This window comes from Theropithecus gelada, chromosome 12 (assembly GCF_003255815.1).
Source record: "Theropithecus gelada isolate Dixy chromosome 12, Tgel_1.0, whole genome shotgun sequence".
Lineage (NCBI taxonomy): Eukaryota > Metazoa > Chordata > Mammalia > Primates > Cercopithecidae > Theropithecus > Theropithecus gelada.
The window spans coordinates 73,278,173-73,422,351 of record NC_037680.1 but is presented as its reverse complement, the minus strand read 5'-3'; the positions used below and the strand labels follow the sequence as shown (position 1 = coordinate 73,422,351).

General features: G+C 36.8%; 1 protein-coding gene across 3 annotated transcripts; it reads left to right on the top strand.

The window, feature by feature from the left end:
* Positions 1-58,038: 58,038 nt before the first annotated feature.
* On the top strand, positions 58,039-141,992 carry PGAP1 (post-GPI attachment to proteins 1). Of its 3 annotated transcripts, XM_025405378.1 has the most exons (28): positions 58,304-58,556; positions 62,808-62,891; positions 64,825-64,978; positions 68,384-68,559; positions 71,826-71,997; positions 76,125-76,282; positions 80,477-80,529; positions 82,014-82,080; positions 86,328-86,433; positions 87,178-87,233; positions 88,661-88,744; positions 89,925-89,971; positions 90,341-90,392; positions 95,658-95,735; positions 99,957-100,032; positions 102,024-102,097; positions 102,202-102,253; positions 102,749-102,815; positions 103,225-103,333; positions 104,796-104,834; positions 110,741-110,834; positions 126,906-126,996; positions 127,750-127,947; positions 128,931-129,066; positions 130,423-130,473; positions 130,916-131,103; positions 132,169-132,273; positions 133,618-141,774. In XM_025405378.1, exons 5-28 carry the CDS (start codon positions 71,871-71,873, stop codon positions 133,754-133,756), a joined length of 2,247 nt encoding a protein of 748 aa, XP_025261163.1. In that variant the 5' UTR covers positions 58,304-58,556; positions 62,808-62,891; positions 64,825-64,978; positions 68,384-68,559; positions 71,826-71,870; the 3' UTR covers positions 133,757-141,774. The 3 variants fall into 3 exon arrangements, with proteins under 3 accessions (XP_025261162.1, XP_025261163.1, XP_025261164.1); XM_025405377.1 differs by lacking the exon at positions 62,808-62,891 and having other exon boundaries at positions 58,039-58,556; positions 133,618-141,992; XM_025405379.1 differs by lacking the exons at positions 62,808-62,891; positions 87,178-87,233 and having other exon boundaries at positions 133,618-141,992.
* Positions 141,993-144,179: the final 2,187 nt, after the last annotated feature.

The following is a 144,179-nucleotide window of genomic DNA, read 5'->3' as shown; positions in this document are numbered from 1 at the left end:
TTGTATCTACTTTCCTGGTGGAGAGAACTCCTGCTCACAAAGATGGGACACTTGGCCCACCGTCTCATGGCAAGCTCTGGCAACACAGTACTTCAGCCTCACAGGGTTCTCTAGGCACTGGTGGACACAATTTCTAGGATACTATTTTCTACTTTTAAATGTCAATTTAATGAAGTACTGTGTATTTACATTCTGGAAGAATTTTATAATTTTCAAAAGTAGAAATACTGAAGCAGTACTTTTAGAGCACAAAAAGCTTACCTGTGTTTACATTGAGTTGAAAATACCCAGCAAATTCATGAACTTTATTTATATTTTTTATAGTTGGGGTTCCTAAGAATTACTAACATTTAAGCTCAGATCCTAACCACAAGAAATGACCAGCTATGCAAAGATCAAAGGAGAGAACATTCTAGGGAAGAGGGAATGGCTAGTGCCAATACCCAAAGGCAGGAATGAGTTTGTTATGTTCCAGGAACAGAAATGGGGCCAGTGTGACTGGAGAGTCAAGGGAAAGGGATCTTCTGATTAAGAGCCCAGATATAAAATTTTGTGAGCTGGGAGGAGTTTCTATATTTTTCTGAATCTGACAAAAGCCACTGGAGAAATGTAAGCAGAAAAATGGCTGTGGTCTGATTTTTTTTTTCTGTCATCTTTTTAAAATTTTTGTTTTACTTTAAGTTCTGGGATACATGTGCAGAACGTACAGGTTTGTTACATAGGTATACATGTGCCATGGTGGTTTGCTGTACCTATCAACCCGTCATCTAGGTTTTAAGCCCCGCATGCATTAGGTATTTGTCCTAATGCTCTCCCTCCCCTTGCCCCAACCCACCGACAGGCCCTGGTGTGTGATAGTCCCCTCCGTGTGTCCATGTATTCCCATTGTTCAACTCCCACTTCTGAGAGATAACATGTGGAGTTTGGTTTTCTGTTCCTGTGTTAGTTTGCTGAGAATGATGGCTTCCAGCTTCATCCATGTCACTGTAAAGGACATGAACTCATTCTTTTTTATGGCTGCATAGTATTCCATGGTGTATATGTGCCACATTTTCTTTATCCAGTGATTTCATTTTTAAAAGATCATTCTGGCTGCTGTTGAGAGAGAAACCCTAGTGACCAGTTAAGTGGCCACTGCAGTAGCCTAGACAAGTAAACATAGTGGCTTGGATTGTCCGGCAACAAGGGAAATGAAGAGAATGTGACATGTTTTGGATATGTCTTGAAGGCAGAGTTGACTGAATTTGCTGATGGCTCGAGTCAAGTAAACAGTAGAGTTTGGGGAAGAAGCCGGGGCTGGGATCATATGAAATTGTAGATATGTGAAAGTTGATTTGGAGTCATTCCTGTCCTACCCAATGAAAATGAAGTCAAGGAGCCATTGTTGGGAAAAAGCACTCTGGTCACAAACGTCTTCCAAAAACTGTTTTGCAAGTTTACTCCAAGGAAACAGCCTGCTAAGACTTCAAGACAAACTTTACCTAGCAGTTGCTGCCACCTGCCAATCAGAGCTCACCAGCTCCCACTCTGCTGTCGCCAATTAACTTTCTTTCAAAACAACTTACATCATCTTTCTCCTTTCCCAATAAAACTCCAGCCCTTTCCTTTGTTCTTTGGACACACTGGAAACTACCCTGGTCTCGTTGTGCATGTCCCTATTGCAAGCCTACTTTCTGTATATTACTCTCAAATAAAATCCTCTTGCTTAGAGATTTGTCTTTGCATATATATATATATATATATTTAGTATTGACAAATGAGAGGAGATTCCCTCAGGAATAAATGATAGAAGAGCCCCGAAATGTGGACACTCCAACATTTGGAGGTTAGGAAGGGGAGGAGGAAGATCTAGCAGAGAAGACAAGACATAATGGTCAGAGGTGGGAGGAAAACCAAGAGACCAAGATGTCCCTGAAACCTGGGAAATAAAAGGTCATAGAAGAAGGAGTGTCAATTATTTCTATTGTCTCAATTGCTTCTGGGAAGTCAAATGCAGAGAAGCTGACCAATGGATTTGGCAAGATAGAGTTCATTTATTTATTTATTTTATTATTATTATTTTGAGATGGAATTTCACTCTTGTTGCCCAGGCTGGAGTGCAATGGAGTGATCTCGGCTCACTGCAACCTCCACCTCCAGGATCAAGCGATTCTCCTGCCTCAGCCTCCTGAGTAGCTGGGACTGCAGGTGCACACCACCACACTTGGCTGATTTTTTTTTTTTTTTTAATTTTTAGTAGAGACAGGCTTTTGCCATGTTAGCCACACTGGTCTCGAACTCCCGACCTCAGGTGATCCACCTGCCTCGGCCTCCCACACTGCTGGGATTATAGGCGTGAGCCACCACACCCAACCTGGAGAGAATGTTTTAGAGTAGCAGAGGAGGGTTACTGAGTAGGATTTAGTACACTTGAGTTTTGTGATCATAAATCTAAAATGATACCAGTCATCCGGGTGGATTTTTTCATCAGATGTTTGGGTGTAGGAAGAGAGTAAGAAGAAAGTGGAGTTTAACCTGGCATAGAGCTTTGCTAGTTAAGTCCAAAGGGAGAGAGGGTTATGGAACTATGGTGCTTTTAATGGATGTGATTATGTAGATCATGGATTCTAAACTGGCTAAGGAAGAAAGTGAAAACATGAGGGAGGTGATGGATACTGAAAAAGTGGTAGTCAGTGGGGGTCATGATAAGACAGAATTATTGAATTGTAGCCCCAGAGTTGGTGATCTTGATGTGGAGTGCTCAAATAAAGATTTCACAGGTGGTACAGTTTTGATGATGACAAAGCAAAGGATATAACCATGGGAGTGGGTGGTTGAGAATGACTGAAACAAACAAAAAAAAAGCATTGGGTGTGAAGAAGTAAAAATCTGAGGAGGCCAACATGACAAATAGGAAAAGTCATTTATTATAGAATTGAAGCAAAATAAATGAGAACATTTAGCTACTTCAAAACATCTATTATTCAGGTATTTTACTTTAAGTAGATGGATACTAAGAGCTGATTTACTGTCAGGCTGAAATTTGGTTCCAGGATTAGGATGAAGCTTTTAACAAAGTAAAAATGGTCAAGTGCATTTCTATTAAAAAACTAACCAGACCTTGGCTATGACAGAATGACAGGTTTTATGACCATATGGTTTAACCTAAATGTGTTTGTGAGGCTCTCCAGAAAACATGACAGATGGCGAAGTGCTGCAGAATGAACAAAAGGAGAGTGTGGTTCAGACAACGTCTTAGTGATAACAATGAAAAAGCGAATGCTTCCCAGCGGGCCTTCCGCAGAGGACAAAAGACTAAAATTATTGGAATTCTATATTGCCGTTTAGGTGAAAATTAAATTTGCTTGAAAACATTAACTTTTCCTGAAAAATCCCAGTTTTTAACTAAATAAATAGGAAGCTAACTTGGGTTTCTAATTCCCTTTTGAATTTCTTTTTTCAGAAATGATTTCTCTATGCCATGTTTTATTTCACATTCTTCTTCAGGCCTGAGATTTACTCCTTGCTATTTTATTATCATTTAAAACTTGTAAAAAAATTGTTAGGAGAATGTTACCTGGTAATTTATTGATTTTCTACTTAACTTCATTCATAAGGGTCTACCTATTAGCATGTAAATTTTGATTAGGCTGCTGAGCCCATTTCCTTTTGGCATCAGTGCTAAAAATGATGATAAAGGGCTCAGTTGGTGCCATCTGGGTGCTTGCTTTGTGATATTACAGCTAACGCTAGAAATTAGATTGAGAAAACCAATTAATTTACCACAATGTCATTCAGATATTGAAAAAGAAAAGCCTTTCAGGGTGCTAACAATAGTTCCTAGAGATAAGAACATATTTTCTAATGTATATTAATGATCATTTTCCTTGCCACCAGCCTCGTGATCTGAGAGCGTCCTGGATGGTGCAGAGCAGGGGACATTCTTGCTAAGATGTTGGTTGTGACAAAAACCTTTAAAAACCTTTAAACTGCAAAAAAAAAAAATCACCTTATTGGCCAGGCACAGTGGCTCAGGCCTGTAATCCCAGCACTTTGGGAGGCCTAGGTGAGCAGATCACCAGAGGTTGGGAGTTCGAGACCAGTCTGACCAACATGGAGAAACTCTGTCTCTACTAAAATTACGAAATTAGCCGGGCATGGTGACGCATGCCTGTAATCCCAGCTACTCAGGAGGCTGAGGCAGGAGAATCACTTGAACCAGGAGGCGGAGGTTGCGGTGAGCTGAGATCGCCTCATTAGCCAAACTCCGTCTCAAAAAAAAAAAAAAAAAAAGGTCACCTTATTAAATTACTCAGGCTGCTTTCTAATTGAGGTGAATAGTAAAAATAGCTGATGCTCACTGAGTGCTTATGATGTGCCAAGCACTGTTCTGAGTACTTTACATCCTTAAAACAACTCTGGAAAGTAGATGCTATTTTTTTTTTTTTTTTTTTTTTTTTTTGAGACGGAGTCTCGCTCTGTCGCCCAGGCTGAAGTGCAACGGCACCATCTCCACTCACTGCAAGCTCCGCCTCCCGGGTTCACGCCATTCTCCTGCCTCAGCCTCCCAAGTAGCTGGGACTACAGGCGCCCGCCACCATGCCTGGCTAATTTTAAAAAATATTTTTAGTAGAGACGGGGTTTCACCGTGTTAGCCAGCATGGTCTCCATCTCCCGGCTCGTGATATGTCCGCCTTGGCCTCCCAAAGTGCTGGGATTACAGGCGTGAGCCACCGCGCCCGGTCCCTGTAGATGCTCTTCATTCTTACATCTACTCTAGAAGGTAGATATTATTATCTCAAGAACACACAGCTAATTAGTGCCAGATCTAGGATTCAAATCTAGTCAAGTGGCTCCAGAATTAATAATCTTTACTATTATGCTATATATATTTTGGAAAGAAAGCAAACTGCTTGATGTTATTATTTTCTTTTTTGTAGTCTTTAAAAATATATATATATATTTTTTTAATATATACTTACATCATATATATATGATTATATATATATATATAAAATCAGATGGCCTTTCTTAAGTGTCTGTAAATATTGGTTACAACAGAGGGTTGGTAAACTATGACCCATGGTTTAAAACCAGCAGCCGTTAAAAAAAAAAACTTCATTGAGATATAACTGACGTAACATAAAAATAACATAAAATTCACTCTTTTAAAGGATACGAGTCGATGGTTTTTAGTGATTTTAAAAAGTTATGTAACCATCATTACTATCTAATTTCAGAAAATATTCATCACCCCCAAAAGAAAAACTGTCCCCATTAACAGTCATTCTCTAGTCTCTCTCTCTCTCTCCCCATCCCCTGGCAACCACTAATTACTTTCTGTTCCTATGAATTTGCCAATTCTAGACGTTTCATATAGATGAAATAATACACTATGTGGCTCTTTGTGACTGTCTTCTAAGGTGAATGTTTTCAGGGTTCATACATGTCTTAGTATATGTATTAGTCTCTTCTTGCATTGCTATAAAGGAATACCTGGGATTGGGTAATTTATAAAGAAAAGTGGTTTATTTGGGTTCATGGTTCTGCAGGCTGTACAGGAAGCATGGTGCTGGCAGCTGCTTCTGGTGAGGCCTCAGGAAGCTTCCAGTCATAGTGGAAGGTGAAGGGGGAGCAGGAGAGAGAGGGGGGTGGTGCCACACTCTTTAAACAACCAGGTCTTGTGTGAACTCAGAGAAAGAACACACTCATTATTGTAAGGACAGCACCAAGCCATTTATGAGGTATCTGCCCCCATGACCCAAACACCTCCCACCAGGCCCCCCTCTAACATTGGGGATTACATTAATATTACAACTTGAGATTTGGAGGGAACAAGCATCCAAACTGTGTCAGCATATAGAGGTGCTTCATTTCCTTTTATAGTCAAATAATATTTAATTATATGGATATACCACGTTTTGCTTATTCATTCATCATTTGGTGGACATTTGGTTTTTTTGTTTTTTTGTGTTTTTACTTTTGCGCAATCATGAATAACGCTGCTATAAACATTTGTGTACAGATTTTTTTATGGACATATGTTTTGATTTCTTGTGTATATACCTAGGAGTGGAATTGTGTATATATCTGGGAGTGGAAATGGTAACTCTATGTTTATCATTTTGAGGACCTGCCAAACTGTTCCACAGAGGCTGCCAAACATTCCCTTCAGCAACGTGTAAGAGTTCCAATTTCTCTACATCCTTGCCAGTACTTCTTATTCCTCATTTATTTTTATTATTGCCATCCTAGTAGATGTGAAGTGATATCTCATTGTGGTTTTCACTTGCACTTCCCTGCTTACTAATGATGTCAAGCACCTTTCTATGTGCCTATTGGACATTTGTAAATTTTCTTTGGATAAATGTATATTTAAATCGTTTGCCCATTTTTAAATCATGTTGTTTTTATTGGTGAATTGTAAGCATTATTTATGTATTCTGAATACAAGTCCCTTATCAGATATAGGATTTGCAAATATTTTCTCCTATTCCATGGGTTGTTTTTTCCTTGACAGTATCCTTTGAGGCACAGAAGTCATACTTTTGGTGTCATATCTAGAAAACCACTGTCTACCTCAAAGTCATGAAGATTTACTCCTATGTTTTCTTTTAAGAGTTTTATAGGTTTAGCTCTTACATTGAGAATCCGTAGATCAATTTGGGAAGTATTGCCATTTTAACAGTATTAGGTTTTCTGGTCCATGAACATGGGATGTCTCTCCATTTGTTTTCGGTCTTTCTTTCAACGGTGCTTTGTAGTTTTCAGTATACAAGTTTTGCACTTATTTTGTTAAATGTATTCCTAAATATTTTATTCTGTTTGATGTTGTTGTTAAGGAAATTGTTTTCTTAATTTCATTTTCAGATTGTTCATTGCTAGTATGTAGAAGTACAATTGATTTTTAAAAATTGATCTTGTATCCTGCAACCTTGCTGAGCTAGTTTTTCAGTGGAAAAACTATTCCGTAGAGCCCTTCCTCCCTCCCGCCCTTCCTTCCTGCCTTCCTGTTTTCCTTCCTTCTTTTGAGACAAGATCTCATTCTGCTGCCCAGGCTGGAGTGCAGTGGCATGATCGTGGCTCACTTCTGCCTCGACTTCCTGGGCTCAGGTGATCCTTCTGGCTTCAGCCACCCAACTGGCTGGGACTACAGGTGTGCGCCACCACACCCTGCTAATTTTTGTATTTTTTTGTGGAGATGGGGTTTTGCCATGTTGCACAGGCTGGTCTTGAACTCCTGGGCTCAAGCAATCCACCTGTCTTGGCCTCCCAAAGTGCTGGGATTACAGGCATGAATCACTGCACCCAGCTGGATTCCTTAAAATTTTCTACATATAAGAAAAATTTTCTGCATGTCATCTGCGAATAGGGATAGTTTTATTTCTTTTCCAATCTGGATAGAATTATTACCTTTATAGCTTTTATTACTTTTTCTTGCCTAATTTCCCTGGCTAGAACCTCCGGTATAATGTTGAATAGATGTGGTGTGAGTGACATTCTTACCTGTTCCTGATCTTAGGGGAAAAGAATCCAGTCTCTCACTATTAAATATAATGTTGGCGAAACCCCATCTCTACTAAAAATACAAAAAATTAGCCAGGTGTGGTGACTGGTGCCTGTAGTCCCAGCTACTCGGGAGGCCGAGGCAGGAGAATCGCTTGAACCTGGGAGGTGGAGGTTGCAGTAAGCCGAGATTATGCCACTGCACTGCACTCCAACCTGAGCAACAGAGCAAGACTCCGTTTAAAAAATATATATATATATATATATATATATATATATATATAGTTATCCTGGGTTTTTCCACAAATATCCTTGATCAGTTTGAATAATTTTTTTCTATTTCTAGTTTCTTGAGTGTTTTTATTAAGAAAGGGGGTTGGATTTTGCCAAATGCTTTTCTGCTTCTTTTGAGATGATTGATCATATGGTTTTGTCCTTTGTCTTTTATTCTATTAATAAAATGTGTTACACTGGTTAATTTTTATATGTTCAATCAGCTGGTATACATAGGATAAATCCTACTTGATCATGGTGTATTATCATTTTTATATGTTGTTGATTCTATATGCTAATATTTTTTTGAGGACTTTTGTAACTATATTCATAAAGGATATCAATTTCTTTTCTTTTGATGTTTCTTTCTTTCTTTCTTTCTTTCTTTCTTTCTTTCTTTCTTTCTTTCTTTCTTTCTTTCTTTCAGACAGAGACTAACTCTGTCACCCAGGCTGGAGTGCAGTGGCACAATCATGGCTCCCTGCAACCTCCACCTCTCCACCTCCCAGGTTCAAGCAATCGTGTCTCAGCCTCCCAAGTAGCTGGGATTACAGGTGTTTGCCACCACACCTGGCTAATTTTTGTGGTTTTTTTTGTTTTTTTGTTTTTTGTAAAGACAGGGTGTCACTGTGCTGGCTAGGCTGGTCTTGAACTCCTGGCCTCTGTAATCCACCCACCTCGGCCTCCCGAAGTCCTGGGATTACAGGCGTGAGCCACCGCACCCAGCCCCTTTTGATGTATTTTTCTTGTTTTGGTGTAATGGTAATGCTGGCCTCATAGAATAAATTCAGAAATGTTCCTTCCTCTTCCATTTTGAAAAAGATTTTTGTTGTTCTGATTCTGTTTTGAAAGTTGGTAGAATTTTCCAGCGAAGTCATCTGGTTTTGGGATTTTCTTTGTGGGATTTTTTGTTGTTGTTTTTATTGTTGACTCAATTTCCTTACTTGTTAGAGATCTATTATCTATTTCTTCTTGAGTCAGTTTCAGCAATTTGTGTCTTTCTAAGAATTTGTCTATTAACACAGATTATCTAATTTGTTGTAGTATACAATTTTTCATAGTATTCCCTAACCCTTTATGTTGCTGTAAAGTTAGTAGTAATGTCCCCTCTTTCATTTCTGATTTGACTAATTTGAGTCTTTTCTCCTTTTCTTCTTTAGTCAGGGTAGAAGTTTGTCAATTTTGCTGATTTTTCAAAGAACCGACTTGTGTTAATTTTCTCTTTTGTTTTTCTGTTCTCTATTTCATTTATTTTTGTTATTTGTATTTAATCTGTATTATTTTATTTCTTCTGCTTACTTTGGGTATAGTTTACTCTTCCTTTTCTTTTCTTTTTTTCAAGATGGAGTCTCACTCTGTCTCCCAGGCTGGATTGCAGTGACGTGACCTTAGCTCACTGCAACCTCTGCCTCCCAGGTTCAAGAGATTCTCCTGCCTCAGCCTCCCAAGTAGGTGGGATTACAGGTGTGTGCCACCATGCCCAGCTAATTTTTGTATTGTTAGTAGAGACGGGGTTTCAACATGTTGGCCAGGCTGGTCTCGAACTCCTGACCTCAGGTGATCTGCCTGCCTTGGCCTCCCAAAGTGCTGGGATTACAGGCATGAGCCACTGCACCTGTCCTCTTTTTTATTTTCTTAAGGTTGTTAGGTTATTGAATTTTAATATAAAATATTATTTTTAAATATAGGCGTTTACAGCTATACATTTTCCTCCTAGCATTGCTTTAGCTGCATCCCAAGTGTTTTGGTATATTGCATTTTCATTTTCATTGTTCTCAAAATATTTTCCAATTTCCTTTGTAATTTCTTCTTTGACTCACTGGTCATTAAGGAATATATTGTTTTGGCCAGGCTCAGTGGCTCATGCCTGTAATCCCAGCACTTTGGGAGGCTGAGGCAGGCAGATAACTTGAGCTCAGGAGTTCAAAACCAACCTAGGCAACATGGCAAAACCCTATCTCTACAAAAAGCAGAGAAATTAGTCAGGCACGGTGGTGCACCCCTGTAGTCCCAGCTACTCAGGAGGCTGAGCTGGGAGGATTGCTTGAGCCTCAGAGATGGAGGCTGCAGTGAGCCATGATCATGCCACTGCACTCTAGCCTGGGCAACAGAGCAAGAAGCTGCAAAAAAAAAAAAAAAAAAAAAGGAGTATGAGAGTATGTTGTTTAATTTCCATATATTTGTGAATTTCCCAAATTTCCATCTCTTACTGATTTCTACTTTCATTCCATGTGGCCAGAGAATATACTTTGTGTGATTTCAATACTTTAAAGTTTATCAAGGCTTATTTCAATGTCAACTTAAGAAAGGGCTTCACAAATAATATAAAAGTCTAATGCCATGGTGGGTCTCAATGTGGAGATGTATGTTTAATGTCATGAAACTCAGTGGAGACTAGTTTAATAAATTATGGCAATAGAATGCAATATGAAATCATGGAAGTTTTAAAAGGAATGATATAGGTCTATATATAAATATATATTATTAAGTAAACAAATAAGAATAGACAGTGAATATGGTTTGCTACCATTTGTGAATATAAACAAGCATGAGAGGGGGATACATATAGAGAGAGAATATTTCCTTATAGGCAATAAAGAAACTGTTACCATTGTTTCTTGTAGTGAGAAGAACTGGGAAAACCAGGGTTAGGGATGAAAAGGAGCCTTATTTTCACTGAATATCCTTTGATGTCATTCAAAGATTTTTTAGATCTCCAGTTCATGTTCATCCTTTGCGTGGGGAGATACTATAAGCAGAAGTAATAAATTAAAAGATTGATATATTTGATTGTATAAAAATGTAAGATTTTGGATGGTAATATCATCATAAACAAAGTCAATAGATAGAAAGGGAAATATTTTTAATAAAAATGACAGATAAAAGTTTAATATCTATAATATATTAAGAGATTTTATAAAGTGATAGGAAAAACACAGAAAACACAATTTTAAAAATAGGAAAAGGATACAAATTAATACTGTACAGAAAAAGAAATCTAAATATTCAAGAAGTATATTTTATAATCTCAACATCAATGATAGTCAGGGAAATCCAAATCAAAGCAAATGGCATACTATTTTTCACCCAAAATATTGAAAATAGTGATAATAAATGGTGCTGGCTGAAAAACAGGAACTCTCCTACAGTGGTAGTGGGTATAGGAATTGCTACAATGGGGTAATACTTTATTTCATCAAATCTAAGACAGCAAATGAAGGATGCACCCTTATTTTATCTAAGGAAGAAAAACACTGCCAATTAAACTATGACACAGTGCTTTCTGCTCTTTGATTATAACATGCATCCCAATTTCAGGGATGCTAAATGTGAATGATAAAATCTGATAAGATTTCAATATCCATTAACAGTAGAATTATACATACCCTTTCAACAAGCACTTATACTTTAGGGAATATATGCTGGAGAAAGAAAAATAAGCAAGGTGATACTTAAAATATTTACCAACTAGTATGACACAGACACCAGCCAATCAGAACAAATACTAACCAAAAGAGACACCGACTAGTAGGCCTTCCCCTAACATTCTCAAGCCCTGGGCAGGCTACAAATAGAGGCTTGCATACCAGATGTTATATACTTAAACTTTGTTGTTAATTCAAGCTAAAAATCTATTAAATCAAATATGTTCTATCACCATATTTTGACAAACATCCCTTCAAGACAACCTGCAAGAACTATTCGAATGTAAAATTATTGCCCTGGCCAGACATGGTGGCTCACACCTATAATCCCAGCACTTTGGGAGGACGAGGTGGGTGGGTCATATGAGGCCAGGAGTTCAAGACCAGCCTGGCCAAATGAGGAAACCCTGTCTCTACTAAAAATGCAAACATTAACCAGGTGTGGTGGCACACGCTTATAGTCCCAGCTACTCAGGTGGCTGAGGCATGAGAATTGTTTGAACCTGGGAGGTGGAGGTTGCAGTGAGCTGAGATTGCACTACCGTATTCCAGCCTGGGCAACAAAGCGAGACCCTGTCTCAAAAAATAATATAAAATAAAATTATTGCCCTTCTCTGACCACAGTAGCACCGGGAAGGTAGCCTCCCATCTTCAACCTGTGGCTCATGACTCATCCTCATTTTCTTCCTACTTCTATCCTCCTCTCTCACTGAGAGGAGTCTTGCATGTCGTCATACAAACCCCCCAGCCTGCATGACCAAGCTCTCTTTGTATCCTCAAACACTCCTTGGCTACACTTGAGGCCTAGAGGTGTTTGCAGTGGTGGCACATGCTTCCCTCAAGAGGGCAGAGCTGGGATAGAGACCCATGCCAGCCTGTAAGTGGGCTCAGGACCTCTGAGTAGGCAATTTCATCATCTTGGGTATAAAACTAGTCAAAAAGGGTGTGACAGGCTACAATGGGATGCATCCCCTTTGGCTCACAGACTCCTTGCCCTATGGAGAGAGACCGAACTGGAGGAGGGCCAGGGCAATTGTCTTCCAGCAGGGGGCCCAGGTGTAAGAGTTTTACTGCTAGCCAGTATCCTCTTCTGGTATGTACGAGTTAAATATTACTCCTTTAGAAAAGTAGAGGCATGCATGCCAAAACGTTTATTGCATTTTTTGGTAGAAAAATCTCAAGGAAATTTGAATGTAATTCTAGTGTATCCCTACTATGAAAAAATATGCAGCTATTAAAAATAATTAATGTGGGGCATGGTGGCACAAGCCTGTAATCCCAGCTACTCAGGAGACTAAGTCATGAGAATCACTTGAACCCAGGAGGCGAAGGTTGCAGTGAGCTGAGATCACACCACTGCACTCTAGCCTGGACGAGAGACTGAGACTCGTCTCAAACAAATAATAATAATAAATGTGATTAAGAAATATCAAGTATGGTTTGAAAAAGCAAGTTGCAGTTAAATGTTTAGGGTTATAATCTCAAATGATATCAATGAAAAATTCACATATTATTTATTATTGTCATTTTATATGATCACAAGCAAAGTTATGTCAGGACTTACTCTATAACGTTATAGGAGAAAAGCATAAGGAATGGTAAAGTTGTAGCTAAAGGGAAGATGTGCATGACATAATGTTAAGTGAAAATATAAAATGTAGAATTAAAATTGGTTTATATGCAAAAAATATGCAAACATTGAATATGCCTATGGACAAGGGCTATAATATAACATAGAAAAATTAAAATATTGGCCAGGCGTGGTGGCTCATGCCTGTAATCCTAGGACTTTGGGAGGCCGAGGCGGGAGGATCACTTGAGCCCAGGCATTTGAGACCAGTGTGAGCAACATGGCAAAACCCTGTCTCTACAAAGAATACAAAAAATTAGCCAGGCATGGTGGCATATGCCTGTAGTCCCCGCTATCCAGGAGGCTGAGGTGAGAGGACCACTTGATACCAGGAGGTAGAGGCTGCAGTGAGCCCTGATCACACCACTGCACTCCAGCCTGGGCAACAGAGTGAGACCATGTCTCAAAAAGAAATATTGATTTAATCAAGTGACAGAATCTTAGGCAATTTTTGTTCTGAATTTATGTTGGTTGTTTTTGCAATGAAGATTTTTTTAAGAGAATAGAATGCATAAATAAGGATTGGGGGGATGGTAAGTCAATCATTCTACTTAATGCTGTGTTAATACTGTTCAGTAGAACCAGCTCTAAGCTCCATAGCTAAAGAGTAATGAAGAAAACTTGGAGATGCTCCAATAAGAGCCATCAAAATATTAAGAATTTAAGAATACATCCTTTTAGGAAGAATAAAAGGAACTGAATGTAAACAGCTTAAAGCTTCCTTCAACTGTAAAACATGGAGATTTGACTCAGTAATTTCTCATATCCTTTCAGCTCCAACATTTTTTTTGTTCTGAGACTAGATCTGTTAGTCAACAGAGAAACTGCCAACTACCCACAGCATCTGAAACAGTGAACTCGGCATATGAAGATGCTGAGGAATAACCATGGTTGAAGGCTGACTGCATCTTAGTCCTTCTACCATAAGAAGAATTTCTTCTAGACAGAAGATAAGGAGATGTGCCCATTCTCCTCTGAGCAAGAGAGTAAACGGGCTTTAACTGGAGCACAACCAATTTAGGATCTTAAAAAGTTATCTGGGAAATATGTAGTAAATGAAGAGTTAACACGATACTGATTGTAAAGTCCCCCTATCTGGAGACTTTTAGAATTAAGGTGCAGGATGGTGTTAGAGAGATGTCAGCCAATGTGCTCTATAGCTCAGAACTCCTTTAAGCACATTGTATACAATGATCTTCATCAGTTTGTTGTTCCACAGACAGTCAAACATATTTCCTCTCTCCTTTGAGCAACCTATAATCCCTACTGTATTCAGTAGCACCAAAATTTGTCCTGTGTCCCCAAGCTGAAAGCCAGACAGACATCCTAGACTCCTACCTCTCCTTTGCTATCCTTATCCAGTTGGTTATGAGGTCCTTTCCCTTTTGTGCCTCCTAAAAGTCTTTTGAACCAATTACCTTATTTTCCTAGCCACTGCTCCTATTTGGGGCCCTCATCACAGGATATTTAGATTACTGCAATAGCATCCTAGTTAATCTCCTTGTTTGCAATCTTATTTGTCTTCAATTCTTTTTAAAAATTGCTGCCCAAAACTATATCTTTTAAAAGCCCAAGCTCTTTCACCTGAAAGTGTCTACCAGCACCTCTCCATCTTCATTTCCCATCACACCACGCATTCACCCTGAACTACAGACACTATGAAACAATCGGTGTCCTTGTTCATATATTCCTACCTTTATACATGCTAGTCCTTTCGCCGGCACTATTCCTTCTTCCCTGTTATGCCTGTTGAACTCAACTTTTGGCACCCAGGTTAAATTTCACCTCTTCTCGAGTGTTTCCTAAACTTTTACCTAAAAACAAAAGACAGAAATAATTGTTTCTTCTCTATGTGTCCAAGGCATCTTGTATATGCCACTAGCAATGTAGATGGTGTATAACTTTTTCTTTTTTTTTTTTCGAGACAGAGTCTTGCTCTGTTGCCCAGGCTGGAGTGCAGTGGTACGATCTTGGCTCACCACAACCTCCGCCTCCTGGGTTCGAGTGATTATCCTGCCTCAGCCTCCTGGATAGCTGGGACTACAGGTGCACGCCACCATGCCTGGCTAGTTTTTGTGTTTTTAATAGAGATGGGGGTTTCACTATGTTGGCCAGGCTGGTCTCGAACTCCTGACCTGGTGATCCACCTGTCTCAGCCCCCCAAAGTGCTGGGATTACAGGACTGAGCCACCACAACTGGCCTACACTTCTAAAAAAACATATTATGTGAGTGAAGAATAACCGTGGCTGAAGGTTGACTACATCTTAGTCCTTCCATAAGAAGAATTTCTTCCAGACAGAAGCGGTTAAGGAGATTTGCCCATTCTCCTCTGAGCAAGATAATAAATGAGCTTTCACTGCAGCATGGAAAGTTAAGATCATGGAAAGTTATCTGAAAAATATGTAGTAAATGTAGAGGTAACACAAGGCAGATTGTAAAGTCCCCCTATCTCCACTTTAAAATTTTAAAGTCCCTATTAGGGGGACCTTAAAATTACTGAGTCAAATCTCCATGTTTTACAGTTGAAGAAACCTTTAAGCTAACTTCAATTCCTTGCATTGCTCCTAAAAGGATGTATTCTTAAATTCTTAATATTTTGATGGTTCTTATTGGAGCACTTCCAAATTTTCTTCATTACTCCTTAGGTGTGGAGCTTAGAGCTGGTTCTGAACACTATTAACGTAGCATTAAATAGAATGATTGATTTACCTCCCAATCCTTATTTATGCATTCCAACGTCTTAAAATAAATATTTATTGCAAAAACAACCAACATAAATTCAGAACTAAAATTGCCCACGATTCTGTCATTTGATTAAATCTACCATTAGCCATGTAGATGGTATATCACTAGCAATGTAGATGCCACTAGCAATGGAGATGCCACTAGCAATGTAGCTGGTATATCACTTTCTGTTGTAATTATGTAACTACGTCTGTGTGATGGAGATAAAATGTTCTGTGCCAACGTTCCTCATGCCCTACCTCCTTCCTGCCACATACCAACGGACAGTTTGTTTGTCAAATTCTGGATTTTTTTTTTTTCTGGAGTGGAAGAATAAAAAGCGGTATAAAAACAGGAATGAAAATGAAGAAGAAAAATGCAAGAGTCTAGTAAAAGTAGCCAAATCTATGAACAAAGGGAGAACTCAGAGAAAGGGTCTTGCCACCAGGGTGGAAAAGAGTTTGGGAAGATTAGCACATGAGAACCTCTTGGTAATCAAAGTCTCTACTTATGGCAAATTGAATTGAGACTCCTTTAATACTCTTTGAGAAGCTAAATAAATATTGAAGTATATTTTAAATTAGCATTTGGAAACTAAACAGGGCTTCCCACAAAGAGACTAAGCCATGTGGGCCCTAGGTTTTATTTAGGTTACATGTATCTGTTGCCTCCCTTTCTACTCTACACATATTTCTCCAGTACCTAACACAGTGCCTGAATGATTTAATAAGTGAATATATGAGTGGCACATGTGTGTAAATACGTTGTCTCCAGCTCCTTCTGAGAAAATTCCCAGGTTTCAGAATCAGTATTAGCCAACATTTCCAGGTGATGTCACTTTGCTGAATGTTTAAGCACTAATGGTCCTTGAAGCCAGGCCAGCAGATAAGAGGAGTACCTACAGATTGAATATAGACGGGGTTGGGTGGGGGGCCCTGGGTGACAGCTCAACATAGAAAGACAATAATTAAAGTGATGAAATTGTGGCAGTAGTTAAGATGATAGCTATTAATGTGACAGCCGAGAGAAAGACAAGGCAAAGGCTTAAAAGTAGAATGAGCTGTGAGATCAGTGACCAGGAGAGTCCAAAGGATGATATCCATGTACAAGTCCCAAATAAGTGAGATATGTTCAGAGAACTGAGAAGAGGAAATTCTTCACAGTGTGTCTTCTATTGGGGCACATTTAGCTGTTTAAGAACACTGGGTCAGGCTGTGCATCATCCTCCTTTCTGATCCTCCTCCTCCCACTAGGCAGGGCAGTCCAGACTGTTCAAGGCAAATATTAATAGTGGGCAAAACTGGCACAAATCATGTCAGTATCCTGGAACCATACTGGTAGTCACTGCATTATACACTGTTACACACTTGTGGTTAAATAAATAAATAAAGATGATGATGATGATGCTGTGAAAGTTATTGGTGAAGTAAGACATAAACTCCTTGGTACACTCTCCCTGCCAATGGCCCTTTGTGGAACCATTCCTGGAGCCAATTTCAGTAACATCCTTGAGGAAATCTAATGTTTTCAGTCAACCAATTCCATTTCCACATTTGGTCTCTTCTGATAATTCACAGTTAATTTTCCTCTTGGAATAAATCTTTTAAGTTGCTATGGACTTGAAATAGGAGTGTATTAGGCCGTTCTTGCATTGCTATAGAGAAATATCCGAGGCTGGGTAATTTATAAAGAAAAGAGGTTTATTTGGCTCATGGTTCTGCCAGTTTTACAGAAAGCGTGGTGCTGGCATCTGCTCAGCTTCTAGGGAAGCCTCAGGAAGCTTACAGTTATGGTGGAAGGCAAAAGCAGAGCAGGCATGTCACATGGCCAGAGCAAGAGCAAGTAAGAGAGAAAGAGAGAGAGCGAGCACCAAACCATGAGGGATCCACCCCAACGACCCAGACACCTCCCACCCCACCTCCAGCATTGGGGATTACAATTCAACATGAGATTTGGGCAAGGACAAATATCCCAATTATATCGAGAAGATAGCATAAACCTGTGAGAGCTGTTTTTCAGATTCTTAATGTCAGCACTTCTATCTGTTGAGTTTCTTTCCTAATGTAGGATCAGCTTTTGTTGCCATTGTATGAAATTGAGTCCTATGTTGTTTATTGCATACGTTTATTTGTATAGTTTTTTAAAGAACTGGTTTGTACCGGTTTGCATTGGTATCATATTTCTGCAAATATTTTCCTTACTTGAGCATTCCCCATCCCCCATTTTGAGAAAATTAACACAATTGCACTTTCTTTTTTACAGAAAAATGCAACAATTAACATAATTGCACACTTTTCTTTTTTTAAACAGCAACTCAGGCTGTTAACCCTTCAAGATCCAAGAACATAGGTCGGCTGCAAAACAGGCACCCTGAGGGACCAATTATGAATCAGAATGTGCTTTATTCTAGCCACAGAATGCAAAGGGTTACACTGCAGGAGCTGCGGTTAGGGAGGGGAAAGGGAGTGACTGGATTGTCCTGCCTGTCTGTGATTGAGAAGCACACACCCTTTATTTTCCAACTGGGAACAAGGTACTGGAAATTCCTCTTTCCCTTAGAAAACAGAAGGCAAGGGTGTTGGCTATGGAAATTAGAACTGGGTAATATTTCTAGAGCACTTTGAAATTCTTCAAGGTAAGTGTTATACGAACACAAATGATTCTTTCATTGTTAAATTGTGTTCCTATCATTGATAACTCTCCCCAAGTAAAGCCTCTTTAATTAAAAATCTCTGGATGGCTATAACAAGTAACTATGTAATTAAGTAGCAAGAGAACTTTGCCCTGCAGTGAAGGAGGAGTCAAAGAGAGGCAAAAATCAGCCCCTGACTAAACTACCTTTGTTTCCCACTTCCCATTACATATTATATTATAGTACACTGCCTGCTGGACAAAAGCAAAAGGAGATAAGATCGGCATAAGGGTAGGAAAATCATTCAAAATGTAAGCCTCTAAGATCACATTGAAAGGAAGAGGAGAAACCAGGTGTGGTGTGGAGACAAGAAGAGGTGCCTGATGGATTTGAAGTCCACTAATGTGGGAAGGAAAATAAATCCTGGAGTTATAACTCCTGAATTATAAGACAGGAAGGAATTCAGAAAGTGGAAACTCAAGAATGAATGTGGAAAGGAATTTGATCATATTTTGAAATGGCTTCTGAGCCACAGAAAATTAAAGTACCACACTTTTCAGACCACTACTACGGAAAATGACGTTCTCTCTCTTATTTCATTTTCTGGTTTATTTCATCTGTAAAGAATGAGCCCTGGGAACCATATTAGCTAATTTATATTAATTTATACTATTAAGTTGTTCTTAAATGGGTAACTATTATAATTAGTCACATTTCAGGGGATATGATTGGTACCCCATTTTATTTGCTACAACTACTCACTTCCAAAGATCGATTCTATTTAAACTTTTCCATGTTCCTCTAAGGTAAGCCTGTGTAATAAACAGTTTGAACTCTCACCAGTTTTCTTATCAAACTCATTAAAGGCCCAGGTTCCTGGAATTTATTGCCTCTGGTCTTATCCCCTCCCCCAGCCCCCACACGCTTTCTATATTAGCTTTTCTCAAAAGGTAGTCTGCAGACCTTCCCTTGTGTCCCAGAGACTCTTTGAAAGGGCCCGCAAGTCAGAACCTATTTTCATAATAATTCTAAGAGGAATTGCCTTTTTTCACTGATGGTGCCAAAACAAGTTTTATAGTGGGTAAAACTGCTGGTACCTTGGCACAAATGTCAGTGTACTGGAACTGTACTGGCTATCATTGTATTCTACACTGTCACACACTTGCAGGGAAAAAAAAAAGTGCAGTAAAAATGATCGATTTTATTAAACCTCAGTCCTTGAAGAAATGAAAGCACACATCTGTGCTGCATACTGAAGTACAATGGTTCCAGCACCGTGTGATTGCTGGAGCTGCTAGCTGAATTGGCTGCTTTTTCATGGAACACCTTTTCACTTGAAACACAACTGAAGGCCGGGCGCGGTGGCTCAAGCCTGTAATCCCAGCACTTTGGGAGGCCGAGACGGGCGGATCACAAGGTCAGGAGATCGAGACCATCCTGGCTAACACGGCGAAACCCCGTCTCTACTAAAAATAGAAAAAATTAGCCAGGCGAGGTGGCGGCGCCTGTGGTCCCAGCTACTCGGGAGGCTGAGGCAGGAGAATAGCGTGAACCCAGGAGGCGGAGCTTGCAGTGAGCTGAGATCTGGCCACTGCACTCCAGCCTGGGCGACAGAGCGAGACTCCGTCTCAAAAAAAAAAAAAAAAAAGAAACACAACTGATAAGATGAAGGATGGTTACTCAGACTAGGGTATCTGGCAGGTATTTTCCTGAAAATAAATGAAGTGAGCCTGTCACTTCAAGAACAACAGCTGACGGTATTTTTAAATGAATTAATGAATTTTCTTTAAAAAGTCTCAGTTTTAATTTCTAATATCATAAATATTGATAAATATAACCTACATAAACAAAAGCTCTTTGGGATTCTCAATTATTTTTTAAGAGCGTCAAAGAATCCTGGGAACAAAAAGTTTGAGAAGAGCTGCTCTGTATAAATGCTTCCCAGAGTGTGTTCTTTGAAAGTTTGGCCCGTGGGGGGCTCTCATTCGCTGCTATCCAAACATATTGGATAATTTAAACTAGCCACATGTGGTTATGTATTTGTTTATTTTTAATTTTTAATTTTGATGAGTACATAGTAGGTGTAGATGCTTATGGGGTACATGAGATATCTTCATACAGGCATGCAATTGATTGTGTAATAATCACATCAGGGTAAATAAAGTATCCATTGCCTCGAGCATTTATCATCTCTTTGTTTTACAGACATCCCAATTATACTCTTTTAGTTATTTTAAAATGTACTATAAATTATTGTTGACTGTAGTCACTGGGGTTATTTAAATTTACATTAAAATTTAATAATCAGTTGTGCAGCTGCACTAGCTACCATTCAAATGTTCAATACCCAAATGTGGCTAGCAGCTGGTACAACATTTTCACCATTGCAGAAAGGATGCTGCAGTCAGGGAGGACTGCATACACCTCCTTCTCTGGTTTATTCACTGTGTTCATTGGAAGCAAAATTCTGAAAGGAGGAAATACTGTTTTCATTTGGTTTAAACATTTCTCAAGTTTATTTGAACATAGACTTTATTTTTCGTGTAACACCTCTTTCTATTTTATGAAACATACTTCCAAAAATGCTATTCTGCTTTTTCCCAATATTGTTAACTATTCCATTGAATATGAAGTTTCATTATAAGCAAGTTTCATACCTCTTTTGAAAGTAAATGGATATAAATAATAAATTATAGAAACCTATCATCTAAATCTAAATTTCATTCCTTTGCTAGTTCACACTGAGGATTTCCCTCTATCAGTGTATATTCCAATTCACATTACTTTTCTGATTATTTCTGAATTTTTAGTCTATGTAATGGTTGCCATCAAAGTTATGTATTTGGGTTTTCTACACACAATCTCAAAGGCTGTACCCCTGATTGGGAATCCCTGTGACTTCTGAGTATCCCCACCAGTCAATAAGATTTTGTAAGCTTTAGAGATTTTAAATAATAAACTTTTAACTTTAGAATAGTTTTAGACAAAGAAAAATTGTAAGAGTCACAGAGAACTCCCATATACCCCATACCCAGTTTCCCCTATTGTCAACAATATCACTATAATTTGTCTTCAAGCTTTACTTCTACAAAAACGAAGGCTTATTTATTATTTTCCAAATGAAAATCATAATACTGGATGTGTTTGTTCAAACCACATGCACTCCAACACCCCACCACGAAAGTCATTATTCCAGGCTTCCCTTAAGTATAGTAAGCTGAGGCGCCAAATAGTTCCTAGTCTTATCAAGCAAGGCCAACAACCCCCATCACACACACCTTTCCCAGGTAGGTGAGCAGCTGGGCTGGTGACATTGGCACCAGGGCTGTGAGCAGGCGGTGCTGGCTAGAAGTTATTGGGCCACAGGAAAACATGGCCCCCAGCCAGGGTCAGGGAGCCAAGGTGGTAACAATGTGAAGTGAGACTCCAAAGTGAAAAGCCAGCAATGGAGAACAGGTAAGACAGACGCAGAAAGCTGAAAAAACTCCTAGAAGGAAAGGAAATGCACGGAGAAGTGGATAGCATGGGTTGCTTGCAGATGAGTTCATGAGTTGGGCAGGAGCTGTTAAGGACACTGAACTGGTATGGATGAATTATGCATTCTCTATAAGAAAATAGTTTATTAAAGTAGTATGCATATTGATTAATTTTCATGCTGTTTTAAATTTTTTCTCTCCTAAGAAAAATTAATGTATATTCATATTTATGTTTGTGAAGGTATATACAAAGACAATCTGGAAGTATATACATCAGGCTATAGTTAGTGATTACTTCTGGGGGTGGGAACTAGGGGGTTGGGATTAGAGTGGGGTGATATGATATGAAGGGGGTACTTTGTTTTACATTATACTTACTTCTAGAGTGTTTCAATTATTTACAGACTATATTAACATATCGCTCAGACATAAAGAAAACAAGCAGTAAAAGTAATACATGTTTGTTTATAAAAGTCCGAAATATTGAGAAGTATATGAAAATAATTAAATTATTTGTATGCTCACCACCCTGTGATAATCACTTCTTTTAGTGAGCTTCTTTCTCATCCCTACCTCCCTTTCCTTAATATGTAGATATATAGACGTTGTAGACTGTAATATTGCTCACAAATACTTGGTGCCTTTCCCTGTCCTGTTGAACACAGATGAGGCCATGTGACTTCCTTTGGACAATGAATCATGAGGAGGATTGATGAGTGTCACTTCTGAGCCAAAGCTTTAAGAACCCGCTCGTGGGTCTCCATGCTCTCCGTTCTTCATTTCTGCAATCACGGAAGCTTGTCTTGAGATGGAGCGTCTGTCATCTTTATGTATTCCAGAGTATCTATGAAGATTACAGCAGCCCTGATGACTCAAGATGGACAGGCAGTATAGAGGAGAAATATGCTTTGTTGTTGTAAGCAGCAGAGATTATCAGGTTTTTAATGTAGCATAATTACCTTACCCTGACAGAAAATATACACAGATATTTGTGAGTATTTGTACGTAAATGCAACTGTATGTATATATGTATGTGTATAGAGATACAAATATATAAAATTCATCATTGGTATGAAGGTAGGTTCATACTCTATCATTCTTTTTTGATTTAATATTTCACTACAAAAATTTTCCTATCTTATCAATTTTTGAAAATATGATTTTAATGGCTGTAAGTTATTTTCATGGACTTGCCATAATGTATTCATATCCTTTGGGTGGACATTTAGATTGTTTCCAAGTTTGACCTGTGTACGTTGTCAGTAAACATCTTTGTGGACAAATATTTGTCTACAGCTCTGACTCAGGATAAATTTCATACTTAGGATAAGTACCAAGAAATGAGATGACTGTTAATTCTAGAGCTGACTCTTTTCTTACCCTCTTGGCTTCTTACAGCTTCCGTGATTGCCTCATCTCCATGGCGCTCCTTTATGTCAACAAGGTAAAACAGTTCAGCTGCCAACCGACAGGCACAGAGGCAGTTTAATAGATGGGATAAAAATCCTATCCAAAGACAAAGTTGAGATTTTCTTCACTTAGGAATTCTCATTAAAAAACTAAGAGTAAAACAAAACAATTCTTACAAAATGGAACTTTCTGCTGCATATAACTTCTAGCCAAAGAGTATCCTTTAGGGATCCCAGTCCTGAGGCCTTTTACTTACCTCCTCCCCAGCTGGGTTAGATATGATAGTTGCCTGGTCCCTCTCAGAGCCAGATTTCTGGCATTGTCTGCAGCCCACTCTCACATATGCGCTCATCCCACCCCATTGCTCCTCAGGAGCTCTGCACTAACCTGAAAGTAGCGCTTTCTCACTCTTTAACTGTTGGTTTCCTGTTCTGTCTCTCCACTAAGTTAGACTATGATCTCCTTGAAGGCAGAGATTGTATTTCACTTCCACAACCATAATGATTAGCATGGTACCCGGAACTTATCTGACTTAGATAAGTGAATACATAGATGCAAGCATGAACTAATGCATGGACTCATACATACATGAATGCATGAATCAATGAATAGTCAAAGGGAGACATGAGGAGTATATTTTTCCATCTCCAGCATCTAAAAGGGACTATCTTCCCACTTTCAGGATAGTTAATTTTTACATATAAATGAGTTTATTTGTAAGGTATGGGTGCTTATAATATTGGTGTTCATAACTTGGAGAATTTATGTGCCTTTGATGAACATCCTGAAAAACAAACAAGTATTTCTTTTTTCTTCCCTTAGGATTAAGTGGCACTTATGAAATGAAACGAGAAAATAAAGGAAAATAAGAGAATGAGGCAAGATCTTTATCACCGTGTCTTTCTGAAGTGAGAGACACATTCCTTTATTTAACTAGTCAATGCTTTGATACAAAGTGTGAGGAGCATGTAGGGAAACAGGCTCTCTTAGTCATCGTTGGTGGGAGTGTAAACTGGTGCCAACATTTTGGAGGTAATTTTGGGAATATTTATCAAAATTCTAAATGCATACACCATCTGGCCAAGCAATTCAACCCCTGGGGGTTTATCTCCCAGAACGCTTGCATAATGCATAAATGTGAATATATAAGGATGTTAGTTGCAGCACTATCTCTAATAATCAAAAATTGAAAACAATCCAAATGCCCATCAAGAGGGGATCGGATAAATAATGTTACATTAATATAGTGGGATCTATCCAATTTAAATTATTTAGTGATAAAAGCCAAATTGCACATAACATGAACCCACATTCTAGAAAGAAGATGTAAATGCATAGGATGTAAGACAAGAAGGATATATTGCAAATGTAATGGTGGTTACCTGTGAGGAGTAGGGATTGGGGTAGGAGTGGAAGAGACTTTTTTTAATTTTAAGATCAAGTCTCATTCTGTCACCCAGGCTGGAGTGCAATGGCACAATCTTGGCACACTGCAACCTCCGCCTCCCAGGATCAAGCGATTCTCCTATCTCAGCGCCCTAACAACTGGGATTACAGGTGCCCGCCACCACGCCCGGCTAATGTTTGTATTTTTAGTAGAGATGGAGTTTTGCCATGTTGGCCAGGCTGGTCTCGAATTCCTGACTTTAAGTGATCCTCCCACCTCGGCCTCCCAAAATGCTGGAGTTACAGGCATGAGCCACCGCACGTGGCTGGAAGAGACCTTTTTGATCTTATGTATTTACTTCTGTATTTAAAAAAATTATCTAAAACAAATATGCATTACCTTTTAAATAAATATTTTAAAAATAAAAATAATAATTAATTGCTAATTTGTCAAGCCCTGGGCTGAGAATTGACCTATTCTTGGGCATTAGAAATCTTTAGTGATCATAAGTATTTCCGTTGAGGTCATTTAAATGAAGAACAAAACTGAGCAAAATACCAAAAATTTCAAAATTTCAAAATTTCAGCTATCTGATCCACATTCAAGTCCTGTTTTAGAAATATCATAGCCCTATGTTGAACTATTCTTTACTATAGAACAGGAACTTTTGAATGAGATCATTTAAAATTTTCCAAGACTCCAATTCTAGACATTTTTTTTGTTTTGTTTTTTGGGTTTTTTTTTTTCAGCTTTCTGCCTCACCTATGTGTCAAGTCAGATTTGGTGTTGGTTGGATTTATTTTGATTTATCCTCAGCCTTCCAAGAGCAAGTACCTCAGTAACAGTTTCTGAACAGCCTGGTACCTATTATGTTTTGTTTGCACATGGAAGTTGTCACGTGTTCTCTGTGACAACATGATTTCTCAATATTCAAGGACTGAATCCTTTTCCTGACCACATTTTCTAATTTGTTTGGGATCTTCTAGAGGTTACCCATATCAAGCTCTCTTCAACTTACATAGGAATTAGTTGCTATTTTGAGCCAGCACCACACCAAGCTCTAGATAACCTCAAGCTCCCTATTATTCATATCTACTTCTAAATAATTAAAGCCATGGACAACAATATTTGGCCACATCAGCCAGTGCTTTGGGCAGGTTGAAGAATGGAGAAAAGTTCACTGAACTGCTGCTATGCACTTTATTGCCATAGCTCTGGGCAAAACCTTCAAGTGGTTGCATTTTGTATGCAGGATTGTTGGCCAAACTTTTGAAGTATGCTACACAATGTCACAGGCCATTTCAGCTGGCGTCTAGACACTCCTAGTGTAAACACAACCACCAGCACCCACTATGCATTTTCTCTCTTTGACATGACTGGGTGCTTCTGTTTGATAATAGCTTGGGGCAGGGAAGAGGGGTGATGAGAATGATGGAGATGATAACATGACACCGAGGCCACTGGGTGGGTTGTGAGCCCCTAGAACTACAGAATTTTTTTTTTCATGAACAGGACTTGCTTTGGGGCCCAGATGTCAAAGAATGGCACAGAGTTGGAGAGGGCCATTTTTCCCACCTCCATATGGAATCCAGTATTGTTCTGGCACATGTGATGGGGGCTTTGGAGACATTGGGAGACAGTATTCTCAGCACATTTTTGGTCAAGTGTTTTGCAGTGGACTTCCTCAGTGGAGGCAGTGATAAAAATTTCTTTCAGCTACTTGCCAGGACTTCATGTTGACAGATGAGAACTGTAGCAGACAAGGAAAAATACTAGGGATGCTCCAAGAGGGACAGGACAGAGATTTCTGTAGGACTCTGTCGTATCCTCTCACATAGTATGCACTCAGTACCTATTAATTAAGTGGGTGGATGATTCTAGTAGTGATTAAAGCTGATAGATTTGTTTGTGAATATGAGTAAAGCATATGTTCAGGGACTCCCAGAAATAACCAGGACCATTTTGAAGAAAAATAGTTCCTGTTTAAAGAAAATAAAATTTGAATCCCATTATAATTTATACAATGTGTGACCTAAATTTGTTTCTACAGGTAAAGTGTGTGACTACATTTGTTTCTACAGGTAAAGATGGGTGACAATTGGATTAGAAATATTTTCTAAACCACAGTTGGTAAAATAAGTTGTATGACATTGATGATCTACTTGGCTTTTTTTTTTGGCAGGAGTATAAACATCATTTATAAAATTAAGTCTTATTCACTGTGGTCTTGACTAGATTTTTCCATAGGATCTATAACTCCATAACAAAATTATCCTGTTTCTAAAAATGTAGTGATATAGTTTGGCTCTGTGTCCACACCCAAATCTCACGTTGAGTTGTAATCCCCAGTGTTACGGGAGGGACCTGGTGGGAAGTGATTGGATCATGGGGGTGGATTTTCCCCATGCTGGTCTCATGATAATGAGTTCTCACGAGATCTGATGGTTTAAAAGTGTGTGGCACTTCCCCCTTTGCTCCCTCTCTCTCCTGCCACCATGTGAAGAAGATACTTGCTTCTCCTTTACCTTCCGACATGATTGTAAGTTTCCTGAGGCCTGCTAGTCATGCTTCCTGTTAAGCCTGCAGAACGGTGAGTCAATTAAACCTCTTTGCTTCATAAATTACCCAGTCTCAGGTAGTTCTTTATAGCAGTGTGAGAACAGACTAATACATGCAGTAAATATGCTTAAGGAACAAAAGTTCTATGGATATGATATAATTTACTGAAGGTTTTTGTCCTCTAGCTGGATTAGTTGAAACTGAAGCCAAATGTGTGACTACTTAAGGCTGTGAATGCTTAAAGACTTTGAATAGCCATTAGAGTCTGTTCAACTATAACTAATAAGCTTCCTTCTAGTTATCAGACTTGGTTTATCACAGAAGTTCCTGTTTGTATTTTAAAATTCATTTCTAGATAAGGTCTTGGCTAAGGAGGAGAAGGAAGGAAAGGAACATAGATTCTGTTTGGATTTTAAGGTCAGGCAGTCAATTTGGCAGCTGGGCTTATATAACCTTTAACTTCTCCTAATTAGAAATTTTCAAAGTACCTGACTCTCCCCAGGATGCCAATTTGCTAGAGAATCTGCTTGCAGCCTCCATATAAGTCAATTTGAAGCTTTAACCAACAAAAATAACAAAAGCTTCAGCTCCATGAAACAAGTTTTTCTCCATTGTCTGACTCATTGTGAGGCTAGGGTTAACCTGACAATTTTAAACTCATTCATCTTAATTTACACCCTATTCAATTACCCCCATGTCCTACAAATAGGTCAAACTTTCATAAACCTTCAGAGAGAAGCCAGTCATAGAGAAGTGTTTTCCTCTCACTGGTGTTTGAAAGTAACTCTTTTAACATAATTTCCAGATAAAGGTTTTAAAAATACGGCCGGGCAGGGTGGCTCAGGCCTGTAATCCCAGGGCTTTGGGAGGCCAAGGCAAGAGGATTGTTCAAGGCCAGGAATTTGACACCAGCCTGGGCTGGTCTCTACAAAAAATTAAACAATTAGCCAGCATGGTGGCACATGCCTGTAGTCCTAGCTACTTGGCAGGCTGAGGCAGGAAGATCACTGAAGTCCAGGAGTTTGAGCTTACAGTGAGCTATGATCACTCCAGCCCGGGTAACAATGCGACCTTGTCTCTAAATAAATATATATAGAGAGAGAGTCTCTAAATATACATATATATGTATATAAATATATTGATTGACCTCTCATGTCTTTATATATTATGTAATATACATTGTTTCTACAGGTAATATAGGGAGATATAAGAGATCAATCAATATGTGTAAGATGCACATTGGTTCACTCCAGAAAGGCAGGAGGTATCATAGGTAGATAAGAGACAATGGGTTGCATATATATCTATATACATATACACATATACACAAAGTTTGTTATTCTTTTACTATGTGATAATGACAATTAAATTGTTAAAATTAACAATCCGTTGAATATCGGTTGTGATAAAGAAATCAAGTATCTTTTTAAGAAGAAAGTGAAAAGCAAAGGGAAATTTCAGCTTGTATTAAAAAACTTAAGAGTTGAGTTTATTTCAATATAGAATTTTGGGATAATGTGCTAGAGTGTGAATGAACCCATGATTCTATAACTTTCTGTGCTTGTCTTCATCTTTTGTAACTTTATCCCCTTCCATAGTTCCAATTACTATTTATAGCCTTTCTAAAGCTGAGTTCAGTAGCTTTCCTTCCAAACTTCTTTCTTTACTTAAAAAAAAAACAAAAAAGAAAGAAAGAAAGAAATTGACCAGGCAATGTGGCTCACGCCTGTAATCCCAACACTTTGGGAGGCCGAGGCTGGTGAATCATCTGAGGTCAGGAGTTCGAGACCAGCCTGTCCAACATGGTGAAACCCTGCCTACTAAAAATACAAAAATTAGCTGGGCGTGGTGGCGCGTGCCTGTATTCCCAGATACTTGGGAGGCTGAGGCAGGAGAATCGCTTGAACCCAGGAGGCAGAGGTTGCAGTGAGCCAAGATCACACCATTGCACTCCAGCCTGGGTGACAGAGAAAACTCTGTCTCAAACAAACAAACAGCTTTAATGAGATACAATTCACATAACATTACTATTCACATACCATACTATTCAACTTTGTTTTAAAGTTTACAATTCAGTGGTTTTTAGTATATTCGCAGGATTGGCAACTATCACCACAATCTAATTTTACAACATTTTCACCACCCCTGTGAACCCAGAAAGTGTCTGAGACAGGTCTCAATCAATTTAGAAAGTTTATTTTGCCAAGTTTAAGGACGTGCCCATGATAAAGCCTATGGCGGTCCTGATGATGAAACTACCGTTGGAAAATTATGACTGAGACAGTGAAAGACACCTAACCTAACCAGGGAGACTGATTTGAGTAATAATAAAACTCCGATCCCCTGCACAGCTGGCTCTGCATAAATTACCCTTTCTGTATTGCAATTCCCCTGTCTTGATAAATCGGCTCTGGCCAGGCAGCAGGCAAGGTGAACACATTGGGCGGTTACAATGACATGTGCCCAAGGGGGTCAGGGCACAGCTTGGTTTTATACATCTTAGGGAGATATAAGAGATCAATCAATATGTGTAAGATGTACATTGGTTCACTCCGGAAAGGCAGGAGGGATCATAGGTAGATAAGAGACAATGGGTTGCATTCTTTTAAGTCTCTGATTAGCCTTTCGCTGAATACACAATTTACATGTGAGAGGTGGGTAGAAGAATAGAGACTTATGCCTTAGTCTGGCTCAGTGATTTTTACATAAACAATAAGGCAGAGGAAGCAATCAGATATGCATTTGTCTCAGGTGAGAAGGGGAATGACTGTGACATCAGTGCTTTATCGAGCACCTGTGAAGATTAGCTACCAATTTACATTGCCAAGGTAAAATACAACATAACTGTTTTAGGGTAAAAATCTTGAGTCTCACAAGGAATTTTCTTGTGGGCAAAGTGTGAGGAAGGGATGCATTAGGTTGGTGCAAAAGTAATTGCGGTTTTTGCCATTTAAAAATAGCAAAAACCACAGCTGCTTTCGCACCAACCTAATAGCTTTTTTATCTTTGTAGCTATCTCATTTAGGAATAAAACGGGAGCACGTTTGCCTGATGCAGTCTCAGCTTGACTTTTCCCTTTGGCTCAGTGATTTATTTTCTTTCATACCCCAAAAAGAAACTCCATACCCATCAGCAGTCACTCCCCATTTTTTACTCCTCTACCTCAATGCTAGGCAATCACAAATCTATTTTCTGTAGCTAGGGAGTGCCTAGTCTGAAAATTTCGTATGAATGGAATCGTACAATATGTGGTCTTTTGTGACTGGGTTCTTTCACTTAGCATAATGTATTCAAGATTTATTCCTGTTGTAGCATGTATCAGTACTTCCTTTTAGTTACTGAACAATGTTCCTTTGTATGTCTATACCACATTTATTTATCTATTTACTAGTTGATGGATATTTGGATTGTTTCCTCTTTGTGCATATACTAGAGTCATCTTTGTCCTTTATTTTCCTCTATTCTTCAACACATAATCGGTAGCCACACCTATTGCTTCTGTCATTGTAGTCTCTTTCTCATATATCTCTCCTGTCCATCACTACTGCTATAGCTTAGTTTCATGATATCATCATTTCTCACTTTGTATTACTGCAAACAGCTTTCTACATGTTTTCCTCAACCAATCTTGTCTCCTTCCCTAATCCATCCTGAACACTACAGTTTTAGTGTACTTTGTAGTCGCTTAAAAACACCAAATAGATTTCCATGTCCTATGGTGGTTCTAAAATGCAGAGCCTATGGATGAGGGATGGGTTTGAGATGGGGGTGGCAGGCAAAGACTTTTAAAATATTTTTATTTCTGGTCCCCCACGTTCTGTAGAACTGGGGTAGAACTGGGGAATCATGATTTTAAAAAGATAGATTCACAGGGGAATTCTATGAAACCACAAAAGGTGAGATCATTGGAATGCTATTTTATCCAGTTGATAGCACTGGAAAAGTAAGAAAACTTTTAAAATCTTTTAAGAAAACTATAAACCAATCTCACTTATGAGAGGTAAAAAATCTTAAAAATTAGCAAAGAGAACCAATGGCATATTGATATAGGAGTTACAAAGCAATTATTTAGGCAGATAGTGAAGTAAGAAAGTCCTCGGTAAGGTTTTCTTTTTTATAAAAAGCAGCCCCCAAATCCTTTCTTTTCTAACAGAAAGCAGCCTGAAAAATCAAGCTGCAAGCATAGATAAGCAAGCTAAAACTTGCATAGGTAAATACCAGCAGCTGTGCCAATAGAAAAAGGCTACCTGGAGGCCAAGTATGTTCAATATGGAGGCTCCATCTTCCCCTTTCTTTGTCAACCACGTGTATAGTAAGGAACAGACAGCATGGTGCCGGCCATGTGGAGAGCCCATCTGCATAATAAAAGATTAGGGTGGTAAGGCCAGCTTTCTCATGTGCTATGCAAGCGTCACACCTAGTGCAACCAGTCTCTCTCGGGCCCTATATAAATCAGACACCACCACATCCTCAAGCTCGTCTATAAAACCTCATGCATTTCACCATGAAACCGGCAGATCCAGTTGGGGGTCTGCAAGAGAGAGAGAGATCTAGCCTCTTTTCTCTTTCTTTTGCCTATTAAAACTCTGCTCTTAAACTCACTTCTTGTGTGTCTGTGTCCTCAATTCCCTTGGCATGAGATAACAAACCTCAGGTATTTACCCCAGACAATGACACTGCTTCAATATTTAGTAATAATACATAAGTATTATGTATTATATACATACATAATACATACATAATACATTATAAAATGTATTCCAAGAATATAAGAGTGGTTCCTTAGTAGAGCATCAATTAACACAATTAATCGTATTAATAAAGCTAAGGAAAAAAATCAGATTGTTGACTCCATAAATGCCAAAAAGATATTTATTGCCTCCATAAATGCCAAAAAGGTAAATGCCAAACAAAATTCAACATGCTTCCATCTCAAAAATACTAAATAATAAATAGAAATTGATGGTTATTTCAGCCAAAGCCAGCTTCTCACTTAATGGAAAAACTTTTTTTTTTCTGAGATGGAGTCTTGCTCTGTCGCCCAGGCTGGTGCGATCTTGGCTTACTGCAACCTCTGCCTCCCAGGTTCAAGTGATTCTCCTGCCTCAGCCTCTTGAGTAGCTGGGATTACAGGCACGGCCATCATGCCCAGCTAATTTTTGTATTTTTAGTAGAGACGGGGTTTTGCCATGTTGGCCAGGCTGGTCTCAACCTCCAGACCTCAGGTGATCCACCCGCCTCAGCCTCCCTAAGTGCTGGGATTATAGGCATGAGCCACTGCACCTGGCTGGAAAAACAATAAAAGTCAGAAGAAGACAAAGATGACCACCATGTCCATTACTATTGAGCCTTGGAAACGGGGATTAGCCAATATAATTATATAACATAAAGCTTTATTTATTTATTTATTTATTTATTTATTTATTTTGAGACAAGCTCTTGCTTTGTCACCCAGGCTGGAGTGCAGTGGTGCAATCATGGTTCACGGCCCTGGCTCAGGTGATCCTCCCACGTCAGCCTCCCACATAGCTGGGACATCAGTTGTACCATCAAGCCTGAGTATTTGTTGTTGTTGTTATAGATGGGGTTTTGCCATGTTGCCCTGGCTGGGAGAAAGCATTTAATTATACAAGAATGGAAGGAAGATAATAAACTATCTCTTTCCAGATGATGTGATTACATAGCTAGGAAACAAAAAATAGGACTGGCTCAGTGGCCCACATTTCTTATAATCCTAGCACTTTGGGAGATGAGGTGGGATCACTTGAGCCCAGGAGTTCAAGATCAGCCAGAGCAACATAGGGAGGCCCTGTTTCTACAAAAAAAATTTAAAAACTAGCTTGCCTGTTGTCCGAGCTACTCAGGAGGCTGAGGTGGAGGATTACTTGAGCCCTGGAGGTTAAGGCTGCAGTGAGCAGTGATTGTATCACAGCACTCCAGCCTGGGTGATGGAGCAAGACCTTGTCTCAAAAGAGAGAAAAAAGAAAACAAAAAGTAAATGGAGAAATTAATATAAATAATAAGAGAATTTGGTAAAGAGGTAGCATACAAAATTAATATAAATAAGTCAATAGTCTTATATAAATACATAATAGGCAGACAGAAATAATGCTTGATACGTATAAGCATTTCTGCGAATTTTTGTAACATATTCTACAGCTGAGTAGGACTAGGTAGTTAGATATAGAAATGGCAAGAACAGCTTTGACTTTTCCTTTTATAACCTCCTGTATGAATGATTAACAATAAATTGATATACTTAAAACTAATTAGTAATAGAAGAAAGAATAATAATTTTTTTGTTTTGTTTTCCAGAGGATTGTGATGAATGGGCTAAGATATAAAGCATTCACATGAATCCTGGAAGGTCAGAAGCCTCCAGATCGTCACCTCTTGCCACACCCCACCCCACATTCCTTATGCCAGAAAAGCCCGATCTAGTTGCAGTTTCCTGGCACAGCAGGTTGTTTCATTGCTCTGTGCCTATGCTTTTTGTAGGAGCTATTGAAGGCAGTCTCCTTTCAAGAGTCACACTCACTGAGGCCTCCTGAGTGCCCTCCTCTCTCCAAGCCTCATCCCCAGCTCTGGGTAGAATTTACTGCTTCCTTCTTTGTGTCACTCCATGAACCTTGCTCATTTCCACGTCTGCTTCATCCCTCAAGACTGTCTGACTCCTCTCCAAGCATACTCCTTGCCCTAACATATCTGGTCAATACATTGAGTGAGTGAGAAAAGAAAATGTTTGGCTTAATTACTTGACGGATGGCTGTCTCAGTTTCTGGGGTAACAGTCTGTAAAATATCCCTACTCTGGTTTTCCTAGCCAAAATATTTGCCATCTATCATGATGGTGAATTAGTTTTGAATCATACTATAAAAGAAATATTCATACTTCTTTGAAGCAAAAAATGACTGTGAAAAATATTTCCTTTTCAAGTTGTATCAATTGCAACCAAGAGGTAGAGAAGGTACCATTGTATGTAATTAAACAGATTTTCAACTTTTTAATAGATTGTCTCTGTAAGTTAAAGACACTCACGTGCACAATAGCCTAGTACTTCAGGACAAAGCTAGAGCTGTGAGACCTGAGTGCTGTGTCCTCCAATGCCTAGGGGTGCTGTTAGTGAACTACCTTAAGAAACCTGAAACAGAAATTCGCCATGCAAACTGAATTCCAAATGACTTGCAAGCAGATTATGCTCCAAAAATTCATTTGTAAATTGAGGACCTTGAACTCATCAAATCAAGAGGAAAAGGCAAATGAAATAAAACATATCTCTGATAATATATAATTACAAAATAACTTTTGAAAGTAATTGTCAGGACAGAAGAGAGACTTTTTCACTGTTTACACTTTATACCTTTTGAAATTTGTACCATGTGATAATTATTCCTCCAAAAAGGTTTATTTTAAAAATGTTAAAAGTAACTGTTAAATTATATATTTAGATCATTTCTCTAGTGTGAAAGTGAACATATATTGTGTCTTTAACTTCTGGCCTCTTTCTCCTACTGTTGAACTTGAACCTGCTTACTGTAAAAATTACTCTACATGCTGGCTTCCTCTTCCTGTAAAAATAAGTACATCATGGTGGGAGTAACTTGTTTTGTCTTAATCATAAAATGACTATCTTTCACAGGAATATTTATTCCCTACTTCTGGGGTTTTCTTCTGTGTGAAGGGACATCAGTTAGTATAACTCTCCTGACCCCTCTGCATCCACACACACTACCCTAGGGAAGGGAGTGACCTACCTGCTGAATTTGGGAGCCCCATGCTTCCTCCTCTCCCCTTGTTGGTACCAGCTGCCCACAGGAAGCACCCCTGTCTCTAAGTCAGTGTTACAGGACTAGACCTCACCCAGACCGCCAGCAGTGGTCCACGCCTGAGTGAGAATGCCAGTCTAATTATGGGGTGTAGTATTGTTCCCAGACATAAGTGGCATTTTCCAATAGCTGCTTTACAAATAATCAAAATGATATGTTGATCTCCATCTGTCTTACCTCATGCCTATCTCTTCAAACCTCAAGGAAAAATGGAGGTATTGTGTATTCGCCCCAGCGGATATCATCTGCTATGCCTTTCTTCAGTGGTGCTCTGAAAAAAAATAGGAAAAAAAATTCAAGTAAGATGCATTGAAAGCATATTGGTAATTCAGAAAAATATATTAAAACGAGGAAATCTAATTTCAGACTGAATTTCCTGTGCTTTATTCCTTCGTTTCTCCCTATTTTTGTCTCCTCCTACTATTTCCTGGTTCGTGTTACATTCTTATTTCCATAATCAGTTGTTCACTCACTACGCCTTCATTCATCCATTTAACAAACATTTAGTTAACTTCTTGTGCCAAATGAGAACATAGCATTCCAAGATGACTAAAACAGTCTGGTGGAAGAGATAGATAAATATATTGCAAGTTAAAATGTAATCAGATGAGTACAGTGGCAAAGAAGTGCGTGCGCAAAGAGTTATGAAGGCATTGAAGTGTGACATCTAATCTAGCCGGGAGGAGCCAGAGAAGGTTTCTGGAAGATGTAGAACCTGAGCAGCATCTTAAAAGATGAATGGGAGGCCAGGTGTGGTGGCTCATGCCTGTAATTGCAGCACTTTGGGAGGCCGAGGTGGGCGGATCACCTGAGGTCTGGAGTTCGAGACCAGACTGGCCAACATGGTGAAACCCCATCTCTACTAAAAATATGAAAATTAGGTGGGCGTGGTGACACACACCTGTAATTCCAGCTACTGGGGAGACTGAGGCAGGAGAATTGCTTGAACCCGGGAGGTGGAGGTTGCAGTGAGGCAAGATCGTGCCATTGCACTCCAGCCTGGGAGACAAGAGCGAAACTGTGTCAAAAAAAAAAAAAGATGAGTGGGAAAAATAAGTTCTGATAGTTCTGATGAATAATTAAACAGTTTTTCATTGCCACTTTTATCTCCAAGAGGGTGAATTTGCACAAATCATTCTTAAAATTATGAGGTCCAAAGTGATGTTATGATTTATTAATACAAAGTGAAATAATTAAATCAAGCTAGTTAACACATCCATCACCTCAAATATTTAACATTTTGTGGTGAGACATTTGAAATTTACTCTCTTAGCAATTTTGAGATGTAAAACAAGCAACCTGTGTGTTGTGAGTATGCTTTGCAGATGTGATGCCTGGATCTGTCATGCTGGTTGTGGCGGATCCTTTGGTGCACCCTTGGCCTACCTCTGGTTGCAGCTGCAGCTGTGGTGGTAGGATCTGCTTCCTCTACCATTGTATGCACAATGCCTTTTCTGCCTCTAGGTTTGTTTGGAAGCCTTGTACTTAGTCCAAGTACAAACACAGCCCAGAAGTGACAGTGAGTTAATACCCCTGGGAGCAACTCTCAACCAGTGAGGGCTAAAGTCAGTCAGTGCACAGTCTCCTATTCTTCAACATGAATTTAGGAGACATTCTTTGTGCTTCTCAGAGGTTTTGGTGGAATTGAGCCCCTACTGTCCACAGAGATGACCCAAATAATACATAATTTATTGACTTTTCTCCTTCCCTCTATCAGTCTGCTTTATTGTCTCACAATCCTGCTGCCTGTAATCAGCCCAAAAGTTCACTACCTGCACCCAAGCCCTCATCACAGGTTCAAAAAATCCAAAGATTTTAATTATTCAGAAATAAAGAGCCATGGGACCACCCAATTCATTGGGGAGTGAATTCTTTTCTAGAATTGAACTCTTATCTCAATCATATCAGCTAAAGTATCTCAATAATTAACAATCGCTGTTGTTTTTTTGCTTTGAAAAGATTTTGTTGTGAAATATTTCATATCTACAGAAGAGAACATACAATGTAAATGAGTAGTGTAAAGGATAAAATGAGGCCAAGTGTGGTGGCTCATGCCTGTAATCCAAGGACTTTAGGAGTCTGAGGCTGGAGGATTGCTTGAACCTGAGTTTAAGACCAGCCTGGGTAACATAATGAGACCCTGCCTCTAAAAAACATTTTAAAAATTAGCTGGATGTGGTGGCATGTGCCTGTAGTCCCAGCTACTTGGAGGCTAAGGTGGAAGGATTGCTTGAGCATGGGACGTCAAGGCTGCAGTGAGCTGTGATTGTACCACCTGGGCAACAGAGCAGGACCCTGTGTCAAAAAAAAAAAAAAAAAAAAAAAGAATAAAATGAACACCCATTCAGCTTATAAAATAAAGCATAAACAGTGCCTTAGAAACCCCTTATATACCCACACCCCTTCCGCCCTCACAGGTGTGACCCCAAACAGAATTTTGTGTTCCTTGTTCTCTTATTTTTCATCATAATATTAGCCTATGTATGTATCACTAAACAATATGTCATTTAGTTTTGCCTGTTTTTTATATTTTACATAAATTATTTATATTATTATTTAACTTGCTTTCTCTTTTCTTTTTTTCTCAAGATTGTTCTTCAGATTTCTCCATGGTGGTACATTTAAGGGTAGTTCATTCATTTTCACCATGGTACAGTGTATAAATATACTATTCTTTATGTAGGCATTCTACTGTTGATAGACATTTAGGTTGTTTCTGTTTTCTTTTTTTTTGTAGTTACAATGTTACTATGAACATCCTTGTACAATGTCTCCTGAGTACATGTACAAGAGCTTCCATTCTATGGAGTGGAAATACTGGGTTATGGTCTGTACATGTTCAACTTTTTTATGTACTACCAAACCACTGTACCAATTTACATTCCCACTGGAACTATATGACAGTTTGCAGTGTTACACATCATTTCCAACATTTGGTATTGTCTGAGTTCTTAATTTCTGTTAATATGGTAGAGGTTTAATGGCGTTTCATTGTGATTTTATGTTACATTTCTCTGACTACTAAAAACATTGAGTACTTTAAAATATATTTGTATTCCCCTTGTGTTTTCACTTCTGTGACATTAAGTCTTTTTATCTATGAGCATCATAGCTTATCATACCATTTTTATTGAGATTTTCTTTAAGGTCTTTCAATAAAATTTAAAATTTTCCTATGAGGACTTACAGTTTTGTTTTCCAGATTTATTCCTAGGTACCCTACCTTGTTGCTGTTATGAATAATACTTTCAAAATTATTTTTTTAATATGTTTTTGTTATTTAAAAACATAATTCATTTTTTATATATTGATTTTTGAATCCAGCAACCTTATAAAATTCATGAAGTCCAACAGTTTATCTGGAGATCTTTTGAGGTTTTCCACATGGGAAATTGTATTATCTGTAAATGACAGTTTTGTTTTTTTTCTTTTTGATTCTTATGCCTTTTAGTTCTTTTTCTTATCTTAATACACTGGCAAGGATCTCCAGTTTAATGTTGGATAGTCTTGAGAGTGAATATCCTTGTCATAAAATAGAGAATATAAAGTCATGATAATGAATATCCTTATTTTATCCCTTATCTTAAAAGGGATACTTTCAACATTTTGCCATTAAATGTAGAATCTCCTGTAGCTTTTTTTTTTTTTTTTTTTTTTTTGTAGTAGTAGTAGTAGTTTTATCAGATTAAGCAAGTTCCTTATAGTCACAGTTTGCTAAGAGTTTTTCTGAATAGGATGTTAAGTTTTATTTAAAAATTTCTGCATATGTTGAGATAATCACATAGTTTCTCCCTCTAATCTGTTAATGTAGTATGTTTTTAAATACTTCTTAACATCTTAAAAACATTTGCACATTTTTAATGTTAGATCACTCATATTTCTGGGAAAAAAACCTAACCAGTGATGAAGTATCTTTTTATACATCGATAGGCTTGTTATTGGTTATTGTTGTTTGGCATTTTTGCTTTTATATTTATGATTGAGATTGATCTGTACCTTTTCCTCTTTTGTACTAAATTTTGTATCAAGGTATTTTAACCTCATAAAATGAACCAAGGAGCCTTTTTTTCCCTTCTCTGGAAATATTTGTGTAAGAATTGAAACTATACTGTTTAAGTTATCTTTGTCTTTATTGATATTTTGTCAGCTTTATCTATCAATTGAGGTAATTGTGTTACTCTGCCACTATGGTTGTCTTTCTTTTCTCTTAATTGTTGAGTTTAGTGTGTTTTATGTTTATAGTGAGTATTGTACATGTGAATTTATTCCTAGCTTTTTATATAGCATTTTAAAATTTATTCCACTTGAAAATTTGCTAAAATGTGCCTGACATTTTCTTTTCCTTTTCTTTTAGAATGGTTTTTAAATTCTGCCTTAATTTCTTTATTAGATATAGGACAATTTGGCCTACCTCATTCTTCCTAAGTCTATTTTGTAAATTAAATTTTTCTAGGAATTAATCTATTTCACAGGTTTTCAAATTTATTGTATAAAGTTGTTCATATAAACTAATAAGTATTTGAAGGAATATTATGCACTGTAAATTCATGTTCTAGAGTCTATTTTTCTTTTTAAATTTTTTGTTTGTTTGTTTGTTTGTTTGTTTTTTTAGTTGTAACTGCTTTAAAAATAGGAATGCTTTGGTGAGAGTGTAAATTAGTTCAACCATTGTGGAAGACAGTGTGGCAATTCCTCAAGGATCTAGAACTAGTAATACCATTTGACCCAGCCATCCCATTACTGGGTATATACCCAAAGGATTATAAATCATGGTAGTATAAAGACACATGCACACATATGTTTATTGTGGCACTATTCACAATAGCAAAGACTTGGAACCAACCCAAATGTCCATCAGTGATAGACTGGATTAAGAAAATGTGGCACATATACACCATGGAATACTATGCAGCCATAAAAACGGATGAGTTCATGTCCTTTGCAGGGACATGGATGAAGCTGGAAACCATCATTCTCAGCAAACTATCACAAGGACAGAAAACCAAACACCACAGGTTCTCACTCATAGGTGGGAATTGAACAATGAGAACACTTGGACACAGGGCAGGGAACATCACACACCTGGGCCTCTCATGGGGTGGGGTCTGGGGAAGGGACAGCATTAGGAGAAATACCTAATGTAAATATGTAAATGATGAGTTGATGGGTGCAGCAAACCAACATGGCTCATTTATACCTATGTAACAAATGTGAACGTTGTGCACATGTACCCTAGAACCTAAAGTATAATAATAGAACAAAATTAACATCTTTATTTTTTAATTATTTATTATTTTTTATTTTCTATTTTTTTGTTTGTTTGTTTTTGTTTGAGACGGAGTCTCGCTCTGTCGCCCAGGCTGGAGTGCAGTGGTACAATCTTGGCTCACTGCAACCTCTACCTCCCAAGTTCAGGCGATTCTCCTGCCTCAGCTTCCTGAGTAGCTGGGATTATAGGCACACACCACCACACCTGGCTAATTTTTATATTTTTGCTAGATGCGAGGTTTCATCATGTTGGTCAGGCTGGTCTCAAACTCCTGACCTCGTGATCTGCCTGCCTCGGCCTCCCAAAGTGCTGGGATTACAGGTGTGAGCCACCACGCCCGGCCAACAGCTTTTTAAAGATATAGTTGGCAGACAATAAGCTGCACATATTTAAAGTATACAATTTGAAAAGTTCTGGCATATGCATATGTATATTCACCCATGAAACTATCACTATAATCAAGATACTGAACATATCCGTCACCCCCAGAAGTTTTTTCATGTTCCTCTGTAATCCCTTCAGCATACTCAATGAATTATAAGAGTTTTCCACACTGGCTGGTGGGAGCAGGCACTATTCTTGGCCCTCTGTGAACCTCAGGTGCTGTTTCCCTTAATGCCTTCAGATATTCCCCTCTCTGGCCTCAGGCAGTTTCCTCACACTCACGTGCAGATGTCTTAGGCTCTCTGTGCATCTCTCTCAGTTCTGTATTCTGTCATGCAAACTCCAGGTGCTTTGGTCTCATGGAACTCTCAGCTCTGTATTCATGGGGGAAAGCAACTTCTTAGCAACTCAAGGAAATTTCTGGGCTCTACCTCCTCCCTGTACTACAGCCTGGAAACTCTAAAGATAATGAGTTGGGGCAATACTGGGGCAATACTCTCTTCATTTGTTTTCCAACTCACAGGGATTACTATCCTTTGTCTGCTGATGTCCAGTGTCTTGAAAATTGTTGTTTTATATATTCTGTCTTTTTTGTTGTTGTTGTTATTTCAGGTTTGTCTAATTAGTCATTTCAAGGAATCAGCTTTTGCTGTTAAATGTATGTTTTCAATTTCATAATTTCTGTTCTTTATTTTGTTCCATTTCCTCATTATTAAATTCTCTTTTTCTAACCTGGATTAATAATATCAAGCTCTCGTTTTCTTGTGTTAGCATTTAAGACAATAAGTTTACTTCTCAGTAACACTTTAGCAGCACTAATAAGCTTTGTTATACACAGTTTTCATTGTTCAATTATAAAGAATTGCTAAACTTATTTTTTAATTTGACTCATGAATTTCTAGAAATGTTTTTAAATTTCCAAATGGAATTTTCCTAATTTTTATTATTAATTTATAATTTAATTGCATTGTAGTTAGAGAAAGTCATCTTTGAGATACTGTATAGTTGATAGACAATAAGCTATACATGAAGTGTATAATTTGATAAGTTGTAGCATATGTAAACACCCATGATACCATCACCACAATCAGCATAATAAAGTTATTCATCACCCTCAAAACATTTGTCATATCTCTTTGTAATTCTGAATACTTTATCTAGTCAAAGGATTGGTATAATACAGATATGACTGTTAGGATAATGTTGTCTGCAAGTAATGGAAAATTTAACTTAAAATGTCATACAATAGGGAAATTTTGTTACCTCACTTAACAGAGTCCTGAGAGAAGACGCTTCTAGCTATGATCACTGAATTCAGCAGCTCAGTAACATCATCGAGGTCTTAGGATTTTTATAACCTAAATAAATGTCCTTCATTCTCTTCCTAGTTGCAAAGATAGCTGTACCTTATAAGAGACATGCAACTAGTTGACATTCATACATAAACATATGCAACAGAAAAAGAGGCCACCTCCTTCTTATGTGCCCCTTTTAAGAGTGAGGAAAGGTTACCCATATGTTCCCATTAGACGTCCCCTCTTTTCAGTCATGGCCAGAATTGTGTCGTAAGTCCTTGTCGCATGCCAATTGAAGATATGAAATACTACCGCCACCCTCCATTCACAGAACTGAAACTGGGACTAGCCTCTTACAAAGCACACCACTATGTGGATGAGAAAGTTCAGTACACAAGGAAAGAAGGAGAGGATGATGGGTAGCATCTAAAGGTGTCTGCTACATGAAGCTACTCAAAAGGCACAACCAAAAATGGAATCATTTAAAAAAACAAAAACTCCAACCTTAAGGGTGCAGAGCCCATTTGTGCCTTTGGGTCCCTGGGGGGTGCACTTCTGTAAAGGAACTATGTCAGAGCTTGTCTTCTTAGAGGTTAAGGGATGAGTGCAGGGCGTACAGAGGGCCAAGGTTTGCATTCTCCTAAGAGGTTACAGCGTACAGATTAGCCTTGAGGACATGATCCAGAGCATTCCCTTTGTATCTATTTAGGGGAAATGATGAACTCAATCATTTCTCAATGAGTATAGGTACATCCTCTGACAGAACAGGACTGAAACTGATCATGTATTTCGGTTTTATTGAAATGAATATTCTTCTTCTCCCAAATTATCTTCATTGAGTTTTCAAATAATAAAAAAATTGCATTCCATCTTATCAGCTAGCCTCAGCTTTTTAATCATAAATTAAAGGAAACTCTTTGCTTCCTTTGTAATATTTCTTATGCAATGCTATGAAAACAAGATATTGAATAATATTACAATTGTAAGCTAATTAATTCATTCAGGAAACCTCTGGAGCTATCTTTCTACCTCTCTAGTAACCACTGGAGAGAATCTTCAAGGATTAAACATTTCCATAAAGGCAATATATATCCCTTTACTTTTGCTTATAAATCACCTGTCACAGGATGAAGTGGTTTCCATGGTAAATTGGGAGGATCAGAATGGCAGGTAATTATCTTGGCTTTGTTCCTAAGATTCAAATTTCAAAAGGCTGTACACAATAGTACAGTTAATTAGGGCTGGTACAAAAGTAGTAGAGATGGAGGCTGGGTTATCAAAAAGAAATGCTTGCTACATATACCATGTGCCATGGTACTACTCCTTGTATATGCATCAATCATTTATTCTTCCCAACTACCCCATTGGGTTGGTATTACATTATTCTATTTTTATAGATGAAGAAAATAGGGTATGGAAAGGTTAAGTAACTTGCCCAAAGGCATACTGCTCCAAAGTGATGTTGCCCCCTTCTGTCTGACTCTGGAGTTCATACCTTTAATCACTGCATTAAGAGACAACTGGTAGACAAAATCCACCTGGATTTAAATATTTAAATATTTTCAATATAGTCTATAGCTTCAGTTCTTAGATTTTGGCCTCTTTTTTTTTTATTATTATACTTTATGTTCTAGGGTACATGTGCACAATGTGCTGGTTTGTTACATATGTATACATGTGCCATGTTGGTGTGCTGCACCCATTTACTTGGCATTTACATTAGGTATATCTCTTAATGCTATCCCTCCCCCCTCCCCCCTCCCCCCTTGGCCTCCTTTTTAAGCATTTGGGAAAAAACAAAAACAAAAACAGAAAACTTAAACATCCAATCACTAAATCCTGTATCTCTGTAAGTCTAGACCTATGGTTCTCATAGTGTGGTCCCCAAACCACTAGCATCAGGATCAACTGGAAATTTCCTCGAAATGCAAATGTTCAGTTCCCATCCACCCAAGGCCTACTAAAGAAGACTCTCTAGGTATGAGCATACTAATCTCTATTTTAGTAAGTCCTCCAGGTGATTTTGATGCATGCAAAAATTTAAGGAGTGCGATTCTGAGAGCGTATGTGGTTGTTGTTTAGGCCTTCTTTCTTCTACAGAGGGGTATAACAGCTCACAGGTCAGAAGTGGCTGAGGATCACGCCTCAGTTTTTCTCTCTAGTCCTGTTTTGTTCCATAATGCCTTCTCCATTGAGCTCTTCGGCTGACAGATGACTGTACCGTACAGTTTCACAGTCCTACTTGCTGCTGAGGGCTCACACAGATCAGCAAAGAGCTATTGCTACATTTTCTTCTTTTGCCTCTGATTTTATATTGCTCTCTGCTTTTCATTCCTTGTTCTCTTCATTTCCTCCTTTTTTTTTTCTCTTTCTATTTCTGGATTTTTCCTGAACACACTGTGCTCTGTATGACACACTGTCTTAATCTACTCCCTTTTCCCATCCTGCTCTCTCTCATAGTAAGATGGGCTACTAATTACTCTTCAGAAAACGATCAGTTTGGCAAAAAAGCATTGGCTTCTTGGTAGTGTCAAAAAGAAGGCACTTCCACTTGAAAGCAATCCTAGAAATTCATGAAAATGTCTTTCGTACTTTCTGTTTCTGGAGAGCAAGAATCACTGGATTTCTTGCTAAACTGAAAAAGCTTTGAGGATGGGATTCATGTATAATTAACACCAGTTACCCACTGCTATGAAAAATGATAATCTTCCAAGGCCATCATCCACTTAAAATATTGTAGTAAAATATACAACATAAAATTTACCATTTTAACCATTTTTTGGTGTACAGTTCAGTGACATATTCATTGTTGTACAACTGTCACCACCATCCGTCTCCACAACTACTTTCATTTTGTAAAGCTGAAACTCCGTACCCATTAAACAATAACTCTCCCCCCACCACCCCTACCCTTGGCAACCACTATTCTACTTACTGTCTCTATGAATATGACTACTCTAGGTACCTCATATGAGTGGAATTATGCAGTATTTGTCTCTTCATGATGGCTTATTTCACTTGGTATAATGTCCTTAAGGTTCATCCATACTGCAGCATGTGTACGAATTTCTTTCTTTTGTAAGGTTGAATAATATTCCATTGTGTGTGTGTGTGGTGGGGGGGCGGTTATGTATGTGTGTGTACATACGTCCCTTGGAGGGATTCCCTAACCCCTAAAAAAACCACATTTTGTTTATCCATTCATCTATCCATGGACACTTGGGTTATTTCTACCTTTGGCTATTGTGAATAATGCTGCTATGAACATGGATGTACAAATATCTGTTTGAGGGCTGTCACCCACTTTTATACAACATATTAGCACTATTAACTCATGAGTACTCCCTATTTTTAGGATGATGAGGTAGATATGGATGAGAATGGGTAACAGGCAGGGCCACAGGATCATACCTGGAGCCTTAAGAGATGCTGGCACCTGACCTCTGTGGAATGCCCTATAGCTAATTTAATTACAAGCACATTTTCAGTTCTTTTGTTCTTGTCTCTCTGGCATAACCTACCAGCAATCATCTTCATTTTGTTTCTCAGACTTTGGATCTATCCTTCTCTTCTGTTCAGAATTGGTGTCTCTGATTGTTGACTTGGTTCCTGACCATTTTCTGTTCTTCACTCTGCTGTTGTTAACTAAACTTTGGCATCCTGTGAGGTCCTCAGAATCTGACCCTTTTCTGGCCCATATTTTTGTATTATTTTCATTAATTGCTTGAAGGAACCCATCTCAGCATCAGTATGAGAAAGAAGGTGCTAAGGAAGGACCCTCCATCTAGGTAACCATCAGGGTAAGTCAGAAGCACCAGGGTATGAAATGCTGGGCTAGACTGAGCAGACATGGGTGTCTGCACATACCTGTCTGCCTAAAGTTCATGTCTGTGTAACCCACCCACAAGACACAGAGGAAAAAATACATTGAAAATCAGGCTAATTCTTCCCAGATAGACTTCCTCTGGCTGTGTCTCTTTAAAGATCTAAATGGTTATTAGTCATGCAAAACCTGCCAGAGGGGAGTTCTTGGAGCCTATATAATATGACTCATTGATCTGAGGGTTTGAGAACAGCAGAGCTAGGAACCCTTCTGTGTACCCACATCAGAATGTAGTCAGTCTCTGTAGCACCTGGCAGTGTGAGCCTGGAATCTTCCCATGTGTTTCATTTCTCAGGGGCTTTGAAGCAAAGCTTTAGCAGCAGCCAACTGCCCAGAAAAGAAGCTCTGAAGTGCACAACAGCAGCAGTAGGTTTTGCAGCAGGCCTTGCAGTAGCAGAGAGAAAATAGTCATACAGTTCAGGAAGAGCCGCCAAACTGAAATGTGTTGGACAGCTGCCTTAGGGCATAGGTATAACAGGTTCACAATCAACTCTCCACAGAAACTCTGTCCCTTGATTGGAATGTGTTTTCCTTGGAGGGATTCCCTAACCCCTAAGAGAAACTTTCACTATCTTTCAGCGGTCTGTATATAATGTGTACTCATCTCTCCTTAAAGACTTTCTACCTTCTTTCATTAAATCAATATTTCTGAATGTCAGTTTTGGGCAATGCACCATGCTAGTTTCTTTAATAGAAAGATAGAAATCCATGTGTTCAACGAACTGTTCGTTTTCCTTTTTCTTTCTGTTTTGGTAGCAGGAAAGTCTTTACTGGGGCAAGTACTAGCTTTTCTATAAATAGGTAAGTGCTATAAAGCTCATAGTAATAATAGCTTTTTGAGTGCCCCTTACGTATCAGGCACTTCACAGAGATATCTGTAATCTCTTCAACAACCCCTAAGATAGAATTATTCTTCCCATCTTGCAGATGAGAAAACTGAGGCTCGGAAAAATTAAATAACTTCCCAAATAATAAAAATAGTGAGTCAGAGGTAAAAACTGAACCAGGCCTCCTTACATTATGCTATCAGTTAGAAGGAATTTATTTTGGAGTTTGAATTCCTTGAAAACTCCCTCTGCTTCTTACTAAGTCAAAAGTAATTTGGCATTAAAAAGCTAACTAATCAATGAAAACAAGATACCCACAACAATCCTTCTTACGAGTGTCAATTTGCTTCCATCATTATCTCATTTTTACTGAGATTGTGTCTTAAATAGGCATTCGTGTCGTCCCTCAAGTATAATAGAAACCCTTGACTAACCATGTTTCTCACAGAAAGGTTCTAAAAAGTAGTATCTTTTTCCTCAGTGACCTAGCATTAGGACCAGGGAAGAAATATATTAATAATTTTGTAGATGATATACTCATATGGTAAGAATGGTAAAAGTAGAATTTTGTGCAAGTTTAGTTTTGTGATACTGTTCTATAAACATCCTAACATTTCAGTGACTATTACTTTGGTTCCCATCCCTGTAAGAGGAAATCTAAGATTCTTAAAAATTAATAGCATTTATGTTGCCTTAAAGTTCCATAGAGAGATTTTCTATATCCATATGTGTTTGAATATGCTTCATAAAAATATATTAGGTAGTTACTTAGAATGGATCTATTAATAAAATTAGTCATAATACTATATCAAGCAATGTCACAGTATTTCATATATGCACAGTGATACTAAATAGACAGAACTCTGGTTAAATTGACACACATTTAACTAAAATTTGAATTATATTTAATGCTTAAATTTATCTCCTAATTTCACCATTAGTCATATCTCTTGACCAATGTCTAATGAGTTTGGAAAATCAGAAAATCCATGTTGAGTAATGCTAACATTCACAGATGTAGACTATTGAATGTAGAATACAGAATTAGATATCATTTACTTCAAGGGTCAGCAAAGCATGGCCAACAGGCCAAATCTGGCCTACAGCATGTTTTTGTAAATAAAATTTTATTAGAATGCAGTTATAATCATTCATTTACCTATTGTCTATAGCTCCTTTCATGCCACAATGGCAGAGGTGATTAGCTGCAACAGAAACCTTATGGGTCCCATGGCCAAAAATATTTATTATCTGGCTCTTTACAGAAAGTTTGCTGACTCTTGATTTAGTCCAACCTCCTTATCTATAGATACAAACATTTTCCAGATCCTTTGCTAATATTTCCATAGGTCTCATCAAGTTCCATGCTTTGCTTAAATATATGAATATGTGCTTTAGCCCAAACCCACCATCTTTTCCTTACCATTCTCAAGTATATGCTTTTTCCATATGTTGTTGGTATCCTCTTTTAACATAACCACATTACTGGTATTCTCTTATAACATTAGGTCCTTTACATTAGCTAAGCTAATTTTCCAAAGTAATATTTTATTCTGCTAGCCTTTTTCAAAAACTTTATGTATTAAGAGTTGTTTAAAGTAAATAATCTACGTTGGCTATTAGTATTTACAATTAAAATGTATTTGAATAGCACAGATTTTGTATTTCATAGCAAGAGGCCCAAATGTAGCTAAAACCTTTAATTAAAGTATAAAGTGTCACTTAAATTTAAAAAGCATTCAAAAATAATTATGGAGTACCTCCAATTACAAGGTGCTACCTCGAGTTTAGGTATAAAAAGTGATCAAGAGCCTTGCACAGCTTATGCCTTTGAAAAATTTGAATTCTTTGGGGGGGGGGGAATAGGTATATAAACATAAAACAGACACAAGAAAGAATTCCAAATAATTAATTCCAAAGAATTAATCATTCTTTCCCTTTAAAGCTGTTATCTGAATTTCTGTATTCATTATATGAAATTATGTCATCTAAAGCCTATTAAATTGTATTTCCATTACAACAAATTTTGATGGAGCATTTCACCCCAAAGAAAATCCTCTGACTTTAACTAAAATTTTCCAATAGAAGAATATTGCCCTTATGAAATGGAACACTACTAGGTAATATAATAATGCTAAGTTAAGATTTTGTTATCTATGGCTGTTGTTTTTCAGGATAATAATTTTATCCACAGTAGGTATAAATATGTGGAACAGAGAACAATGTTATAGTGGTATTTTGCTCTTTTGAATGAAAATCCAATTATTTCTCCTTGACTCCTTCCTATCCTTTTTGCATCAAGTCCCCCCTCCTTTTTTTTTAAATCTCTTTAAACAAAATATTTCATTTTAGAAGGTTTTTTTTTTTGAGGCAGAGTCTTGCTCTTGTCATTCAGGCTGGGGTGCAGTGGCACAATCTCAGTTCACTGCAACCTCTGCCTCCTAGGTTCAAGTGATTCTCCTACCTCAGTCTCCCATGTAGCTGGGATTACAGGTACCTGCCACCATGCCCAGGTAATTTTTGTATTTTTAGTAGAGATGGGGTTTCACCATGTTGGCCAGGCTGGTCTCAAACTCCTGACCTCAGGTGATCCGCCTACCTCAGCCTCCCAAAGTGCTGGGATTACAAGTGTTAGCCACCGCGCTTGGCCTCATTTTGGAAGTATTTATCCTTTACTTACAAATTCCCACTACTTTTTTACATTATTCTCAAGAAATATAAAATCTGAGATTCCATAATGTAAACATTTGACAGTTTAGAGATGGATACATATTAGATTATTCAGTACATATACATAGTGCTTTATATTCACAAGGTAGTCTTCATCCTTGTGAAGGAGTTTAGTTCCCTACAAGCAAACATGCATTCAATCCAAGAGATTAATTTTTTGGCTGGTTTTAATAGTGGGAGACGCCATAAACAGAATTAAAAATCTGAATTGCAAGGCTGATGTTATATTGCCTTTCATTATATAGCAATGGAGACTGAACTAGTGAAAAAAGGGTAATCAGGTTGAAAATTCTTATTTTGTTTTTGATGATCTACTCTCTGTTTCCTTGGAAACAGAGCTGGCAGCCACAGAGTTGCTAGCATTATATTTTCTTATTTTCTTTTTAAGCTTTGAAGCATCAAAGAAAAAGTGAGGTTTTATTATTGTACTCTGTATTCTACTTTGTAGAATCTGGCTTATTTTCAAATAAGTTAAAAACAAATATTTATTGAATGCCTATTATATATAAAGCACTAGGAGGTATAACTAACAAGTTTGAGAAAAAGCTTTAAAGCAATTGAGTGGAATAAATGTAAGCTTCTAAGAGTCAATCTACTACATATTTGGGATTTTTTTTTTAAAGGAAAAGCATAAAATAAAGCTTATTTTAAAAACCTACAGTGTGAGGGTAGGGCATTGAGATCGGCATAATTTAGTGAAATTAGTTTTAGAAAACAACTAGATTTCCATACCAGACTGCATGATTCCTTCTTCCTGAGTATAAAATCTAGGTAATATGAAGGTGGTTACTCTGTGCTAAGAAAATAGTCTTTGCCTCCAGTAAATAAAATGAGTAAATGTAAAAGGTTTTCCAAGAAACTAATATTCTAATGAATTTACTAAATATTTCAGTTGAGGGATGATTGTCAAATGATTTTAATATGATCTTTTCCTTTATGAAAGGTTACATTAACTAAAGTTTAAATAGCTTTGATTCATTTAAAATATAAGTAATAAACTTTCAGAAATCATTTGTCAAATACCTTCATTTTACATATGAAAAAAATGAGGCCTAGAGAAATAGAGGAACTTGCCTCAAATCATACCTGCTTGGCAGAACTGAAAGTTCTAGAACTCGTATCTCCTCATCCAATACTCATTATATCTTCACTGAGGTTTCAATTTAAAAATATTGTAATTTCATATAATTCTTAGGAACTCATCTATTGTTTAAAAATGAGATACACACTATAAGAAATAAAAACATATGAACATGTATCTAAATAAAAGAATTGCTAAACATGGCCTTAACACCTTATGTCAGTTTTCAGTGAACTATGAAGCTGCCTGCTTTTCAGAAAGTGTCAGAAGCAAACATTACCTGAAGAATGATCAAAAAGCCTCTCGGTCCCTTGAATTGTGGAAGATCACCCTCTCAATTCTTTCAGCTGCAGCCATCTATCTATCCATAAACTCATTCACTCAATATTCCAACAAGTACTCACTGAGTCCCGATTACAACATTGTGTACATAATTAACTCTTCTCCAGGGTCCCTTTCCCCCAAACAGTTAAGTATTTCCTCTTTTTCATACATCATATTGAAAACTACAGAATGTCAATAAAAATCTTCCGAATGGCCAGAGATGAAAGGCAGTTTTTCCACACACACACACACACACACAAAATAGCAATCCGACTGTGAATAGACTTTTTATCAGCAAAACAGATGTCAGAAAACTATCTTCAAAGTACTGAGGGAAATGAACCATCTATCCAGAATTTTATACGCAACTAAATTATCACAGAAGGGTGAAATAATAACATTTTCAGGCATATATATTTTAGGAGAGTTTACCCATAAACCCTTCTTGAAAGAACTACCAAAGGATCTAATTAAGCAAAAGTGAAAATGAACTATGCATGGAGGAATAAAATATAAGAAGCGATGGACATTACAATGCAAATGCTATAACCAATTTGTAGGCTTTCTCTCTTGTCACTATCCAAATGTAAGAAAGGTGCCAAAAGTGATATGTAACTGGCTATTCTCCCACTAAATCAGGAAATTCTCTTCTCAAATGCTAAATACAAAATCATAATAAGTTAAACATTATGAAGTATCTATACATTTTAAGATATTTTAATGTATCATATGACATGTATTTTAAAACTTTTAATATGATATAACATGTTATATGGCTGTAGGAGGGGTGCAGTGGCTCAAGTCTATAATCCCAGCACTTTGGGAGGCTGAGGCAAGCAGAACACTTGAGCTCAGGAGTTCGAGACCCGCCTGGGCAACATGGCGAAACCCTGCCTCTACAAAACAAAATAAAATAAAATAAAATAATCTAGGTGTGGTGGTGTATGCCTGTAGTCCCAGCTACTCAGGAGGCTGAGATGAGAGAATCACCTGAGCCCAGGAAGTCGAGGCTGCAGTGAGCCGTGGCCATGTTGTTACACTCCAGGATAGGTGACAGAGTGAGAACCTGACTCAAAAAAAAAAAAAAAAAAAAAAAACCAAAAAACCACCACCACCACCAAAAAAACTAAAACAAAAACCAAAAACCCAAACACAACTGTAAACATATCTGAACCAAATTTCAATTTATTTGGTATAGTGATTACATTAGTAATAGTGATTAAATAGTTTTGATTAAAACTGTATTGAAACAATTTTGGAAAGTAGAGAAAAAAATTAAAAGAAGGCTGAAATGATCATTCATAATCTCATTACCAAGAGGTAAATAGTGTTAACATTTTTTCATATTCCCTGAAGACATTTTTCTATGCATTTTGTATAGTTGAGAATAACTATATATACAATTTTGTTTCCTAAATGTTTCCCTTACAGTCCTACATTTTTTGTATGATGAGGATGACTATCCCCAAGAGATTACCTCTGATTATCCCCATCATACAAAATTCCTTTCTTCTTATTGTCCTTTTGAATAGGTAGTCTGTATTCCTCAGCCTACTACCTATAAGACACTTGGGCTGTATCAACTTTGAAAACTTTTCTTTGATTTTTAATGCATCTTTATTCTCTGGCACTGGAAAATCTTCATTCCTAACAATAGTTTTATCACAAGTATTTGTTATAGTTAAATTTATTGTTTCCATTTTCAATTATAGAATTGCTTTTAAATTATTTTATTTTCTACTGACTACTGTACTTTTATGGTTCAAAGTCAAAAGATATACAGGGAGGTAACAGTCCGTGTTCTGCTGCTGTATTACCGGCTGTGTAGTAATTAATTTATAAAGAATAGGTTTATTTGAGTTTGGAGGCTAGGAAGTCCAAGAGCTGGCATCTGGAAAGGGTCATCCTATGGGTGGAAGATGGAAGGCAGAAGCGAGTACACAAGACAGACAGAGGTACCAGGGGCCAAACCTGCTTTATAATAACCCACTCACACAATAACTAACCCGCTCCTTTGATAGTAACATTAATCCATCCATGACGGACCTGCCTTCATGACCCAAATCACATCTTATTAAGCCCCATCCTCCTAACACATGCACTTTATGGCACATTCAAACCATAGCACATACACATACAAAAAAATCCATAGAGAAGTTTTAAGTCCTGTCCCCTTCACCTCATTTCGTCTGCCTCTAGGTAACACTTACTTTCATTTTCCTTCCAGTATTTCTCTTTCTCACACAAAAGACAACATACATATATACTGTTCTGCACCTTGTTCTTTCCCTTAATGATATAATCTTGGGAGCCTTTCCATTTTAGCTGACTGACCTGTTCTTCATTTGTTAACCAAAATTCTTTATAGTTCTTTATAACGAAGAATAACAAAAACTCCTTTTCTTTTATCCTTCTACCTGGACTAAATACACAGTTCTTGTTGGTCTGAATTAGAGACTCTATGCCTTACAGTCCAGCTGGACATCGTTGTAAGCTGAATCTTCCTGAATAATCAGCTCTGAATACTTCCCATTTCAGTAGCTTCCACTTGCCTATTGTATAAAACTCATATTCCTTTTTCTACTCTGTTTACTAGTTTTGGCTCCCATTTAGCTTTCTAGTTCTATTTACTCAAAATCTTTATTTAATAGTCTTTGCTCTGTAAGTCCTAGTTCAAAAGAATCACCTAGACCAATGAGAGATATCTCACCTTCCAACCTCCAAAGCAGGATTTGGATCTAAATTGACAAGAGAAGTTCTAATCCGTAGTGACAAGCTAAAAGGTTGGTTAGATTTGGGGTTGGGAGTGGCCATGAGGGAACTGTGTAACCCTGAAGTCAGCATGTGTACTGACTTGTCAGCTTATTGTGGATTCCCAAGTTCCTTTTTACCCTAAAAAAAAAAATCCCCGTTTTAACTGGAGTTAGTCTGTGTTCCTGCAACCAAAAGAATCCTGACTACAGTTCAGGCTCTGAGGGGCCACTGAAGAATTTTATATTGGAAAGTAGAATGATGACTGGGAATAAAATCATGGGATTAATAAAATGTAAGGGATAAGTAAAAAAAGTAAGTCACATGAGATGGAGATTCAGAGGCTACATCAACAGTAGAAAACCAGTGAAAAATGATGCTATAGAAAACAATGGAGGGCAGTGTTTTAAGAAAGACGTGGCAAATGTAGTAGAAGGATCAAGTAAGACTGAAAAGTGTCAACTGGATTTGGTAATTAGGTCAATGATTACTTTTGTAAGAAAAGTTTCATGGGGGTGGGAGGGGGGCAAAAATTACAGTGTAGCTGAGACATGAATGGGAGATGAGGAATTGGACATAAGTATTGATCACATCTTTAGGATCCTGACCGAGATGAGAAGAAGAGCTACAGGTGAGAGCTACAGGGAAGATTTTTGAAAGAAAAAAAAACACGCATATTTATATGCTTTGGGGAGTGAGGACAGAAAGGGAGCGATTGATAGAGACCTTAACGTGATAGAACTAACTTCCTGAAAAGAAAGGAGCAGGAGATGGGAACATAAAGCACAGCTAGAGAGATTTGCTTTTTATGTCCTCTAAGGATAGCAAAGTACCATGATAATGCTTACTATATGCCAGTCATTGTGCCAAACACTTTAGATGTATTAACTGAATTAGGACTGGTGAAGATAATGAACTTAGGAATGAGGAGCTCAAGCAATATGCATCTGAAAATCAAAATTATCTCTGGAATATGAAGATAAATTTCTGTCCTAAAAATCTACTAAAAGAGAAGGAAGAAAAAATGTAGGGAGCTTAAAAAGTGGCAGGGAACTTAAAAAGTGGTGATCTGAAATATAGGACAGGAAGATGGTGACCAGAAACAAATTATTTTTTGAGACAGAGTCTCATTCCGTTTGTTGTCCAGGCTGGAGTGAAGTGGTGAAATCTCGGCTCACCGCAACCTCTGCTCCCAGGTTCAAGCAATTCTCCTGCCTCAGCCTTCCCAGTAGTTGGGATTACAGGCATGCGCCACCGCACCTGGCTAATTTTTGTATTTTTAGTAGAGATGGGGTTTCACCATATTGGCCAGGCTGGTCTCGAACTCCTGAGCTCAGGCAATCCACCCTCCTCGGCCTCCCAAAGTGCTAGGATTACAGGGATGAGCCCTGTGCCTGGCCAAGTATTTTTGAAGAGTAATTCAAATGACTGTGTCATTTTCTCTAGGAGTAGTCAGATACAGTAGTGTCAGAGCTCAGAGCCAGATTATATTGTCCCAAGGTTGGAAGTTTGGAAGTAGAGTGGGGTAGAAAGACAAGAAGTCAAGATAGTTGACAGCTCTGGCAGAGGGTGGTTGAAGTGATGCTCAGCAGGGTTAGGTTAGATATAAAAGTAAGGTTAGAAGTGGATAATGATGGATAGAAAAAGAGACAGTAAAAAAATAGGATAGAAAGATTACAAACATGAAGAATCCATTGACTCTCTCTCCCACTCCTTTCTGAGTAAACAGTCAATGCAGCTAGTTGCCACAACCCATGAAGGCCACCAAAATAGGAAGCTCTGTCATCTTGGAGTTCAGGGATTTCTCCATAGAACAGAGTCCTCAGGCAGTACAGGTCCATGCTATTCAAAGTGTAGTCCACTGACCAGTATCATTGGCATCACCTGGGAGTTTGTCAGAAATGCAGGATTTTGGGTCTCACCCCAGAACTATTAAATCAGAATCTGCTGCTGCTGCTTTTTTTTTTTTTTTTTTTTCTTTTTGGATAGAGTCTCGCTCTATCGCCCAGGCTGGAGTGCAGTGGTGGGATCTCAGCTCACTGCAAGCTCCGCCTCTTGCATTCAAGTGATTCTCCTGCCTCAACCTCACAAGTAGCTGAGACTATAGGTATGCACCACCATGCCTGGCTAATTCTTTGTATTTTTAGTAGAGACGGGGTTTCACCATGCTGGCCAGGATGGTCTCAAACTACTGACCTCGTGATCTGCCCACCTCGGCCCCCCCAAGTGCTGGGATTACAAGCGTGAGCTACTGTGCCTGGCCCAGTATCTGCTTTTTAACAAAATCTCCAAGTGATTCACATGCACATTAACTCTAAGCAGCACTGAGATAGAGATGAGAGAGTATGGATTCACCCTGGGTTTATTTGTCATAATACTGCTCATAACATGCTGGGAGAAATAAAGAGGAGATGTTCTGCCCATGATGTTCTTTAGCACCCAGACTCAATGTATTCCCCCCTTTTTATCTATAACTTAAAGCCTTCCCCAAATGATTTGTAATCCTCTGCACTCACTGGTAATTCCATTCCAAACCCCAAATGCATTCTCTTTTATGGTCAACAATGTCAAAACCCTATAGTATATATTCCTCTTTATCACATTTATCTCTTAACAGCTTGCAATCAAAATGGGTTCTTCTTGACAATCCAGTCGGGTTGGTGTAATTTTACAAATTTAACACATCCTATACCTATTAACAGAATATAACAGACATGACATTCCCAAGTGAAATCACCACCTCATAAAGAACTTCAGGCTGGGTGTTGTGGTTCACATCTGTAATCCCAGCACTTTGGGAAGCCGAAGCAGGTGGATCACTTGAGGACAGAAGTTTGAGACCAGCCTAGCCAACATAGCAAAATGCCTTCTCTACTGAAAATATAAAAAGTTAAGCCAGGCACAGTGGCTCACGCCTGTAATCCCAGTACTTTGGGAGGATGAGGTGGGTGGATCACGAGGTCAGGAGTTTGAGACCAGCCTGGCTAACATGGTGAAATCCCGTCTCTACTAAAAATAAAAAATTAGCCGGGCATGATGGTGCGTGCCTGTAATCCCAGCTACTCAGGAGGCTGAGGCACGAGAATTGCTTGAACCCAGGAGGTGGAGGTTGCAGTTAGCTGAGATCACACCACTGCACTCCAGCCTGGGCAACAAAGCAAGACTCCATCTCAAAAAAAAAAAAAAAAATTAGCCAGGCGTGGTGGTGCACACCTATAATCCCAGCTACTCAGGAGGCTGAAGCACGGGGATCTCTTGAACCCGGGAAGCGGAGGCTGCAGTAAGCCGATACCGCGCCACTGTACTCCAGCCTGGGCGAGAGCAAGACTCGGTCTCGAAACAAAACAAACAAACAAACAAAAACCTCATACACGACACATTTCAACGACATATTATTTAACAACTGCCCTCCTCAGTACCACCCACAGCTCCCCTGTACATATCCTGGTCCTTCCAGACTTATCTCCTTACAAAAAAGGAGACTGCTTCTGCATTTTCCCATTTCTGTCTTTCTCCATCCATACTCCACATTCCGTAGCTAGCTATGTTTGTTTAGACTTGCAACTGTTTCTGTGTAGGGTAAAGAATATCTTGATTTTCAGGATCACTCCACTTCTCCTTCAAAGTTTTGTAATCTGAATGTCAGGGTGTTGCACAAGATAAACTATAAGCTTCTTTTTGGTTTTAAAATTCTTTGATTTTATGTATTGTAGCCAGACTTCCTCTGCACGGAAAATATACCACAAAATCAGCCCAAGTTCAATGAAATTCAGTTAGTGCCAAAGACCATTCTAAGAATCCTGTGGTTAGCTATTCACACACACATACCATCTACGGTTGGGTCAGCTTTAAAGAGTGATCGTCTTTTTCCTAACATTCTAGCGTTTTGAAGCTGCTATACGTGATTGATTTCGAGCTACTTTTTTAAAAAACCTCCTCCTTTGAACAAAACAAAACCGAAATTCTTCAAAACGAATTAAATCACTTGCGAGTTTGAATGGCAGCTGGACGAAATTGCTTCCTCCAGTTAACGTGGAACCCATTCCCCAAGAGGTGAAGGTTCTGGAGAGCAAGGCGAGTCAGCATCTAACTGATTACGCAGATACCTGTTGGGGACGTCAGTGCTAATGGATATTTTGGTAACATTTTTTAAGGACTAACGATGCTTTTTGTGATTCAGGCTTTCATCTGATACCGAGAGCAGAATCTCGTCGGCCTGCGGGGTTTTTTTTGTTTGTTTGTTTGTTTTTTTACGAGCCGCTGCTTTTAATTGCTGTTACCTACTGGGCCCAAGTAGGCGGTGGAAGAGGGAAAATAAAGCCATTTGTTCCCTCTTCAAGCTAGCTTCTCCAGAGAGCTGTGAGAGTGCTCTGTTACCGTCGGGAAAAGCGAAATTGCGGAGGCCTGAGGCATTTCAAAATTGAACGGGAAGGATTTTTAAACTGCCGCAGGGAGAGGCGTTTGCGAGGTGACAGCTGATGACCCTTGGGCTTTTAAGTCCTCCTCCCCTTTCTCGGTCCGCTCACGGTCCTTAATCGCCTCTGGGCTCTGGGCTCTAGCCCCCTCCCCCAGATTCACTCATCTGACACCCGCCTCCTGCCCAATCCCCCTGCTTGTCTCCAGGGCTGCCGCGCTCCGCCCATCCCCCTCTGGATGCCTCCTCTCTCTCTCTTCTTTCCCTCCTGCCAGCCACTCCTCGCGCCTTTCCCTCCCCACTTTCCTTTTTTCCCCTCACCCTCCAACCCAGCCCACCCAGCTTTCTCGCTCTTCCTCTTTCCCCTCAGATCCGCGCTCCCGCGGCAACACCTACTCCTCCCTCGGCTCTGGTAGTCGCCAGGCCAGAGGCGCCGCGGACCTGGTGCGCGCAGGCGCACTGCGTGGCTGGTGAGCCGGCAGGCCGGGCAGCAGCGCAGGCGCGCGCGGCTGGGGCTCGGCTCCGGGGCTGGCGGTCGGACAGCCTCTGGCTCGCTCAGTCCGGGCTTGGTGCCCCTCGGCGGAGGCGGAGGTAGAGGGGGCGGCGGCGGTGGCGGCGGCACCATGTTTCTTCACTCAGTCAATCTCTGGAACCTGGCGTTTTATGTCTTCATGGTCTTCCTGGCAACCCTGGGGCTGTGGGATGTCTTCTTCGGCTTCGAGGAGAATAAGTGCAGTATGAGCTACATGTTTGAGTACCCGGAGTATCAGGTAAGGTTCTGCGCTCTCCTCAGCCGGGCGCTCCAAGACTCTGGCCCCTGGTGCCTTTTTCCTTCTGTGGGGTCGTCCTGCCTTGGCTCTCTGCGCCTCGCGGGCCCCCTGTCCCGTCCTTGCCTCTGTTTTCTCCGCCCGGGGAGACTCTGCATCCTCTTCCTGCCCCCGTCACCTACCCTTTGTGTCCTTTCTTCACGGTGGGGTGTTTGTTAGACGATTTCCCGAGAGCATCCTCGTGGTCGTCCTCGTAGTTACTCCGCTGTCCCTCCGCCTCCCCAGCCCCAAATCCTGGGCACAAGCTCTTCTGACTGGTCGGGCCCAGCCCCCTTTATGCCCAGAGAGGCAGCCTCAACCCTGCTCCCTAAACCCAAGCTCCATCCCTCTCGCGTTCTTGCTTTGACCCGTGCCCCAGGACCTTCCTTTGCTTCCCACGCGCCTAAATTCTTCCCCTCGCGCCCAGTGATTCGCGCGTCAGATTTCGCATTTCTAGAAAGGAACCGAGCGTCTGCAGAGTGTATATTGGCTAGATAGTTCCCAAGGCTGTTTTTAGAGACTCCAGGGTTTTGCCTATGGGTAAGCTGGCGAGTCATTAAATTGGAAACTAGATTCCCTCTTGGAAAGATGTTGCAGATCCCCTTATTTTGCAGGTTAAGAGGCCGTGCGTATGTGGGCTTGCCTGTGTGTGTGTGCATACCTGTGTTTATGCATGTCTCTCGCAGCCGAGCCTCTTAATAGTTGCATACAAAATCTATTTCATGGTGGTGTTTTTGTTTTCTCGCTGGGTTCGGAGTTTAAGAGAGACCCTACCCTTCTCTCTCCACCCCCACTGCTTCCATGCCATTTTGAATGTTTTCAATCAATGGCTTCGTTAGTTCGGCATAGTAGAAATCTAGAATTTCATTCATGACTAGCTGTAAAAAGAGGCGCAGACAAATTACACCACTGTCCTAAGAGATTTTTTCCGAATGATTATTTTATTTCTAAGTGCATCTCTTAATTATGGACTACCTATTATAATAATAATTCCCTACCATAAAATGTATATGCACTATAACACATATTGATAAAATGCATTTTTAGTATACTCTTAAAATCACAGCAGTTTTTTTTTTTGGGGGGGGGGGTGAAGGATGCAAGTCCTGATTGCTTTGTACAAGTCATTATGGAGGAAGCCTATTACTTGATTACGCTGCTATTATTTTGATCTTAAGACCACTTAAGGTTTAAATTGCTGAGGAGCATTCTTTCCCATGGGAAAAATTCTAGTAAATTTAGATTTCATCTGTGTTTAGATCCTTACCTTGGTTTTGCATTTATGATAAGAGAGTGGAAACATTTGGTAGGGATGCTATTGATGGAGAAGATTTTGACATGTTACTGTCCTCTCTGTTCGTTTCTAAGCAGATCTTTTTAGTTTAGTATTTTAAAAAACTGAAAATAGAGCTATTATAATTCCCTTCTTATTTTTGTTTTAATAATTAGGAAATTCCCAGTAGATTGATGTAGGTCACTTTAGTTTTGTACTGCATTGAAGAGTTAGGTTAAAATCATTTTGGAACAATACATTACTAATTCCCATTTATTTTTAGATTTCCTACAGTTATTGAAGCTGTTTTAATATTCACAGAAGTAGAAATTGTTCTCCTTAGTGTTGGGAACAAAGCATATGGATCTCACAGACGCATTTCCTGCCTCATAAATTGACTGGAAAAACGGAAAATTAGTGTAGCTAATGGTAAAGAGCTCTTTGGGTTTTTTGTTGTTGTTGAGTAGTCTAGGTTTAGTTATTTTGGTTTAAGTTGCTTTTTGGGGGTTTTATGCTTCTATTAATAATTTGCTAATACAGTAATAATTGCAGTGGCAGAAGTTTTTGATTTTTAGCAGGTTTTCATGATGTAAAAAGCTGTGTTAATTCATGATAATATTTATATTGTATTCTTAGTCTTTTTGTTTTGCATAACAAAAAGGTCATGTTATCTTACACTTACAATTAAAACCAGCCTATAGAAATGAGTCATTTTGAACATAGTGACATTTCTGGATAAATGAGGCCATTCTGTTGAGAACCGAATGGCTTCCATGAATAAAAATGTTTTAAAGATATTTTACATATTGCTTACCTTTAGTTATATTTTATAAGTCAGCTCTCTAATTGTTCACAGGTTGATACCCAGATGTGAGATGTCCTAGTCATTGGGTTTTCTTCTTTTTTGATGCCTTTCTTCTTTTTTTCTGCTCATTTGCATCTTCTTTAGTTAGCCAGCAGAAATAGAAAGGTAGTTGAAACACATTCAATTTTATTCTCCATTTTTTTTTAAAAGTGGAGCATAAATTTGAAACTCTTTGCAAAAATGAATTTTGAATTTAAAATTGTTTGGTTATCTCTATTCATCTTCTACCTCTGGTTTTCCCAGATTCACTTATTCAGAGTTAATTGAACATCTCACAAACCCATATCTAAAGCCTACGAGGCAAAATATACTTTATCTTTTAAAGCTTCTTGCCCTGTTAATGACAGCAAGGTAAAACTTTTATTTGGTAGCAATTGGTTTTAGGCAAATTGCAGAATTTTAGAAGAAACATCTGAGTTGTTTCTCTCATACAGTGATTTATTTGGCTGTCTTCGTATGTGTAACCTAACGGTTGCTCTCTGAAAGGAAATGTTGGCGTGTGCCTGTAGTCCCAGCTACTCAGGAGGCTGAGGCTGGAGAGTTGCTTGAACCTGGGAGGCAGAGGTTGCAGTGAGCCAAGATTGCACCATTGCACTCCAGGCGGGGCAACAGTGAGACTCTGTCTCAAATAAATAAATAAATAAATAAAATGAGTCATATATTTTGTTACTTATTTAGAAAGTCATTTATTGAATGACTAGTCTTTGCCAGGTTTATCTAGCTACTTGGTGTAGGTGAAAGGGAATTAGAACTGAATTAGAGCTTGTGTCTTTATGTCTTGATAAATACAACGGAGGAAATGGGCATGTAGTGCATAGTTACAGTATAATGTACTGAGTGTTATAATTTCACCATAAGAGAGTATGTACAGAGCTTTTCATATAAAGGAGAGCATCCAAGTTTGTCTTGGGTATTCAAAGGCTTTAGAGAAGATGCAAAGTGAATTGGGACATGGAGGGTGTATGAAGTACTGAAAGAACGTTGCAGGCATAAATAATATATGTGAAGGTGGTAATGCACTGGGACACATTGCATGAATAGTATTTATATTATCATTTATGTCAAAACTAAAAAATAATTGATAAACACATTTGCTTGTATATATGTAAAATATTTCTAGAAGCACACACAAACTAATAACCCTTCTAGGGTCAACTGGATGCCTGAAGGACCATGGGTAGGAGAGATCCTTTTCAATGTATATCCTTTTGAATCTTGAATTCAAAAACATGTTAAAAATACATTTTAAAGCATGTCATATCTAAGTTATAAGAAAGTAGGTAAGGGCAGGATGAGGTGGCTCACACCTGTAATCCTAGCACTTTGGGAGGCCAAGGCAGGCAGATCACTTGAGCCCAGGAGTTCAAGACCAGCCTGGATAACATGGTGAAACCCTGTCTCTGCTAAAAAAAATTAGCCAAGCGTGATGGCATGTGCCACCTGTAGTCCCAGCTACTCAGGAGGCTGAGGTGGGAGGATCACTTGAGGATCACTTGAGACCAGGAAGTCGAAGCTACAGTGAACCGAGATTGTGCCACTGAACTGCAGCCTGGGCAACAAGAGTGGCACCCTGTCTCAAAAAAAAAAAAAAAAAAAAAGTAGGTAAGAATAATTAAACCAGATTTTAAAGGTCGTCTCTTAAGCCTTTGTTGTGTGTGTGTGTGTGTGTGTGTGTGTGTGTGTGTGTTAGCAGTATGAACTATGGATTATAGAAGGCAAGGATAGAGACAAGTCTGAAAAATTCAGTTGTCCTTAAGGCCTTTTTTTTTTTTTTTTTTTTTTTTTTCCCTCTAGTGGAGCCCCTAGAGCTATTCTTACGGGGGGTGGAGAGCAGCATAGGGCTGACTGAGAGCTGTTTGTGAGAATTTAAAAACTATGTGAACTTAAAAACTATGTGTATGCATCTTGATCAAAATCTTTTTTCTTTTTGGTTAATTATGGAAATCAAACTTTATTTTTCAGTTTAAGTTTACAATTAAATAATATCATAAAATGGATATTTTAGTTTCTTGAATCAGCATTTTTCTAGTACTTAGGAGTTTATTAGAATGTTTACCTTTTGAGAGAGTTTATGTAGAGATGAGAAGAACCTGCACTAAGGCAGAGTCAAGGAAGGAGGATAGCAGAGGCAGGATTGTGGAGATAATATTTAAATATAAAGGTAATTGATCTTAATATGGTAGAGGGGTTGCTCATTTAAAATAAACTATATAGAATAAAAAAATTTATATTGGAGTTCTGCTCCTATAAGTATTTTCCTTTTAAATCCCTTGACCGTCTTCTGTTTTCTTATCAGCATCCTTTTTGTATGCCTATGCTTTTAATGTCAATGTGGTCAATTACCTCTTCTGGGTCTTTGCTCTTCCCTTTCAACTTGAACTCTGTCTGGAAATTGAGTTTTGCCATTTGCCTACAACTCCCACCATTCTTGCTTCCTCTCTTATTTTTTTTTGTTCTACCTTCTTTGTCCATCTCTATACTTTTTTAAAAACTCTGTATACATTCATATTTTAAAAAATACTCTTTCTCACTATAAAATTGCTTTCATAATAGTATTTTATGAAATATATCAAGTATATTTTTGCTTGCTTTTCTGTCTCAAGAAAATTAAATATTTCTTTTTAGATATATTTGATAGTTTCCTGTTCTTTTGAGTTAATTTTTGACTAGTCCAAACTCTGTTTAGCTACTATACTAAAATAATAATGGTGTACTAAATTGGGAGGAAATAAGAAACTATTTCTTTGTTCTCTTATGTTTTCTTCTTGTTTAATTTGTACCTAAAGAAGTAAGCTATCTTGTCATTTTTATTTTTGATTGTATTCTGTGCATAATCAGTATTGGGACTAATTTGCATTGAAGTATGTATACCAAATATAAAACGAATGGTGGGGTTAGTATTTCTGTATTTTGAGTATTTGGGGAGATAACTAAGATTGCTAGTATCTTAATAAGCTTACAGTCTCTGCAGATGTTTCTGTGATGTTATTGGCATAGATCATTTACAAAGGGATGTTTAGGAAGGTGCACAAATGATCAGAATTTTTTTTTTTTTTTAGAACAACGAGGGGTTTCAGTAGTCATTAGCAACATTTACAGGTTTTGAAATTCACTCCATAGTTAAATTCTTTTATCAAGCACATACCACATGTACAGCACTGCTAGATCTATGTATACCTAAATAAGTAGACATTACTGTCCAATGTAATTGGCTTCATTCTTAATGGTTTCTCTCCTTTAAAATAAAAAAAGAAAAGGAGCAAAAGGGTGTATGTATACTTTACTACCACTTTTATAGATGTCTACCTTTGAGGATGACATTAAGAGATAATTTATACTAAGCTGAAAAAAAATGTAGGTGAACTACTGACTCCGTAGTTAGGTGAACTGCTGTATTATTGGTATACAATAATATGAAGTGTAGGGTAGTTTAAAGTTTGCCAGCAAATCATGCACCTGGTCCATGAAAACTGAAATAGATACTAATTCAGTGGAATGTTTATGGTAAGAAAAGTGTACATGTCTTGACCAAGACATGGCTATAAGGTTAAGATTAATTTGTTAAGCATATTGTAGGCCAAAACATATTAAATTGAGAAGTCAGAAAGCTGCATTATAAAACAAGTTACTTTCTTTTGAAAATATAACAGCTGAAATGTATAGTTGGGTCTGAGTAAAAGGAGAAACATTACAAAATAGTTAAAAATGGAAAAAAAGAATTGATTTGATGATGGAAAGCCTTTATCATTTCTAAGTATAATTGATACTTATCCAATTATGTTAACGTGTAGCTTGTTGACATATACCATTGTCAGTGGCTATTTTGAGTAATTTGTATTGGTTGGAAATTCAAGTAGTCCTCTTTTATGTTTTCCTGAAGACTGCATGGTTCAAAATATACACAATTCAAGACTGATTCTCTATATGAATAAACTACAAGTAGAAGTTGTTTTGTGTATGAAGTGTGGTTTTAATATCAGTAATATTTTTATATTGCACTATTCCAAATTTCCTTAATTCAGAATTGCATATGGTGAGGCTGAATTGTATTAATAAAACTGACTGAAGTGAAACTACATTTTTTTTTAATGTAGAAAATAGAACTTCCAAAGAAACTGGCAAAACGCTATCCCGCATATGAGTTGTATCTTTATGGAGAGGGATCATATGCTGAAGAACACAAAATTCTCCCTTTGACGGGTATTCCAGTTCTCTTTCTTCCTGGTAATGCTGGAAGTTATAAGCAAGGTAAGTCTTACTGGAAGTAAATTTTGAAAGCTACAAAATTCAACTCAAAAATTTGAGTCATATCCGTACTCAGTGAATCAAATAGAGTAAATGAAATGCATGCTGTGTGTGAAGTACTGTGTTGGGCTTACAGAGAGACCAAAATATGACATTTTTTCTGAGAGAGAATACATGTGAGAAATACTTAGAAAAATTGAAGACCACTTTGCTAAGAGAGGGATACAAAGAATAAGTTGGAGTGGGATGGCATAAGTAGACGATAAAGGGGAACCCCTTGGGGAATCAGCAGAGGAAATACATTTATGTTGGAAATGGAAGGTAAAGAGAACAGAACCTTAAGCATTGATTAGGGAAATAAATCAGTGGCTAATGTTATGCAGAACAAGAGAGATTAGTTTTCTTCTTTTGGAGTTATTTAAGTGAGAGAGATTTGGAAGTACTCGGGGGAACATAGAAAGGTGAGGATAGGGAAGTTACATGTACAGATTCCAAATTGATGTTGGCTTGGAGATATAGTAGTTATTTCTGGCATAACAGCCAAGTAATCTGGAATTAATTTCGTTTTAAACTAAAACCTGCTTTCTTGTTATTTAATGGACTGGAATTGCTATGTAATGAGACTAGAATTGTTTCAACATGTGCAATTATTTACATGTTTATTCATCTAGCACGTATCTGTAGGTATCTACCATGAGCCAAGCCATATTCCAGGTATCAGGGATCCAGAGCATATCAAGACAGAGTCCCTCTCTCATCAAATTTATATGCTTATTGGGAAGACAGCCATCAAATATGTCAGTAATGTTAAAAGCTAGAAACAAAAACAGACTCAGGAGGTAGAAGATAAAAGGGTCAGGAAGTGGCTAGTTTAGATGAGGTGGTCAGGAAAGGCCATTGTGAGGAGATGATATTTGAGGAGAGGCTTGACTGAGGGAAGATCCTGAGGCAGGAACGTGTTTTGTGCATTTGAGGCTACTGTGACTAGAAAAAGTTACAAAAAGAGATAAGAATGGAAAAGTAGCCATGGGCCATATCATGTAAGCTGTGGAAAAGACTTTGAATGAGAAACTGTTGGAGAGCTTTGGGTAAGAAAAATATAATCTGATTTTTAAAATTAATCTTTGTATTTGAAATATTACATACAGAGAAACATATAGAACATAGATATTTGGTTACAAATTATTATAAAGTGAACACCCATGAAATCAAAACCCTAGTCAAGAAGTAGATTACTAGCAACCTGGAAAGGCCTTATGTGCCCCTTCGTGGTTAAAACTCCCTTTTCTCTTTCTTGACATAATCACAATCCTAATGTTAACATGGTAATTTCCTTAACTTTCTTTGTAGTTTTAATGCAATCTATTCATTTGAGGCTGTTTTTAAATTTTGTAATATGAATATAGTCATTCAGTATGTATTATTTTGTGTCTGGCTTCTTTAAGTCAACATTATCTTTAACATTCATCCAAGTTGTTGTATGAGCTGTGATTCATTCATTTTCCTTTTTCTATATTATTCTGTTGTAAGACTATACCATGATTTGTCCCTTCTGTCTTTGGACAGAATAAATGTTTACATTTATTGGCAATTAAAAATAATGAATTTCACTCCATATGTTTCCTGGAGCACATAAACCTGTGCTTCTGTAAGATAGATATCCAAGAGTGTAATTCCATGTTACAGGTTATGTGTATCTTTTTAATCTTTACTGATTGTGCTAATTTATATTCCTAAAAGCAGTATATTTTACCTTCTTTTGCTTCACGTCCTTTACAACACGAGAATTGTCAGATATTAAATTTTTAAACAATCTGGTAGGTGTGATTTACTTTTAAAAACAGGTTGCTCTGGCTTCGCTATGAAGAGAATTTCCTTTGAAGGGCAGGAATGGAAGCAGGAAAGATACTAAAACATCATAAGTCATCAGAGAACTATAAATAAAAAATGAGATAGTACTTCATACATCCTAGGATAGTTGTAATAAAAAAAGACAGATAACAACAAGTGTTGGCGAAGATGTGGAGAAATTGGCACCCTCAAACATTGTTGGTGGAAATGCAGAATGTGCAGCCACTTAGGAAAACTGTTTGGGAGTTCCTCAGAATATTGAACATAGAGCTATCATGTGGCCCAAAAATTCCACTCCTAGGCATCTACCCTAGAAAAATAAACATACCCACACAAAAACTTGTATATAAATGTCCATAGCAGCATATAATAACCAAAAGGTGGAAATAATTTAAATGGTCATCAGCTGATGAATAGATGAATCAAATGTGACATATTCATATAATGGAATATTATTCAATAGAAAACAGGAATGAAGGACTGATACATGTTACAACATGAATGAACCTTGAAAATATCATGCTATGTGAAAGAAACCAGTTCCAAAAGGCCACGTATTATATGAGATGTCCAAAATAGGCAAACCCGTAGAGACAGAAAGTAGATCAGTGCTTGCTAGGCCTAGGGGTTGGAAGGAGTGAAGAAATGGAGAGTGACTGCCAGTAGGCACAGAGTTTTGTATTTGAAGTGATTAAAAAATGTCTAATGTTAGATTTCAGAGATGGTTGTACAGTATATACCAGAGATGGCAAATATACTAAAAACCATTGAATTTTACAGTTTTATATAGTGAGTTGTATAATATGTGGATTATAATGTATCCGTAGTATATGTTTTTACAAAATGAAATGGCAGACAGGTATTTTGTTTGCTAAACCATATGCTACAATTTTTGTGCCACCTAATATAGGCAATTTATAATATATTTTTTAAAAAGATTTGCAAAACAGCAACAAGAACAAAAAGAGTGGAAGCAGGGAGACCAGTAAAGAAACTGTTAGAGTAGTTCAGGTAACAGATAGTGGTGTTTGGATTAGGACAATAGTGGTGGGAATGGTGAGAAATTTCAACTGGGGGTATATTTGGAAGCTATGTCATGGAAGCACTTACTGATGGATTGGATGTCCTGTGTAGGAGAAAAAGACAAATGAAGCGTGAATATCTAAACCAGGTGATGAATGGATATTTCTTGTAGGAACCTTGTCATTCTCAAAATCCTCAGTAAGTGTGGCAAAATTTATATGTCTTATTCTTCAAAGAATCCTGCCTTTTTAGCTATTGTTGCTCCTGCCAAAGGAAAAGAAGGTAGAGAGTGAGTGATCTGTTTGCTTTTTATTTATTTAATTTTAAAAATATTTAGGTCACACTTACTGCATTCAAGGCATACAGTTGCTAGATTAGTTTGTTCTAAATTGGTACTATTAATGAATTTCATCCTGAAATAGGTGGTTTATATTCGTGATGCAGGATAAGGTTATTTACTAAGAAATTCTGAAGAAAGAATGGATGAGACCTGTAAATATTGTTTAATGTGCACTTCATTCTTTTCCTCTGCAGTTCGTTCTATTGGCTCCATTGCACTTAGAAAAGCAGAGGACATTGACTTCAAGTACCACTTTGACTTCTTTAGTGTAAACTTCAATGAAGAACTGGTGGCTCTGTATGGTGGAAGTCTTCAGAAGCAGACCAAGTTTGTACATGAATGTATTAAAACAATTCTCAAACTCTATAAGGTGAGAGATAAGTATGCAAATCAATAGTGGTGCAGCCTATCAGCACCTTTTTAAAGAGGGATTCAGTATATTTTAAATAATATATTTGTTTATATGGAAGTTGAAGCAGAGAAGGCACAAACATTTTTTTGTGAGAGTCTGTTGTCTTGCCCTCCATAATGGTTTTGAAGTTTAAATTTATAAGAAACATTTCTTATGGTGAATTCAGGAAGAAAAACCTTTTAAAACTTTATATATAAATTACGAGTTCAATGCATTACCTAAAAACCGTTGGTATATATTTCTACCTTTAGCTATGACTAAGTAACTGGTACTAGGGTAGACCACCTGCATATGTAAACAACTGTAAAACTAGTCAAGATATCTGAAGCACCTGTTTTGAGATGTTGGACAATTGAGCCGCAAAGCACTATGATCCCTGGAAGAAGTGAGCTCCATGATTGCTCTGAATTTCTGCCTGAAAGCATTTTTCAGACTATGGGGCAAGTAGGAGGAGATCAAGCAGGGCACATTGATATCACTTAGCTAAAGAAAGCAGAGAATTGGAATTGGGGGCTGCTGAAGCAGTATGAGAAAGAAGACAGTGAGACAAAGAAAGGGGCTCTAAAAATGTGTGTTTTTCAATCTTTGAATGCCATGCTGCACAGGGAAAGTAGCTATAAAACAGTGGCATGCTAAGGAGGAAGTGGTGGGGTGTGTTCAAGACATAGTGGTGGTTTAAATCAAGGTGGTGGCAGTTGAAGTGATGAGAAATTGTCAGATCGGTGTAAATCTTAAAGGTTGAGGTAGTACAGTTTGCTGGCAGATCAGATATGGAAGGGCAAAGTGAGAGGAAAAGAAGAGTTAAGGATGACCCCAAGTTTTTTGGCTAAACTGAAAAGATTGAAATGCCATTAACAGAGGTAGGGAAGAGTGTAGGAGGAACAGATATAGAGGAGATGAAGAGTTTAGTTTTAGACAGATTCAGTTTGAGATGCACATTAGGCATTCCATGTATGCTACTGTACAGGTGGAGTTCAAGGCTAGAGTTCAAGAGAAGGAGTACAGTCTCGAGATAATTACTGAGAGGTTGACAGTGTGTAGATACACTTAAAGCCGCTAGACTGGAAGAGATCACCGATGGTTTCAACAAAGCTATGAAAGAGAAGTGATCTAAGGGCTGAGGCCTGAGTGACTTCAGTTTTAAGAAATGAGGAGAGATGAGAAGGAACTAGAAACAAACTAAAAAGGAGGAGCCAGTGAGGCAAAGGGAGAACCAGGAGAGTTTGTTGTCAAAGAAACTAACTTAAATATTTCAAAGAAGGAAGAAATGATCAACTGTGTCAAATGTTATTGATAGGTCAAATAAGATGAGGATTAAGAACTGACCATTGTAGCCTAAGCAACATAGTGAGACCCTGTGTCTACAAAAAAAGAAAATATAGTGTATTAGCTGGACGTGGTGGTGCACACTTGCAGTCCCAGCTACTTGGGAGGCTGAGGTAGGAGGATCTACTCGGAGCCTAGGAGATTGGGGCGGCAGTGAGCCATGAATTGTGCCACTGTGCTCCAGCCTGGGTGACAGAGTGAGACCCTGTCTCAGAAAAAAAAAAAGAATTAAGAATTGACCATTGGATTCCTTGGTGATTTAGCAAGAGCAGTTTTGGTGGCATGTTGGGGTGAAAGTCTGATTGAAATGAATTCAAGAGTGTATGGAAGTTGAGAAATTGGAGATTTGTGTTCGTTTGTTTTGAGACAGGGTCTCACTCTGTCACCAGGCTGGAGTACAGTGGCGTGATCTCAGCTCACTGCAACCTCCGCCTTCTGGGCTCAAGTGATTCTCCTGCCTTAGCCTCCCGAGTAACTGGGACTACAGGCGCGTGCCACCACGCCCAGCTAATTTTTGTATTTTTAGTAGAGACCAGGTTCTGCCATGTTAGCCAGGCTGGTCTCGAACTCCTGACCTGAAGTGATCCACCTACCTTGGCCTCCTAAAGTGCTGGATTACAGGCGTGAGCCACCGCGCCTGGCCTGCAACTTGTTTTTAGAGTTTTGCTGTAAAGAAATGTAAAGTAGTCACTAAGGGGAAAGGGAGAATTAAAAGGGAGTTATTTTTATTTTTAAGAGAGAATGCCAGTATATTTGTACACTAATGAAAATGATCTAGTAGATAGGGAATGCAATAATGCAAGAAGAAAATGAGAAGGATTCCTAGAGTGATGTACTTGAGAAGGTCAAAGGGGATAGGTTTCGCTAAGATCAGGTCTGTATTGGAGATCACCAAGGATCCACTTAATTCCTATACCAGCATATTATGACATGGCTGAAATAGTGTACACAAGGGAAGCTCATTAGAGACTCAGCGCCCAGGGTTTTTACTGGGGACTTATCACATAGATACCCTCTGCCTAGCACATACCAAATTTCCAGCCTGGAGGACAGCAGGTGTTCAGCATAAAACGTATTGTTTGCACAAACATTTTAGACACTCTTATCATTTAGGGAATGGTGGGAATCTCCCCCCAAAATATAAGGTTCCAGATTCCAGCCAAGAGCCAACGTTGTATCCAGCCCATGCCAAGGACAGTAGTCTCAGGCCTCCTATGTTAACTCTTCTGCACAAGATTCACTCTACTCATTGAGAAGAGATGGTACACAGGAAGGATCCGTGTTGGGGGTGATGAGCAAAAGTCTGGTAATGAGACTGAGGAGATTGTTGAAAATAAAAGATTTCTTGAAAAGCACTTATCTAAAAAATAAAATATTGTAATTGTCAGTGAATAAATGTTTGGAATGCTGCTTCATTTTTAAACCAAAATGCACAATAGAGAAATAATTTGATGAGATAAAAGATAACATGATAAGGTAGTATATTGCTATCACAACTGTAATCATCTTGGCCTTTTTTGGGTGATATTTTCAGTTTCAAACAAATTATCTGATTTCTTATGTCTTGTAAAACCTAATAATCTTGTACATGCGAAATGTAATTATGCCTCAGATTACATGTAGTGTAATAACCAGTATAAACATGATTTGCTAGACCAACTGTTCCTATTGGCCCAGAAAACCAAGATATACCTGTTAAAAATGTTTGGCAGAATACAAAATAGTGTGTGTACACTAATTAAAACTATATGAAAATGTACTTCTGTACCTTATGGTGGGAGGTTATATAGTTTGATTTTCTTTTTCCTATAAAATTGCTCGTATGCAGAGAGAAATATTTAGTATTTTTTAAATACTTAAAAAAGTATTAATTATGACATGGTGATTTATTTTAATAGGGTCAAGAATTTGCTCCAAAAAGTGTGGCAATAATTGGTCATTCTATGGGTGGCCTCGTTGCAAGAGCATTGCTTACACTGAAAAATTTTAAGCACGATCTGATAAATCTTCTTATCACACAAGCCACACCTCATGTTGCTCCTGTGATGCCATTAGATCGTTTCATTACAGGTGAGTACTGTTAGGTAAACATTAACTGACCTCCCCATTGTTGCTTAAGATTAAATAAATAAATCTCTAGGGCTATTCCCCTTAGAATATGCTACAAATTTATCCATGTATGAAGCAACTCGGTTGCAAATCAGCACCTCCAATTCTGAGTGTGTGTCTCTTTATATCTTTGAACTTAGGCTTATAATTGAAGCTACTGTGAAGTTTTGTCTGTCCATAGCATCTTAACGTGGTTGACATGTGTTTTATAATTCTTAGGCACTAGGGCTTCCGTTTAGTTGTTTTTTTTGTTTTGTTTTGTTTTTTTTTTTAAAGACAGGGAGGGTCTTGCTCTTTCTCCCAGGCTGGATGGAGTGCAGTGGTGCAGTCTCGGCTCACTGCAACCTCCGCCTCCCAGGTTCAAGCGATTCTCATGCTTCAATCTTCCAAGTAGCTGGGATTACAGGTGTGTGCCACCAGCCCCACTAATTTTTATATTTTTAGTAGAAACAGGTTTTTGCCATATTGCCCAGACTGGTCTTGAACTGCTGACCTCAAGTGATCTGCCTGTCTCAGCCTCCCAAAGTGCTGGGATTACAGGGATAAACCACCATGCCTGGCCAGTTTAGTGATTTTTGAGGATGGTACCCTGTCTCTTAAGATGTCTTTAAGCTTCCTATGCTTTGTTAACTGTTTTAGGACTCTATCCAAAATAAGCTTATATTTAAGTAAAATAGTAGCAATGTCTAGTTTTTAAGTACAAAGGTATGCTAACACTTTATATAATGAGGTATAATTCCTAATATTTATTGAGCTCTTATTATGTTATGGATTTTAAAGACTTCACGTGATGTGTTACCACACTTAATCCTCACTGCAGTCCTGTGAGGTAGGTACCATTATTATCCTCATGTTTATGGATAAAAAAAGGCCAAGATAATGTTCTTGCCCAGAGTCATGTGTCAAGAAACTAGTGAAACCGATATTTGACCCTGGTAAACTTGCTTCTGGGCTTGTGCTCTTAACTGCATGCTGTACTGCCTGTTAATTGAAGTACATTAACATAGGAAATAAAACCATAGATAATACTATAATCTTGCAGGAATTTTGAATGAAATGTAGGAGTTTGTGATTGACATCATCTAATCAAAAGTGATAATGTCACAGAATAAGAATTAAATGTCTGTTTTCTCAAATTTTTGTTAAAAAAAGTCAGAGATTATCCTCACTGCTTATAGGAATATTATATGAGTAGAAGAAAATCTTAGGAAGAATTCTTCCTGGTTAGTAAATGTATATAGCTTCTTACCTATAAAAATTTGCATTATCTTAATTTTGATGAAAATTTTGTTTGTAGTTAAGTGAGAAATATTTCCCGGTGACTCCAAACCAAAGTAGTTTTTCTAAAGTGCCCTCCTTGACATAACAGCATTGCCAAAGAATAATTTATTTGCTGTTAAGTATCTGGTGCAACAGTAATTATTGTGAGGCCCAGTTTTTCTGTTGGTACCTTTAAAACTTTGCCTGTAGAAGTCTTTTAATAAAGAACATCTTAATTTTAATAATGAAGTTGTTTAAATTTGTTGTAGTCTAATAATCTTAAATGACCTTAGGTTTAGGAAAAAAATTAAAGGCTAAAAGTCATAGTACTTGTCACTGTAATTGAGAACTCTTTATATTATTGCATTCTGTGTGGTATATGTAGATGACCTGCATAGATTAAATTAGAATGACTTAAATATATTTTTTAAAAATTATTTGAGGAATGCACCCTCAATAGGTTTTATTGCTTTGGAGGGTGGCACTGTTCTGTCTCTATAAGGCTCAGGCTGAAAGTGATTCTTAGGGTCAAGAATCCTGTACCTTTCCTGTGATTAGCAAGTCTTTCCTCTTTATTCTATATTTATTCTTTTTATTTTACTAAGTCAAAATTAGAATGAAAATTTTAAGGTTTTGAGAGACAGAGATCCATATGACCTCAGAAGTGGATTCCCTGCTTATACTTGATGAAAATACTGCCTTTCCGTAGGAGGAAGGAGGCCCTGCACTGGGCTCTGCACTTTGGAGGCTCCTGCTGCTCTGCCCTTACCCTTTCCCAGAGGGTGAGAAGTATGAAGGCTAAGTAGCCTCCCCACATGGAGGCTGTGTCTTTACTTCTGCACTGGGATCTAGCTAACCAAGCCTCCAAACTTTTCTTTTTCTTTTTCTTTTTTTTTTTTTTTTTTTGAGACAGAGTCTCACTCTGTTGCCAGGCTGGAGTGCAGTGGTGCAATCTCGGCTCACTGCAACCTCTACCTCCTGGGTTCAGGCGATTCTCCTGCTTTAGCCTCCCGAGTAGCTGGGACTACAGGCACGTGCTACCATGCCCAGCTGATTTTTGTGTTTTTAGTAGAGACAGGGTTTCACCACGTTGGCCAGGATGGTCTCGATCTCTTAACCTCATGATCCGCCCGCTTCGGCCTCCCAAAGTACTGGGATTACAGGTGTGAACCACCATGCCCGGCTGCCTCCAGACTTTTCTTGTCTATGTGCCCTAAGCCTGCTTCCAAGACCTGTGTGGGTCTCTTTATTTTCTTTGTTCTCCTGAGGGCAGGTATGTAGAATTCTAAGCTTGAGTTGTAGCCAAGGCAGAGCTCTGCAGAAAGTACAGACAGAGCTTGCATGTGCACATGAGGCCCTTGTCATGCGGGATCCAATTGGGATGGGAAGAGAAGCACAGTAAGAGACTGGAGATCTGCTCTTCCCTTGCTACCACCATCCAGTGGCTAACTCTGAGGTGTCTGAGAATTCTTAATTTGAACCTGGCCTTGCAGGTTATTTCAATGATGTATTTTTCAAGATAGGCAGAAAAAATATATTTGATTTAACAGGTTATTAGCTGGATTTTTGACTTTTTAAACTATCTAGACATATGGCATGTGTGCCCCACTGGTACTTACATCCCAGGCTCTCCAGATGTTAAGAGTCAGTCTGCTAGGTGGTAATCTAAGTAAGTACTGCTGAGATCTTTAATGGGGGCAGCTTGCTGTACCCAATGTTTGAAGCCCTGAGTGGGATCAAATGCCAGGATAAAAATGCATTAAGTTTTGATAATCAGAAAAAGAATTGAGAAATCCCCTGCCCTAGCCTCAGTTTAATCTTTGACACTAGGCTTTTTTCACCTTCAATAGACAAAGTGAAAAATTGTCTGCAGGTTCTTCCCTTTGAACTACTTGTTACAATAAATGGGTTGAACCCCAACATGAGGTTTTCCGCAGTAGCATAGTCCTAAGACTAACGTCAATGGTATTGTCCTGATAGATTGTAAGAATTTAAATAGTGCTTGTGTGGTGGTGGTTGGCCACAGAAGAGATTTGCTAAGCCATTTTTTTTTTTTTTTGAGACAGAGTCTCGCTCTGTTGCCCAGTCTCGGCTCATTGCAACCTCTGCCTCCCGGGTTCAAGTGATTCTTCTGCCTCAGCCTCCTGAGTAGCTGGGATTACAGGTGCACACCACCATGCCCAGCTAGTTTTTGTATTTTTAGTAGAGATGGGGTTTCACCATATTGGCCAGGCTGGTCTCAAACTCCTGACTTCATGATCCACCTTCCTCGGCCTCCCAAGCTAAGGCTTTTTAAGCTGGGACACTGCCGTCATAGGGAGGGGTCTATCGCTCTTTTTTTAAACCACATTATTGAGGGTAATTGATATATAAAATACTGCACATATGTGATGTATGCAGTTTGTAATGTATACATTTAATGTATATTGTAAATTATACAATAATTTGTAAGATAATGTAAATTCTTACCTTTGGAAGAATATTATTATTTTCTCTTTTTGCTATACTGTGTGACTCATGAATAAGCATCACCCTTGTGGAATGTAGAAACGTGTTTGCTTATGGATACAAAACTAGTAAAATTTGGGATTTTTTTTTATTGATACCTTTAGTAACTTTTAGTATTTATACTTTTATTTAATGGGGAAGTAGGAATATGTGTAAAGATACTGATTTTACTGAAAGTAGGGAAATGTGAATAACACACTGTTTATAGATGAAATGACTTAAGCAAAAATTCAGTTAAATATTAATATTACTGTATAGATATCTTATTCTTTCAGGGAATGGCTACTATTTTTTAATGTCTCTTTTTTATTCCCTACCAGATTTTTATACGACTGTAAACAACTATTGGATTCTAAATGCTCGACACATAAATTTAACCACACTTTCTGTAGCTGGAGGATTCCGGGATTACCAAGTTCGTTCAGGATTGACTTTTCTACCAAAATTAAGCCATCATACCAGTGCCTTATCTGTTGTGGTAATCTTTTTTTAAGATTCTACTGAAATAGTAATGTAATAGACCCAGTAGAGCATGAAAGAAGAAATAATGTATAGCTGCGTGGTAATGACTGCTGAGTTAGTGGTGTTGCACTGCTGTATGTGCATGCATGTGTGTGAGAGAGAGAGGGAAAGAGAGAAAGAGGGAATATGAATGAATGAATGAATATGAATGTGTTGGAGGGCAGAGTTGTGGATGCGTATGTCTATAGGGAGTAAAAAAGGATGGCCAGGAACCATGGCTTATGCCTATAATTCTAGTGCTTTGTGAGGCCAAGGCAGGAGGACTGCTTGAGGCCAGGAGTTCAAGATCAGCCTAGGTAACATAGGGAGACCCCCATCTCTACAAAATACAAAAAAAAAATTTAAAATTATCCAGGCTAATTTAGGCATGGTGGTAAGTGCCTATAGTCTGAGCTACTCAGGAGGTTGAGGCAGGAGAATCACTTGAGTCCAAGAGTTCAAGGTTATAGTGAGCTGTGATTTTATCACTTCCCCTCAGCCTGGATGACAGAACAAGACTCTGACTCAAAAACAAACAAAAAAAAGTAAGTACACAGTATCTTAGAAACTTGATGAAAATGACCCTTATTTATGAGGAGTAATGGTTTCTTGTCCAAAATAAGAGCCTGTTCATTGATTAGAGTTGTAAATATAAGAATGTGTGGACTGGAAAGAAGGGGAATCCAGTTATATCTGAGTGTTGTACTAGATATAATCATAGTGGAATATCAAACATATCACATACTCCTGAATGTTAAACTTGAATGAAAGTTTACCTATTTTATAACAGCATGATTAGCTTTGACAGTATAAATAGTATAAGTAGAACCCTGATTAATTAATTTGCTACTTATTCTTCCCTGCTAGGACATCAAGTATTTGATCTTTAACTGGGATACATAATCTATGTAAAGTGAGTCAAGTTTCCTCTTAGGACTTCTTTCATGTATATTTAACCTTGAAGTCTTCAGTTAAGGTCTTAGCTTCTTAACTCGGTATACACATCATCTCCAAATATAACTTACTTCCTAAAGAGAAAATGCATAGAATGTAGTCTGTCTGTTCCTTTTGCTTTTTAGGAGATAACATTAGAAAGTCACTGTTTCATAGTTGTACCTCTTCATAGATACTCCTTTGTTTATCTCACCTACTGTTATCCTACTTTAGATTACTGTTCATTCATTAAATAGGTTATTTACTGAATGCTTGCCATACATAGAACAAAAATTATTAAGCTATTCTGCTATTACCCACCATTTTCATATAACTAGAGGAACTGGGATGTAGCCAGAATAGCTTTGGAACTAAATTAGTAAATCTATCAAACCTCATTGTTAGAGGTATGAATGTTGCTATTTGGTGTTGAATATTTTGGTCAGATATTTGTTGGAAGTCCTCAAAAGACTAAATGTCAACTCCTTGTAAACACAGATGATTTAGTCATATGAAATTTGATGTAACTTATTTCCCGGACCTTGTCTGGAGCATGTGCTGTATTGATACGACATCCTAAAGCTTATCTTTTAAAGAACTTTAATCTTTTTGTGTGTGTGTGTAGGCATGGGTGTGTGTGTATTTCCCTATTTTTTCTAATCCGTTTGATAATGTGTTGCTTTCAAGGGAGCTTGTTATCTCTGATTTTTGTATCTCTGATGAAGATATTTTACTTATGGAACTTTATCAAAGCTGGCCATTGTATAACCTAAGATTTATTTTTTAGCCTCCAGATATTCCAGTCTTTCATATATCTACATGTATATTCACTTTAAAAAATTATTAACAAGTAACAATTTTTCAATGATTATCTCAAGAATAGTTAAATGATATTTACATCCATTAGGACTGGAAAAATCTTTTAAGTTAGAGACCATAATTGTATCAAGAGGGTTGACTAAACTGCTGTAATATAGTCCCACACAGGTAATGACACTTAAGCACAATAGAAGTTGATGTTTTACTCGCGTAACTGCCCTGGGTGGATATTTAGGTTGGTGTGGTTTTCCATGAGTTTCCATTCAGGAACTCAGGGTGAGAGTAGGCATTCCATGTTGAATGCTTTACTTTCAGGGTTGCTGCAGTTATCTTTAACTACAAGAAGGAAGAAAGAACACGAGGCAAATGTCAGGCCTACAAATGGCACACATCGCTCCTGCTCACATACGATTAGAAAAAACTCAGTCCTTTTTTTTTTTATTTTTTTTTATTTTTTATTTTTTGAGACGCAGTTTCACTCTTGTTGCCCAGGCTGGAGTGCAATGGCACAATCTCGGCTCACTGCAACCTCCACCTCCAGGGTTCAAGTGATTCTTCTGCCTCAGCCTCCTGAGTAGCTGGGATTAGAGGCACACGCCACCATGGCCAGCTAATTTTTTGAAAATTTTTTAGTAGAGATGGGGTTTCACCGTGTTAGTCAGGCTGGTCTCAAACTCCTGACCTCAAATGATCTGCCCGCCTTGGCCTCCCAAAGTGTTGGGATTGCAGGCGTGAGCCACCATGCCCAGCCTTGGTCACATATTAAAGCAAGACAGGCTAAGAGCTGAAGTCTAGCCAAGTGTGCAAGAAAAAAAGAATGGATTTTGGTAGACATTTAGCAGTTCTCAACACAACAATCATGAGCAAATGATTTTTTAATTTGTGTTGCCTTTCCTTTTCAACTCTAGCACACATGCATTAATTAAACTGAATGAAAGTAAACCAACTTTATATTGGTAATGGTAAATGCTGTCTACTAAGAGTTCTTACTCTACTGACCATTAATGTAATTTAAGAACTACAGTGAACTCTGGTTGTCTAATTTTTTTTAGTAAACTATCAGCTGTAATTTCTAAATATGTCAAGTACTTACACATTCATCAAGTAAGCTGTAGATTCCTCCCACTTCAGAACTTGGAACCCAAGGATACTTTATAGATCAAGGGTAATAGTGATTCCTTAGAAGTTATACATATCTTTTTTTTTCAGTTCATTTATTAAAGAGACATTTTAGGCCTCTGTAAATTTTCTGGCATCTATGCTGTTAGTCTACTCTTTTCATTTTGTTTTGACAGTTCTGGTGATGGCAGCTCCTTGTCTCTTTGATGGTACATAAAGAGATGCTATGAAAAATACAATCAGATTTACTTAATGAGCCCCTATTGTGTGTAAGATGCTATTCACAGAGAGATCATTATCTGGTGTGAAAAGGAGTGCTGTGCCATTGTTAGGAAGCCTTCTGCAAATACGTAATTTTTTAGAAGCCTTTTGTCCTTGTATCTATCTTTTACTAGTTGTATACATCCTAATCAGCTAGGGATTTTTTTTTTCAAAATATATAAGCCTGGACCCCACTTGGGAAAGTCAGATTTGGTAGTTTTGGAATTGTGATCAGGCATATTTGGTTTGAAAACTCTTCTTAGGCCTAGGTATTTCTTAGGTACACCACTGATGAAGAAATAACATCTTAGAATCTATCAAATGGTAGTTTAGTCAAAATTAAAATTACCAGAATGTCTTTTGCAACTTATGCATTAACTGTGATTTATTAAAGAATCTTAAACTTGTCTCTCATTGAGTAATAAAAAGTCAGACATTGCCGGGCGTGGTGGCTCACGCCTGTAGTCCCAGCACTTTGGGAGGCCGAGGCAGGCGGATCACCTGAGGTCTGGAGTTCAAGACCAGCCTGACCAACATGGAGAAACCCTGTCTCTACTAAAAATACAAAATTAGCTGGGTGTGGTGGTGCATGCCTGTAATCCCTTCTACTCCGGAGGCTGAGGCAGAAGAATCGCTTGAACCCAGGAGGCGGAGGTTGCTGTGAGCCGAGATCACGCCGTTGCACTCCAGCCTGGGCAACAAGAGCGAAACTCCATCTCAAAAAAAAAAAAAAAAAAAAAAAAAATGGTCAGACATTAAACTTTAGGAAAGGGTCTGTGGTTGCTTTAATAATTTTTAAAAGGTAATTTAAACTTGACTAACCAGGAGTGATATTTAGAAAGAGTTATGTTTTATAGAGGAAAATTCTAATATATTTGGATCACCTTTTATAAGAATATCATTTAAAAATGTCTAGGCATCACAATATAGTGAGACTATATTATGTGTTTCTAAATATTAGCTTGTAAGAATTTCAGACCTTTTGGAGAATAACAAATGTGTTTTTCGTAAGTTTGATTATTTTTTTCTTTTCTTTTAGAGTTCAGCAGTGCCTAAGACCTGGGTCTCAACAGACCACCTCTCCATTGTGTGGTAAGTTAATACTTGTATAACTTATTTTGATGATTTGTCATGGTCCTCTTTCTCCTCAATATAGTAATTTAATTGGCTTGTTAACTTTTTTTTTTTTTTTTTTTTTTTTTTTTTTTATTTTTTTGAGTCAGAGTCTCACTCTGCTGCCCAGGCTGGAGGACAGTGGTGCAATCTCAGCTCACTGCAACCTCTCGCCTCCCGGGTTCAAGTGATTCTCATGCCTCAGCCTCCCAAGTAGCTGGGATTACAGGCATGCACCATCACGCCCGGCTAATTTTTGTATTTTTAGTAGGGATAAGGTTTCACCATATTGGCCAGGCTGCTCTCAAACTCCTGACCTCAGGCGACCCACTCACCTTGGCCTCCCAAAGTGCTGGGATTGCAGGTGTGAACGACTGCGCCTGGCCTGGTTTGTTAACTTTCTTAAAACTGCATCCATAAATAAGACTATGGAAAAAATATTAATTGAGAAGCTTGGAATTCTTTTTTTTTTTTTTTTTTTTTTGAGACAGAGTCTGGCTCTGTCGCCCAGGCTGGAGTGCAGTGGCCGGATCTCAGCTCACTGCAAGCTCCGCCTCCCGGGTTTTCGCCATTCTCCTGCCTCAGCCTCCGGAGTAGCTGGGACTACAGGCGTCCGCCACCTCGCCCGGCTAGTTTTTTGTACTTTTTAGTAGAGATGGGGTTTCACCGTGTTAGCCAGGATGGTCTTGATCTCCTGACCTCGTGATCCGCCCGTCTCGGCCTCCCAAAGTGTTGGGATTACAGGCTTGAGCCACCGCGCCCGGCCGAGAAGCTTGGAATTCTAATCTTGGTTCTTGTTTCAGTTTGACCAAGGTCCTTGTGACAACATGTAAAACAATCTCCCAAAAACCCAATAGCATTAGTCTCAAATGAAGCTAACAGCAAATATCAAAGTTTTTGAGTTTTTCCTAGTTGGGTGGAATCAACTGCACTTTTGGTAGGACTTTGTGAGCTTCTGGCCAATCACCATATTCAGATTTGGTTAATGGAGCAGTGACTATTCTATGGAGCAGCACATGGAAAACCAAGTAGGAATTAAATTTATCCATATGGGTCAAGAAATAGGCAGACCCTGATATATTTATCTCATTGTGTTTCAGCTTAAAGATTCTCTTGACTTTTCTCTGGCTGTGCAAGCAGTAGTATCTGCTAGAATGACATACTTCAGGCATATAAAGATGGGGTAGGTAGTACATCTATGGCTAGGCTAGGTGAGGGGATTTAGGGAAAACAGAAGGACCCTGAAAATTCTGGCCAACATCCAGGAAGATTTAATTTGCTTTATTTTTATAGGTGTCATATTTAAGATATATGCTTAATAAGAATGATTTATTACATAATTTTTGAGTTTAGAGCACTAAAGGAAACTCAGATGTTCCACTAAACAATAGAATTGTGCATATTTTGATCAAAAGTATATGTTTTAAGAAAGTTTTATTTGTAACACTTACTTTGTTCCTTAGGTGTAAACAATTGCAGTTGACTACAGTTCGAGCATTCTTTGATCTTATTGATGCTGATACTAAACAAGTATGTATTTTTAAACTAAAAATTATTTAAGTGAAAGCTTTTACTTTGCTATATCATTTACAGCCATGATAGATTTAATGTAATTTTTTTACTTTGATGAAAACAGAAACATATACCTTATATCAATTTTAATTAGTTCCAAAATGGAAATATCTTTCTTTTACTCATACTACTTTAACTGCTGCAAATAATTTATAAAATGCAATGAAGATGAAAAGTGAGAGAACCTTAAATCTTGCCCCAGTTGTTTCCCCTGTTTAAAGTTTGACATATATCTTTTTTTTTTTTTTTTTTTTTTTTTTTTTTTTTTTAAGATGGAGTCTCACTCTGTCGCACAGGCTGGAGTGCAGTGGCATGATCTCGGCTCACTGTAGCCTCTGCCTCCCAGGTTCAAGTGATTCCCCCACCTCAGCCTCCAGAGGAGCTGGGACTGAGTATGTGCACCACCAGTGTTTTTAATAGAGATGGGATTTCACCATGTTGGCCAGGCTGTTTTCAAACTGCTGACCTCAGGTGATTCACCTATCTTGGCCTCCCAAAGTGCTGGGATTACAGGCGTGAACTACTACACCCGGCCTTCTTTCATTTTTGTTTTTGTTTTTTTTTCTGAGACGGAGTCTCGCTGTGTCGCCTAGGCTGGTGTGCAGTGGCCGGATCTCAGCTCACTGCAAGCTCCGCCTCCCGGGTTTACGCCATTCTCCTGCCTCAGCCTCCCGAGTAGCTGGGACTACAGGCACCCGCCACCTCGCCCGGCTAGTTTTTTGTACTTTTTTTAGTAGAGACGGGGTTTCACCGTGTTAGCCAGGATGGTCTCGATCTCCTGACCTCGTGATCTGGCCGTCTCGGCCTCCCAAAGTGCTGGGATTACAGGCTTGAGCCACCGCGCCCGGCCCCTTCTTTCATTTTTTAAATGTAGGGGAAATAGTTCTTACAAACTATTTTATAAATTTTTTGTAATATGTTATAAACATCATGATCTATCTTATTAGACTTTTTTTCTTTTTGAGAGACAAGTTCTTACTATGTTGCCCAGGCTGGACTCAAATTCCTGGGCTCAAGTGATTCTCCCACCTCAGCCTCCTGAGTTTGTTAAACAGTTTTGAACCATGCTTTTAAAAAATACCACTTTAGCTTTCTGATAAGATCGAAATGTGTAATTTATTGAATAACCTAAGCTTACCAGAACTTAAATTATGTACTTCTATAAGTTTTACCTTTGTAATGAAGTGTAATTTCACAGTGTAAACTCTTCAAACTAGTAATTCTCCAAATTGTTGAATTAGCAGAACATATGGAAATCATAGTATCCTTTACAGGTTATCATGTTACTCTTTTATCTCTTTCTTGTCTGCTAGCAGATAAATGGTAGCAGGATTTCAGCAAAATTCAGAGAATTCTTTCCATTAACTTAATTTTTTTTTTTTTTTTGTAAGTTGGGAACAGATTGCCATTATTCATCTTAAACAGCCTTTTAACTCAGGTCATCTTGTTCCATGGAAATATTTTGAGAACTATGGCTCTGGCTTCTTCTTTTGGAGAAAAAAATTCCTTAGTTTTTATGTAGTCTTTTTCATGGCAAAGCATTGCAGCCCAGATATTTTTGGAGTGTTTCACCTGAAGGCTCCAATTCTTTGGGAGACTAGTATGGGTGACCTCTTTCTCAATACGTCTCCAGGCAGTACTTAATTCTTAACAATGAGGAAAGCTCCTTTACCCTGTAGTGTACTCTCTTAGAAGGATAGGGATTTTTTTCCTTAACTCTTCAGAAAGCTGTATAACCACTCAGAGAGAGAATCATAGATACTTCGCTGTCTCCTGAAGGTCCAGATCATTTTGTGTTTTACCACATTTTAAGTGACAAGATTCGGTATTAAGTTAGTATATTTATTGATTTAAACAAGCTTCACCTATGACTTGTTGACACTGTGACTTGGTCATGGAACACAAACATTTGTCATGGAACACAAACATTTTTTGGTTTGTTGACATTGTTTTAGCTGTAAGACATAACTGTGGTAAAAGTTCTAAGCCTACTTGAGGGAGTGCAACTAGATAAAATAATAGAATCAATTAAAGTTGCTAGACCAGTTTGTACTTGAACTGACATTTGGTAAACTTAGGAAAAACCTTGTTCCGTCTAGTGAAGAACAGGATACCTCAGACAGGTATATTCCTAAAAAAACTGGACATAAAACTAATTTCAATAAATAAAATCATGTTTTGCCATTAACTCATAAGATGAGAAAAGAACTATAGTACTAGTATGTAATAAATTATAATTCTGAATGTATAAATGTGTTATGCATTTTAAGGGGAAAATGAGAAATTTTTGATAACCATATTGCTAAGAATCAAAAATACTGTTTATGAAACAGTTTTGTTTTAAAAACTCACTATGTGTAATTGGACTAAATAGTAGAAAATAAAAACTTAAAGTATGATATCTAACCCTCAGGAAGCATATAGTCCAGGAGAAAAGCAGAACATATATATTCAGGGAAATTAAAATGCAAAGAATAATTAGTCCTAAGCATGGTGATAAGGCAAGAATCAGAGTAATTTCTAGTGGTTATTAGCATAAAAGTCATAGCTAAAAACTTGTGAGTAGATGAGTAAAAACTTGTGAGTAGATGCCTTGAGAGTAAGGATGGTGGAATCCAGTCTTAATTAAAGTTTTTTTGTTTTTGTTTTTGTTTTTTGAGACGGAGTCTTGCTATGTCGCCCAGGCTGGAGTGCAGTGGCGCAATCTTGGCTCACTGCAAGCTCCGCCTCCTGGGTTCATGCCATTCTCCTGCCTCAGCCTCCTGATAGCTGAGACTACAGGTACCTACCACCACGCCCGGCTAATTTTTTGTACTTTTAGTAGAGATGAGGTTTCTACATGTTAGCCAGGATGGTCACGATCTCCTGACCTTGTGATCCACCTGCCTTGGCCTCCCAAAGTGCTGGAATTACAGACCTGAGCCATTGCGCCCAGCCTGAAGTTTTGATAGACAGGCTGTAACGTTTAATTGATTACAAACAGATGTGGCCACTTAAGAACATCAAACAAGTTTAGTATAAGACTGAGTTATTTGAGGTAGAGAGTTTGCATCAATTAATATAAAAGTTCTCCACTGTCCTCCACTCTACTTATACCATATCTAGAGAACTGTATTCTATTTCATGCATCATATTTTGAGGGGGACATCAACAAACTTGAGTTCATCCAGGGGAGGCAATCAGGATGGTGAAGGGACTAAAAGAGTTCTGTGAAAAACGGTTGATATGTTTGAAGTTGTTTTATCTGCAGAAGAAATGTTTTATTTGAATGGAGAACACAGCAAGCTTTTAAGTTTTGAAGGACTGTCTCCCAATCTAAGATAGCAGTGTAATAAGGAATCAGATATTTGCTGTAAATAAAGCATTCTCCTGGTAAGAGTTGTTAAAATTGGAATGCACGGTCTTACAAAGTAGCAAATTAAAATGTTCAAGCAAATCCTGGGTGACTTCCAAAGGGACTGGAAAGGTTTAGTAGACCTGGATCCTCACTGTTACTTTTTTGCCATTCTCACTCTGTTGTTGAGAAAGTCACTTACCTGTCAGGGCCTCAATTATTAAACTAGAGAGTTGAATAATGGTCAATATCAAATGGATTTTATACCCCAGTATACTTTTTTTAAAGGGATGACAACTTTTTTAAAGTTGCCAACTTTTTATTGTGCCAGGATTAAAAAACAAGTAGAAGGATAGAATAAAAGAGTAATTTCTATGGTAGGAAAGTTGACAATATTTATTTCCTCTAGCGACCAGTGGATTCTTTGTTATGGTATTGGCAGTAGTCTGAATTTGGAAACTGGTATGTTGGAATCACAAACCAGAGAATCTCTAAAATTCTCTTCTGGTTCTATACATTTTTATAATGTTCTATTCTTAAATGTTACTTGAGAGGCACTATTGCGTAATAATGAAAGCATGGACTCTAGAGCCAGAATGCCTGGGTGTGAATCCCAGCCCAGACTTAATAGCTGTGTGAACTTGGGCAAGTTTCTTAATTTCTCTGTGCTTTAGTTTCTTCACATTTAAAATGCAGATAAAATCATTATCTCTTAGAGTTTTTGTGATAATTGAGTGAGTTCATGTACCGTGCTCAGAACAGTGCCTCAGAGTAATAAGTGTTGGCTGTTGTCATTATTACTGAAGCAATGTGTCATTGAGCTATTACGATAGATACAAAGTAATACAGAATGTATCAATGTTCTTTCTAGATAACTCAAAATTCCAAGAAGAAACTGTCAGTTTTGAGTCACCACTTTATAAGACACCCATCAAAACATTTTGAGGAAAATCCAGCTATAATTTCTGACTTAACAGGTTGGTGACAATAACATATTTTAATTTTAAATAAAGTATTTCATTATTAATTTTAGGTAAATTTGTTTATAGCTGACAAAATCTTTGAAACTGTGATACTTCAAGTTTTAGGATCCTATTATATATATACACATATATTATTAATTTCCCTATAATGATGCTGGTGCAGTTCTTGGTTAGGAAGGGAAAAAGAAGCAATGTGTAAGAGGTTGCTGATAAAAATTTTGTCTTGAAAATAACATGACAAATAGAAAAATTTCAGTTAAATGACTCTTCTCCTAACAGTTACATAAACTAAGTGCCATATTATTCTTGACTCCTATCAGTTCCTCAATTATCAGTTATTCTTCGTTCTTCTTTTGGATTACCAACATATCTTTTGCAGATAAATTTTGCTTTTAAATATAAAGCAAAATAACTTGCTTTGTCTATTTAAATATAAAGCAAATTATACCGGTTTAATTATATGTCTTGTTTGGGAAATGAAATATTTATTTCCTTATGTTGATGATGCCTTAGAGTTAAAGGACACCAAGCAGATTTTTACTTTACTTGATGTGAATGCTAGTTGGTGATGAGCATATAGAAAGTATATTACTAGATTTTCTGTTTTAATATAGCCAGTGTTCAGAAAACCACTTCTTTATTGTGATTGAGAAGTATTTCACCAGGATTCAAAGAAGAAAGAAACTATGTAGTATAAAAACAAAACAAGGCAAATAAATTAATTTCCTTTACCTTAAGGGACATCTATGTGGGTTCCAGTAAAAGTGTCCAAATGGACCTATGTAGCTTACAATGTAAGTATTCCACCAATTAATTTTTTTCATGTTTTTCCAGAAATAATTTAGTATTTATCTTTAAAAGTTAAAAACTCTTTAAAAAAGATAACTGCATGCCATTTTCCCACAATTTAATAATAATTCCTAAATGATTATCTAGTCAGTAATCAGTTGTATAAATTTATCTTTTTTGCTGTTTTCTTTGATGTTCAGTTTGTTTACATCAGGATCCAAACAAGGCCTATACATTGTTATTGATTAATGTCTTATTCCTCTTTAATCTGGAAGACTTTCTCTTACCACCACCCTCTCTTTTTTTTCTTGAAACTTATTTGTTGAAAAAAACACCAAGTCATTTGTCCTCTGGAGTTTCACAGTCTTGATTTTACTGATTGCATTCCTGTAGTCATTCAGCATGTTCCTTTGCCTGTTGTAGTCCTGTGATTTAGTAGTTGGATCTAGCTGCTTGTTCATATTCAGATTTTTGTTTTGTTTTTGTTTTTGCTAGACTCTCTCTCTCTTTGTTATGTTAGCCACTGTTGATGAGGAATGCCTGGAGTTATTAATTGATTTAGGAGGATGCAAAAATTATAATAAGTTTAATTTTATTATTTTTTAACTAGAATAGTATTCTAGTTAATTCTGTATACTTAGAGAAAAACTTCTGCTCATCTACTAAATTTATCAAAAGTAGAATAAATCATATGGGAAAAGAGTGATAATTGTGTGGATCTTTGGATCTTACTTTATATTTACTCATTATCAGAATGGTGAGTTGGCTCACAAGCTTCCTTTTATTAGTGACCATTAGAGGGTTTTTTTCTCCAGTATTATTATGTACTCATGCATTTAAATATATTTGTCTTTCAATCTGTTGATAAGAAAATCATTCCGTATTTGACCAGTGGAAACGATTTCAAGTTTAGTTTCTGAGTCTTTTTGGTATACTCTTTAGTTGTCTTTAATAGTTTCCTCACTGTTGAGTATGACAAGATATTTTAGCTTATTTTGTACATTTTCTGCTCCAAACCTTGAATCAGCTATTTCTTTAAGGAATTATTCCTTTTCTTTGGGAAGTGGTATCTCAAAACCATAATCTGGTACTAGAAATGCTTGTGGCTATTGGGTTGGCATTTCTATGCCTTTTCAGTGGCCAGAGCTAAGAACTGCATAAAATCTTAACTAAAAGACCAAAAGAAAAACCCAATAAAACAACCAAAAAAATTACATTCACACTGATACTTCCAGGACAAACTGAGGACTACAGAGTTTATATCTAATCTTTCTCTTGCCCTTCCATATCTTCCTCCTCCTACTCCTAGAGAATTGGTTCTCAACACCAAGAATGATAAAATTAGAATAATTAACTCATTTGCTATATCTGGATTTTTGAATGATGAAATTAATCTGCTCATTATAGCTATATTGTTTTCCTTTTTTTGTAGGAATCTGAGAAGATATATTTTACATTTCCTCTTGAAAATCATAGAAAAATCTACAGTCACGTCTATTGTCAGAGCACTATGCTGGTAAGATAATTGGGACATTTTATGTAAATTTAAGAGGCTAACTGTTGTTCATTTTTCAAATTCTACTGGTAGACCTAGCTATGAAATATTATTAAATCTATGTAGTTGAAAAATAATTTCTCTGGAACAGTGTTTTGATTGAAAAGTATTAATCAAATTTTTTTTTATCACAGATACTATGCTATTAAATTGTGATTTTGGTTCTAGTTTAGGTCTCCCACCCTGTCTTTCTGCCTTCATTTTACTCTGTTCATGATGAAGGAATGGAATTCAAAACCCCTTTAATTATAAGTTTCTATTAGAACTTTAAAGAATAGATATAATTAAGCAAAGCTATTCTATAGAAACTTTACAAAGTGAATTCTGTTTTCCATTGGCTTCCATACTAAAATTTGAGGTACTTTTTATAGCAAATATTCTCTAAGATAATAGAGTAACTTACAATGTTATCTAGATTTACTGTATCAGAATAATGATTTTGATTTTTTTGTTTCTTTTTAATGAGTACCTCCTATGTTAGGCACTATTAAAAAATGTGGTTTTGTTTAAAAATGCTGTAGCGTGCATTTATTATGAATGGAAGCCAGGTGTGGTGGCTCACGCCTGCAATCCTAGCACTTTGGGAGGCTGAGGTGGGTGAATCATTTGAGCTCAGGAGTTGGAGACCAGCCTGGGCAACATGGTCAGACCCCATCTCTGCAAAAAATACAAAAAACTTAGCTGGGCGTGGTGGCACACACCTGTAGTTTCTGCTACTTGAGGGGCTGAGGAAGGAAGATTGCTTGAACCCAGGAGGAGGAGGTTGCAGTGAGCCAAGGTCGCGCCACTGTACTCCAGCCTGGGCGACAGGGCAAGACTCCATCTCAAAAAAAAAAAAAAAAAAAAAAGAGAGAGAGAGAGAGAGAGACACCTGTCAGTGCAGTCTTTCTCATACTCTTGGCTCCAGGATAACTGCTTACCTATCAATGTTGACATTAGACTTTTTTTCTTTACCTATCCTTGATTTATTTGACTTTGAGAACATGTTGGATATGTTTCTGAACAATAAACTGTTATTTATATTTCATTTGCTCCTAGTCACCCTATCATATAACAATAAAGTGTTGAAAATGAATGCTTGTTTTGTACAATTATTTTCTACAATACTTAGTGTGTTTTGTTTTGTGCTGTTAACCAACAGGATACGAATAGTTGGATTTTTGCTTGCATAAACAGCACTTCTATGTGGTAAGTCTTTTGAATGCATGGCCCTCCACTGTTCATTTATCTCAACGTAAACAATACTTGTAAATCACACTTTTAGAATAGTTTCATACATTGTTATTTTAATTTTGATGCTATATGAAATTATGGTATTGTTTTTAAAATGAAAACTAAAGGAAATGAATATACTAGTAATTTTTGCAAACATTGAAATTAGCTGGGAAAAACATTTTTGTTGCTAAGGGAACTATGCGGACAGAGTATATTGGATTAGACTCACTAGACATCTCTACTAGGTGTAGAGATGGTTTCTTTTTCCTCTGAATCTTATTTTTAATTTATAATATTTCCATATATTTGTCCTTTAATTATATTTTCATATTTATTTCAAAGCCAGCAAGGGGTTGATTTATCATGGAAAGCTGAACTGCTGCCAACAATTAAGGTAAATGATGGCTTCTGAATTTTAATATTCAGTTGAAAAAAATACTTGAGTCTATATACATTTTAGAATATTCTCTTTCATTAGCTTATCATGGTGTTAAATAAACTTGAGATTTGCTAACCTACATTTAAAAAATATTTTCTCTAGAAATACATTTGATAGGAAATAACATACCATTAGTGTCATTTATATATTTTTTTAATTTCAGAGATAAAAACTATAAGTTAACAGTCCTCTGAATCTCTATATGTTATAGCTTCAGACCAAAAGAACTGGAGGGATTTCTAATATTCAATTTGAGGATATGTTTAATGGCCTGCCTTAAAATATGAACTGAGTTAGTATACTTAGAATTCATTTTGGGAGGAAGGGCCTGCAGTTGGGAAATGGACATCTCAAAGAGATACGATACATGGTCAAGCACTCAAATAACTAGTTTATCTAGTGCTCTCCAGGGTGATAAGTCACAGCAGGGATTTATTTCATAGTTGTTTGTGATTTGATTAAGCAACTTTGGTAGGTCAGCAAGTACTTTTATAAAGGGCTTATTTGCATCGTCTCAAAATCTGTTGTTGAAAAGCAAAATAATTCTAAAATGTGATGAAAATGTCTGTTCTGATTTCCAAATTGTGTTTATTGTAACTGATAATGTTTTATCAGGATTGATAGTTTTCAGTCTTCAAGTAAATCTGTGCTTTAAAAATATAGTTTCATAATGAATCCTAGACTCATTCATTGACTTGTAAGTGAAATCATCTGGTGGTTTCCAGTTATTTCACAATTAGCTCCAATTAAGTTAGTTATTTTTGCTCCTGAATGTTTATAATTATTTGTATGTATAGTCAACTCTATACTATACAGAGAATGAGAAACTTATGCTAACAGAGAGGAATAGTGACAGAAGAAATAATTGCAAGTCACACTTCACTTTGGAATGGTTGTAAATTTTTTTGTCACCTTGGTCAGTCTTATTTGTACATATTCATTCATGTGACCTTGTGTTTATCAAACAAATATGGTAGGAGAGTAAATTGACTCAAACATTTTTAAGGTCTCTCACTGATACTGTCCTAACCAGGATTAAAACAAACAAAAGTGTTAGGATATACTTACTGAACAATCATTTATAAGGTGTTATTAAATATTTCCTCAACTTATTTTTTTATTCAATAGCTTGAGGGGTATAGGTGATTTTTTATTACATGGATGAATTGTATAGATTAATTTGGATGTTCTATCCAGCCTATAATGTAAAGATTAAGAAGAAATAAATTATTAAAAACCCAATAAAATGTACTTTGCTCCTGTGTTTTAAGAAGTATTTCTTAAATCATAAAATTTTTATATTATTATTTTAAATATCCAAAGATTAATCAGTCTCTGTATCAAACACTAGGTCCCTATGTTGTTTGTTCTGAATGTAAGAAACAGCTGGCTGAATAGCAGGAGAACAAGCTATTTCAGCTGCCTACTTTTCATGGCAAATGCTGAAAGAGAGAAGTTAGAAAACAAGTATTATAGCATTCTGCAGTCATATGTGTTCTCAGCTTAAGAGGACAGATCTTTTATTTTAATGAAAATAAAAATTGTATGTAATATGTATTAGCCATTTATAAACAGCACACAAAATTATTTTGCTTTGAAATTGAAGGGATGACTAAAGCAAAGAAATTTTGTAAATTTTATTCATATTGCTATCTCAATAAAAGTAATGTCAGATGAGAATTATATCACTATTAGGCATTTCCGTGTACTGAACTTTTAAGAAATAGATGGAGCCCTCCATCAAAGCACGTATAAATTCAACACTTGGCCATTCTTGAGAATAAATACTTAAAAGCCATTAGAGTGGATAGCTGCACAGATTATCCAAGTTCTTCGTAATTAATTTATGTTTCATATTAGCTACCATTTGTCTGGTGGGTCTTAGCTGCCTGTAGCTGTGGCTTATGTGGCCCTTTTAAGGTCTTTAATTTACATTAGAACATATGAGCCTGTCACAGGGACTTTGCTAAGTTGGGGTGAAGCCCAGGAGTTTATGTTTGATAAACATCCCACATGAATCTAGTCAGCTACTCATTAATGGTTCTTTAGCTTGAGCATCTCTGTCCTCCTTGCCCACATTGGTGCTTCTGAAGAAGATTGGGGAAAGCTAAGTGTCTTTAGAAATGTTTTAATGCAAACATATTGTTAGAACATATAACTACTCCCACCCCACATATACTTCCAGAACAAAACTCGATTAAAAACTGTATTTGGGTGATTCATCACATAAACAGAACTAAAGACAAAAGCCACATAATTATCTCAATAGATGCAGAAAAGGCTTTTGATAAAATTCAACACCCATTCATGTTAAAAACTCCCAGTAGACTAGGTATTGAAGGAAGATACCTCAAAGTACTAAGAATCATCTAATGACAAACCCACAGCCAACATCATACTGAATGGGCAAAAGCTGGAAGCATTCCCCTTGAAAACCAGCACAAGACAAGGATGCCCTCTCTCAGCACTCCTATTCAGCATAGCACTGGAAGACCTGGCCAGGGCAATCAGGCAAGAGAAAGAAATAAAGGGCATCCAAATAGGAAGAGAGGAAGTCAAATTTTCTTTGTTTGCAAATGACATGATCCTATATCTAGAAAACTCCATCATCGCAGCCCAAAAGCTCCTTAAGCTGATAAGCAACTTCAGCAAAGTATCAGGATACAAAATCAATGTGCAAAAATCACTAACATTCCTATTAACACCAGCAACAGTCAAGCCAAGAGCCAAATCAGGAATGCAGTCCCATCCACAATTGCCAAAAAAAAAAAAAAGAATAAAAGACCTAGGAATACAACTAATCAGAGAGATGAAAGATCTCTACAAGGAGAATTACAAAACACTGCTCAAATAAATCAGAGATGACATCAACAAATGGATAAACATTCCATGCCCATGGATAGGAAGAATCAATACCATTAAAATGGCCATACTCTCCAAAGTAGTTTATAGATTCAGTGCTGTTCCTATTAAACTACCATTGACATTCTTCACAGAACTAGAAAAAACCATTTTAAAATTCATATGGAACCCAAAAAGAGCCCAGTATAGCCAAGCCAATCCTAAGCAAAAAGAACAAAGCTGGAGGCATCACACTACTTGACTTTAAATTATACTACAGGGCTACAGTAACCAAAACAGCATGGCACTGGTACAAAAACAGACACATAGACCAATGGAACAGGATAGATAACCTAGAAATAAGGTCACACACCTACAACTATCTGACCTTTGACAAACCTGACGAAAACAAGCAATGGGGAAAGGTTTCCCTATTCAATAAATGGTGCTGGGATAACTGCCTAGCCTTATGCAGAAGGTTGAAACTGGACCTCTTCTTTACACCACGTACAAAAATTAGCTCAGAATGGATTAAAACTTAAATGTAAAACCCAAAAATATAAAAAACCTGGAAGACAACCTAGGCAATACCATTCTGGACATAGGAATGGGCAAAGATTTCATGATGATGATACCAAAAGCAATTGCAACAAAAGCAAAAATTGACAAATGGGATCTAATTAAACTAAAAAGTTACTTCACAGCAAAGGAAACTATCAACAGAGTGAACAGGCAACCTACAGAATGGGAGAAAAATTTTGCAAACTCTGCATCCGACAAAGATCTAATATCCAGCATCTATAAGGAACTTAAACAAATTTGCAAGATAAAAACAATTCATTAAAAAGTGGCCAAAGGACATGAACCAACACTTTTCAAAAGAAGACATACATGCAGCCAACAATTATATGGAAAAAAAGCTCAACATCCCTGACTATTAGAGAAATGCAAATCAAAACCACAGTGAGATACCATCTCACACCAATCAGAATGGCTATTATTAAAAAGTCAAAATATAACTGATGCTGGCGAGGTTGCAGAGAAAAAGGAACACTTACACGCTGTTGGTGGGAGTGTTAATTAGTTCAACCATTGTGGAAGACAGTGTGGAGATTCCTTGAAGACCTAAAAATAGAAATAGTCCCATTACTGGGTGTATACCCAAAGGAGTATAAAGCATTCTATTATAAAGACACGTGTATGCGTGTGTTCATTGCAGCGCTATTTACAATAGCAAAGACATGGAATCAACCTAAATTCCCATCAATAGTAGACTGGATAAAGAAAATGTATTACATATACACCATGGTATACTATGCAGCCATAAAAAAGAACAAGATCATGTTCTTTGCAGGAACATGGATGAAGCTGGAGGCCATTATCCTTAGCAAATGAATGCAGGAACAGAAAACCAAATACTGCATCTTCTCACTTATAAGTGGGAGCTGAATGATTAGAACACATGGACATGTAGGGGCAACAGCACACACTGGGGCCTATTGGAAGGTGGAGAGTAGTAGGAGGAAGAGGATCAGGAAAACTAACTAGTGGGTAACTAGTCTTAGTACCTGGGTGATGAAATAATCTGTACAACAAACCCCCATGACACAAGTTTACCTATGTAACTAACTTGCACATCTACCCCTGAACTTAAAATAAAAGTTAAGTTAAAACAAAAAAGAAAACAAAAAAACCTGTATTTGGTGCCTTGGCTTTTCATGAAATGGAGCAGTCTTCTACCAATCCATTCCTCAAAATATGGACTATAGGACTGGTCTTAATTTTGAGAAGTAAATAGTTACTCATTCGGTGAGGTGCATTATTTAGACATACTTGTCTTTGTCATTTGCTAAATAAATTCCAGGGGATGATGTGCAGATATGCCATTAGCCAGCAACTCTTTACTACTTGGGCTAGATCAAAATCATTTGGGATTAAATTGTAACTCTTTCATTATATTTAGCATTTATTCATTCATTAGCTATTGAATGTTTTTTGTTATATACTACTAAAATAAATGTAGAAACGATGCTGTGATACTATATGTAACAACCAAATTATAAAAAGAAAGACATCAAATTTGGAAATAATAATAGAAAATAATTAAATTTAATGTTAAATGTCATTTGTTTTATGTGAAGGGATCCAAGGAATATTTTTGGCAGTCCTTATTTAACATAATAATTATTAGGAAATTGATTTTCAACAGGATGATTGACCTGGAAATGTGAACATGGGCATTTTGTGAAGTACTGAACATAAATTGGAAGCCTGCTTTTTAAGATAACTAATTGAGTAAGAAATAAGTGTAATTTATTTTTCTTTAAACATGCGTTAATCTCTAAGAAATAAAAGTAGTTTGTGTTTTTTTTATTTTAGTTTCTGACATTAAGACTTCAAGACTATCCATCTTTGTCTCATCTTGTTGTTTATGTACCATCTGTTCATGGAAGTAAGGTAACAAGTGGGTTAAGATTGTTATCAGAATGTTTTGGGGATACATGCTAAATTTTACAGTTCTTTTTCAATGAGTTTTTCTGCACACAGTTTATCTAAAACCGTAGCCAGTTTGATGATCCACCTAAGACTGTTAAATTATTAGGATCATCTACTCTAACTTGAACTAAGCAGAATAAACCCAAGTTTCTTTGTTCCAAGTGAGAAATGGTTCCAGTTTATCAATCAGTCTTTCAAAACCTGTGAATTATTAGACACATAATAATAATTCATAGGTGTAAAACCTATGAATTATTAGGTACCCTTTAAGTACAACGCTATGTACAAGGAATTATAGGAGGCACACAAATGAAGACATGACCCTGGTTTTTTTTGTTTTTTTGAGAGTCTTGCTCTGTCACCCAGGCTGGAGTGCAGTGGCTCAATCTTGGCTCACTACAACCTTTACCTCCTGGGTTCAAGCGACTCTCTTGTCTCAGCCTCTCAAGTAGCTGGGACTACCCGTGCGTGCTACCACGCCCAGCTAATTTTTGTATTTTTAGTAGAGATGGGGTTTTGCTATGCTGGCCAGGATGGTCTTGAACTTTTGACCTCAGGTGATCTGCCCACCTTGGCCTCCCAAAGTTCTGGGAATTCAGGTATGAGCCACTGTGAAAAAGCTACATGCTATTGGGAAGGGGGAGAGAAATGTAACTGGAGCAGAGGGAAGAGTGGAAAAAGAACTACCCAAATACACATAACACAAATCAGAATATAGCAAGTACATAAAAAGAATGGCATTATAATAAGATGATATTTAAAATGGCTTTCAAGTGGACATGGTGGCAAGTACCTGTAGTCCTAGCTACTTGGGAAGTTGAAGTAGGAGAATCGTTTGAACCCAGGAGGTGGAGGCTGTAGTATGCTATGATTATGCCTATGAAAAGCCACTGTACTGCAGCCTAGTCAACATAATGAGACCCCACCTTTTAAATGAAATGAAATAAAACAAAATGGCCTTAACGGATAGCTAGGATTTTTATAGGAAGAATGAACATTCTAGAGCCATACTGTCAATGCAGGAATCACTAGCACATGTGGTTATTTCAATTTAAGTTAACATAAAATAAAAAATTCTGTTCCCTAGTTGTCCTAGTCACATTCCGGATGCTCAATAGTAACATCATTTCCAGGAGTTATAAGGAACAGCACTGTTCAGACAAAGCAACAGAGCAAAGCATGAAGTATATTTGAAAACCAGTGAATGAGTAAATAATAATTTTGAAAGGATGGCCACGATAGGTTTGAATAGTAGTGGAGGAAAAGTCTGGAAAATTAGTTCATGGCCATATTGTGAAAGTCTTGATTGGAGGATTCAGGACTTAACAGAATTCAAAAGTCAGTAGGAAGCCATAAGATTTTTCACTATAGTAGTAATGGTATCAGAAATCATTTATTTGGGGAGATTAATCTCCTTATGCTGTAGAATAGATCAGAAACAGACTACACACCTCCTAAGGGGCTTGTACAGACCGAGCACCCTTAATCCAAAAATCCAAACTCTAAAACTTTTTGACAAGTGGGGATACTCACTGCTATAATAACGAGGGCACGCCATCTAAAGCATTTTGAGTGCCAACCTAACAACAAAATTGCAAAATTCTACCCCTGACCTCATGTGGTGAAATATAGTCAAAACAGTCAAAATTTTGTTTCATGCACAAAGTTATTAAAAATATAAAAATTACCTTGAGACTATGTGTATAAGATATATATGAAACATAAATGAATTTCGTGTTTAGACTTGGGTTCCATCCCCAAGATATCTCATTATATATAGGCAAATATTCCAAAATCTGAAAAAATCAAACACTTCTAGTTCCACACATTTTGGATAAGGGATCCTCGGCCTGTACTGCGGAAGTGGGAATAGAAAGAAAAGAATGGTGATTTTGATAGAATTAGTGGGTAAGAAAGAAAATGGAGGTAGAGGGTACTTTGGACTCCCCTTTTCCTATTTCACCCAGCAAACTTACTCTTCAGGATCCAACCTGTGTCCCTTTTTCCCTTTTCCAGAGTCCCCCAGTAATCTTTTACTTATTCTGATACTTTGTTTATAACTTCTTTGAAAATTTTATTATATTGAATTATAATTTATTTATGTCTCAGTTGCCATGACCACATTGTGAACTCTTTAAGAGTAATGAACAGATAGGTTTTATTCCACTTTGCATCCTCAACCTTCAGTGACTACTGCATAAATGCTCAATAAAATGTTTATTGAATGAGAAGGTTGGTAAGATTTGTAGCCAAAATAATCAGAAAAATTTAGGAGAAATAGAGAAAGGAAAAGGGGGATGTAGTTGGGAGTCATCTCAATGACTAAATCTCGCAAGTCCCTTATAATGGATTCATTGTTCTGTTTTGCTTAGCTCAAGTGAGAGGTAATTCAGCATCTTCAATACTAAAAGCTCTCTTTAAGGGTTTTTCTGTCAGGTAAGATGGTTTTGAATGAATCTAATATTTTTCTCAAACTTGAAAAGGCCCTCTCTGGTTATTCCAAGAAATTAATGAGCCTTTCTGCAAATAGACAGTCTTAGCAGCCTAATAAATATGTAATGCATCTTAATGCTCTTTGGAAAGTAACACTGCAGACTCTACTGTTATACAACCCTGTCTCACTAGAATTATAACTTAAGTCTTTCATAGTTTTTGCATGTCTATGTATATAGCTCATCATCAGAACGTGACATATATTCAAATAGTGTAAAACATTTTTTAGTCAACTTGTATCAATATATTTTTAGAAATGCAAATATGAAATTATCTGCATTTTTTTTTTTTTTGTAACAGAAAACAAAATGATTAAACCCGTTAGAAATTTACTTACCTTGGGTGTTTGAGAGACAGGCCTTTGAATTTTCTCTTTCTTGGGTAGGGTTTTTGTCATTATGCAAAACTAAAGGCACAGCCAAATTTTTAAAGCAATAATAAAAATTCTATTATTTTAAACTTGTTCAAAGTGATTAAATTGCTTTTAAAAACTGCTTCCCTGTCTGATATAGACTTATCCAAAAGTACTTTGTAAAAAATATAATGAATAATCCTGTTCAATAAATGATTTATATTATCTTTCAGCAGCTGTTTTCTATAATGAAAATATCTGACTGTGTTCTTTGCCTTATAAGTAAGGAGGGAGAAATAAAAGCAAAACCCCTTAAAAGTTTTTTCTTTTATTCCCCCAAGTGTATGGTATAATCTAGTAGCAATTTCCCTGTCTGTTTTTCACTTTTGAAAACAATAAAAAATCTACCCAAGAGGCAAACAAAGTAATACTGCTTCAGACAAATCCAAAGTATAGTTATTAGAAAAGCCTAGGATAGACCCCACTAGCTTTCCGCTTTTGTAGACAGCAAACTACTTGGCAGCTACAGTTATGCATCAGATTAATTTTTCTTTAGCTTCTATAGATCAAAATAATATCGCATTGTAGAGATTATTTTAATGAAACTTTTCCTTTACCAGAAATAAGTAGAGCAGAGCTTCTCATGCCGCTAATAGAAATGTTATTTAAAAAGAAATGTCACTACAAAAAATTATAATGATGCGGGTGTCACATTTTAGTTCTACTTTTTTGAAAAGCATTTCTTTTTCTGGCTTCATACATAGCAAACCTTTTTTACACTTACTGTAATAACTGTTTAACCTGAAATATTGTTCCACAAATAACATTAGCCATATGTCAATCAATGGCAGTATTTCTCCAAAAGCCTTTTATAGGCGAATTAGACTATCTTTAATAAATACAGGATTTTTCAAAACATATATATCAAAATCACATTTTCCTGTTGACTATGAAAGTATTAAGAGACATAGTATTTAAATCCTTAATTAATCTTGAATTAGCCTAGGCTCTTAATACTTTGATCCATCCTTTACTGTCCTTCTTCTGCAAACACCTAAAGCTAACTATTTAAAAAAACTGCTATGGATCTGTTGTTCTAGAAATGGTCCTCTAATAATCTTTTAAGTTAAGCTTGTGTATCAAGTTTTCTCAGCATAGTATCTCTCCTTGAGAAATTCTTGTCATCTAAGTATAGGCAGAATTATAGTGTAATAGATGATACTTTCTCCAAAGCTGAGATTTATAGACTTTTATTTTCCACTCAAACATCAAGTAAAGATATTTTACTATAAATTTAACTTTACTTTTTAAAAATAAATCAGTGTTTTGTATTTCAGTTTGTTGTAGATTGTGAATTCTTTAAAAAAGAGACAAGATACATACAGCTTCCTGTAACTCATCTTTTTTCCTTTGGTAAGTACTGTTTTTGGAAAGCATAAGAATTGCTTTTATTTTTAACAGAGTTGCAGTAAAGCAGAGCTTTGTAATATCGAATGTTGTTGACTATTTCAAGTATAGTTCTTAGAATAACTGTATAATGTGGTTCAGTGATTTTCTTCTCATTGGGCTAGCAGTCATATTCTGAGAAGTGAACTTCCATAATCACATACATTTGCAGGTAATTGAGTGTGTGTATATATGTGTCTGTGTGTCTGTTCTTATGTGAAATTTATCCTATTGGCCCTTTTAATACAATTTTAATATAGAATTATAAATTGCTATTTGTATAAGAAGGTTTCAAGATTTCTCTAAATATTCTTTTAAACTTTATTTTGAAATAATTTTAGATTTACAGAAAAGTTACAAACGAGTTTCTGTATATCCTTCACCCACATTTCCCTAAGGTTGACCTTCTACATAAACACAATACAACCTTTTAAACCAAGAAATTAGTGCAATACTATTAATTAAACTACAGGCTTTATTTGTTTTTCACCAGTTTTTCCACAGATGTCCTGCTTCTGCAGGTTTCCACATTGCGTTTAGTTGTCATGACTCCTAAGTCTCCTGTAATCTGTGACAGTTCCTCAATCTTTCCTTGCCTTTCACAACTTTGAAACCTTTGAAGAATACTGTTCAATTATTTTGTACAATGTTCCTTATTTGGAGTTGTCTGATACTTTCATTTTTGTTGGGGGAGTAGGGAACAAGGTCTCACTCTGTCACCCAGGCTGGAGTACAATGGCATGATCTCAGCTCACTGCAACCTCTGCCTCTGGGCTCAAGCAATCCTTCCACCTCAGCCTCCTGAGTAGCTAGGACTACAGGCATGTGACACCATGTTCAGCTAACTTTTTTGTATTTTTTGTAGAGACAGAGATTCACCATGTTGCCCAGGCTGGTCTCAGACTCCTGGACTCCAGAAATCTGTCTGCCTTGGCCTCCCAAAATGCTGGGATTACAGGAATGAGCCAAGGCGCCCAGTCTAATACTTTCTTATGATTATATTGAGGTTATGTATTTTTGCCAAAATACCACAGAAGCAATGAGGATTACCTACTATATCATATTGAGTATACATGATACTCATATCTCTAATTACTAGTTATGTTAATTTTCCTTTCTTGGTTAAGATGGTGCCTGCTAGGTTTCTCCATTATAACGTTATTGCTTTTTCCTTTTGTAATTAATAAATATCTGGGGTGACATACTTTGAGAATATATGAATGTCCTGTTTTTCTTTAGAATAACCCACTATTTTTAGCATCCATTGGTTCATCTAGTACTTAGCAAATATTACTCTGGTATTCTACATTTAGTGGAATTCTTCCTGAGATAAAGTAGACCCTTCTCCCCCATTTATTTATTTATTCAATTTTTATTTATGTCACTATGGACTCAGGGATATCTATTTTATTCATTGGGCTATAAAACAATTCTATCATTATATATATTTTTGCTTAAGTTGTTCTAGCTTTGAATATTGGGAACTTTTTTACGTTAGCTCCTGTGCCATTTTGGTATGCCCATCCTTTAAATATTTTTTTACATCCCATTTATGAAAAGAATCTGTGTTACTTGGGAAAACTCGAAGATTTTTATTTCTCCCCTTACCCTTTGTTTTGGTATAAAAATACCCAGAACAATACAGAAATGACAATTCTGAATCACCCTTATCATTAGAAGATAAGAAGCTTCTAAAATAAAAGATCTACCAAGAAAGTATATACCTTTCTGAAATTGGAATTATAAAAGCAGATAGATGTGATTGGAAGTCATAAAAGTTGTTTTGTCTAGAGTTTATTGCTGGCGGATTAGATTTTTAGGAGTTAACTCCATGCAGAAGTGAAAACCTGTAAACAAATTTTTAATTATTGGCATTGTTTTAATGCTAATTAAATAATCAGTACATATTTAAAAACTTCCTTGATATTCTAAGTAATACAGTACTTTGAATTCAACAGGATTGTCTTCAAGGAAAGTGGTGTTAAATACAAACGGTCTATACTACAATCTAGAGCTTCTGAACTTTGGACAGGTAATTAATCCTGACTCCAACAAGAAGGATTTGATTTTACTTTAATGTTTACTTTAACATACAAGTAACCTTTTTATTTTCTTTTTGTGGTCAAACTCTGTTAGATATACCAAGCTTTTAAAATCAACGTGGTAAGCAAGTGCTCAGCAGTGAAAGGTAAATATGTTTTCTAAAAAATGTGTAGAAAATAATATTGTTGTTTGAAGAGTCAGTAGGTGTTAACTTGAATTTTCTATAATACTTCCATATATTTTTATGTGAAGTAAAATTAAATATATAATAGAAAAGTTGTTTATATTTCCAGGGGATTTAACATAGACCCTTTCTTAACAGTAAAGCATTTTTATCTGTTTCACTTTAAATATCCACATTTTTAAAATACCATATATCTTTATGTCTTATAGTAGTAATTCAGATTTAGTTATTTAATATTTTTCCACTTTCTTAGTACTGCCTATCTGCTGTAATATCTATTATAAATCGAATTAAAGCATTATTATTTAGGAATTCTCCATAATTTTTTATCATGTAATATAACCTGTACTGATTTTTTAAATGAAATGAACAATTGTATAATTAGTTAGGTATTATAGTCGTTTAATGTTTAGAGTAACATATTGTTAATAATACATTTTTTTAATGTTTTAACAGAAGAAATAACCAGTATCTATAAACTTCATATTCCTTGGTCTTATGAAGATTCACTAACCATTGCACAGTAAGTATTCGAAAGAATTTACTTTAAACTTTGGTGTTTTTGAATAATAGATATTCTGCTTAGTTTATTTATTTAAATCATGAATTATTAAAATGCCTCAGTAAAATGTATGTATCCTTTATATAGCATTGTTCCTATAATTTAATATATAGTATTCTTATTAAATGATAGAAAACTTAAACTTTACTTGCTTGGAACCTGAGCCCCCTTCCACCCTCTCCCTACTCCTGTGTCCTAGAGGAAGCATTCAAACAATTGTGATATCATTGAAAAAGTGCCCATCCACAGTTATGTGCCTGGTACCTAACTTCCTCTACATTATTCGATTGTATTGTGCTGGGGATTAATTTAGCCGTGGCTCTTTACCAGCATTTTGTATTTGAGAATTGAATTTAAGTTATCTCTTCAGGGCTCCATCTTCCACAGAAATTTCTCTGAAACTCCATATTGCTCAACCAGAAAATGACAGCCATGTGGCATTATTAAAAATGTACACATCATCAGACTGTCGGTACGAGGTAAGTTGTATGTTTGATTAATTTTTAAGGTTTAGTTATAGAATAAGCTAGAAATATTCTTTTTATATAAGCTTTAGATACATGGTGGTATGGAAGCCAATACATACAAAAAATAGGCATTTAAAATATTTTAAATATTCTTCATTTTTCCTATTAACACCACCTTAGCATCTCCATAACTAGACCATTTGAAAATGTATACATCTTAATAAGTAATAGAAGATAAAGCAAAAAATGAGACTGTAGATTCAACTTCTGAATTTGGAAGCCCCAAGTCCAGAATCTTTTATAAATTGAAGAACATCATGAGGTCAGCTGACAGGGGCTTACTGCAGTAACTGACATGATACTTATTGGTGTATAGCTCTACTGGTTGTTAGCTTAAGGATCTTCTTTCCTTTTCACTAATTATTTTAAGCTCTGCTAGTCATTAAAATGTGTGATTTCATACCTATTATGTTTATTTTGTAATCAAAATACATCTCTTTGTGTTAAGGGAAATAGACTTGAGAGTAACATTTTATTTACTTATGGATTCATGAATGAAGAGCCCCTAGATTCCAGATTTAAGTGGTTAAAGTACTCATTTCAGTGGTTATGACATCATAGGCCTCTGGTTTATGTGAAATATTTTATTTCTGCTCAACTGCTTTAAACCAAGCTTAAATGTTTGGATACTTTGTTAGATCTAACTTTTCAAGGGTAAACTAGGATTGATATTGTCAAATTAATAGAATCTGTTCCTCCAGCCAAGTTTCAGTTGAACTTATATTATGAATTAATTTAGATTTCGTGGAATTTATTATTGCTTTGATATCTTGCATCCTGTTTCTAACAGTTAAGGGTTTTTCAGGGCCATAGTAGTTTTTAACTTGCCTATTCATATTTATAATATTAAAGCAATAGAAAAAATTGTGATAAAAATTTGGCTGCAAATACTGCATGCTCTCAAAATGTCCATGTTTTTACAAATACTGTATATTTTCAAGAAGTCTATATTTTGACAAAATGTAATCATTTTAAACTTCCCTAAAAAAAATTTATCTCCTTTCTAATATCAAATAGACCTCCTAATTATAAAAAAAGTTGTATTTATGGTAGAGATAATTAAGGATGAAATTCTTTTTAAAATATTATTTTGACTTAAATTTCTTTAGCTGGCATGATGTGGTAATAAGATATTCTACTTAATCAAATATTTTAGGTAGTAAAGGGGCATAATAGCATTTACTCAACTGTCAAATAATTAGATACGTGCGAAAGTATGCTAAACAGTAAAACTGTACTTAATACAATTTACATGGTGGTTCAGAAGATTCTTTAAGATCTTGAGTGCCTTTAAGATTTACCATTATGGAAAATCAATTATTATGCTTAGAGAAATGCAGAAGTACTCAATTTAATAAAATGTAAAGGAGTTTAGAGGAAAATAACCTTTTTTTCAATAATTGTTTTAAACTAGGTGACAATTAAGACTTCCTTTTCACAAATACTTGGACAGGTAAGAGAGATTCCTGTCTGGTTAATTATTTACTGCTTTATGAATAGATAACTCTAAGGAAGGGGTTGTAGACTTTTTCCATAAGGGGCCAGATAATCAATAATTTTTTGCAGACCACATACAGTATCTTTTGCTACTGCCACTGCTGTAGCTGCTTCTGTCTTCTTCCTTTTTTCTTTTTCATTCTTCTTCCACTTTAATAAAATCCAAAAATTATTCTTGGCCCACAGGCCGTAGTTGTCCACCCCTGCTTTAAGGTGATGCTTTCATGTTTGATACATCCAAAAAATGAAAGCTGATACCTGATTCTCAAACAAACTAATATTTTTGCCTAAATGAATTTCATATTAAGACTTCACGGTCGGGCATGGTGGCTCCCATCTGTAATCCCAGCACTTTGGGAGGCCAAGGCAGGCAGATCACTTAAGGTCAGGAGTTCGAGACCAGCCTGGCCAACTGGTAAAACTCCACCTCTACTAAAAAGACAAAAATTAGCCAGGCATGGTGGCACACACCTATAGTCCTGGCTACTCAAGAGGCTGAGGCATGAGACTCACTTGAACCTGGGAGACAGAGGTTGCAGTGAGCTGAGATTGTGCCACTGCACTCTAGCCTTGGCAACAAAGGGAGACCCCATCTCAAAAAAAAAAAAAGAAAGAAAGAAAAAGAAAAAAGATTTCATGTTGCTCATATTACATTATAAAATCATAGTACAATAAAATATGTAGGCTCTGCTGTGTAAATGAATGTTTTCAAATAACTTTTTATATTGTGCATACTTAGTTTATAAAAGGTAAACATAAATTCTATTAAAGATAAACGTATTGAATTCATTAGCAAATAATATTACAAAAATACTGCCTAAAGTAGTAGAACTATAGATACTACTTAGCATTGCTATAATTTGCACAATTGTGCAACCTGGACATAAATAAGATAACAATTGATAAGTTAGGGAAGTTACATAGTTTTAAAATTCAGTCAAATTTGTATTACAGCTTTTATTACTTTCACTTTTTTTTGATCTGTTGTATTTTGCAATGCAGGCATAGTAGAATTTTGTTTTAAGTCATTTAATACTGTAATAAAACTCACAAGACAAAATTAAATTAGAAACATTTTTTATATGCATTATCTCATTCAATCCTCAGAACAACTTGGTGAGAACTAGATTATGAACGTTATTAATTTGTGAACATTATAAAATTGTAAGTTAATATATAAAAATTTTGTGCTAAATTAGGAAGGGAAGATCAAAATCTTTGTGTAAATTGGAAAATAGCATCATGGATAATTACAGTATATATTCTAAAATGTTAAGGAACCAATTAAATCTTTCAAATTCATACTATTGTATATTTAGTATGGTGAAAGGGCATATTACTGTAAACAGTGGTTTGGAGTAGGAATATAACATACTCTCTTATCCATATAATTCCTGTGTCTCATAATTCAATTTAGTAACAAGAAAAGTCAAGTCAGCTTGATACACTAGAGTCAAGCATAATTATAAACCAAAAGAGGACAGACCTAGTATTCTGGTTTTGATGTGGAAATCTTTCTAAAGACTGAGGATGTACAGGTGTTAACAGTATCAAATGTAGATTCTTTTAAAATGTCAATTAAATAATTTGTATTATTGAAGCTTAAGCTTAGTTCTGTAATAAAAAATTTAAAAACAAAAAGAATTTGTATTAATTGAATTAAATTCTCAAATTATTGAAAAGACATAAGATGTTCTTCCTTCATGCTTGTTTAAAAATGTAGCTTGTAGGTAATAAGAGAATGAATGAAAGTTGTATATCTTACTTGTTTTAAAAAACAATACATATTTTGAATGTTGCTGATTCAGTCACAGAAGGTTGGAGAAAATGAATAAGAGAAACTTCAGCCTTCAGTAGATATCTTTTCATAAAGTTAAATTTTTTTCTGAAAAAGGAAAGAGGAAAATATTCACATATTCTATAGTCTGCTCTTACGAAAAAGAGGGCAAAGCATAAACTGAAAGTTACTTTCTCAAGAGAATTCCATAAACACTGGTAAATCATTTCTGTGCAGGAATGAAGTCCAGTGTTGCCAGATCTTCAGCTTTTAAGAGAAACTAGAAATCTGAAGTTTTAGACGAAATATTTTAATTTTTCAATGTTGGCATGTAATTCAAAATTTAAAGAAATACTGCACCAAATACTAAGTATGGCTACAGTTTGACTATGAGACAGGGAGGTCAGTTTATAGTTGTAAGTTTAGTAGTATCTTATATACCCAGTTGTATCTGTAGCCCAGTATAACATTTAATACTCATAACAATGATCCTCTGTCATTAAAATAAATTTTATATTCAGAATACTCTGCGTGGGATGTCTTACAAGATTCTAAACACAGTGAAGGGCATTAAAGGTAACAATAACAGCTAGTATTTTCCAGTCAGTTACCATGTACCAGTTACTGTTCCAAATGCTTTATGCAAGTGTGAACATATTTAAGCCTTACATCCCTGTGAGGTAAGTGCTGTTTATCTCATTTTACAGATGAGGATATAGAGAGAGGGAAGGGAAAGTAATGGAGGAGTAAAATAACTTGCCCAAGGACACAGAACTAGTGAGAGGCAAAGCTGGAATCTAAATCCAGGAGTCTAACTCCTGAGCCTGCTGTGTTGCTTAACTTTCCTTTTATACTCTCGATAAGTACAGTATATTTCCCAGCATGTCATGTATGATTTGGTATTAGGTAGCAAAATGGTCTTTTCCCTTTTACTCAGCTTTCCCAACCTTCCATGCAAAGCTGTAAACTGTAAGTGACAAGTATGGGCTGTACGTTATCTGATTTTTTTCTCTTCTCTTTTTACCTTGGAATCCATGGAGGAACTTTAGGGAGACCCTGAATTTTCTGAAATTTTCTCCAACTTTTATAGTAAGCTTGTACTTACATAGCTTTCCTCAGGTTGCCAGAGAAGTCTATACATGTTCTAAAAAAATTATGTGGAATGGAAAACATGCTTTAAAGTAAATTTACTTTTAATAATGTGACATTAAAAGAACTTAAGGCTTTTTTTTAAATTATACTTTTAAGTTCCGGAGTACATGTGCGGAACGTGCAGGTTTGTTACATAGGTATACACGTGCTGTGGTGGTTTACTGCACCCATCAACCCGTCATCTACATTAGGTACTTCTCCTAATGCTATCCTTCCCCTAGCCGCCCACCCCCTGACAGGCCCTGGTGTGTGATGTTCCCCTCCCTGTGTCCATGTGTTCTCATTGTTCAACTCCCACTTATTAGTGAGAACATACAGTGTTTGGTTTTCTGTTCTTGTGTTAGTTTGCTGAGAATAATGGTTTCCAGCTTCATCCATATCCCTGCAAGGGACATGAACTCATCCTTTTTTTATGGCTGCGTAGTATTCCATGGTGTATATGTGCCACATTTTCTTTATCCAGTCTGTCATTGATGGGCATTTGGGTTGATTCCAAGTCTTTGCTGTTGTGAACAGTGCCGCAGTAAACATATGTGTGCATGTGTCTTTATAGTAGAATGATTTATAATCCTTTGGGTATATACCCAGTAATGGGATTACTGAGTCAAATGGTATTTCTAGTTCTAGATCCTTGAGGAATTGCCACACTGTCTGCCACAATGGTTGAACTAATTTACACTCCCACCAACAGTGTAAAAGCATTCCTATTTCTCCACATCGTCTCCAGCATCTGTTCTTTCCTGACTTTTTAATGATCACCATTCTACCTGGGGTGAGATAGTATCTCATTGTTGTTTTGATTTGCATTTCTCTGTTGACCAGTGATGATGAGCTTTTTTTCATATGTTTGTTGGCCGCATAAATGTCTTTTTTTTTTTTTTTTTTGAGACGGAGTCTCGCTGTGTCACCCAGGCTGGAGTGCAGTGGCACAATCTCGGCTCACTGCAAGCTCCGCCTCCCGGGTTTACGCCATTCTCCTGCCTCAGCCTCCGAGTAGCTGGGACTACAGGTGCCCGCCACCACGCCTGGCTAGTTTTTTGTATTTTTTTAGTAGAGACGGGGTTTCACCATGTTAGCCAGGATGGTCTCGATCTGACCTCGTGATCCACCCGCCTCGGCCTCCCAAAGTGCTGGGATTACAGGGTTGAGCCACCGCGCCCGGCCATAAATGTCTTCTTTTGCGAAGTGTCTGTTCATATCCTTTGCCACTTTTTGATGAGGTTGTTTGTTTTTTTCTTGTAACTTTAAGTTCTTTGTAGATTTTGGATAGTAGCCCTTTGTCAGATGAATAGATTGCAAAAATTTTCTCCCATTCTGTAGGTTACCTGTTCAGTCTGATGATAGTTTCTTTTGCTGTGCAGAAACTCTTTTGTTTAATTAGATCCCATTTGCCAATTTTGGCTTTTGTTGCCATTACTTTTGGTGTTTTAGTCATGAAGTCTTTGCCCATGCCTATGTCCTGAATGGTATTGCCTAGGTTTTCTTCTAGGGTTTTTATGGTTTTAGGTCTTACTTTAAGTCTTTAATCCATCTGGAGTTAATTTTTGTATAAGGTTTAAGGAAAGAGTCCAGTTTCAGTTTTCTGCATATGGCTAGCCAGTTTTCCCAACACTATTTATTAAATAGGGAATCCTTATCCCATTGCTTGTCTTTGTCAGGTTTGTCAAAGACCAGATGGTTGTAGATATGTGGTGTTATTTCTGAGGCCTCTGTTCTGTTCCTTTGGTCTGTATATCTGTTTTGGTACCAGTATCATACTATTTTGGTTACTGTAGCTTTGTAGTATAGTTTGAAGTCAGGTAGAGTGATGCCTCCAGGGTTGTTCTTTTTACTTAAGATTGTCTTGGTTATGCAGGCTCTTTTTTGGTTCCATATGAAACAAAGTAGTTTTTTCTAATTCTGTGAAGAAGGACAATGGTAGCTTGATGTGGATAACATTTAATCTATAAATTACTTTGGGCAGTATGGCCATTTTCACAATATTGATTCTTCCTATCCATGAGCATGGAATGTTTTTCCATTTATTTATGTCCTCTCTTATTTCCTTGAGTGGTGGTTTGTAGTTCTTCTTGAAGAGGTCCTTCACATCTCTTGTAAGTTGTATTCCTAGGTATTTTATTCTCTTTGTAGCAATTGTGAATGGTAGTTTACTTGTGATTTGGCTTTCTGTTTGTCTGTTACTGGTGTGTAGGAATGCTTGTTTTTGTTGTATGTATTTTGTAGAGAGCTGATAGGATGACTTGAGGCACTATAACATAATGATTATGAACTCAGGCACTGATTTTAAAACTTATAGTTCCATAAGATTTTCAAACACAGTGAAGGACATAAAAAGTTAATAAAGCAATTAACATTTCCTCATAACTTGTCATATATGAGTTAATATTCTGAATGCCTTACACACATATACATGTCTAATGCTCATAACTACCTATAAGGTACATACTAGTATTGTCCCCATTTACTGATAAAGACATAGAGAGGGGAAGCTAAGTAACTTGCCCATTATGTTCTAAATTGTGCAGGTTAGTTGGGGTCTCATGCCTGAATTTCTTTATCTATAAAATAGGGATAAGAACTACCTCAAACAATATTAGGAGAAGGACATGAGATAATGCATATAAGGTGTTTACTGTCATGCCTGGAACATGTTAAATAATCAGTGTGTCCTGGAAAACAGTTTTGTAGTATATGCTACTCAATTATGTGTTCTATTATGCCTTCGATAAAAAATTCAGATGCATTTTTAGTTTGCTATGTATTTTCAACATTTATTGTACTTAGAGTTTTTGATACTTACTACTGGAAATATCTTTGTGGCCATGTCAGGAAAGGTATAAATTGAAGAGCAACTTTTAAATTTTATGTGAAACTACACTTATTTCATTAACATGAATATTCAGGAGTTGCCCATTGACTTACTTGTTTTTTAGGTAGTTAGATTTCATGGTGGAGCTCTTCCTGCTTATGTCATATCTAATATGCTTCTTACTTATAGAGGACAATTATATTCTCTTTTCTCAACAGGTAAGAATGCTTCTAATTTTTAAGTTACTTTTGTTATGAATATTAAAGTAGAACAACTATTAGTTCCACATATGTATTTATATGTATAATTCTATTATATTGAATCAGTAGACATAATTAAGAGAGTTCTTAAAACTCCCTTATTACTTTATTATTTAATTAATTTATTATTTTATAATTATGCCACATAATAGTAGCTACTATTCTGTTCTTGAAAACTCCAAAATAGCATGTGATTTTATGATGAGCCTTCTCTGCGTCTTTATTACTTTTCCACTATCAACTACCAATCCCAAATAGTTTGAGGAAGCTAGTCCAGAGACCTTCAATGTGTGGTCTTAAGACCTGCAAATTATTAACATCCTCTTAACTTGTCATTTTTGTATCAGTATCATTTTTAATGGAAAAAATAACTTTGAGTCTAACCAGATTAACTAAGTCGTTTTTTAAAATACATATAGGAATCAAGCAGTATAATTATCTTCATATAATAATTTGCTAGTATTTATGACTTAAAAAGGGGCAAAACATTTAACCATAATACACAGCAAAAAATTAACAAGAATGCCCTAATATTATCAAATGCCTTTTTTTGTTTTTTTTTTTGTTTGTTTGTTTTGAGACGTAGTTTTACTCTTGTTGCCCAGGCTGGAGTACAATGGTGTGATCTCGGTTCACTGCAACCTCCACCTCCCAGGTTCAAGTGATTCTCCTGGCTCAACCTCCCAAGTAACTGGGATTACAGGCACCGGCCACCATGTCCAGCTAATTTTTGTATTTTTAGTAGAGATGGGGTTTCACCATGTTGGCCAGGCTGGTCTCGAACTCCTGACCTTGTGATCTGCCCGCCTCAGCTTCCCAAAGTGCTGGGATTACAGGCGTGAGCCACCGCACCCGGCCTCAAATGACTTTTTAAGAAGTATTTTATTTTTAATTTATTTGATTGATACATAATTGTACCTATTTATGGGGTACAGGTGATATTTTGACACACTCATATAATGTGTTAAGATCAAATCAGGGTAATTAGGATATCCATCAACTCAAGCATTTACCATTTCTTTGTGTTGGGAACATTCCAAATCTTCTAGCTATTTTAAAATATAAAATAAATTATTAACTACAGTCATCTTGGTCAGGTGCTGGCTCATGCCGGTAATCCCAGCACTTTGGGAGGCCGAGGCGGGCGGATCACCTGAGGTCAGGAGTTCAAGCCCACCCTGGCCAGTATGGTGAAACCCCATCTTTACTAAAAATACAAAAAATTATCCAGGCTTGGTGGTGGGCACCTATAATCCTAGCTACTCGGGAGGCTGAGGCAGGAGAATCGCTTGAACCCGGGAGGCAGAGGTTGCAGTGCTATCAAACGGTAGACCTTATTTCTTCTAACTGTATTTTTATACCCATTAACCATTCTTTCTTCATCCCTCCACTCCTCTTTACCTTTTCCACCCTCTGGTAACCATCTATTCTCTAGCTCCATGAGATCAACTTTTTAAATTCCCAGATACGAATGACAGTGTATAATATTCGTCTTTCTATGCCTGATTTATCACTTGGCATAATGTCCTTCAGTTACATTCATGTTGCTACAGATGATAGAATTTCATTCCTTTTATGTCTACATAATATTCCATTGTGTATATATTACCACTTTCTTTTCCATTCATTTGTTGATGGACTTTAGGTTGATTCCATATTTTGGCCGTTGTGAATAGTGCTACAGTAAACATGGGGATGCAGACATCTCTTTGATATACTGATTTCCTTTCTTTTGGACAATATATACAGCAGTAAGATTGCTGGGTCATATAGCAGATCTGTTTGTAGTTTTTTGAAGGATCTCCAGTCTGTTTTTCATAATGGCTATGCTAATTTACATTTGTACCAATTGTGTGCTAGCATTCCCCTTTTTCCGTATCATCATTAGCACTTGTTATTTTTTGTCTTTTTGATAACAAGCCATTTTAACTAGGGTGAGGTAATATCTCATTGTGGTTTTGATGTACATTTCACTGGTGATTAGTGATGTTGAACATTTTAAAAAATATATTTGTTGGCCATTGGTATGTCTTTTTTTTTTTTTTTTTTTTTTTGAGACGGAGTTTTGCTCTTGTTGCCCAGGCTGGAGGGAAATGGCTCAATCTCAGCTCACCACAACCTTCACCTCCCGGGTTCAAGCGATTCTCCTGCCTCAGCCTCCCGAGTAGCTGGGATTACAGGTATGGGCCACCATGCCTGGCTAATTTTGTATTTTTAGTAGAGATGGGGTTTCTCCATGTTGGTCAGGCTGGTGTTGAACTCCCGACCTCAGGCAGTCCTCCTGCCTTGGCCTCCCAAAGTGCTGGGATTACAGTCATGAGCCACCGCGTCTGACCATCCATTAATATTTCTTCTGTTGAGAAATGTCTGTTCAGATCTTTTGGCCACTTTTAAAATTAGAGTATTTGTTTTGCTGTTAAGTTGTCTGAGTTCCTTATATATTCTGGTTATTAATCCTTTATCAGATGGATAGTTTGCAAAATTTTTTCCCAGTCTTTGGCTTATCTCTTCACTTTGGTGTTTGTTGCCTTTGCTGTGCAGTAGCGTTTTAGCTTGATATAATCCCATTTTGCTTTTGTTGCATGTGCTTTTGAGGTCTTACCCAAAAAATTTTTGCCCAGACCAATGGCCCAAAGCATTTCTCCAATATATTCTTGTGGTAGTTTCATCGTTTCGGGTTTTAAAGTTAAGTCTTTATTTTGATTTAATTTTTTGCACATGATGAAAGATAGGGATCTACTTTCTTTCTTCTGCATATAAATATCCAGTTTTCCCAGCACCATGTCCTTTCTGCAGTGTATGTTTTGGTTACCTTTAGTGAAAATTAGTTGGCTGTAAATGAGTGGATTCATTTCTGGGTTCTCTATTATGTTCCATTGGCTTATGTAACTGTTTTATGCCAGTACTAAACTGTTTTGGTTGCCATATCTTTGTAGTGTATTTTGAAGTCAGGTAATGTGATTGCCTCCAGCTTCTTTGTTTTTGCTCAGGATTTTTTTGGCTATTTGATACCATATAATTTTATGACTGTGTTTTCTATACCAGTGAAGACTCTCATTGGTATTTTGATAGGGATTTCATTGAATCTAGACATTGCTTGAGGTAGTATAGACAGTTTAACAATGCTGAATCATTCAATCCATGAACATAGATGGAATTACTTTCTATTTTTTTGTGTGTCTTCTTCAGTTTCTCTCATTGGTGTTTTGTAATTTTTCACCGTAGAGATCTTTTACTTTAGTTACTTTTATTCCTAGATATAATTTAATTGTAAATGGGATCACGCCCTTGATTTGTTTGTTTGTTTGTTTTTGTTTTTGTTTTTTGGAGACAGAGTCTCGCTCTGTTGCCCAGACAGGAGTGCAATGGCACGATCTTGGCTCACTGTGAACTCTGCCTCCCAGGTTGAAGTGATTCTTCTGTCTCAGCCTCCTGAGTAGCTGGCATTACAGCCATGTGCCACCATGCCCAGCTAATTTTTTTATATTTCTAGTAGAGATGGGGTTTCACCATGTTGGCCAGGCTGGTCTTGAACTCCTGACCTCAAATGATCCATCTGCTGCGGCCTCCCAGAGTGCTGGGATTACAGGCGTGAGTCACTGTGCCCAGCCCTCTTGATTTCTTTTTCAGATTTCTATTAGTATATAGAAAGTTACTGATTTTTATATGTTGACTTTGTATCTTGAAACTTTTACTGAGTTCAAAAAAACCAATTCTAACAGTATTTTTGGTGGAGTTTTCAGGTTTTTTAAAAATCTAGGATCATGTCATCTGTGAACAAGGATAACTTGACTATTTCTTTTCCAATTTGGATGCACTTTTTTTCTTTCTCATGTCTAGTTGTTCTGGCTAGAACTTCTAGTACTCTATTGAATAAGTAGTGAAAGCAGACATTCTTGTCTTATTTAGGTCTTAGAGGAAAAGCTTTCAATTTTTTTTCCCATTTTGTATAATGTCACCTGTGGGTTTGTCATATTTGGCCTTTATTGTTTTGAGGTATGTTCCTTTTATATCCAGTCTTTTAATAGTTTTTATCGTAAAGCGATTTTGAATTTTATCAAATGCTTTCTTGACATCTATTGAAATGATTTTTATACTTATTCTTGATTCCATTTGTGTTATTTATCATATTGATTGATTTGTATACATTGAACTATCCTTGCATTCCTGGGATAAATCCCACTTTATTGTGGTGAATGATATTTTTAATATGTTGTTGAAGTCAGTTTGCTAGTATTTTGTTGAGAATTTTTGCCTTTATGTTCATCAGAGATATTGGCCTGTACTTTTCTTTTTTTATTGTATTATTTTCTGGTTTTGGTGTCAGGGTTATGCTGCTGGCCTCATAGAATGAGTTTGGAGTTGCTTTTTTCTCTTCAGTGTCTTTTTGGAATATTGACTAGTATTGATATTAGTTCTTTAAATGTTTGATAGATTTCAGCAGTGTAGCCCTCAGGTCCCATGCTTGTTTTTGATGGGAGATTTTTTATTACTGCTTCAATCTCATTACTTGGTTTTTTGTTTTGTTTTGTTTTGTTTTGACAGAGTCTCACTCTATTGCCCAGACTGGAGTGTAGTGGTGCAATCTCGGCTCACTGCAACCTCCTTCTCCCAGGTTCAAGTGACTCTTGTGCTTCAGTCTCCCAGGTAGCTGGGATTACAGGTGTGTGCCACCACACCTGGCTAATTTTTGTATTTTTAGTAGAGACAGGGTTTCACCATGTTGACCAGCCTGGTCTTGAATGCCTGACATCAGGTGATCTGCCTGCCTCAGCCTCCCAAAGTGCTGGGATTACAGGTGTGAGCCACCATGCCCAGCCTCATTATTTGTAATTGGTATGTTCAGGTTTTCTATTTTTTTTTCTTGATTCAACCTTAGTAGGTTGGTTGTATCCAAGAATTTATCCATCTCTTCTAGATTTTCAAGTTGTGGGGTTAAATTTGTTTATAATATTCTCTAATGATCCCTTCTATTTCTGTGGTATCAGTTGTAATAACTCTTTCCTTGTCTCTGATTTTATTTGAGTCTTCTCTCTTTTTTCTTGGTCTAGCTAAAAGTTTGTAGATTTTGGTTAACTTTTCAAAAAAGCAACTTTTCATTTTGTTGATCTTTTTGTTTTTCCCTGAAGCTTGTTCATAGCTGATGTATTTTTTTCAGTCTCAATATCTTTTATTTCTGCTCTGATCTTTATTATTTTATTCCTTCTACTAATTTTGGTTTTCATTTGTTCTTGCTTTTCTAGTTTCTTGAGATGCATCATTGGGTTTTTTATTTGAAGTCTTTCTACTTTTTTGATTTAGGCATATATTGCTATGAACTCTCCTCTTAGAACTTTCTTTGCTGTATTCCATAGCTTTTGGTATATTATGTTTCCATTTTTATTTGTCTCAAGGAATATTTTAATTTTTAAAAAATTTCCTCATTAACCCATTCATTGTTTAGGAGTCAATTTTTTTTTTTTTTTTTTTTTTTTGAGATGGAATCTCGCTCTGTCACCCAGGCTGGAATGCAGTGGCAGTATCTCGGCTCACTGCAAGCTCCGTCTCCAGGGTTCACGCTATTCTCCTGCCTCAGCCTCCCAAGAAGATGGGACTATAGGTGCCCACCACCACACCTGGCTAATTTTTTGTATTTTCAGTAGAGATGGGGTTTCACCTTGTTAGCTGGGATGGTCTCGATCTCCTGACCTCATGATCTGCCCACCTCGGCCTCCCAAAGTGCTGGGATTATAGGCGTGAGCCACCATGCCTGGCCAGGAGTCAAATATTTATTTAAAAATTTTTAAAGCATTTTCAAAGAATATCCACACAGTCCAGTTGGTCATTAGTTTCATTAAGTTTTGTCAACTTAAATAACAAACAGAGAGAGGCTCTCTAAAGGAAAATGATGTTTATTTGTAATAGGGCATTGGTGTGCTACAGTAAACTTGTGCGTATTCAGGGAGGTAAAGGAAGACAGGATGTTGAAGGAAAAATAAAAAGGATTAAAATTGTTTTGAAATGATTATTCTTGGCTGCCGGGATGAATAACAAGGGCGATGCCAGTTTGAGGTTGAGCAGGCAGTTGCTGGGCAGATGTCCTCAGAGAAACTTTTTTTGTATAAGGTTGAGATGGCCTTTGTTCCAGGTTGCAGTCTTTTGTGTTAGTTTTATTATCAAGCATACAAGTATGAGAACTCTCTCTTCTTAGCCTTCCTCAGCTCTGTTTGTCAGGGTTTGTTTTGATTTTGTTTTTTTCTTTTTTTTTTTCTAACACAAATGACTCCATGTTGATTCTGGCCAGTTTTACATTTTCCCCTTTTGATTAAGATCTTTCTCCAAAAGCATCACTGATCAATTACCCCATAGTTAGATTTTGATATCCCTTGGTGCTGGAATAGACCTGTCCCAGGTTGCTGGTCTAATCCCACATTGTAATGATTGGTGACTAGGAGTCAGTGTCATAAACCTTTTAGCCACATTTGAGCACTGAGGGAGGTTTGAAGGGAGTGGCTCTGAGGCTAAGTCTACCTGGAGTCCATTATTAAGTTCAGTTTACTTTGTTCCAAAGTGCTGGGCCAGCATTAAGCTGTTAGGAGTTGTAGTTCTACAAAATTTAAACAAGTTAACAGAGGAATGCTAGTGATTTTTGTACATTGATTTTATATCCTGAAACTTTGCTGGAGTCGTTTATCAACTGAAAGAGCTTTTGAGCCGAGACTATGGGGTTTTCTAGGTAGAGAATCATGTCATCTGCAAACAGAGATAGTTTGACTTCCTCTCTTCCTATTTCCATGCCCTTTATTTCTGTCTCTTGTCTGATTGCTCTGGCAAGGACTTCAGAAAGGCAATTCCATTCACAGCTGCCACAAAAAGAATAAAATACCTAGGAATATAGCTAACCAGGGAGGCAAAAGATCTCCACAATGAGAATTACAAAACACAGCTCAAATAAATCAGAGAAGACACAAAGAAAAACAGATATAAAGTTTAAAAAGGGAAAATACAAAGTAAAATGATCAGTTTGCATAATAGTTTTGAACCATGAACCTAGGCTTAAACACAACCAGTTGAATACATCAAATGACCATTATTCTTCAAGTAAAAAAGGTCATTAAGAAGGGTAAGGGTGTCATGATATGAAGTCTTGGTCTGACATCTTGGGAAAAGCTATCTGAAGAGTGAAAGTGTCAACTTCTCATCCTGGTTTGTAGTTTAGATGACTCTGATTATGACATCAGGTGGCTTGGTGAACTTTTTGTGTGGCCCATACATCAAACATGAGGCTTATTTCTTAAAATGCATCTAGTTTCAGCTTATAGGGCTTTCAGAACAAAGCTGTTCTCATTTTCAGTAATTCCATGGAAGAAAGTTGGATTGGAAGAATCTAGAAGAATGCAGGATCTAGTCTAGTCTGTCAAGTAGTATAGTCTATCAAGAACTTGAAAACAATCAACAGAGCTACATTCTAATAACAGGTGTGTTACAGCTTTTATTTAGAAACATAATTTTTATTATCTCTGTATTGATCACATAGCAATCTCGATTAAAAAACTTCTTGAGGGCTGGGCACAGTGGCTTATGGCTGTAATCCCAGCACTTTAGGGAGGCTGAAGCATGTTGATCACCTGAGCTCAGGAGTTTGAGACCAGCTTGGCCAGCATGGCAAAAACCCCATCTCTACTAAAAATACAAAAAAATTAGCCAGGCATGGTGTTGTATGCCTATAATCCCAGCCACTCAGGATGCTGAGGCATGAGAATCGCTTGACCCCAGGAGGCAGAAGTTTCAGCGAGCTGAGATCGCGCCACTGCACTCCAGCCTGGGCAACAGAGGGAGACTCCGTCTCAAAACAAAACAAAACACACACACAAAAACCCCAAAACAATAAAAACCTCTTGAAGTTTTTAAGGTCTTAAGGTTCCTAGGCCTGCCAGCAATTGATAGTTTTTATTTACTCACTATCAGGCTTGGAACCTTTAAAGTCAGATATTCTGTGCATCTTCTCAAATACAACATTTTTGATAAAGCCTTCGTAATATAACTAACATTCAATACAATATTTCCAGTCGTGTCCTGTTATAAAGAGGCCAGATTTTTATTGGACTTACGGAAAAAAAAAATCATACGGCCATAAGAATACTCAGATAGTTTCCAAATTTTGTAGGAACCAAGTAGAGAAAAAGCATATGATTCCATCTTTGTTCACAAAAGTATACTTTACCAAATTGCCTGCTTAAGAGATAAATTTTCCTTAAATCTGGAAAATAAAACATTTAAGTGAAGAGCCAACATTTCAAGTAGAAGTCATAAAAACACTATCAGTTGGTCAATCTCATGTAATTAATTTTTGTTCTGCTTGATTTTGATTAGCAGTTTCCTGAGCCCATCAGTTTTTTCGTCAGGGTTTTGGAAATTTTTATTTAGTTAATTAATCTTAAAGTTATCAGAAATCTGTGTTTAAGAGTGCTTATTGGACAGGTGTGGTGGCTCATACCTGTAATACCAATGCTTTCGGAGGCTGAGATATGAGGATCCCTTTTTTTTTTTTTTTATTTGGTGACGGAGTCTCGCTGTCGCCAGGCTGGAGTGCAGTGGCTTGATCTAGGCTCACTGCAACTTCCGCCTCCCAGGTTCAAGTGATTCTCCTGCCTCAGCCTCCCAAGTATCTGGGACTACAGGTGCCCACCACCACACCCAGCTAATTTTTTGTGTGTGTTTTAGTAGAGACGGGGGTTTCACCGTGCTGGTCTCGAACTCCTGAACTCAGGCAATCTGCCTGCCTCCACCTCACAAAGTGCTAGGATTACAGGCGTGATCCACCATGCCCGGCCGATATGAAGATCACTTTTGAGGTCTGGAGTTTGAGACCAGCCTGGGCAAGATAGGGAGACCAGGTTTCTACAAAACAAAAAAAAAGAAAAAAAAAGTTTAAAAAAAATACATTAGCTGGGTATGGTGGCACACGCCTGCAGTCTTAGCTATTCAGCAGGTTGAGGTGGGAGGATCACTTGAGCCCAGGTGTTCAAGGTTGCAATGAACTACAGTTGCAACACTGCACTCCAGCTTGGGCAACAGAGTGAGACCCTGTCTTTAAAGGAAAGAAAAGAAAAAAGAGAGAAAGAGTTCTTGTTGTGTATCTCAGTTTCCCTGGCTAGGAAAAGGGATTCCCTTCCCCCTTGCACTTCCCAGGTGAGGCGATGCCTCGCCTTGCTTCAGCTCTCGCTGATCGGGCTGCAGCAGCTGACCAGCACCGATTGTCCGGCACTCCCTAGTGAGATGAACCCAGTACCTCAGTTGAAAATGCAGAAATCACCGGTCTTCTGTGTCGCTCGCGCTGGGAGTTGGAGACTGGAGCTGCTCCTATTCGGCCTATTCGGCCATCTTGCTCCGCCCCGGCAATAAAGCTCAAGAGTTCTTGTTAAAGTTTTTTCATGAAATGAAATACTTGATTGCAATACAGCTGATTGCAAATGCTTTTGGAGAAGAATTGAAAACAATAACTGTGGATGACAGAAACTTATCATAGTCATGGTTCAAATCTGATGAAAGCCCCAAAGTGATAAGGAAATTTTAGTTATTTCTGTTAACATGCAGCATTTTAAGATATCAACTAGAATCATGACTGACAGCATTATATCAGGACCATCAGACTTTTATCAATTTTACATAATTTTTAGAAATGTTGACATCAATAGTATATCCATACAAATATAACTTTGAAGAAGATTTAACATAACCAAAATTATGACTGATAACATATTTGATTTCTATGAATTTATATAATTTTGTAGCATATCAATAACATGAATATAACTGAAAGAAGATCTAGTATCACTTATCATTTGACAATGTTTTCCATAGAATTTACCAAATAAGCCTAATCATTTAATATCGCTGCAAGATGAGAGATATATTCTTGGAGGCTTTTCAGGGGCCCAACTAGAAAATCTGAAAGCTAAGGTAAAAAAGACTTAGTTTAGAATTTTTGGCCAGGTGTGTGTGGCTCATGCCTATTCTCTGAGCACTTTAGGAGGCCTAGGAGGATGGATCACTTGAGCACAGGAATTCAAGACTATCCTGAGCAACATGGTGAAACCCTCTCTGTATAAAAAATAAAAAATAATTAGCCAGGTGTGGTGGCATACACCTGTGGTCCCAGCCACTTGGGAGTCTGAGAAGGGAGGATCACTTAAGCTTGGAAGGTTGAGGCTACAGTGAACCGTGATTGCACCATTGCACTCCTCCACCAATAAAAAAAAGAAATTTTCATCTTTGGGAAGCTTGCCGAAGAAGTCAAAAGGTTCAAAACATTTGATCAAAAGAGGATCACAGGTCATTGTGAAATAATAGTTCATTTACAGTAATAAAAGACGTAAAAAGCAATACAGAAAATTGTATGGATATAAAAATATTAACCTTCTTAAAGCTCAGTTATCCTAAGTGATAAAAAAAAAACTAATAAAGATTAACACAGGAAATTATCCTATAAAACATCAGTACTGTGTAATTTCCTGTGTTATCTGTATTAGGTTTTTTATTACCAAAAGATAAAGAAAAGTCTGTTGCAGTGTGACTTCATCTTCTTATGGGAAACTCATTTAGATAATCCAGAACTTAAATGAACCTGATGAACGGGTACTCGAATTTAATCAGATACAGGAAAAATGTGTCTAAGGTTGTAAGTGTAAGCCCATATTATAGAGGAATATAAACAAGAAAGCTAGTATTAGGAACAGAGGAATAAGTGGCTTGTAGAAAAAGTAAAAGCATGTGACATAGTTTCCTGATTACATGGAACAATTGAGACATATCAAGAAAAGCCAATAATATAGAATCAGGTTATCCAAGAGGAAAACATTGTTTTTCTAGATGAATATTTTGACTTCAGGCCATAAAAGTAGAGTTAGAACTGAAGAAAAAAGTTACACAGGAGGTGACAAAAAAGGTTGAAAGAGAGGTTATCACCTGAGGCCTTCTTAAAGGGAGAGAGGAAGAGCAGATCTCAGGAGGAAATGTGGCAGAAATAGAAACTCTGGACAGTGTAAAGCATGGCTGTTAATGAAAACAGATTTCAGATTTAAAAATCAAAACCTTTTCTAATTTTCTAAGAGTAAATGAATATTTCAAGAAAGCCTTGCTGCTTTTATACAGGGGACCAAATTTTTAGTTTTGCGTTAGTGTATCTTTAATATCAAAGCTTAATCTTTAGAAAGACACAAATCTCTTTTATAGCCAATTTGATCACATGCAGAATTTTCTTTCATAAAGTCACTCTTCATCAACTTTTTTCATGACTTACTTAGACCTTTGATAACATGCTTAGCCTTTATGTCTTGTCCAAATATTTCCTATTTCTTAAATAACCAGTCATTTTACTTTAGGACAAAAATGTATCACACAAGTTGTTCTTATACAAAACTATTCTGTTTTCTTTTTAACCTTCCTTACCAAAAACACATTCTCAACCCGTAACTTTATTCACATCTCTCTCTTACTTACTGGTTCTTTTCTATCTTATTTCTATTTTTTTCTAAATCTATATTTTGAAACAACCTTTAAATAACATCCAAATTAGACAAAATTATTTACATTTTTATGCCTTTCTTATAAGTTTTCTCATCAATAATACATTATTTTTAATATATTTTATATACATTAATTATAATTGTTATTGTAAATTAATTTATATTTTTAACTAGAAATTTAACTCTTAGTAACCTTAAATTTAACATGTAATTTGAACTGTCACTTATTAGTATTTAATAGATGAGAACCAGCTTATTTATTAAAGATTTACTTAAGTCACTGAACTAAAAGACACTTGGGTTAATTAGTATATAATTTATATGAGTATTCATTTATTGAAGCCAATCCGAATAGAATTTCTTAGGGGATTTTGGCCAACTATGCCAATACATGTACGTATGTATAAATGTACCTGAACATACACAGACATACTCAAAAGCCTTAATAGATTTCATTTTGGAATTTTAATTATAAAGTAGTAATACAAACTCACTGGTTTATGAAAGATAATTAGATTCAAATTATATTTCTGACAAAATTGGGCCCCTATATGTAATTAAGGCTGTGGACCAAAATTTGGGGTAAGTAGCCTGCAGGATGCAGATCAAGTAAAATGTTAAATTAGGCACACAGAAAACCTAAAGTAAATTCCCTAGAAAAGACATGTGTAACAAACAGAATGTAAATTCCATAGAAACTAGGGTCCTCAAACCACAAAGACATTTGTCTTTACACCAGGAAAGACTTACCAGAAGAGACAAAAGGTCTTTTGTCATCCCAGGAGAGATGTAAGGTCCTTTATTTACCATATCCAGAATAAAGTCAAGAGGTTCTACCTTGATTTTAGAGGGAGAGAGAGTCCTGACAAAAGGTGTGCCGTGGAAGCAGAGAGCTCCAGGGGCTCAAGTGAGTACTGCACACCAGTTCTGAGCATCACAAACTGTATCCAAAAGTAATCCTATTCCAGGTCCTACCTCTGGACACGCTTCATGTCAACCTAAATAACAGAGAGGGGGCTCTCTAAAATAAAATAATGTTTATTTGGGAATAGGGTATTGCAACAGGAATCCACAGGTCATAGTAAATTGTTTGCATATTCAGGAAGGTAAAGGAAGACAATGAGTGTCAAGAAAAAATGAGGAGGATTACATAATTGTTTTGAAATAATTATCCTTGGCTACAAGGATCCATAACAAGGGTGGTGCCAGCCTGAGGTTGGACAAGTAGTTGCTGGGCAGATGTCCTCAGAGAAGTATTTTTTTGTGTGTGTAAGGTTGCAATGGCCTTTGAAGAGTTGAGGTTATCGCAGAGTCTTCTGTGATAGTTTTGCTATTAGGTATACAAGCATGAGAACCCTCCCTTCACAGCCTTCCCTGACTCTATTTGTCAGGATTTAAAAAAAAAGAAAAAAAAGAAAAAAAACAGTGACTCCATTTTGATTCTGACAACAACTTTCATTGTCAGAACTGAATTGTTTCTTTATCTGTAGGGTCTATTCTCCATCTCTTTTTCTCCCCTTATAATTTATCAAATAAAATGTTTTTTTATACTTTTGTATTTTCTACAGTTTAGAGTTTGCTGATTCCATCCCCATGGTACAGTTGAACATGTTTTTCTATTTTCTATAAATTGATAATTAGAGCCATAGGTGTGATTAGATTCAGGTTATTTCCCACTGATCCCCATCCCTGTTCTTTTTTTGCTGTTGCTGCTGCAGGAATAGTTCATAATATGTATACTTCTAATAAGAGATACTCACTCCCTAATTTCCTTCCTTGTCATCCTAGTTTGTTTCGTTTTCTTTCTCCCTTCCTTCCCCTCCCGTCTCTTTTTTTCCTCTTCCTCTTTCCCTCCCTTCCTCCCTTCCTTCCATTTTTCCTTCCTTCCTTCTCTCCGTCTGTCTGTTGTTCTTTCCTCCTTCCCTCCTTCCTTCCAAGAGCCAATGCTTCATTGCTGCCTTTTCATCCTACATGTGGCTAAACAAGACAGATGATTTCTTAAATGTATCATTCATCTTTCCCAAATTTGCAAGAGTTTGGGATCTTCTTAAGTTTTAAGACATCTCCAAGAAAATTCCTCACTTGTTTTCTCCATTTTATACCCTGGCACTTGAAGTTTCCTTCCTGTAGTCTGAAGACTTCTTAAAATGTAGAGCCTGATCTTGTTCTCCATTCTATTCCTGGTGTCTAAGATAGTACTGAGCACACAGTAGGCATTTATTATATTTGAGCTGTATCAACTGTGTCAATTAGGCATACTGAATGGAATAATTGAGATTTTAATGGACTATTTCAAAGGTATGTGCAGGATTAAGAGAAACCAACAAGAAATGAGAAGGTGCTAAACTAGTAACAGAGCCATCTAGTACTCCAAGGTACCAGGACAAGAGAAGGAACAAACCTAGAGGGCTGTAGGAGTGGACACCATTCCTGGAGCTGTAGCCTGGTTTGCAGGAACACTACAGCCACTGCCAACCTGTGGCTCAGCAGGAAAAAGATAAGGAAATACATACACTAACCTTATTTTCTCCTACCCTCCTATCTGCTGATACCTCTAACTCCTGAACTTAACTAGAAGCCAGTCCATAAAAGTCAGCCTCCCAGAATTCAGGAAAAAGTGAGGGGTGGAGAATGGATCTGGAGAAGCAGATGTAGAAACTGTAGTACAATGGACAAAACCTTCCCTGGAGTATAGCAGTTATTACAGTTTCCCAGGAGGCTAAAACTTTGTTTCACTGGGCTTGGACAGTGATTAAGGGAGGCAGCAGCAGGGAAAAAAAGAGTGTAGCCTGAATATATTAAAGCAGCAGTCCATAAATCCCCTCCACTCAAATCTTTCTACAGCTACTTAGTGCCCTTCAGTTACTTTTATACAACTTCAAGTCTGCCTTTAGTGTTAATTTTAACCTGATTTAACCTATATTCCAGGAAGAGGTAAGCAATATTCAGTTGATCTGCGCCAGACCCAGTCTTTTAATTAAGAGATTATTCTGGCCAGGTGCGATGGCTCACGCCTGTAATCCCAGCACTTTGGGAGGCTGAGGCGGGCGGATCACGAGGTCGGGAGATCAAGACCATCCTGGCTAACACGGTGAAACCCCTTCTCTACTAAAAAAAAAAAAAAATACAAAAAATTAGCCGGGTATGGTGGTACGCACCTGTAGTCCCAGCTACTCGGGGGACTGAGGCAGGAGAATGGCGTGAACCCGGGAGGCAGAGGTTGCGGTGAGCCGAGATCATGCCACTGCACTCCAGCCTAGTAACGGAGTGAGACTCTTTCTCAAAAAAAAAAAAAGAGATTATTCTGACTCTATGACATCAACCAGACTTGAGTATAAATGTCTATCTTGTTTTGAAAGTCTGAAAAAAGTCTCGTTTTTCTTGGTTTTAACTGACTTGATAATTGATTCTCAAACATATAGAATGTACATCTGGGGGATGTTTGATGCTGGTTAATCTAGAGGCTTTAAGTATTGGATTATGTATCCAGCCAATTAAAGATGTAGTTCTGAACCAAGGACGCTTATCAAAAATCACCTGTGGATTATACCCACTAGAATGACGGTAATTAAAAAAAGACAAATAATAAGTTTTAATGAGGATGTGGAAAACCTAGAACCCTCATACACTGCTGGTAGGAGTGTAAAATAGTGTCGCTACTGTGAAAAAAACAGTCTGACAGTTCCTTAAATGGCTAAATATAGAGTTATTACATAACTTGCATCTGCATTCCCAGGAATATAACCAAGAAAAATGAAAGCATATATCCGTACAAAAACTGATATACAAATGTTCATAGGAGTATTATTCATAACAGCCAAAAAGCAGAAACAACCCAAATGTCTGTCAGTTGATGAATGGAAAAATAAAATGTAATATAATCATACAATGGAATAAAAGGAATTTGAATAAAAAGAAATTAAATGAAATACTTGTATATGTTACAACATGGATGAATCTTGAAAAATGCTAAGTGAAAGGAGCGCATCACAAAAGACCACATATTATGATTCCATGTATATGAAGTGTTCAGAATAGGCCTATCTTTAGAGAAGGAAAGTATATTAGTGGTTGCCAAGGGATGGGAATTTGGGGAGTGATAGTTTAAAGAAAACTTTCTTTTGTGGATAATGAAAGTGTTCTAAGACTGGTGATGGATGTACAACTCTGAATATACTAAAAACCACTGAATTGTATATACTTTAAATAGAAGAATTATATCAGAATTTTGTCCAATAAAGCTAATTTTTTAAATCACTCGTGGAGCTTTGTGAAAATACAGCTGATGAAATCCCAGCTTTGACTTCCTGAATTTGTTTTTACAAATGATTGAATGTGTACTCTAATGTAAGAGCTATTGAATTGCAGCTATATTTAATCTTTCAAGAAGAGTCTCTGTGATAGTAATGAAGACCCTTGCTTTCTCTGACACAAAATATGTTGCTCTTATAGAGAACGTGGGATATAGTATATCTCATACTTAATTACTATGAATTGCATGTAACTTTTTTTAAATCACCAGGTTGTTGCTTAGAATATGCTACCATGTTGGATAAAGAAGCCAAACCATACAAAGTTGATCCTTTTGTAATTATCATTAAGTTTCTGTTGGGGTAAGTTTTATTATCTGTGATAATGATTTTAATTGTGTTTTACATGTAACATTGTATTTGGTTCCATACTGCAATATAAATTTTCATACAGATTTGGCAGTTGACTTGTTTCATTAAATGGGATTTTTTTTCTCTTAGGCAGAGGTCTAATAAGTATATCAATGTTTACTTAATAGTATAATCATTTCAAAAATAATTACTCACTTTATATATATCAGTCTAAACTTAGACTGCCTTTAATGTTTGTAAATAGGTGTATATGGTCCATGATCTGTGAGTATCCTAGATTCAAATGCAAATCATTACAGGGTATTGATGAAACAGTGCCTCTCTGATCACTTTTGAAAGTGTATTTTAGATCTCTCTACCCTAGTTAACATTCCATTCTTAATTTAGTCACATTTTCAGATTTTTGGTTAAGCATCAATATGTAGATCTTTTTTTCCATCATTACACCTAACTTGGCTTTCTAAAAAAAAAAAAAAAAAAAAAAAAGAACATATTACTTTTTATTAGGATCAACAGAGAGTAGTGAAGCTATACTGAAATGCAGATCTTCGAAGATCAGTAGGCTCACTTGGAAAATAAATGACTTGTTCCATACAAAGAATTAAATATTTGTTTTTCAGTATAATTATAAATTAAGTATCAGGGAACTTTAGAGACTCTCTTGAATGGTCAGACACCTCAAATGTTAAGTCCTTAAATTTCAGTTGTTGGGTTTTTTGCTTTTATATTTTCTTTTCTCCACAGGTATAAATGGTTTAAAGAATTGTGGGATGTATTATTGTTACCAGAATTAGATGCCATCATTTTAACTAGTCAGAGTATGTGTTTCCCCCTGATATCCTTGATTCTCTTTCTGTTTGGAACGTGTACTGCCTACTGGAGTGGCCTACTCTCTTCTGCATCTGTGAGACTTCTTTCTTCATTGTGGCTAGCTTTGAAAAGGTAAAGAATGAATGATTAACAGCTTTCTTATTGCTTTAAGAAGAAATGTATGTTCTGATAAGGAACCTGAAATTAATTATTTTTACTAAACTATTTTCTAAGGAAAAATATATAACTAGCAAAAGTATGGGTTAGTGTTCAAAGTTAGTGTCTGTGAAAGCTAATCATTTATTACAAGTTAAATGTTACATTTGATTTTGACCTTAGTGCTCAAGAGTTAGTAAAAAAGTTTGACAAATTACACAGATAGTTTTAAATTTCATGGTTGTGAATCTTTCCCAGGAGGGATTGTTTCTCCCATGATATTGCTTTTATATGCTGACTTCTATAGTGAAACCAGGGGGCAAGAGTCTGTAATCCAGATATTAGGATCAGATTAGATGAGATGTATAAAAGCTCCAGAAACATTGCCTAGAGTTTTATTATGGGCCCAATGACACAGTTTGAATCTGAAGTTACTGGTAGGCTTTCCTGGTAAATCATCAATCTAGTGCCCATTGCCACTCGTCCTTACCAGACATGTCATGTGATTTCCTGTCACAGAGGAGATTATAGTGGGTGTGATGCTTCTTCCTCCACCCTTCTGAGAAGCTTCAGATAGAGATTCTGATAGTAACACCACCAAGGGTCTGAGTGGTCTCTAGGCTTTAAGAAATAGAACATAGTTTCTCCTCCTGTCAAGACTGGAGATGTATGGCACAGGGTGTATAATTAATGATTATCTTTGGTGACATTTTTTCACCTGTAGTACAAGTATCAGCTATAGTATATCAAAATGGTAGAGGAGTTATCACAATACATTACAGAACTTAAAATCAAATATTTGGGGCCACTTGCCTTTATTTTTAAAATACCTTATTGTTTACCTTATATATTTGCATATAAGCAAGAGAGACAGGAGGGTACTATATTGTTTTCTTCTCATATGTGACTATATAAATATTTGTTAATATGTATTTTAAACTTTGTTCTTATAATTCCAGACCCTCTGAACTTCCTAAAGATATCAAGATGATATCACCAGACTTGCCCTTTTTGACAATTGTCTTGATCATAATTAGTTGGACAACTTGTGGAGCACTAGCCATACTTCTTTCTTATGTTTACTATGTGTTTAAGGTATGTCAAATCAGTAAAGCCAAAATGATTGAGCTTTGTATTAGGCACATATAGGATGTCCTATAGGCATTATTAACAAAAATTCTCATAACCACTGTAGTAACCTTCTGTTACATAATGGGTTTGAATGTAAAGATTTTTAAAAACATCTTAGTTATTTAAATTACATACAATTAACTGGAAAAGGGAAATTATTGATCTAAGTTGGGGTTTTTTTGTTGTTAAAAAGGAAAGAGAAAGGAGAAGATAGAATCTGTTTCTGCTTGCTTCTTGGTCTTTACAAGTGTTAAGTTTTGTTTTTTTTTTTAACATTTTACTAGAGCAGTTTGTATTCACACCTCTTTTTGAACATGGGTAAGAGATGAAACAAAAAGTAATGTCAGTAGGATCAAGCTATTAATCATGCTAAGATAATATAAAATGTTACAAATGTTGCTGAAGGATCAGATGACGACAATAAAAATAATTAGGCTAATATTTTTACTGAAGAAGTGAAAAACACGTCTGATAAAGTCGACGGCTTTGCAAAAAAAAAAAAAAAAAAAAAAAAAAAAGTTCCAGGAGGTGATACAGGTGTATTCTCTCCATGTTATTCTTAGGAACAGACAGTTGACATCAGAGTGGATAATGCTTTTTTTCCTTAAAAATGAAATTTTTAAAAGTGTAAACTAAATGCATACATATCATATATTATTTTCAGTTTTCCAAAGGAAATTTATATGCTTCTTTAAAAATTATTTATAGCTACTTTGATTTATAAATAATAATTTTAGTATTTTTTTAATTAGGTATTTCAAACCACTGACCCACTAAGCAAAGGTTTCTTAAATACTTAGGTAACCCTAATAAATTAAATTTAAAGATTTTTTCCAGTTCTTATAAACATTTCACCACTGTATATAATTGGATTCTGGTTTTCAAAGACTTAAAATATGTAAAATGTGTAAATATGTAAAATGTGTTATGTTCTTTTACTGTATTGAATGTAATGAAATCTTTGACTCACAAGACACATTAAGTTGCTATAACAAAGCATCATTCAAACTTAGGCTTTTACAGGTTGTAAAAGATATAGCAGTATATCCTGGCCCCACCATACTCCAGAAGTTTGTATTGTTTTGTTTCTGTTTCCGTTTTTTCTTTGTTGATGTTTCTTGCTTTTGTTTGTTTTTTAATCCATGATAGCCAGCATGTGTAGTTGTTGTTTTGTATAAGAATGTTTTTAAATGTTTAAATGACTTTTTGGTTTGCATTTTTAAAATTTCAGATTACAGTGCTTTTCATTTTTAATACCAAAGGCTTATATGTTTTGTTTCAAAATAAAAGTAAAATTAAACAGCGATTTATTTTTCTTAGGTTGTTCATCTGCAAGCCAGCTTGACAACTTTTAAGAATAGCCAGCCTGTGGTAAGTTTTATTTTCAAAACTCTATGTAAATTTAAAGTGAAAGAACATGGGGAAATATAAGAGTTTATTTTTTTTAAGGTTAGGATTTCATAGTGCTTAAAAGATACAGTATTCTGAATTTAAGTAAAGTGAACCTAATGAATATTTTAAAAGACTTATAAGTTCATCTTTGTCAGTACCTATGTCATTTTTTTTACAAGTTTATTATCAAATTTTATTTTGAAAAATTACTTGGATATATTCTCAGCAGTAGAAGTAGCAAGTCAAAAGAATAAAAGTTTTATAACTTTTAAAGTATTTTTAAGCAAAGTAATTTCAGGATTTTATGTCAGTTTGGTAATGGAAAGATGTACTTACTTAGCTAATAAGTAATGAGTATGATTCTAAATAAAGTAATATACTTTAGTTAGTATCTTGATATTTTTACTTTATTGTTTTATAGAATCCCAAACACTCTAGAAGAAGTGAAAAGAAATCCAATCATCATAAAGACTCCTCAGTACACCATCTTCGTTTATCTGCTAACGATGCTGAAGATAGCCTTCGCATGCACAGTACTGTGATTAACTTATTAACATGGATTGTGTTTCTCAGCATGCCTTCTCTAATTTATTGGCTAAAGAATCTTAGGTGCGTTTTATTAATATAATTATTGTTTATGTGGTTCAAACAATAAATAGCCCTAAGTAGAGACTTGCTAGATTCCTAATGGTTAATGAAAATTCCTCAAGAACAGGAAGCTATACATTACCTGAAATTTATTTATTTATTTATTTATTTATTTATAATTTTTTGAGATGGAGTCTCGCTCTGTTTTACAGGCTGGAGTGCAATGGCGCGATCTCAGCTTACTGCAACTTCTGCCTTCCGGGTTCAAGCAATTTATTTTTAATACATTCACATTTTCTCCCTTACTATGATGTGTATATAAACTTCAGGAATATAAACTTTTCCAAAAAATCAGCCCAAAAGGGTGAATTGTATTTTTATTCATTGGTCAATTGCTAAATAAAAGGCCACTTCATCCAAGTAGTAGTTGAACCCCTATTCAATGTAGTTTTCAAAAATGATATAAAATTTTCAAGTTATCTAAATACTGGGAATTTTTTTAAGTTGGCAGAACCAAAATAAGTTCAAATTAAATAAAAGATTACTAGATTTTAATATCCTCCTTTTGTTCCTTATTTTAGTCAATATCCAGATGTTTGTTCACAGATTTGCTGTCAGAATTATTTGAGGAGCACAAATTTTTGGTTCTAAAAGGCTATAGACATTTTACTGTCAGTAAATGCAAGAAATGAATTGGATTTTTAAAAAGATAAGGGACAAATAACTTTATGAACCTTCATTTTATCTTTTTTGTTATAGAGTAGCACTCATGTATTTGAAGTAATTTGTTTTTTTAAAACTTTATGCCGTTTTAAACATATACTGCTTATAAAAAGAAAGTGCATTCATACTGGTTATTTTCATTTCCTTTAGTAGTTTCTGATCATAATTCTCTTTCTAAAACCTTGGATACAAAGATGATATAGAGCAAAAATTACTTATCAGATATTTCATGAACTGTTTACAGCTCTCTTATATCCATATTGCTATTGGAATGTTTTTAACAATATTTATCCTATTGATTCTGATAATTTAAAATGATCAGGTCATTGTTGATTTGTGGGGTTTTTTTTTTTCATATTATAGGTATTATTTTAAACTTAATCCTGATCCATGTAAACCTTTGGCATTTATCCTTATTCCAACTATGGCAGTTCTTGGAAATACTTACACTGTTTCAATCAAATCAAGGTACAGTAGTTTAATTTTTCTTTTTCTCATATCTGGTCTTGGCCTTTCCCCCATTTATATATGAAACATACTCTTTATTTCTAATTAATTTGAATATTCCTAAAAGTAAAGCTATAACAGTATTATGGTTTATATGCAAGTATATTATACTTGTTTTCTTAATTATAGGTTTTACTTGATAGAACATAATGCAGTATTTTTTTTCTTTATGAAGTTAATCCTAAAAAGACATGATCTAAGATTTGCTTCCCAAAAAGCAAACAAGAGAAGTGGTTGGAGATACTGGTGAGATAAAATTGGCCATGATTTGATCATTTTTGAGGCTGAATAGTGGTTGCATGAGGGTTCATTATACTGTTAGTCTACTTTTGTAGTTTCAAATTTTCTGTAATAAAACCTGATTTTTCATTCACTTGTTGTTTGCTCTGGGAGTCTTTTCAGTTGATTCTGGCAGATATTTGCAGATATTTTAGAATCAGGTCAACCTGGAGTTTAAATCCTGGTTCTGCCATTTAATAGCTCTGTCTTTAGTTAAATTTCTTAACCCCTCTTATTCTCAGTTTCTCTATTTTCAGAGTAAAAAAGTAATCGTCTTTTCTGATTTTTGTCTTTATACTCCTTGTTTTGGGAATTTAAGATGGCTCTTTGGGTTTTTTTTTTTATAAGTAGGGTTAAAATAAACATTTCTGTAGCTATGTCTTATTGAACATTATTGATGATTATTGTTAGGATAAATTTCTAGAAGTGGAATTACTGAATAAGAGTCCAACTAGTATTTTTCTGTTTTAAAAATTAGAAAGACTAAACAAAACTGGCTATTTTAAAAATAGAAATATTTTTCTTTTCTAGCCAGATATGGCTTGTATTGATCTTTTTAAAAATTATGAATAGGTATACCGGGCGTGATGGCTCACGCCTGTAATCCCAGCACTTTGGGAGGCCAAGGCGGGTGGATCACGAGGTCAGGAGATTGAGACCATCCTGGCTAACACAGTGAAACCCCGTCTCTACTAAAAATACAAAAAATTAGCTGCGCATGGTGGCAGGCGCCTGTAGTCCCAGCTACTCGGGAGGCTGAGGCAGGAGAATGGTGTGAACCTGGGAGGCGGAGCTTGCAGTGAGCCAAGATCTCACCACTGCACTCCAGCCTGGGCGACAGAGTGAGACTCTGTCTCAAAAAAAAAAAAAAAAAAAAAATTATGAATAGGTAAATTCATAACATAAAACATTCATTTAAAATCACTTAGAATATTTATCTTTCCCAAAACTGTATAAAAGATTGATATAATTTTGGCTCACAATGTATTTCACATAAATAATCTATATTTCTCTGTCTCTTTACAGTAAATTGTTGAAGACTGCTTCACAATTTCCACTTCCTCTGGCTGTTGGTGTGATTGCTTTTGGGTCAGCACATTTATATAGGGTTCCATGCTTTGCCTTCATTCCTCTTTTACTCCATGCATTATGCAACTTTATGTAAGAGTGAACTTAAGGAATGACGAAGATGATTTATGCGTTTAAGGCCAGTGATAAGAGGGAACACACAGATCCATCAGTATGGACAGCAAGATCCTTTGGAGAAGACAAGTCTATTTTTACAATATTGAAAATAGGAAATTAGTTTTGTAATGTTTGAGGGAAGTAGTTGAAGCATGGTTTCGTTTTGTGGTGTGGAATCCATGTACTAATCGTTTTTGAAAAATTCGTGAAGGGATATATGGTGATCACTATCATTGAGGACTCCTGTGCATATCAAATAGTCTGTTTTATCAACCATACGAGAAGTCTAATATTAGAGATTTAGTAGATGCAGCATTGTTTGTAATCTCACTGCAAGCATTCTGCTCATTTCATCAAACTTTTTTCACAAAAGTAGGTTATTTTGAATTTGCTGTAGTTTATCTGTTAAGAAATAAGTCTTTAAATAACTGATGAAATTTACAGCTGTTTGGTTTCTCAAAGGTTAAATAGCCACAGAAAGCCTTTGGTTAGTTTTTGGCAGCCACCATGAACAAAGTGGATCTTGTCTTCTTACATCTATGAAAATAGAGCTTTGAATGGTAAGGAGACATGTTTTCTTGGTAACCAATGCAAGATTGATGGGTGGAAACATTCAAACGTAAACAATTTTTCTTGCTATTTTTCAAATATGAATCTTATTATATATTGTCAGTGAACGTCAGGAGACTATTAAAGTGGTCTGTTGTTAAATGTAAAGAAAAAATGCTCATAGCTATTTGCTTCCCAGTATTGGAGCAGTTCAGTTGTTTAGTTTATACCATTGGATTCAATTCATTGCACCATGGTTGCCAAAAGTGCCTAAGGTCATAATGGATTGTGAAAATAACCGAATTCCGGTGGTTGGAAACTCTAGGTTTGTACCATTTTTTTCTGCTGTGAGAAAAAACAACAACAACATAATCAAGGTAACATCACATTTGATGTATAATATTATACTATTAATGGAATAACAGTAGACAACTGTAACCCATTAATAGCATGAGTATAAACAGTACACCTGAATAAATTGGAGACATTAGCCACTAGGTTTAACAGTGGAATTTTGATTTGCCTAGGTGACTTCTGGGATTACTGTTTGACAAATAAAAGAGTAACATTTTATTTCATTTCAGAATTTACTTCACTTTTAGCTACAAGAGTAGGAAGAAGGTAATCGGCAAGGCAGAAGAGTATACTCTTTGCCTTAGGATAGCGTAAACTCAGGCTGAGCCATACCCGGCTTATAGAGTTATTCTAGATGTATAGACTATAAATGCCCAAATCCTCTCAACTAAAGTTTTAGTGATGCCACAAAGCCTCTCATGTAAATTTCCAGTGATTCCACCATTGCACTTGTGAACATGTATCCTTGTTAGTACCCAGGGATGTCCTCGAGCACCAGTTTCATTTTATCTGCCATTGCATCTGGATTCCATTACAGCCTCTCAGCTGTTACTGCCTGTGGACGGTTACTTCTACTTACTGCCTGTAGAGGGTTACCTAACTTCTCTTCTCAGTGCTTCCTCAGGTCCTGCTCTTTTGGCCTCAGTTGAAGAGGGTCTTGCTCTCACCTCTGAGAGTTTTAAGTTTGTTTGATCCCATTGTTGTCTTTTCTAGCTTCGAGCATGTTGTTCAGTATTCATATTTTCACTTACTGAGAACATTAAAGGGAAATGATAAACTTATGGTGGGGATATGGCAGACAGGTGCTTGTTTGTTTGAGAGAAGCAGCAGAAGGGGTAAAATACGAAGTGCTATATGTTTCAGCTGGAGAGGAAAGAGAGAGAATTTATTAGATTATATACTTGTCCCGTGGCATACTACATATATATATTTAAATAGGGATACATCTCCATATGTTTAACTATACTTATAGTCATAAACAACTTTGATACACATTGCATCTTTTATTCTGTCACCTGATATTTTAGTGTGTCTCAAGTTACAGATTACACGTGTCCTTAAACTATTTCTGAATTTGGACTTAGTTCCATATACAGAAAGAACTTTAGAAAATTCATCAATTTAGATCGTCTATTGATAGCCATAAATATTATGTTTATGTATTCTAAAACCTCTTTGTTTAGTTAATACTGTTCATGAATGTAACAAGCTTAAATTTCTCATTTGTGAGTAGTACATTTGCTTTTCATTTGTATTTTTTGAGATGGAATCTTGCTCTGTCACCAGGCTGGAGTGCAGTGGCGCGATTTCAGCTAACTGCAACCTCCGCCTCCCAGGTTCAAGTGATGCCCCTGCCTCAGCCTCCCGAGTAGCTGGGACTACAAGCACCTGCCATCACACCTGGCTAATTTTTGTATTTTTAGTAGAGACGGAGTTTCACCATGTTGGCTAGGCTGGTCTCAAAACTCCTGACCTCGTGATTTGCCCGCCTCTGCCTCCCCAGAGTGCTGGGATTACAGGCGTGAGCCACCACGCCTGGCCGTACATTTACTTTTTAAAGCAGCAGACTAGGAACAGTAATTCTCACTGAAATATTTTCATGGGAGTGTAGTTATCACCAAGTCCTAAAGTCTTATTTATGCCAAAAAAAATTTCATTTTAAGGACTACAAAAATGATTCTAATTAAATATTTTATAATCAATAGTAGGTTGGGTCTTTAGCCATTATATGTGTATATATACAGACACATATGTGTACACTTACATTTTGACAGGGTCTTCATTGAGTCTTGATGCACTTTAAACCCAAATGGCTACCAGAGATGCGAAGGTAGGCTCTTTGAAGATTAGCAAAATGGATGTTTCTGTCACTTGAGAAAAGGAAAGTCCTTTGCCTTTAAATTACACAGTTTCCATCGTGCACACAATCTATATTATTGGCTGGTAAAACAGCACTGCCCTATTAGCAATGTTAACAAAAATGAAATTATTTATTGGCAGTTATAGATTATCTAATTCAGGAAATTTCTGAGCTCAACTTTTACAGCAACTGTTATGGCATTCTAATTTAGCAATTGTTGAGTTATGAGTAAGTTTTGTGCTTAACTCCTAGACCCTATTGTTGATAACCAGATCAAATGTAGTCTGTAGAGGGAATAATACTGGGTACATTCAGTATTTCTAAAGTCTCCTTTGGAGTTACTACTGATTGTAATTTGGAACTGATAATAGGTAGAGATTGCTAACACGATTTTTTTCCTGGATCTTTTTTATGCCAGAAATTAAACAGGTTCTACTAACTCTTTTTTATTTTCTTGGTTATCACCAGAATGAAAATATTTAAAGTGGTGACTCTAGAAAAGCCATTCGTGCCTGGTTAACATTGATTTTGAGTCTTTTCAATATATATTGATCATGTATTGATTAATCTTTATTTTTTCATATTTTGGCTAGACAAATTCAGATCTATATAATGGAATACCCCTTCTTGAGTGAACTATACTACTATCTACATGATTATATAGTAAGGAAAAAAGAAGAAATAACTGTAATAGGCATAGTAAGTGTTTGTTGTTGGTTGTCTTGTTACTCATGTGATACTACACATTTCCACAATACACACACACTTACATGAGATGGATTATTTGTTTTGTTCATTATATAGTTCCTATATGTTTTTTCTTTAGAAATAAAGTCTCTTTCTGTCACCCAGGCTGGAGTGCAATGGGTGGTCATAGTTCACTGCAGTCTTGAACTCCTTGGCTCATATGATCCTCCCTTCTCAGCCTCCCAGAGCAGGTGAGACTATAGGTACATGCCACTGTGCCCGACTTTTTAATTTTTTTGTAGAGACAAAGTTTCAGTTTGTTGCCCAAGCTGATCTCGAACTCCTGGTTTCAAGCGATCCTCCCACCTCGGCCTCCCAAAATAGTGGGATTTCAGGCATGACCACCTGGCCTAGTTCCTATACTTTTCTTAATTCTTCAGACTTCTCACATCTAGTATAGTGCATTCATTTCATCTTGCTGTTTATTAGCACCCTTTGTGGCCAAGGGAAATAAAAGGTGGTAAAATTCAGTTTTCAGTTTAGTTCTTGAAAGCTCTGGGAAATAGAGGAAACACACAACTATGAATTAAACTAGGGCTGTTGATTTCTGAACCCCCAGATAAATCAGTTGGCCCACATTTTAATTTTAGGTGTTGGGTCCAAATTAGCATAATGTCTTGCATTATCATTGGGTTCAGTGTGAAACTTTACAGTGCTGCATTTGACGTTTTAGGGACTGGTTATTATTAATCATTTGGGAAAAATGAAAATGTGTTGGGACCTTCTATGACTAGGCATTTGTTGATTATTTTTCATGATTGCTTTTTGTTTTCTCATTGTGTAGGATTTGTGAACTTGTATATCGTAGGTAACAAGATACTTTGTAAAATTTACTGGGGAAAATCCATTTGGAGCGCATGACATTTGCCAGGATAAGAAAGCAGTAATATGTTTGTATTATAAAATTACACCCTGCCAGAAAACTTTCTTTCCTAGTAAGGTAAATGTAGAAAGGACTTTTACAACATAGTAAGTTGATTAGGAGCCAAACTTTGATCCCGGTTTTTTTTTGAACTAAGGTTCTAAACTCTGTAATGAACTTTTATGTTTACACATTACTCATGCATTCTTTCACAATATGTTTAATAGCCTGAGGAAATAGGAAAGCTATAAAGCTACTCGAGTTCTTTACTTTTAATAAGAACAATAGGGAAGAAAAGTCAGGTCAGTAATCCAAATCCAAATATGTATACTGCAAATGCTCAAGAATTCACATTTTTTGATAAATTATATTGAGTTCAGAAGAACTTATATGAATTTATTATCTGTTAATAACTTAGTTTTAACAACAGAATAAAATTTGGAAATTGTGAGAATAATCAAGCTGTTTTTCCATTAACAGTGTAAATTCATAACATGTCTTTCAGAAGTTAGGTGATATTCTAAGCTGTCTTAATTGTCTATGGTTGATAACTTTTACATAAAGTACAGTACTTTCTTAAAGTGTTTGGCATGTTATGCTGCCAATAACATCTGTGTTTTGAAATACCAATTAATCAGTTAATTTCTGAAGACTTTGTGTAGGACTTGATATATGAGTCAGAATCTGTCTATACTCATTCTGTGCATTGTAACTTTGAACACTTATGAAAAACTGTATCTATTGGTGTGTTTTGATTAGTTAGTGTAGATTTGTTTGCATATTTGAATTCTGATTTTAGTTTAGGAAGTCTAAAAATAGCCATTTTTGTAAAGTTCATATGCTATTTTTTAATGTCATTTTGGTTTTTAATATTTATACAATAGTGATGTTACTAGTAAAAAAATGTTTATAGACAACACGTAGAGCTATTAACTGTTCAAAAGCCTACATGATAGGCATATTTTGTATTTCATGTTGCACTTGTTCTGTTTCATATTGGACTTTTTACATCCCTTTTTTAGGAAAAAAGGAGACACATTTGAATTCTCTTTAGCATAAAGCTGTGCATTGGAAACTATATGACTGTATCCATATGGTTAGCAAAATACTTTTTGCCACCAAAGGTAAATGAAACTGTAAAATACCTCTGGATATTTGTGCCAATGAACTTTTCTTAGCATATTAGGATTAAAGCAAAAATAATCTTTTCAGTATGATTCATCTACGACTTACAATAAATGTTTAAACCATGAAAACTTATATTTCATACCCTTATTTTTCTTTGAAAATATTCAAGATTTGTAGCCTAGTGTGTTCTATTTTGTGTGATTGCTTGAATGTTTTCTGATTTTATTGGGTAAAAGTTTGCCTAGTAATGATCTTTCAGCAATTAGTTGAAATAATTATTTGAAGTAATCTTGCTTCAGATTTATTTTGTGATGTACATTGTTGTACAAGCCGTTTTAGTACGGGTGTCTCATTTATGTAGTTGAAAGTTGACTGTGGAATTTCTTTTGCTTTTTTGTATTTCCATTCAGTCTCTTTACATAGTCACATGTTTCACAGGGGAACTTGTCCACTGGAACCTAACGTAGTACAACCTTTTAACATGCGTGTGTTAAAGGAAAATATTATAAAACAAGATATTAATACTAAAATGTTAACATTAATATGTTGTACTCATGGAAGAAAAGTAGAAAATATGATAGGCTCAGAAACTATTTTTTATCTGCATTAAATGCTTCAATTTCTCCCCATAAAAATTCTAAGGAAATCTCAGTTCCTCATATTATAGTTTTCCCCATAATTTAATATTACTATTTCTCTGCCTAGTAATGTTGATGCAGTTTGCATGAATAACCTTGGAAGTAAGGAGGCAGGACAGAAAGCCAAATATCGAAATCTTTGGCCTTCATTTAGTGACAGTTTATTCTAATGGGGACCATAGGTGTTATTAGTAAAAAGAGGATGTACAAGGCCTGAATTCAGTGTACATTGTTCTTTGAAATTAGTCCATCTATTGTGTTGAATAATTGTATTCTAAGTAGGAGATGCTGTATTTAACATAATCATGCTTTCTACATAATCAAATATGTATTTGTTGGAATACTGGTAGAAATAACCTTCCCTTTCTCCACTGTGGAGTGGAAAAAAACCTCCCGATTTACAGTGTATATAAATTAGGAAATTATGTTACATATTTACATTTTTAAAAATATAAAAATGACTGAATATATTATTTTGAAGTGATTGTATTATAGTTTCTTAAACTTAATGACTGGCTATAAATATAACAACATACCCATGAGACACCAGACCAAAATTGAATATATATCATCACTGTGACCTTGAACTTACAGTCATTTGGGATAAAACAGTGTGTGCCTTAAAATGATAAAAGAGTGCCCTGCAATTTTATAACTGTACATTTTATTATGGGTGGTCCTCTCAAATTGGCCCCAAATCCTTGTCTTTGAGGTTGGTGAAATAAAAGTTTAAAATAAAAGTTGACTGGTATTTCCTTTAGTATTTCCAGAACTATTGCTCTAGAGGCCTCCCTTAATTTTCAGAGTTTTCATTTTGAATTAAAATAGACTTACACTACATAGATGTAGAAAATTAAGTTTGGCTAAGGTTTCTGAAAAAATATTCTGGGAGAAGGTGGTAACGCTGTTGTTCTGAACGTATTACACTTGGAAAAACTAATCTTCAAATGTAATTTTTTGTCTTATTAATGAATAATCTATCAAAGACATGCATTCTTTGACTTGCACTCATTCTTTCTCAAATCATTGAGGCTTGTATATATCAAATAAGGTTAATTTACACAATAATGATTTTTAATAATTAATAAACTCAGATTCATGTAGTATATTTTAAAACATTATTTCCCCTCATTTTTTCTTCTCTCTTTTCTTCCTATATATTTTTAAGGTTTCAAGAGAAAACAGACTTCAGTTTTTAAAAAATGTAGACTTGCATTTTTACTGTGCTTATTTAAAATAATGGATATAATTTATATTAAAGTCCAAATTATTTTATTCACAGGATAATCATGGTCTCTGATAAAAGATGCTCACATTTCTGTGTACTCACAAGTTGTATATTTTTCAATTTCAGTTTTGAATGTAAGCTCAACACATTGTTTTCCCATTTTACCTCCACTACCTACTCGCCAGACAAAAATATAGATTTCTCTAAAGACACATACAAAGAAAACCTCTTCCCTTAAAACATGCTCATATTGACATGAAAGTAGTTTGGGCAAGGGTATGTAATAAAATAAATGGTTCTCAGCCTGCATCAATTTTTATACTATAGTTAAAAAATTTACAGAGGACAACCTATGTGTTATGCTGAGATAGACTCAGTAAGTAATCATTTATTTGCAAATTGATAATTTTTTTCTCATCCCTCCAGAAAGTACAGTGCATAACAACAACACTTAACAAGTGCAGAGGAACTTGTCCTGTAGTATATAATAAAAAATGATTGTCACCTTGCAGATGTTTCCATTTAAACATGCATGATCTCTAGTACTTTGTACAATGTATAGTATATTAAATACATTTATGTGTAATTTTGTGTGTATTTTTATATGGTATAATTAAAATTATTACATTTATGTGGTTGTAATTCACAAAAAAATACTACTTACTATACTCTGTAGAATGTGTTGTGAATGTTTTTAGCTATGTTTCAGCATTATGGTGTAGGTTTAATAGATGAATATTTGCCTTCAGTCTCTGCTCAGGTATTAATGTGTAGTAATTTTTGGTGCTTTATTTTTAATCTGTGATAATCTGGTGTTCTGAATGTTCAAAAATAAATTTGGTTGAATACGCACATGTGGTAAAAAGATTGCTTACCAATTGACATACTCTCCACAATACCATCTTGGTAAAAACTCTTTAAAAAGGATTTATTGGCCGGGTGTGGTGGCTCACACCTGTAATCCCAGCATTTTGGGAGGCCAAGGCGGGTGGATCACAAGGTCAAGAGATCGAGACCATCCTGGCTAACACAGTGAAACCCCGTCTCTACCAAAAATACAAAAAAAAAAAAAGCCAGGCGTGGTGGCGGGTGCCTATAGTCCCAGCTACTCAGGAGGCTGAGGTAGGATAATAGCATGAACCTGGGAGATTTTTCAAGGCATGATAAATCTAAATACTGGCAGCCAGCCTGCAAATGTAACAAACCACATGGTTCATGCACCTAGAAAGCCACAATAAGTGAACAGAATGTAGAGGAGGGGTCAACCCATAAAAGGGAAGAAAGTTTTGTTATTGGGGAATCAAAACTTAAGTGGAGAAGGGGATGGGGTATAACCTTATAATGGGGATAATGAAACTCAGGCGATGTCTGGGAAGATTGTAACCGCATAGTACTCCACCAGTGAGGAACTGGGGGAGGGACTTGTGTGCTAGGAGATAAATTATCTGTTGTGACTGCCCCAGGTGTGCCTGCCCATCAAACACCCAATCTTGAAAGACCATTATTAAAAGTCTCACTTTTGCTGTTCTTCAAGCCTCTAAGTCTATTCTTTGGGTTTGTACAGGTGAGCATGTCTCTCACAACCTGGGGGCCCATCCAGGATCTCTGTGCCTGCATGGAGTGGGATTCTGCCCAAGAGAGGAGACACGTCCCACTTGATTTAGGTGGCCCACTCTGTCCGGGCATCCTGGCTCCCTGCAGAAGCCATAGACATACCTGAGACTGTTATTCAGGAGGCAGCAGAGGTGACACAGGGAGAAAAGCAGGCACCGTGGCAACCAGGCCACCTTGTGCATGAGCCAAGGTAGGAAAATTGGACTATGAGTAGAGTATTGCCTTGGTGGTTGGGCCTTTTTGAAGGTTCTGGGGTGTAGAAGAAACCTCCAGTAAGGGAGGCTGAGTATACAGGAGTGTGCAAGACACCTCCAGTAAGCAGGGCTGAGTACACAGGGAAAAACTCAGACACAGAGACTGGCTGAAAATGGGAGACAGAAATTCTAGGCCTAGGAGACAAAGGAAAGAGGGAGCCAAAGAGACTCCCTGTGACATTCCCCCAGATAGTCCTTTGGGGAGAATGTTACAGGTTTGGAGGAACAACCCTTGTACCAGAGACAAGGAAAAGCAAAACATAACAGATTATTGCTGTTTTATCTGGCCCAAAGACCCTATTTGTAAGCCTTTGGTCTTTTGGCCTCAGTTTGGCTCAGATGAGGATTGGGTGTGCCAAGCTTTAATTCTCTGTGTGAATTAGATAAGTTGCACTCTGCTGGATTAAGGAATTAGCCCCCATGTTCCCCCTTGAAGAAGAAAGCCTGGTAAAAAGCCCCTGCCCAGGGAAAAGCCCTGGGACCCTCTATCATGCTCACTCCTCCATACCCCTCACAAGATAGGGGACAGGAAGATCAAGGGGCAACAGGAGGGTTATAGGAAGAAAGACCTGGAGACCATGGGGAAGCCAAACCAACTGCTCTTTTAAATTCTTATTCAAATTAAAGAAAAGAATTAAAACAGTGTAAGAGAGATACTGAGAGCTTACCTATCCCTTCCACACAGCAGGCATCTAGCATGTTCACTCTTAGGGAAGTTCCCATGGGACAGGGAAAAAAATGGCTTTGTAAACGCTCCTCTTACAAGAACTGAAGTTAGGAATTTCAAGAAGCAAATGAAACCACTCCTACAAGATCCCCACCATTTAGCAGACCAATTCCTGGAACCCAGCTTTTATACCTGGGCTGAAATGATGTCTGTCATGAATATCCTGTTCACAGGAGAAGCGGGGAGTGATTAGGAGAGCTGTTCTTCATGCCTCTAAGTCCATTCTTTGGGTTTGGATGGGTGAGCATGTTTCTCACACTGAGCGCCTAATTTCTCAACTTAGTAGGAATGAGAATGATTTAGACATTGTTTGTAAACAGATTTTCAGGTCACTCCAGAAATTTGATCATTAGGGGAGGGGCCTGGCATTTTTTTTAACAAGTGCCCCAAAAGTAATTCTCAATCAAGTTTGGCAAACATTCCCTTAGTCAATAGACTTAA

Excerpts from the sequence above, each read along its gene's own strand:
- PGAP1 (XM_025405377.1), top strand. The coding sequence starts at position 58,410 with ATGTTTCTTCACTCAGTCAATCTCTGGAACCTGGCGTTTTATGTCTTC. Across the intron at positions 58,557-64,824 it reads TTGAGTACCCGGAGTATCAG|AAAATAGAACTTCCAAAGAA; the intron begins GTAAGGTTCTGC and ends TTTTTAATGTAG. Across the intron at positions 129,067-130,422 it reads ATGTTTACTATGTGTTTAAG|GTTGTTCATCTGCAAGCCAG; the intron begins GTATGTCAAATC and ends TATTTTTCTTAG.